The sequence below is a fragment of the Neoarius graeffei genome, chromosome 24 (assembly GCF_027579695.1).
Source record: "Neoarius graeffei isolate fNeoGra1 chromosome 24, fNeoGra1.pri, whole genome shotgun sequence".
NCBI lineage: Eukaryota > Metazoa > Chordata > Actinopteri > Siluriformes > Ariidae > Neoarius > Neoarius graeffei.
In genome coordinates this window covers 46,285,584-46,396,272 of record NC_083592.1, presented here as the reverse complement: position 1 = coordinate 46,396,272, position 110,689 = coordinate 46,285,584, and the positions used below count along the sequence as shown (strand labels likewise).

The 110,689-nt window shown below is 40.6% G+C and overlaps 4 protein-coding genes across 5 annotated transcripts; 1 reads left to right on the top strand and 3 right to left on the bottom strand.

Annotated features, from left to right (window-relative positions):
- The first annotated feature begins 1,289 nt into the window (after positions 1-1,289).
- On the top strand, positions 1,290-67,911 carry npdc1b (neural proliferation, differentiation and control, 1b). 2 transcript variants are annotated; one of them, XM_060906719.1, is made up of 9 exons: positions 1,290-1,556; positions 37,731-37,877; positions 53,872-53,961; positions 55,806-56,051; positions 57,517-57,583; positions 57,729-57,813; positions 61,405-61,481; positions 64,517-64,616; positions 66,640-67,911. In XM_060906719.1, the coding sequence occupies exons 1-9, from the start codon at positions 1,466-1,468 to the stop codon at positions 66,721-66,723; spliced, it is 987 nt and encodes a 328-aa protein (XP_060762702.1). In that variant the 5' UTR covers positions 1,290-1,465; the 3' UTR covers positions 66,724-67,911. The 2 variants fall into 2 exon arrangements, with proteins under 2 accessions (XP_060762702.1, XP_060762701.1); XM_060906718.1 differs by having other exon boundaries at positions 53,869-53,961.
- An 11,850-nt stretch (positions 67,912-79,761) lies between these two features.
- LOC132872369 (alpha-1-antitrypsin-like) lies at positions 79,762-80,400 on the bottom strand. The gene has a single exon (XM_060907138.1). The coding sequence runs from the start codon at positions 80,389-80,391 to the stop codon at positions 79,762-79,764; it is 630 nt and encodes a 209-aa protein (XP_060763121.1). The 5' UTR covers positions 80,392-80,400.
- A 7,668-nt stretch (positions 80,401-88,068) lies between these two features.
- Positions 88,069-94,803, bottom strand: LOC132872116 (hibernation-specific plasma protein HP-55-like). Its single transcript, XM_060906717.1, has 4 exons — positions 94,179-94,803; positions 93,825-94,092; positions 88,554-88,698; positions 88,069-88,275 (listed from the first exon to the last, which is right to left on the bottom strand). Exons 1-4 carry the CDS (start codon positions 94,792-94,794, stop codon positions 88,069-88,071), a joined length of 1,236 nt encoding a protein of 411 aa, XP_060762700.1. The 5' UTR covers positions 94,795-94,803.
- A 7,048-nt stretch (positions 94,804-101,851) lies between these two features.
- LOC132872114 (alpha-1-antitrypsin-like) lies at positions 101,852-108,939 on the bottom strand. Its single transcript, XM_060906716.1, has 4 exons — positions 108,283-108,939; positions 107,928-108,195; positions 102,334-102,478; positions 101,852-102,058 (listed from the first exon to the last, which is right to left on the bottom strand). The coding sequence occupies exons 1-4, from the start codon at positions 108,896-108,898 to the stop codon at positions 101,852-101,854; spliced, it is 1,236 nt and encodes a 411-aa protein (XP_060762699.1). The 5' UTR covers positions 108,899-108,939.
- Positions 108,940-110,689: the final 1,750 nt, after the last annotated feature.

Genomic DNA, 110,689 nt, shown 5'->3' with positions numbered 1-110,689 from the left:
CTTTTCTAATATTCTTATGCGGGTATTGAAAAAACGTATGGTCCGACAAAGAGGGGATCATTGGCACCCCAGGACCCCCCCAGCTACGCCCCTGACCCAAATGAGGCTGAGGTGACGATCTAGTTTTGGAAAAATTACAGTGGGTGCTTTTCTAATATTCTTATACAGGTATTGAAAAAAACATATGGTCCGACAAAGAGAGGGTCACGGGCACCCCAGGACCCCCCCCCCAGCTACGCACCTGACCATAATGAGGCTGAGGTGACAGTATAGTTTTGGAAAAATTACAGTGGGTGCTTTTCTAATATTCTTATACTGGTATTGAAAAAACGTATGGTCCAACAAAGAGGGGGTCATGGGCACCCCAGGACCCCCGCCCCCCCGCCCCTAATGAGGCTGAGGTGACAATCTAGTTTTAGAAAAATTACAGTGGGTGCTTTTCTAATATTCTTATGTGGGTATTGAAAAAAACGCATGAACCGACAAAGAGGGGGTCATGGGCACCCCAGGACCCCACCCACCCAGCTACGCCCCTGACCCAAATGAGGCTGAGGTGACGATCTAGTTTTGGAAAAATTACAGTGGGTGATTTTCTAATATTCTTATACAGGTATTGAAAAAACGTATGGTCCGACAAAGAGGGGGTCACGGGCACCCCAGGACGCCCCCCCCCAAGCTACGCTCTTGACCATAATGAGGCTGAGGTGACGATCTAGTTTTGGAAATATTACAGTGGGCGCTTTTCTAATATTCTTATACGGGCATTGAAAAAACTTATTGTCTGACAAAGAGAGGGTCACGGGCACCCCAGGACCCCCCCAGCTACGCCTCTGACCCTAATGAGGCTGAGGTGACAATCTAGTTTTGGAAAAATTACAGTGGGCACTTTTCTAATATTCTTATACGGGCATTGAAAAACTTATGGTCCGACAAAGAGAGGGTCACGGGCACCCCAGGACCCCCCCAGCTACGCCCCTGGAAATGCTTGGCAAACTATCATAAATCAACTGGAAAGGCTTTAATGTGATATTTGATTGACTGATTGATATGAATAGCCATTTATTCTACAGTGCCCGTGCATTTGGAGCCATGATCTGTTGCTTAGCAGTGCACTTAAAGGTAGGGCGTGAGAGTTGTTTGGGATGGGGCCCCTGTGTGATGTGATGTGATGTGATGTGATGTGACGTGGCCCGGGCTGTGACGTGGAGCAGGAGGTTTTTCCCCGCAGAGGAATCCACCGCCTCTGTGCAGGTGGAAAAAAACAGCAGAAGGAGGAGGAGGAGGCTGACAAACAACACGGGCTGAGCATCTTTACCGGAGATGTTGAACTGATCGCACACGTTTGTGGACGTTGAACGAGCGCGTGGCTCCGTTTATTATTCCTCTTCCTCGGGACGGAGGGGGGGATGCTAAAGCCGTTAAAACCCCTAAAGCCCTTCGAGCTCTGTGCGCTACTTCCAGAGGGATGCCTTCATCCAGGAGAGGAGAGCAGAGAGGAGCGTGGGCCGCGCTTCTTCTCCTTCTAGCCAGCATCAGCATCAGCACCACTATGGCAGGTAAAGTCAGAGGGAGATGCTTTACTGAATATTCACCAGTGCAACTGATGTCTAAACTGCATCATTGTGTTGGTTGTATGGAGATTATGGTCAGATTTCTTAACAGTGAGGTGACTAATGTACAGAAACATCCTCGAGGAGGTGCTTTGTGCCAACACAGTTAAATATTGCAATTAATTGGATGCTCAGTTGTGCCATAATCTATACAAGAAATGCATATGTGTTGCAGAGACTACTGCAAGCAGGATGTGTTGCCAAGGCTACCGTGAATCCTGTCTGTTGTGTTGCATAGTTTACTGCATGTACTGTCTGTAAGATACATGTTGTGTTACGTAAACTACTGCAAGTCCTGTCTCTTAGATGTACAAAGATTACAGCAACTCCTATATAAGCAAATGGGACCTAAACTAGTCTGTTGTTCCCTCTGTCCTAGCTATAATATACATGTTGTGTTGCATAAACTAGTATAATCCTATCTGATATACATGTTGTTACATAGACTAGTTTAAGTCTTACCTATAATATACATGTTGTGTTACATAGGAGTGTAAGTCCTGTCTGTAATATCCATGTTGTTACATAGACGTGTGAGTCCTGTCTCTAATATACATGTGTTACATAGACGTGTGAGTCCTATTTATAATATATGCGTTGTGTTACATAGATTAGTTTTTGTCCTATCTGTAAGATACACATTGTGTTACGTAGACTAGTGTGAGTCCTGTCTCTAATATACATGTGTTACATAGACGTGTGAGTCCTATTTATAATATATGAGTTGTGTTACATAGATTAGTTTTTGTCCTATCTATAAGATACACATTGTGTTACGTAGACTAGTATGAGTCCTATCTGTAATGTACCGGTACATGGCGTGTTACATAGAGTAGTATAAGTCCTATCTGTAATATACATGTTGTGTTACATAGACTAGTTTAAGTCCCAGGTGTAATATACGTGTTACATAAACTAGTTTAAGTCCTGTCTCTAATATACCGGTACATGTTACATAGACTAGTGTAAGTCCTATTTATAATATACACGTTGTGTTACATAGATTAGTTTTGGTCCTATCTATAAGATACACGTTGTGTTACATAGACAAGTGTAAGTCCTATCTGTAATATACATGTTGTGTTACATAGACTAGTTTAAGTCCCAGCTATAATATACGTGTTACATAGACTAGTTTAAATCCTGTCTCTAATATACATGTTACATAGACTAGTGTAAATCCTATTTATAATATACACGTTGTGTTACATAGACTAGTGTAAGTCCTATCTGTAATATGCATGTCGTGTTACATAGACTAGTGTAAGTCCTATCTATAATATACACGTCATGTTACATAGAGTAGTGTAAGTCCTATCTGTAATATCCATGTTGTTACATAGACTAGTTTAAGTCCCAGCTATAATATACATATATTACATAGACTAGTGTAAGCCCTATTTATAATATACATGTTGTGTTACATAGATTAGTTTTGGTCCTATCTGTAACATGCATGTTGTATTACATAGACTAGTGTATGTTCTAGCTATAATATACACGTCATGTTACAATAGACTAGTGTAAGTCCTATTTATAATATACATGTTGTAATACATAGATTAATTTTTGTCCTATCTGTAATATCCATGTTGTTATAGACTAGTTTAATTCCCAGCTATAATATACGTGTTACATAAACTAGTTTAAGTTCTGTCTCTAATATACATGTTACATAGACTAGTGTAAGTCCTATTTATAATATACACGTTGTGTTACATCGATTAATTTTTGTCCTATCTATAAGATACATGTCGTGTTACATAGGGTACTGCTAGTTCTACCTGCAAGATACATGTTATGTTACATGTACCTGTTATAGACTAGTTTAATAGTCCTGTCTACAAGATGCAGGTCATATACATGTGTTCCATAGACAGGTCCTATCTTTAAGATCTGCCATCTCCTCTCTCTGCTTTTCTAAACCATTAGTTTAAATTAGATTGTATGGACATGTTAGGACAAGTGTATGCAGGCCGGATCCATCTGGTCAGGGGGAAAACTGATTATCAAGTCATGTGTGACGCAAGCGTGGGAGCTTTGGCTCCTTTGACCTGTCATCACCAAAAGCCCATAGCGACCATTATGGCTAACACGTGTACACACACACGCGACAATATTGGTTTCAGTATATCACTTTAACAATTCCTACTGTTTCCCAGAACACAAAGCAATATTTTTGTCATGTGCACTTCCTGGCATCTGTTTAGTGATACACACACAATTAAATTGCCTCCTGAGAACATAACGCAACCCTATAAACATCCAGCAAACACCTTACAGTGTTGTTCTTTTATCCTCTTAACCAAATAGAAGCTGGTGCAGGACAAAAGCGAGCCACATGTCAATAACACGTTCTTTCTGCCACTCATTCATCCTCTTCAGATAGCAACAGAATGCACATTACATGCAGTAACCCATCAAATATGCACCACTGAAGCACACACACTTTGACACTGACTAATGACTTCTACTGACATTTATTTTACATCTGCTGTTATCGTTGTTTGTTTAATCAGCTAATTCATTCTTATCTCTCTTACACTGTTGCTGATAATCAGAACTCAGCAGTGTTTACGTTTCCATGGCGCAGGTCCTGAGAGGGTGTTCTCACTACCACCATGTTCTCGCGCCTATCAGGAGAGCTTTACTTAACTCATTGTTATCATGCTGGAGTGTAAATTAAAAAAAGCGGTTCTTCAGAGAGGTTGTTTATTAAGAAAGGTAGGTTTGGAAAGTTAAGATGAAGGTTTCTTTTGAATTTGTTTGTTTAATAGATAAAACTGTGACAATTCGAGGAAGTACAGCAACATCAGCACAGTTGTTCTGACCAGTGTTCACTAAACCACACACAAATAGTTTGGCTTGGCAAATTATCAATTAACAAGATATTTTGGTTCTTTGGGAAGAACGCAATAGTTTGCTACAGAAAACTAATATTTCCACAAATAGACTATTATCCAATGTTTCCAGTGTGCTACAATGTGCATCAAAAATGACTGGCCCTAGTAACGTTTGTTTTATATATAATTTTTTTTAAGGATTTTTTTTTTTTTAGCTCCATTGTAGGCCAATTTTACACAACATGGTTTTGTTGCCGTAGACAAAAAAAAAAATCGCACATCGTAGCAAAATTATTTGGTTATGAGTAGAGATCGATGGTCTTAAAATGCATTTTATTCTATCCACATTTACTGGATGTGAGCAATCGTGCACTTTGGCTACTCTACTACTAGGATATCAGCTCGTATACCGTGAGTAGAGAAAAACAAAATGGCGGAGCATGTTTCTGAATCAGCGGAGGACGAAATAAAAACTCTACTCGAAAACAAAACCCCCAAAAATACAAAAAAAAAACAGGAACAAAATATGGAATGAAAGTATTTGATGGTAAGAAAGTATTTTATTTTTCAAGAATTATTATTATAGCATTTTTCACAAATTGCTCCTATCATTTCGCCGGTTTGTTTACATTCTTCATCTTTTAAGCATTAAAATTAGTTGAATTTTTTTAGACTGGTTCAAAAGCTCAAAGAAGTTTGAAAATTACAGAACTGAAATGTCCAAGGAAGAATTAAATAAATGTCTAAAGCTATTCTATACCTCAGCAAGACGGCACTTTCTACAAAAAAAAACAACACTAAAGTAAATTCATGCAGCCATCGATAGGTTTTTAAGAAGTCCGCCTGAGCATAAATGATTTTGTCGGACGTTTTGTATAAAGTTTTTATTTATTTATCGAATTTGCTAAAAATGAAAATGCTCTGTTTCTCAAAATCCAGTGAATGTGAATAGAATAAAAGAGTTATTCCACTCAATCTCGTCGTACATGGCTTATAGACAACTTGGTGCTATGTGCCTCATCGGCTATCAGCTCATGTACGATTCGATCTTGTAGAATAACTGTTAAATATGCTCACCGGTGTCTGATTTAGTGCCATTACGGCCAAAGATTTCTGGCATTGTCCGTGTGACCCCTGCTACAACGCTCATCTAAACGCCACCAAAAGGAGGACTGCATAGGATGACACAAAAGTCACGGGAAGGCTACAAATACAGTCGTGGCAATAGCAAAACATAAACGGAACATGATAATGGACAGAAATTGTGGGTCTGTCATTAGAGAATCTTCGCTGTATGATCTGTTTTGGAGAACACACATTATCACAGAGTCCGTTATAGAATTTGGGCAAGATTTTATTGGGATCATGTGCAACAATGTGACTCATAATAATAAAAAAGATAGCGGAGTATAAAACTGGCTGTACCATGTAAAAGGCAATCTGGGAAAACCCACTGGATGTCCCTGTGGCAGAAATCAGAAGACCTCAAGTTTAAGAAACCATAAGTATATTTAAAAGATATCTGGAAGATGATTATTATGATTATTATTATTATTATCTCCTCATTCGGCCGACAGGTGATGAGCTTATCCTATCATGTGTTGTCCATCGTCCATCCGGCATCGTCCACATTTCACAAAAATCGCTTCTTCTCTCTCAATTCTTCACCGATTTTTATTCTTTTTGGCAGGAAGGTAGGTCTGCCTGGGGTGCATATAGTCTCCACCCAAATTTGCATAATTGCAATTAATAATGAAGATATGGAGTAATTAAACCCTAACGAACAGTTTCCACACACATCGCTTCTTCTCTCTTCATTCTTCACTGATTTTGATTCCTTCTGGCATGAAGGTAGGGGTACCTAGGGTGCATATAACTTCTACCCAGATTTGCTTAATTGCAATTATTAATGAAGTTATGGACTAATTAAGCCTTAATGAGCAGTTCAATAAAAATCGCTTCTTCTCCATCAATTTCTCGCCATTTTGGATTATTTCTGTTAAATAGGTTGGTATTCCTAAGATGTATATAGCTTCTATATATCGCTTGTCTAGAGTGTAGATAGCTTGCAACATTTATTGCACAAAGTGGCCCACTTTAGATCGTTCCTTCTGGACTAGACAGGGCCGGAATGAGCTATGCCGTCATTGACGGTCTCATTGTTATTTAATGTCAAGTTTTCGTTTGAAATTTGTACTTCCAAGTTCCAACTACTTTCACAGAAAGATTCCATTTAAATGACGAGAAACAAGCACATACCATTTCTGCAGCATGCTGGCAAATGCTCAAGGATATCTTGCTTAACTTTGATTATCTTGTTCATATCTTGTTTACTGATGTGATGCCATAAAATTTCCAGTGACCACTGTGTTCAGAACAAGTTTGTTTGTTTCTTTAAACAATGTTTAAAAGTTTGTTTTACTGTTGAAAACCTTCACTACAGCCCTTAAGATCCTGAAGCTTGTGGCCAGAAATGTGTACAAAAGTATTCTCCCTATTATTGCCTGTGTAGCATGTGAGGCTGAGACAAAGCTTGCTGACTCCTCGTACCACTTTTCTATGGCTATTCTTTTGGGTCCACATTAATATATCTCCAAGAAAAGGAAATTGGAAGTCCTGCTGGTTGTAATGAGCTTGTTCATTTTCTTAAGTACCAATCCCTAGGTAGTCTTGTTCCAATATTAATAGAACACCTGCCACAGACTGAAAGCTATCACTGTAAGTTCAGGTGCTTAAAACATTGTGCCTGTCCTGGATTCAGTTCATGACTGCTGTGAATTAAACAAAGAAGCATGAAAAGTAGGTCATGATCAAAGCTGGATAATTTGGATGTTGCCGAATGAAATACATGGAATATTGGGAAATAGACACATCCAGTTTGATCAAGTGCCAGGCTGCATAACGAGCTCGAACCACAGCGTGAGATGAAGCTTTGTGCAGAGGGTTGATAGATGTGAGGACTGTTCTGCCGCTCGAGGAAAGCTGTGAAGTCAGTGATTAAGCTAGGTTTGGATAGCCACTTTGTCCCACTTTCATGTCTGAGAACATTATATACAACCACAAGAAGATATCAATCATTTGGTTGGATCGAGGGGGCGGAGGATTGTGGTATTGATTTTGCATGGAGAGATGAAACCTAAGGAGTATAAAAGAATTGTTTTGGCTCTCCTTCAGCATTCAATCAGCAGAGGCCAAGATAACATTGTAAGATGGAGGGTTTGTGGTGATCAAGTTAGTGTACTTATTTAAAAAAAGAAACCGTAAGTGACTCAAGGTTGACTTGTAATCATACTTTAAAGATGTACAAGGTAGAATTTAAAGCTTTATGTAGGAAACATTACAGAAGCCCATGTACATGGAACCCCACCTTCCTTTGAGTAATCCATGTTATATCGGTCACTATCCATTTAATTTCTATGATCTTGTTCTAGCTGGCCAGTTATGATGCAGTTAAATGGGAACATTTGAAATACTGGCATGGGAACATATTTTGCCACAAGAATACCATGGAATGCCTAGAAATTCGTAAGTTATATCTGTTTACGTATTATCATTTTCCAGTTTAGCTAACAAGCACTGTTCATCTCATTCTATTTGACTTGCATACTGACATTCTAAAAAGCTTACTAACTTTCCTGTCATTACTTATTTAATAATGTACGTTTTGTTTCGTCCACAACAATAGTACGTGTTGACACTTGCACTTGATTCTACCATGTTTGCAATAACTTCATATTAAACATAGACGGTAGCACGGTGGTGTAGTGGTTAGCACTGTTACGTCACAGCAAGAAGGTTCTGGGTTCGAGCCCAGTGGCCAACGGGGGCCTTTCTGTGTGAAGTTTGCATGTTCTCCCCGTGTCCGTGTGGGTTTCCTCCGGGTGCTCCGGTTTCCCCCACAGTCCAAAGACATGCAGGTTAGGCTAATTGGTGGCTCTAAATAGGCTGTAGGTTTGAGTGTGAATGGTTGTTTGTCTCTATGTGTCAGTCCTGTGATGATCTGGCAACTTGTCCAGGGTGTACCCCGCCTCTCGCCCATAGTCGGATGGGATGTAAGCACAACCAAGGAGTGCAGTATAGACATTTTCCCCCTCTCAGACATCAATTTGTTCAACTATTTTGTTTGAGCATATTCCGTAGGATATTTGGAATAAAAAGAATAGAATATTAAAATATTGACCAGCTCACCTTGGTCAAAATTATAACATTACCAAGTGCCCTTCTAGTTATTTTAGAGTGCATTCCTCCACAAAGCCACATATTATCAGGATCAAAATCAAATCACATGAACCTAGGATGACACTAAAGCTGTCCACCAAATGTCATCCAAATCTGTTCACTACTTTTTGAGTTGCGTTGGGAACAAACAAAAAATCCTGGATCCACATACTGTGCAAAAGTCTTAGGCACATGTAAAGAAATGATGTAGACCAAAAATGGCTTCAAAAATAATGAAATGTTTGAACATTAAAAAAAAAATACTATAAATATAATAAAGTAAGCCATAATAAATGAAACAAAGTCAATATTTGGTCTGAGATGACGCTTTGCTTTAAAAAAAATAGTAGTCTCAGGTACAGTGAGTGCAGTTTTATAAGGAAATGACCTGTAGGGGGCGGCACAGTGGTGTAGTGGTTAGCGCTGTCGCCTCACAGCAAGAAGGTCCGGGTTCGAGCCCTGTGGCCGGCGAGGGCCTTTCTGTGCGGAGTTTGCATGTTCTCCCCGTGTCCGCGTGGGTTTCCTCCGGGTGCTCCGGTTTCTCCCACAGTCCAAAGACATGCAGGTTAGGTTAACTGGTGACTCTAAATTGACCGTAGGTGTGAATGTGAGTGCGAATGGTTGTCTGTGTCTATGTGTCAGCCCTGTGATGACCTGGCGACTTGTCCAGGGTGTACCCCGCCTTTCGCCCGTAGTCAGCTGGGATAGGCTCCAGCTTGCCTGCGACCCTGTAGAACAGGATAAAGCGGCTACAGATAATGAGATGAATGAGATGAGATAAGCTCTAGGTTTTACTGAGCATCTTACAGAACCAGCCACAGGTCTTCTGGACACTTTGACTATCACACTTTCTTCTTAATTTTGCACCAAAAACCCAGTAGCCTTCATTATGTTTTCTTTTTTTTTAATCTGAAAAGTGGTCTCTTATGGAATATGCTGCTCAGATACAAACATTTTTTTTTTGCGTGTGCGCGCAACATTTAATTTTATGCTGGAAAATGAATGTTTGGACTCTAAAATGTTTTTGTACCGACTCGATAATGTAGGAGTCATAAAATAGAAATCTATAACAAAGTTTGTATGGGGGGAAAAAAATAGGGTGACGAAGACTTTTGCCACAGCACTGTACATATCCAGATTTTCATCAAAATTGAATCAATTATTCTTTGGCCCATGACTCATCTTTCCTCCAAATTTAATCAAAATCCGTTCACTAGTTTTTGAGTTACCTTGGGAACAAACAAACAGAGGGAAAAATATAACCTCCTCCAACAATTGTCATATGAATATTTTACACAACTCTTTTTTTTTTTCTTGTACACGTGTGTATATATAGAAGGAACAAAGCCAGGATATAATTATAATATCGTAGTTCACGACGTTTTACTCTTCACTACAACAGCTACTGTGCATTAATTTACAGCCGCTCATCCGTTTCAATGCTGCACTCTGTGATTAGCAGCTAAAATATCAAAATACACAAAAGACTGAATAATGACTGATGAAGACAAGTATAGCGAACGATCTCATTCACACAGAATTTAGTGTCAAGGACTAATTAAACCCTCATTCGAAAAGGAACACCTGACTAAAAGGAGAAGGTACAGTATGTATTTTGACAACCCAGTTAAATCTTCCCTCTGTGACGTAAAAGCTCACGTCATTTTTGCAACGACACTCAAAGAAGCGCTTGATTAAAAAATAGACTGAAGCCGGCTTTCTGAATCCGTCATGCTGCACGTGTATGATGAACCGCGTATGCCGTCACGTGTGCTCGGCTGCTCTGTGTGAGATAATCCACATGTACTGAGGTCACATATAAGCTTCTCTAAAAGAGACGGTGGCATTTTGTCTGTGTCAATCCACAATGTCAGGGTTAGAAAATAAGCTCCCTGGAATGCATGAGATTATCTGATTCTTAATTCAGCATTTTTCTTTGTCCTTCTCTTTTTCTAACAGCATGACCCATTCATCTTCTCTAATTAACAGTTATTTCACGGAATCGAGTCGTACATGAGCTGATGGCCGATGAGTTGCGTAGCGCCGAGTCGGCTATAAGCCGTGTACGACGAGATTGAGTGGAATAACTGTTTTATTCTCTCCACATTCACTGGATTTTGAGAAGCAGCGCAGTTTTATTTTTATTTTTTGCAAATTCAGTAAATAAAAACTTTATACAAAACGTCCGACAAAATAATTTCCGCTTAGAATGTAAACAAACCATTCACAAAATGACAGTAGCAATTTGTGAAAAATGCTATCATACATGTCAACCTATACGGAATGTCCGTATTTTATACGGATTTGATTCGATAAACGTAGTATACGGGCGTATAAATAGTTATACGGATTCTTTAAAAAAACTTCAATATTTATTTAGAGCTATAATCAATTCCCACGATGATAAAAGAGCGCATAACATTTACAAACGTACTGTGCACCACAGACAGCCAGTAAAGAGTCTTATGAAATTGCACATTATCTTGTGGTAGCGAGACTTCGTTCCACTTTTGATCATGCGCACACCGCATTGCGAGAATCCCGCCAACTGTGAAGTCATAGACATATAAACATAGACGCCGCCTTCTGCGTAGAATCATACGTCATCCTCGCCGCCATATTGGATGTGGCAAAGTGGAGATTCTTCAACCGTCTCTGGTATAGCGTCTAGACAGTAGCCGAGAATAAAGATGCCTCATTCATGTGCTGCGTTTAACTGTACCAACAGGTTTACCGTCCAAACGAGATCACATGGGATTACCTTTCACAGGTGAGACTGGAAAAACACTTTTCATTGTATTTGGTCATTATAACGTAATTTTACCAACAGATTTTCCTGACTTTGTGGCTAATATGAAGTCTCGCGCATAATAGCCGCTCGGTGAAACCTGTCTCCAAACAACGAAGTATTTCCTTCGTAACTACGCTGATAACACTTTCTGTTTTTGTCAAACATTGGAGCTCTGTATTCATTCTGAAGGTTTATTGTTATTAATATTGAATAAAAAGTAACTGGGATATATCATTGTTAATTATCATTCAAATTTTAGGTAAATTATTTTAATTTGCATCTTATACGGATTTTATAAGGGAAATACGGATTTTGGAGGTTGGTTATACAGGTTTGATTGACCAAAGGTTGACATGTATGTGCTATACTAATAATTCTTGAGAAAAAAAGACATGTTCTTACCATCAAATACTTTTATTCCATATTTTGTTGCTTTTTTGTTGTATTTTTTGTGGGTTTGCTTTGGAGTAGAGTTTTTATTTCATCCTCAGTTGGTTCAGCAACACGCGCCGCCATTTTGTTTTTCTCTACTCATGGTACCTGATATCCTAGTAGTAGAGTAGCCAATCAGAGCGTGCGATTGCTCATATCCAATGAATGTGGATAGAATAATGTTATTTATACCAGTACGCTACTGACTTCTTAAATCTGGTTGGTCAGAAGGTGTTGATTAATTCTCTGCAACAGCAGCTCAGACTGGTTGTAATTCAAACCTCAGGTTTATTCATGTGCTCATTCGAATGCATTATTGTTTCTATAGTAACAGCTAATTCCTATGACGCTGCATATAATTAGAAAGAGATGTTTATTTAAACATTTATGGAAGGAATCTTCAGTGTCAGCACTTTGTTACATTACATTACATTAATGGCATTTAGCGGATGCGCTTATCCAGAGTGATGTACAACAAACCCAGAGCAGCCTGGGGAGCAGTTGGGGGTTAGGTGCCTTGCTCAAGGGCACTTCAGGCATTTCTGCTGGTCCAGGGAATTGAACCAGCAACCTTTTGGTCCTAAAGCTGTCTCTCTAATGTTTAGGCCATGGCTTTCCCCGTTTCAGCAGTCCCCATTTTAACTTTTACCACCACAGGAAACTCTTCTCTCTTTATATGACATTTCTTTTTGTCTTATTAATTTGTGAGGGGAAAGAAAAGACGCTGGTGAGAGAATGACTTTCATAGCTGCTAAATGTTCATCAGAATTTAACTTGATTTCATGGACGTTCCACAACATTCAGTGTGACTAGAAAAAGATAAAAGCATGACATTCATTAATAAATTAAAGGTCCCATGGCATGAAATTTTCACTTTCTGAGGTTTTTTAACGTTAAAATGAGTTCCTCTGACCTTCTTAAGTCACCCCAGTGGCTAGAAATTTCATAATGTGTAAACCAAACTATGCCCAACATTTGAGAATGGCGCGTCAAAACGGCGCGTTGATAAACTCTTCCCTTTACTACGTCAGCAAGGGAGATGATCCCCATGCCCCACCTCTGGATTCCCACCCACTGTATGGATTGCCCCGCCCAGTTGTAGTGAGGAGACCATAGAGGGAGGACACAACAACATGGCATCACCTAAGCGAGCGAAACATGGAAATTGCGCTGTACATGGATGTGACAACACAGAAAAGAGTCTGTTTTTACTGCCGACGGGAGAGCCCCTGAAGACGCAGTGGCTTAATTTTATTTACTCCAATAATACGCCGTCGAGTCTACCTAAGACGGTGTATGTTTGTCGGAAGCATTTTCCTGAGGAATGTTTCCACAACTTGGGACAGTACAGGGCAGGTTTTGCACATCAACTGTCACTGAAGCCTGGGTCCGTACCAAGCATCCCTGCCGCATCAGCAACAAACACCGAACAAGTAAGTGTATAACTGGTCGTTTTGCCGTGTTTTAAAATCGGTGTGTTAGCCTAGCAATGGCTACATTAGTTGTGCAGCTAACCGCTTCCTGCAGTTAGCCAGGTAATCTGTGCAACAAAACTAAAGAGCATGCAGCATGCTCTGTTAAACTGAGTTTAGTCTGGAAATTGACTGTAACTTATGAGCTTATGTTTGACTATTGCTCCGCAATGCATGTCTTCTGTTGGATAAGCGCTGCTTCTATCCTCTTTGGTTATGGAGTGCGTGTTCAAGCCTAGGGTATTATACGTTCGTAAACTACCACTCCGAACACTCTCACTCTCTGTTCTCTGTGTCACGTTGAGTTTACGAAAGGAGTCCGAGAGAGAACGGGGTTTTGTCTTAGCAGCGTGGCTACAGGCGCTGATAGCAGCGAGTATGTGTGCGCGCAGCTTGGTCAAGCCCCTCCCCCCATGGCCCGCCCCCACCCTCTACCCTTCCCCGCCTCCTGCTTCTCATTAGCAAAACGACACACTGGGAAAAACGCTGAAATGGGGCTTTCTCCCAGGAGGCTATATTTACGTGCCGAGGGTTCATTTCGAGAAAGGCTGCGGATATAACATCCGGAAGCCTCCACGAGCCCGTTTAAAGCATCAACAAACCACCATGCCATGGGACCTTTAAAAAGTGTAATCATTGGTGAGACGTTACAGTGTAAGAGGACAACGACTGTTTGCAACATTGTGTTATTTAAAAACAAGACCGTCAATGACGGCGTAGCTCACTTCAGCCCCGTCTAGTCCAGAAGGAACGATCTAAAGTGGTGGGCCACCTTGCATAATAAATGTTGCAAGCTATATACAAGCTACATATATATATAGACGCTATATCCACCCTAGGAATACCGACCTATTTGCCGGAAAGAATCCAAAACGGCGAAGAATTGACCGGGAAGAAGCGATTTTTGTTGAACTGCTCATTAAGGCTTAATTAGTCCATGACTTCATTAATAATTGTAATGAAGCAAATTTGGGTTGAAGTTATATGCACCCTAGGTACCCCTACCTTCATGCCAGAAAGAATCAAAATCGGTGAAGAATTGAGGGAGAAGCGATTTGTGTGGAAACTGCTCATTAGGGCTTAATTACTCCATATCTTCATTGTTAAAGATTTTTTGGGGGCTTTTTTTTTCACCTTTATTGGATAGGACAGTGTAGAGACAGGAAATGAGCGGGAGAGAGAGATGGGGAGGGATCGGGAAATGACCTCGGGTCGGAATCGAACCCGGGTCCCCGGATTTATGGTATGGCGCCTTATCCACCTGAGCCACGATGCCCCCATAGCTTCATTGTTAATTGCAATTATGCAAATTTAGGTAGAAGCTACAGTGGCGCACACAAATTTAGGCACCCTTGCTGAAAATGTCTGTTACCGTGAATAGTTAAGTGAGAAGAAAATGAACTGATCACCAAAAGGCATAAGGGTAAAGATGACACATTTCTTTAATATTTTACGCAAGGTTACATTTTTATTTCCATCATATACAGGCGTAAAATACCAAAAATGAAAAGGACCTGAAGCAAAAGTTTGGGCATCTGACATGGTCAGTACTTAGTAACACCCCTTTGGCAAGTATCACAGCTTGTAAACACTTTTTGTAGCCAGCTAATAATCTTTCAGTTCTTACCTGGGGGACTTTAGCACATTTGTCCTTGCAAAAGGCTTCCAGTTCTACAAGTTTCTTGGACTGTCTTGCATGCACTGCTCTTTTGAGATCTATCCACAGATTTTCAATGATGTTTAGGTCAGGGGACTGTGAGGGCCAGGGCAAAACCTACAGCTTGCGTCTCTTGAGGTATTCCATTGTAGATTTTGAGGTGTGTTTTGGATCATCGTCTTATTGTAGGACCCGTCCTCTTTTTAACTTCAACTTTTTTACAGATGGTGTGATGTTTGCTTCCAGAGTTTGCTGGTATTTATTCGAATCCATGCTTCCCTCGACCAATGAAATGTGCCCTGTGCCACTGGCTGCAACACAACCCCAAAGCATGATCGAGCCACACCCATGCTTCAGAGTTGGAGAGGTGTTCTTTTCCTGGAATTTGGCACCCTTTTTTCTCCAAATATACCTTTGCACATTGTGGCCAAAAAGTTCTATTTTGATTTCATCAGTCCACAGGACTTGTTTCCAAAATGCATCAGGCTTATTTAGATGTTCATTTGCAAACTTCAGACGCTGAATTTTGTGGCTCGGACACAGAAATGGTTTTCTTCTGATGACTCTCCCATGAAGGTCATATTTGTTCAGGTGTCGCTGCATAGTAGAACAGTGCACCACCACTCCAGGGTCTGCTAAATCTTTCTGAAGGTCTTTTGCAGTCAAACAGGGGTTTTTATTTGCCTTTCTATCAATCCAATGAGCAGTTCTTTCAGAAAGTTTTCTTCATCTTCCAGACCTCACCTTGATCTCCACTGTTTCTGTTAACTGCCATTTCTTAATAACATTACGATCTGAGGAAACAGCTACCTGAAAACACTTTGCTACGTTCTTGTAGCCTTCTCCTGCTTTGTGAGCATCAATTATTTTATTATTCAGAATGCGAGGGAGTTGCTTAGAGGAGCCCATGGCTGTTGATTTTAGGGACAAGTTTGAGGAGTCAGAGAATTTATACAGCTTTGAAATCTGCATCATCTGACCTTTCCTAACGAAGAATTTGAACAAGCCACAGCTCAATAAGCTAATTAAGGTCTGGAACCTTGGTAAAAGTTACCTGAGAACTCAAATGTATTGGGGTGCCCAAACTTTTGCATGGTGTTCCTTTTCTTTTTCACTCTCCAATTGTACAAAACAAAAATAATACACAAATCTTGCATAAAACGCTGAAAAGAAATGTGCTGTTTTTACCTTTATGCCTTTTGGTGATCAGTTCATCTTGCGCTCACTTAACTATTCACAGTAACAGACATTTTCAGTAAGGGTGCCCAAACTTTTGCATGCCAATGTATATGCACCCCAGGCAGACCTACCTTCCTGCCAAAAAGAATAAACGATGTGGATAATTTTGGCGATACTCTGTTGAAAGACAAATGTTTATGTCCTTTGATTTCCACTTCAGTCGCAAGGCTTTTCGTTCTCTATTAAAATGAGACAAAAGTGCGACACTGACTGAGATGCAGCGTTTCTGTGAAAAGGTTACAGCTGCCACTCATGTCATGCTTGATGCAAATGAATCATCTCGAACACTCAAGTTATCTCTCTCTCGCTCTCTCGTATGGTTTTTTTCTACTTGTCTTGCTTTTGCCACACATTATGCAAGTCACTGTGATGCTGGCTATAATTTTGCACCATTATCTTTGTCACTTCTTTAAAGTTCAAACAAAATGCTGCAGCTTTTATTTATCTCATCTCATTATCTCTAGCCGCTTTATCCTGTTCTACAGGGTCGCAGGCAAGCTGGAGCCTATCCCAGCTGACTACGGGCGAAAGGCGGGGTACACCCTGGACAAGTCGCCAGGTCATCACAGGGCTGACACATAGACACAGACAACCATTCACATTCACACCTACGGTCAATTTAGAGTCACCAGTTAACCTAACCTGCATGTCTTTGGACTGTGGGGGAAACCGGAGCACCCGGAGGAAACCCACGCGGACACAGGGAGAACATGCAAACTCCACACAGAAAGGCCCTCGCCGGCCACGGGGCTCGAACCCGGACCTTCTTGCTGTGAGGCGACAGCGCTAACCACTACACCATCGTGCCACCGCTTTTATTTATTTATTTATTTAATTTTTTTTTTTTTTTTTAGATGTGAGAAACATTTGTGGAGGCTTTTCACAGATTTTGCACTGCGTCACAAATTTCATAAAAGGATAAAGGAATAAATTACTGTATGTCTAAAATAAACACAAATAGATTTCACCAGAATGATGTGGAATGTGTGTTTTTAATTAGGTGATGATTTCAGCACTGATGTTAGCACGAACTAAGATTATTTGAGTGACGAGATGATGATGAGGCTCATGTTTCAATGTTGCGACTGACTTTTACCTCGGGTGATGAGACAGAGTGATGCGAATGAGGCTAATAATCAAAGTGAGAATTCGTTTCCCATTGAAACTCTTGAAAGTACAGTAATGGGTTTATTTTTCAATACGCAAATGAGGTTATAAATGTAGAAGTAGGCACAGTGTCCGATTCTACAGAACAAACATGGAATCGAATCTTTATTTTTTTTCCTCCTTTTCTCCAGACTTTAAAATGCGAAAACTTTTAATCGGATGAAGATATATATACTATATATATATTAGTGCTGTCAAGCGATTAAAATATTTAATCGCGATTAATGTCGCGACTGTCATAGTTAACTCGCGATTAATCGCAATTTAATCGCACATTTTTGTCACATGAAAAACCATTGTAATTCTCTTATCAGCATAAAAAAGTGAATGGGCTTGCTCACCGTTTGAACTACGGGGGTACTCGGGGGATCCGAGATCCTCTGAAACAGACATGAGATCCCTTGAAAACATGATTTGGGAAATGTTGGGGGGTCTCTAAAATATTGGCAAAATGATGTTTATTGACATAGCAATCGTGTGTAACGGGAAGCATTTGCATATCCAAAGTGAGCGCGCGATGGAGAGCCGCGCTCTGAGACAAGCGCAAGCACCCCCCCCCAAGGGAAAAAAAGGGACCCCCCCCGAAAATATCGGCATAGTTTGAACACTGGTTGTACCAATGTTTTTTTTTTTACTGCAGAGCATAACGCGTCTTGTCACAGCCACTGCAAAGTGGGGCTGGAGCCGCCGATGGGAAAATGAAACCTAAGCCGAGCACCGTGGCTCTTCGGGGGAGGGCAGAGGACTCTGGCTGTGCGGGGCGTGGCATCATGTCACAGAGCGTTAATCTCGCGATAAAAAAATTATCGCCGTTAAAATTGAGTCAAGTTAACGCGTTAATAACGCAACATTTTTGACAGCACTAATATATATATATATATATATATATATATATATATATACAGGGTGTCTCAAAAAAATGTAGTCACACTTTGAATGACGAGAAAACCTTTATTTATGAACATAGAGTGAAATGGAATAGCTTCGAATACAGAAGACAAATGTAATTGAAGAATCATGTTCGCAAATGTTCAAATTGATGACCATTATTGTCCAGACAACGCTGATAACGCGCACCAAGGGATTCGCAAACGTCACGAAACAGGTCATTAGGAATATCGCGACATTGTCTTTCAATTTCCAATTTCAATGCATCAATTGTTCTTGGTTTGGTGCGATAATTTCCTGCCATGCTGTGATTAATTAATTACACCTGCAACACAAAAAAGGCAGCATGTTAGGGACAGTTAAAGTGTGAGTACATTTTTTTGAGACACCCTGTATATATATATATATATATATATATATATATATATATATATAGATATAGATATATATATATATACACACTGTTTTCCAGTTCAGAAAAGATTGCAGCTTTCAGAATTATGTAGTCGAAAATGTCAAATCCATAAGCTCATAAGCTGGTATTAGTTTATCCCTTGCCAAGTTGACGATCATGGAGAGAATGTGTGACAGGACAGGCAGCTTGTGCTTTGTAAATGTGATTTCTCTCAGAAGCAATGATCCATGATCTGTGATTGTAAAACAGAGCTGCGAAGTGTGATCAAAATGAGTTGTAATCAGAATGTTAAAAAAAAAAAACCTTAATTTAAAATAATATAAATTATAATGACATTATTTTATGTGGGGTGCCAATACGTCTGCAACACACATTACACTATATTTAAAATACGTTAATGGAAAGTGTTTATACATTAACATGTAGAAGTCGTTACATTGCACTGAGTTGTTTGTTTGTGAGATCATGCTGACCAAAGCATTTGGGGTTTTTTGGGTGATATTTTGGTACATTATTGCGTATATATGTTTATGTAAATAAAAAAAAATAGTACTACACCTTCAGAAATCATTTCGATCCAACTGCTCATTTTGCTGTAATGATTCATGCATGTTTGGTTTTTTTTCAGTTTCTCCCATAAAATTTTAAGAAGATTAAAGGCTCTGCTTAGCAATAATGGACTCTCATGACTCATCTTTCCATCTCAAGTCCTTCATGCAAAAGTGACAGTCAGCTTGTTTCCATAAACAATATTACAGTACCAGTTAACCATTTGGACACACTTTCTAATTCAATGATTTTCATTTATTTTTATTAATTAAAAGACACTTCATGTCTTAAAGTAATGATGGATGTCGTTTCTCTTTACTTAGTCGAGCGGTTCTTGACATAATACTGTATGGATTACTACAGCTGTAGAATAGGGCTATTTATTTATCTAATATTTCTATTATTTACTATTTACTGTTTGATCTCAAACACTTTAAGAAGGCAAGAAACTTGTCCACTAATTAACTTTTGATGAGGCATGCCTGTTAATTGAAAAGCGTTCCAGGTGATGACCTCATGAAGCTGGTTAAGATAACGCCAATAGTGTGCAAAGTGTCATCAAGATAAACGCTGGCTACTTTGAAGAATCTGAAATATCGAAATTATTTTTTCACCACATAATTCCATATATGTTCCAGATGTTATTTCATAGTTTTGATGTCTTCAGTATTGTTCTACAATGTAGAAAATACAGAATCAAAATACGGAAAAGCCTATGAATGAGTGTCGGGGTGTCCAAACTTTTGACTGTATATCATATTGTACAGCTGGACAGCATGCATGTGATTGGTTGTTACAAACGAGGCGTGGCCGAACCAGTTTATTTCTAAGATGAGCTGTGTCCGAAATCACTCTCTCATTCATTCCATACTCACTATCTAGGGAATTACTACATAGAGGACTATATAGTGAGCTCATTGGTAAAATGAAAAAACGTGTTCGGACACGACTCCGCCGTCATTACTGTTGCACAATTACAACGTGCCAGATCAGTCGGCTGGTGGGTTTCAAAATAATAAACACGTGCATGTATTTTTGTGATAAATCCATATTATACTGAGCATATTTCCCACATTAATCAATCCAAAGTACCTGCATCTTTCAGTTCTTTTAAATCAAGGCTGAATGCATGCTTTCCTCTTTGCCGCTGCCTTTTATTCAATCAAATTTGAGGCTTTTGATTAATTCCTCACTCTGCACTGTAACTTTTATTCTTGTATTTTATGTCTTATTCTATTTTAGCTTATTTTCTGTTCTCTTACTATTTTAATTGTACTTGAATGTCCGTTTATAATATGCTTCTTCCTCCGTCCGTCTGTTCACCCCAACACACTACAATATTATTGCCATTTTCATGCCACGACTTATAAATTTTTCTTTCAGTGCAACCGCAATGCATGATGATGTATATTGCTTGGTTAGTGACCATCGGTTGGACACTACTTTTCACGGTGCATTGTGGGATACTATGAGTCCACTATATAGGGTGTAATAATTCACTATACATTTGGACAGCACTATAAAATGGCGAACTCACTAGTCAAGTCAAGTCAACTTTATTATCAAATATGCTATACATGCTCGACATACAGCACAGATGAAATATCAGTCCTCTCTGACCCACGGTGCAAACAGGCAATGCAATAAATAAAAATAGAATAATTGAAAAAAACCCCAATATAAACAGTATAAACACTCTAGATAGGAACTAGACATAGACTAAACACTCAAACAATATAAACAGTATAAATAAACAGTATAAACACTAGATAAGAACAAGACATAGACTAAACACTCAGACAATATAAACAGTGCAAACATTAGATAAGAACTACACACAGACTAAACACAAAAACAGACAATATAAACAGTATAAACACTCTAGATATGAACTAGACGTAGACTAAACACTCATATATATATATACATACACACACACACACACAGACACATAAATTGGTTCAAATAACCAAACAGTCAAGGGCACTTGAGGTACAGCAGGTAAACATGAAACATGAAATAAGCAGTATAAACAAACTATATCCACTATATAGTGAGTAGTGAGTGATTTTGGACAGAGGGATGGATTTCTTTGAAGAGCTGCAATCGTTTTCCTGTAGTTGTAGAAATTGTCGAGAAATTTTAATAGCGCCACCTGGAGTGCTGGCGCACACGTACAGTACCAGCCAAAAGTCTGGACACACTCATTCATGACTATGAATGAGTGTGTGCAAACTTTTGACTGATACGATATGTGATGGTCAGGATGAATTCGAAGAGAGAATGTGATCCCAAAAGAGTGTTTTCGTCTTTGCCGAACCCTTGTACCTATCGTCTCCTCATTCAGTGTGCCTGTTAGAACACGAGAGAAAGATGCGGTTAAAAAAATCAATCGCTTTGTAGTTCTGCGATATTTACTCCTATATAGGATCTGAATATGTAACAGTGACTTTCTGGATGTGATTTGTGTGCTTGTACACGTCATGTCGCTACTCAGTACAAGGCTGCTGCAGCTTTTCAGACAGTAAACAATCATAAGCAGATATCGTAGTGGCAAAAAGTTAGTCATATTCAAATTTAGACGCCTTGATTCTCATTTAACATCTGTTTCTTTAAAGGACGCACTTGACAAGTCAGCTCCGGGCTAAATTGGAAACCTGACAGGCTTTTCACTCCTGTTCTGATTAACAAGATAAATGGGTTCGTGCATTTCAAAATACCAAGCGGATCAGGAAGCAGACACAAATATGAGCGGGTGACAAAGCTGAAATAGTTAGCCTGTCTATTTTTCACGTTGATCGGTATTCCTGGTGACAGCTCTTGCTCTGGGCTTGCTATTTTAGGCTCCTGAATTTTTATTAGATGTTCTTTTTCTGTTCTCTGGAAGGAATTTGGCGGATGAACGTGTACGCTCATCCTGATGCAATTTGTCGACTCTTTAACACAAAGACTGACTCTATTCTTGATTACTGGCTTTATTAGAATAGACTAAAGTGAATTATGTATGTGACAGGTATTTTACACCAGAGGGACATTTATACACAACCCACATCATGATTCATTGCTCATTTCCCATTACTGAAAAAGCAGTGTTTTATATCAAGCTATGACATCATGCATTCATTTATTTCTCAGGCGTAATTTCTATTAGTGTAATTAAGATATTGATTGAACCATCAAAGCACATGATATTTTATATTAAATTATGATGGTTTTAGCATCCTGTGAATCAGTTATAAAAAAAAATAAAAACGTTCTCTTTTCCTCCTGTTGCCTTTTTCTCTTTCACACACACACTCTTTCTTTTTTAGTTTTTATTCCCATAAACCATTTGTGTTCAGTTATATGCAGGCAGATTGAACAGAAGCAAAAATCTGGCTCTATTACGTAACCCTATTTTGATAAAATTACACATCTGTAGAAAGTGACTCAACAATAATAAACAGCTAATAAGAATAGATGGGGTTATTTATTCATTATTGATGCTTTATTTATTCATCCTCTTTTGGTATGTAGACATGCTGGGATCTTTCATTCCTGACTAAAACCTTATATAGAAAATAAACTGCATAAAAATAAGGCTTTGGAATGAGTAAGTCGTAGACGAGATCATTCTTTTTCCTTTGATCAGAGATAGTCGACGGTTTTATTAGGTGACTTGTCTCTTGAGGAAAATGTGAGTGAATGGGTGGTCAGAGTGAAAGAAGAATGACTCGTGGAAACAAAGTCCATTCTTTCTGCTTCCTCTGTAAGGCCGGGTTTTTACTTGCTTTTAAATATGCGGACACAACATGGTGGCCACACATATTCTGTATTTATTAATTTGCACTAGCAGAGATTACACTATTTGGCCCTGAGTTTTCAACTAATTCATCACCAAATTTCACATGAAGAAATTTGGCCTGAATTAAGTTGCTATGACTTTTGGTGCTGATCTGGATCACTGATCCAGAATGATCCATGAAAAAAAAAACAGGCTTTTTTTCCTCACTAAGCATCATTCTTTATCTCTTACCATTCTGGATCTATAGGGTACAGTGACCAGATGTCCAGGTTTGTAACAGCTAGTGCAAATTACTGTTACTTTAATCACAGTCTCTGTCTAGTGCTGTGTTCACACTTATACCGGTACGAAAGTGGTATAACCGTATCGATACAAAGTATACCGGTACAGTTTAGTGCATCTGTCCACACTAGCGAGAAATGTTTGTGGTTTTCTTTCACGGAAGTTGAAATGCGCGTGCGCGAAATGTTTCTGTGGTTACCGAGTAACTTCCTTCCGAGAATATGGCGGATGAAACAACGTGCGTGTGCTTTTTGTTGTCAATGTACAGTCTGTATTTCTGGTGGTCATTTATTCAGTCGAATCGTATAAAACGCGCGAGGCAGTTGAGAAAAAAACATAGAAAATGAATCTCCCTTTCTCCCCCCTCACTTTCTCCCTCTTCCCTTCTCTTCTCCTCCCTTTCTCCCTCTTTCCTTCTCTTCCCCTCCCTTTCTCTCCCTTTTCCCCTCTTCCTCCTTTCTTCCTCCCTCTTTCCCCCTCCATCCCTCCCTCCCTCCCTTTCTCCCCCCTTTCTTTGCTCCATGTAGCTCCACGGTCGTTTTGAGCCATTTTGACGTTTTATTTACAGCTGGAAAGCACGTGCGTATTGTATTGTATGAATAACCTGGAAGACGTAGGAATGGTTCATTGCGCATGCGCATTATATTTGTATCGATACAGAACCGCTTCATCTGTCCACACTACAGCGAAGCGCTACAGTACCGATACTGTACCGGTACGAAACCCATACATTTGTGGGTTTCGTACCGATACAGTTATACCGCTACAGTACCGGTATAGTTGCTAGTGTGGACAGGTGTTGCGGTACGAAAGTAGTTTCGTATCGGTACAAAATCCCTAGTGTGGACAGGGTATAGTTTATCACATGAATTGTGCATGTAGTACAATAGAGGGCACAGTCTAACATGTCGTAATACAGATATTTATGTGGAAACTTAAAGGAACAGTCCACCGTCCTTCCATAATGAAATATGCTCTTATCTGAATTGAGACAAGCTGCTCCGTACCTCTCCGAGCTTTGCGCGACCTCCCAGTCAGTCAGACGCGCTGTCACTCCTGTTAGCAATGTAGCTAGGCTCAGTATGGCCAATGGTATTTTTTGGGGCTGTAGTTAGATGCGACCAAACTCTTCCGCGTTTTTCCTGTTTACATAGGTCTATATGACCAGTGATATGAAACAAGTTCAGTTACACAAATTGAAACGTGGCGATTTTCTATGCTATGGAAAGTCCGCACTATAATGACAGGCGTACTAACACCTTCTGCGCGCTTCGGCAGCGCATTGATACGGAGCTCAGATATCAATGCGCTGCCGAAGCACGCAGAAGGTGTTAGTACGCCTGTCATTATAGTGCGGACTTTCCATAGCATAGAAAATCGCTACGTTTCAATTTGTGTAACTGAACTTGTTTCATATCACTGGTCATATAAACCTATGTAAACAGGAAAAACGCGGAAGAGTTTGGTCGCATCTAACTACAGCCCCAAAAAATACCATTGGCCATACTGAGCCTAGCTACATTGCTAACAGGAGTGACAGCGCGTCTGACTGACTGGGAGGTCGCGCAAAGCTCGGAGAGGTACGGAGCAGCTCGTCTCAATTCAGATAAGAGCATATTTCATTATGGAAGTACGGTGGTCTGTTCCTTTAAAGTATTAACACTAACCAAGTTCGCTATTATGGTTGGTGTTTGAAATCTAATAAACCTCTCATGTGGCCTTCAAACCTACCAAAAAGCCTGTTTTGTGTATGAATCTTCAGGATAGTTTATAATAATAATACATTCTTTTGAATGGAAGACCACTTTGTTCAAATTTGTGACACAGCTCATGACAACATCCATCCATCCATTTTCTATAACGCTTATCCATCAGGGTCATGGAGGCTCATGACAATGTATCACCTCTGTGTTGCTACGCTGAAATAACCATGGCATGATATTGCTAACATGTCAGACAGAGATGTTTTAACTCTAGTCTGCGATCTAGAGGATTTCGCTTTTAACTCTCCAGATGTACATAACATACACTACATGGCTAAAAGTTTGTGGACACCTGACCATCACACCTATATATGGGCTGTTGTAACAAAATTGAAAACACACAATTATCTAGAATGTCACTGTATGCTGTAGCTTTATAGTTTCCCTTCACTGGAACCAAGAGGCCCGAACCTGTTCCAGCATGACGGTGCCTCTGTACACAAAGTGAGCTCCATGAAGACATGGTCTGCCAAGGTTAGAGTGGAAGAACTTGAGTGCCCTGTACAGAGCCCTGACCTCAACCCCACTGAAAACCTTTGGGATGAACTGCACCCCAGGCCTCCTCACCCAACATCAGTACCTGATCTCACTAATGCTCTTGTGGCTGAATGGACAAATCCCCATAGCCACGCCCTAAAATCCTAGAAGAGTGGAGATTATTATAACAGCAAAGGGGGGACATAATCTTGAATGGGATGTTCAACAAGGACATATGAGCGGGATGGACAGGCATCCACAAACTCGGCCATGTAGTGTAGGCGAGTGTATGAATAATATCGCTTATGTTGCTACTGTGTCCGTGTCCACGCATGCACACATGTATAACAGGATATAAAAATCCAGTTTGGTATGAACAAAGCATAATTTGAAGTGGATGTTATTGGCCAGGTAGCAATTACTAGTCAAACAGCTTAGCCAAGTTGTTTGTCCCAATATAGGGGTTAAACTATGTGACAATATAATCTCAGTTTACACATATGGGTCCGTCTCAGAAACTGGTCTCTTATTTGGGACATTATGGTCAAAAAATAAATTTTCTAATTTGCGTTTACCTAACACTCAGTATTTCTTTTGTCATGTTTAATAAGAATAAAGATAGCATCTTGCTTCATCTGGCCTCCACTGTGGAAAATTTTTTTGATTACAATTCAAATGTTGGGCGGCACGGTAGTGTAGTGGTTAGCGCTGTCGCCTCACAGCAAGAAGGTCCGGGTTCGAGCCCCGTGGCCGGCGAGGGCCTTTCTGTGCGGAGTTTGCATGTTCTCCCCGTGTCCGCGTGGGTTTCCTCCGGGTGCTCCGGTTTCCCCCACAGTCCAAAGACATGCAGGTTAGGTTAACTGGTGACTCTAAATTGACCGTAGGTGTGAATGTGAGTGTGAATGGTTGTCTGTGTCTATGTGTCAGCCCTGTGATGACCTGGCGACTTGTCCAGGGTGTACCCCGCCTTTCGCCCGTAGTCAGCTGGGATAGGCTCCAGCTTGCCTGCGACCCTGTAGAACAGGATAAAGCGGCTAGAGATAATGAGATGAGATGAGATGATTGCTTGGGTTAAAAATGCCAAGTTATGATGACTGAATTGATTATTCACTTAAATATGAATAATATGATACATTTTGGGTATTTGATATGGCAAAATAGGACACAATGGAAAAATCAAGAACACACCAGAAAGATGAGAATAACGGCGGTGGTAAAAGAACAGCGACTGTACCGGCTGAAGGTCGCGCGGGTCTCTGCTCCGGCGTGCGAGCAACGGGACATCACTACCGCACCGGATGGCATGCGTGGCGGGGGCGGGGCAAAATGACTGGCCGTAGATTCTATCAAAAGTTCGATCTAAATTGACCATGGTTGCAAAATATTGGCCAAAAATATGCAAACACTACGAAATATGAAAGTAAGATGAAAAAGAAACATTCTATTGCCTTATACTGCAAGACTAAAACAAAATAAAACTGTCAAAACTCACCTTTTCAATCATAACGTCCGAACGGATCACCCGCGTAACAGAAAGACCGCAAATGAAAGCACGATCAACTTCTAACTGTTGGAGTGTAAAAATTCCATTCTACACATGCAAATTGTTAATGTGTGTCTTTCCCTGCACACAAATAACACGCTACGGTAAAAAATAGACCACAACTCATTTTATAGCTCAGAAATTCATACAAGACCAGCTACCATCATAACATACTGTATTCTGTAAGAAACATATTCTATACCTAACTTTCAGCTTTCGTTTTAAAAAACAAAATCGCAGATTTATAACTAAATTTTTATATGGTGTAGTGATTTTAAGTTACTACTTTTGGTGAGGTAGTGACCTCGACCCTGAGGCTTTCCGTTTAGATCAAAACACATGATCGTATTGGTTTTGGGTCTGCAGAAAATGGAGTTACAACGGTGATCAAATATTTTGCGTGGTGTTTTATTACAGTTATGATTATTCTGTGAGCGCACCAATCCTTAGGTGTATAAAGTTACAACTTAAAATACAATTAGTGCTAGCTGTAGACTTTTCAGTGGACTACAACCTTTTTAAGGGAATGCGATGTAGTCAACCATTTATCATGTCCCAGATCAAGCCGCCATTTTTCCACAAATTTGCAGAATTTTTGCCAAATTCTGAATAGAATATTTACATCAAAGATTTAGTTTTATCTGTATTATTTCTTTCATTTTATTTCAAATTAAAACCAACATCACCATTCAAAACCATATAGTTTATTGACTGTGAGTATATTTAGTGAGGGACCCCCACAGTACCCAGTTTCTGAGACAGACCCATATACATACTGACCATGCTTGTATTTTCCAGCATCATTGTAACATCACTAAACGGTCTTATTTTCTCAAAACAACATGTCTGTGATGTTAGATTAGCATTACCTTCTAACACTAACTACAACCCCGATTCCAAAAAAGTTGGGACAAAGTACAAATTGTAAATAAAAATGGAATGCAATAATTTACAAATCTCAAAAACTGATATTGTATTCACAATAGAACATAGACAACATATCAAATGTCGAAAGTGAGACATTCTGAAATTTCATGCCAAATATTGGCTCATTTGAAATTTCATGACAGCAACACATCTCAAAAAAGTTGGGACAGGGGCAATAAGAGGCTGGAAAAGTTAAAGGTACAAAAAAGGAACAGCTGGAGGACCAAATTGCAACTCATTAGGTCAATTGGCAATAGGTCATTAACATGACTGGGTATAAAAAGAGCATCTTGGAGTGGCAGCGGCTCTCAGAAGTAAAGATGGGAAGAGGATCACCAATCCCCCTAATTCTGCGCCGACAAATAGTGAAGCAATATCAGAAAGGAGTTCGAGAGTGTAAAATTGCAAAGAGTTTGAACATATCATCATCTACAGTGCATAATATCATCAAAAGATTCAGAGAATCTGGAAGAATCTCTGTGCGTAAGGGTCAAGGCCGGAAAACCATACTGGGTGCTCGTGATCTTCGGGCCATTAGACGGCACTACATCCCATACAGGCATGCTTCTGTATTGGAAATCACAAAATGGGCTCAGGAATATTTCCAGAGAACATTATCTGTGAACACAATTCACCGTGCCATCCGCCGTTGCCAGCTAAAACTCTATAGTTCAAAGAAGAAGCCGTATCTAAACATGATCCAGAAGTGCAGACATCTTCTCTGGGCCAAGGCTCATTTAAAATGGACTGTGGCAAAATGGAAAACTGTTCTGTGGTCAGACGAATCAAAATTTGAAGTTCTTTATGGAAATCAGGGACGCCGTGTCATTCAGACTAAAGAGGAGAAGGACGACCCAAGTTGTTATCAGCGCTCAGTTCAGAAGCCTGCATCTCTGATGGTATGGGGTTGCATTAGTGCGTGTGGCATGGGCAGCTTACACATCTGGAAAGACACCATCAATGCTGAAAGGTATATCCAGGTTCTAGAGCAACATATGCTCCCATCCAGACGACGTCTCTTTCAGGGAAGACCTTGCATTTTCCAACATGACAATGCCAAACCACATACTGCATCAATTACAGCATCATGGCTGCGTAGAAGAAGGGTCCGGGTACTGAACTGGCCAGCCTGCAGTCCAGATCTTTCACCCATAGAAAACATTTAGCGCATCATAAAACAGAAGATACGACAAAAAAGACCTAAGAGAGTTGAGCAACTAGAATCCTACATTAGACAAGAATGGGTTAACATTCCTATCCTTAAGCTTGAGCAACTTGTCTCCTCAGTCCCCAGACGTTTACAGACTGTTGTAAAGAGAAAAGGGGATGTCTCACAGTGGTAAACATGGCCTTGTCCCAACTTTTTTGAGATGTGGTGTTGTCATGAAATTTAAAATCACCTAATTTTTCTCTTTAAATGATACATTTTCTCAGTTTAAACCTTTGATCTGTCATCTATGTTCTATTCTGAATAAAATATGGAATTTTGAAACTTCCACATCATTGCATTCCGTTTTTATTTACAATTTGTACTTTGTCCCAACTTTTTTGGAATCGGGGTTGTATGAAACAGACTAAAAACATCTACAAACTTGACAAACTCAGCCTGTGTTTTGAAACCTGGTATCTGGTCAGACCAAGTCGGAAGTTCATACTCTATTATGGTGTCACAGAAAGAAAGTAGGCATCCCATAAATGGCCATGACTCTGACACGGATAATGTGCACGCTGTGGCCACCATGGTTAGGTCACCTTGAGTTTCAGTTGAACCTCGGCCAAGCAGAGGCCATCTTTGGCTCTTCTGACTTTTTCTGGAGCTAATGTGTGTGTGGGTGGCTGGCTGCATGTGTGTAACTGAGTGTTAGGCTTAGGAACAGTCACCTTCATTCGTCTGAGTTGCCCTGTCAACAGAAAGTTAGATTAGAGCCCTTGTTTGGCATTTCAGTTTGGGCTTAATTGCATAAAAAGCAGTCATAGCTCTTGTTAGATATAAACACACACACAGAATCTACATTTCCAGTCTTTCATTGGAAGAAATTCTGGATTTTTGTGTAAAGTGAAAGAAACCACTCATCATTTTAACTACAAGTATTACCTCAGCTATCTAATGTTAGCTAAAAGATGCTGGTTATCAGTGAGCAGCTTTTAGCTGCTTCAACGGTTGAAACAACAGCCTCAGTGGAAATGTTGGAAGATGAAATATCATGCATAAACACATTGCATAGTTACATAGCTCCCTCTGATCACTCCTAGTTGTGAAGGAATATTCCAGGAGGAATTTATATCCCTTAATTAGCTTGAACTCTCTGGTTGCTAAGTCTTTGTCAGCAGTCTTGGATATGCACTTCGGATTCACTTAGCAATGATGAAATTTGCTCACAAGCTGAAGTAATGTCAGTGTTCCTGATGTAAATATTTGGCACTTGATTACTGTTGAAAATGTTTTCAGTCATTTAAAAAATGCTACACTATAGCTACAGCGGTGCTTGAAAGTTTGTGAACCCTTTAGAATTTTCTATATTTCTGCATAAATATGACCTAAAACATCATCAGATTTTCACACAAGTCCTAAAAGTAGATAAAGAGAACCCAGTTAAACAAAGGAGACAAAAATATTATACTTGGTCATTTATTTATTGAGGAAAATGATCCAATATTACATATCTGTGAGTGGCAAAAGTATGTGAACCTCGAGGATTAGCAGTTAATTTGAAGGTGAAATTAGAGTCAGGTGTTTTCAATCAATGGGATGACAATCAGGTATGACTGGGCACCCTGTTTTATTTAAAGAACAGGGATCTATCAAAGTCTGATCTTCACAACACATGTTTGTGGAAGTGTATCATGGCATGAACAAAGGAGATTTCTGAGGACCTCAGAAAAGGCATTGCTGTTGCTCATCAGGCTGGAAAAGGTTACAGAACCATCTCTAAAGAGTTTGGACTCCACCAATCCACAGTCAGACAGATTGTGTACAAATGAAGGAAATTCAACACCATTGTTACCCTCCCCAGGAGTGGTCGACCAACAAAGATCACTCCAAGAGCAAGGTGTGTAATAGTCGGCAAGGTCACTAAGGACCCCAGGGTAACTTCTAAGCAACTGAAGGCCTCTCTCACATTGGCTAATGTTAATGTTCATGAGTCTACCATCAGGAGAACACTGAACAACAATGGTTTGCATGGCAGGGCTGCAAGGAGAAAGCCACTGCTCTCCAAAAAGAACACTGCTGCTCGTCTGCAGTTTGCTAAAGATCACGTGGACAAGCCAGAAGGCTATTGGAAAAATGTTTTGTGGACGGATGAGATCAAAATAGAACTTTTTGGTTTAAATGAGAAGCGTTATGTTTGGAGAAGGAAAAGACTGCATTCCAGCATAAGAACCTTATCCCATCTGTGAAACATGGTGGTGGTAGTATCATGGTTTGGGCCTGTTTTACTGCATCTGGGCCAGGACGGCTTGCCATCATTGATGGAACAATGAATTCTGAATTATACCAGCCAATTCTAAAGGAAAATGTCAGGACATCTGTCCATGAACTGAATCTCAAGAGAAGGTGGGTCATGCAGCAAAACAACAACCCTAAGCACACAAGTCATTCTACCAAAGAATGGTTAAAGAAGAATAAAGTTAATGTTTTGGAATGGCCAAGTTAAAGTCCTGACCTTAATCCAATTGAAATGTTGTGGAAGGACCTGAAGCGAGCAGTTCATGTGAGGAAACCCACCAACATCCCAGAGTTGAAGCTGTTCTGTACGGAGGAATGGGCTAAAATTCCTCCAAGCCGGTGTGCAGGACTGATCAACAGTTACCGGAAATGTTTACTTGCAGTTATTGCTGCACAAGGGGGTCACACCAGATACTGAAAGCAAAGGTTCACATACTTTTGCCACTCACAGATATGGAATATTGGATCATTTTCCTCAATAAATAAATGACCAGGGCGGCACGGTGGTGTAGTGGTTAGCGCTGTCGCCTCACAGCAAGAAGGTCCTGGGTTCGAGCCCCGGGGCCGGCGAGGGCCTTTCTGTGTGGAGTTTGCATGTTCTCCCCGTGTCCGCGTGGGTTTCCTCCGGGTGCTCCGGTTTCCCCCACAGTCCAAAGACATGCAGGTTAGGTTAACTGGTGACTCTAACTTGACCGTAGGTGTGAATGTGAGTGTGAATGGTTGTCTGTGTCTATGTGTCAGCCCTGTGATGACCTGGCGACTTGTCCAGGGTGTACCCCGCCTTTCGCCCATAGTCAGCTGGGATAGGCTCCAGCTTGCCTGTGACCCTGTAGAAGGATAAAGCGGCTAGAGATAATGAGATGAGATGAGAATAAATGACCAAGTATAATATTTTTGTCTCATTTGTTTAACTGGGTTCTCTTGATCTACTTTTAGGACTTGTGTGAAAATCTGATGATGTTTTAGGTCATATTTATGCAGAAATATAGAAAATTCTAAAGGGTTCACAGACTTTCAAGCACCACTGTAGGTGTTAGCAGAGCATGAAATAAGCTAGCTAGCATTGAAGTACATTCGCCAAGACCGACAGAAAATATTGAATAATGCTACCTGGCTATAGTATGACTAAAGTAGTGAAAGAAACTGCTAAATAGCTAGCTTGGTAGTTCGCTTGTAACTCTCTAGCTAATATAGTATTAAAGAAAATAAAGTATTAAGTTACAGAGAAGCTCTAATATTACATGGGTTCTATAACATCAAGGGTTCTTTTGTAAGGATTACTAGATTTTCCATTTCGTACAATATATTATAAGATAGCATCTCATCTCTGGAAATACGTATTTGATTGAGGATATGGTTTGACTTTTCAGCAATCAGATCACGCCATTTGCTTGGAAGCTGAAGAGCTGAAGATCTGATCATGAGTACACACTTTCAGGGCACATGATATGCCATGAGGTTTGATCAAACCTAAAAGACTATGTAAATTTTAGGAGGACTTCCCGCACGCGAAGCATTTGCAGTGCAGCTCCATACTTAAGAGAATACGGTAATGCACCGACCTAATTTTTTATGGCTTTTGCAACTGAACGACATCCATATGTACGAACGACGTACATGTACCACCACAGGGAACCCGATCGTAAGTGCAAGGCAACGTGTCTTATAAACACTTGACCACCGGACAATGATATTTATATCTTTATTTACATAAGATAGATGGGGTTTTATTCAGCGCTTATTTTTAATTTGCTTTTTTAAAAATAATGTGGAATTATTTACTAACTCCGCTTTTAGGTAGTGCCTAAAAATATATATATTCTCTGTAACAGGACAAGCTCCATTATTTTGCTTATTAACCTCAATAGAGGGAACAGTGAAGGAATAACCATTTATAGCTGCTATAATGTAAGTGATAACAGGAACTAACTTGTCTCACAGATATCCCATAACATTAAATGTAACTGTAAAAACTTGATGTGGTTGATTTGAATTGATGCAATTCCATGTAAATGTCAACCTCACAGGAAATCCCAAATTTCAAATTAAACAAACTAAATCAATAAACAAATAAATACATACATAAATAAATATTTTGATCACCTAATATGTCACTGTCAGTCTTTCTTTCTTATAATGTAAACCCCAAGCTAAAATCAACTTTGATCATGTACAATTCTATATTATTGCCACAAGCCACAGAAATGTATGCTAAAATCCACAAAACAGCAAAACAATAGCCATCCTAAATATTATTTAAGAACTTTGATAGTTTTAGCTGATATTTAGAGAGTTTTTCAAAGGGTTATGGTGGTTAAATTGCTGATTTTCTAAATATATGCCATGTCTATTTCAGACGCGTCACATCCATAACGGAATTTCGTCACATCCATAACGCTGACTTTTCCTTCCGAAACTCTGCATGAAATACAAAATATTTTAAACAAAGATTTTTTAATATTCACCTTGGACCCCTCTATCAAATGGATATCTCCATTTCGACATTAGGTTTACAATTTCACAGAGTTTGATAAAAATGTACAGTCACCCAAGAAAAGTGATACTTTTTCTGTCACATCCATAACGCATCTTTTATTGGCATTTTCTGGCATGCCGTAGATGTACTATGGGAATTGTTCTTGTTCTATCACTTCTCCAGTATGGTACAGCCTTAAAATATGCAACACCTGTTTAAATACTGGGAGACAATAAAACATGCACTGGGTCATTTGTTGCCATTTTGAGTTCAAGTGTCACGTCCATAATGCTGGAATTGCTCATGTGTCATTTATTAATAATTTAAAAATTGTTGTTGGTATAAGAAGAGTAAAACACATTGGAATGTGTTGTTATAGGACAATAATCCAGTAAATAATAATAAACAAAAGTAAATAATCAACTTTGGGGTGGTAACAGTAGCTCTGCTCCTTGTCGGGCTGCCCTATAGTTGATTATTTTCTCAGAATAGCACTCACTCCCTGTTGTGTTTTATTCCTTACCTGTTACATAGGTAATAGATTTTTATCTACAGTATCCATTTTTTGCCAGCATAACTGGCAAAAACATTTTTTTTTTTTTTAGTGTTCAGACATCACTGCCTGTACATCTACTGAGCTTGTAAATGTTCATACTGAATATTTGATTGTGTGCAGTGTCGTATTATAGTTACACTGCCTCTGAGTGGGCCTTTACAATAATTCATATAGTGCATGAATAATTTAATATGAACAGAAGTAAAGATATTATTCAGTCCATGATGATGATTAGAACTGGCTGATTTAGCTCGCATGTGTGAAAGCTACTAAAAATAAAATAAAGCCCAGTTTTCTATGTTTTGGTTAAAATGTCAACAGAGGCTCAGAAAACTGTTTTCCATCTGCATTAGGCAACTAAATTTTATCTTTTCTTCCCTGTTTAATGCCAGTCTGTCCCAAAACATCTGCACCCCCAGCACCCTGGTGACTCACACCTGATGATGTCATGCACTCTCAGTTGCCATGGCAGTCGTTATGGCAACTGCAGCCAAGGCACTGGAGATGAAAGCCATTCACAGGTGCAAGTCAAGGGTTAATATCGATAGCACGGCTAATGCTAATTATGCGCTTCGCTCTGCATGCAAGCAGCAGCTTTTACTGCATTTTCAACTTTCACACACTCCTCCACACTTCGTGCACCGTCTTGGTTCAATGTTTTTCACAGTGAAGAAGTGTAAGAAAAACACTCCGCTCGTGGCTTGGAGATCACATGCCAGCTGGTTGTTGGCAGATCTCTCCCTCCCACTTGCCCAGCATGGAGACTTTAGTCCTGGGTTTCTGTCTCTGAGACACGATATTTCATCAGAGGGTGTTTATTCGCACTGGCCTGCTGTGTTATCTGCACTCCCACCTGTTCACACACGATGCACGTTGGCGAGGTGACATCACCGTGACCGCTGTCACAGATCGCTGCTTTGATGGCAAGATGTCTCGGTTCCTCAGTGTGTCCTTCAGAAAGATGTTATTTGGCAGAAACATTTACTGGCACTGAAGAACGACCTTGACTTACAGTACGTTTCTGTGAAAACAATGAATGTATTTTAATCTTACCTGTGGAGTTTGGGTTTGATCCTGTTCCAATGTAACTAGTCATGAAGTCACCTCACAGTGAATCAGTGATATTGCATCAGTATTATACAGTTGGTTGCAAAAGTTTGTGCCCTTCATGGTTTTTGAGCGAAAGTTTTGGTGTGAGCCAATAAAAGAATATTTGTGTTTTATTCTTTCCACATTCACTGGATATGAGCAGTCGCATGCTCTGATTGGCTACTCTATTACTAGGATATCAGCTCATATACCATGAGTAGAGAAAAACAAAATGGCGGCTTTGTTATTAAGCATTTAAAAAAAACAGAAATGGCTGAAAGAATATAGTGTCCCCCCCCCCCCCCCCCCCCCCCCCCCCATGTATCTCTTGTTCCACACTACAGCCCAGTCGGTGGCGGTAACGCACCTTTAACTTGCTTTGCCAACCGCCAAAAAACCCTAAAGAAGAAAACAAAATGGCGGCGCGTTTTGCTGAACCAACTGAAGACGAAATAAAAACACTACTCGAAAACAAAACCCCAAAAAATATTTAAAAAAAGCAACAAAATATGGAATAAAAGTTTTTGATGGTAAGAACATATCTTTTTTATTTTTCAATAATAATAATAATAATAATTATTATTATTATAGCATTTTCACAAATTATTACTGTCATTTTGCCAGTTTGTTTACATTCTAAGCGGAAATTATTTTGTCGGATGTTTTGTATAAAGCTTTTATTTATCGAATTTGCAAAAAAATAAAACTCAAAATGCTCTGTTTCTCAAAATCCAGTGAATGTGGATAGAATAAAACAGTTATTCCACTCAATCTCGTTGTACACGACTTATAGCAAACTTGGCTATCAGCTCATGTACGACTCGATTTCGTGGAATAGCTGTTAAATATTATAGATGGATGAATATTGGTTAAATAACTCAATGTTTTTCTAACAGGAAAAAATAATAAAAAAAATCCATATCTTTTTTAAAAATAAAATTTAAAAATTTTTCTGTTTATTTGCAGTTTTTAAAATTATTTATTTTAGTATATTACTAAATATTAAATGTCTAAATACTGTTTTAAAATAAAAATAGTTTAAATATCTTTATTTTTAGTACTTTTAAAATTACCATTAACAGTTTACATTGGCTTTGCATGTTCATTCATTCATCTTCAGTGAGCACTTTATCTTGGTCAGGATTGTGGTCGAGTCAGAGCCTCTAGAAACACTCAGGAACTCTGGGTGCAAAACCGGAATACACCCTGGATGGGACGCCGGTTTATCACAGGGCATCAAAAACCCACATCCCCACACTGTTTTACACCTAGATGTAAATTAGAGCCACTGATCAACCTACTGATATGTTTTAGGGAGTTGGGAGGAAACTGGAAAACCCGGAGGAAACCCATGCGGGGAAAGCAGGAGAACATGTGAAAAGCTGCTCAGACAGTAACCCTGAGCTCTGAATCAAACCAAGGACCCTAGAGATGAGACACCACCAGTCTGCTGCTTACTGTCGCTTTAAACATAGTAAAACCCAGTCGGTATTATAAACAAAATGTACCAACAAATAAAAAGCATGTGATGTAGTGTAAACAACTTTAATTATTGATGCGCTGCATAGCACCCAGCTGGCTCGCTTTCAGGTTTCCATCTGCTCCTGAATGGTGATGAATTTAAAACAAGCCTTTTCTTTAATATAACAGCTGCTCTGCATTGTACTATCTCAGTGTTTTGTGTGTCCAATACTCGCTATTTGTAATATTTTTAAGATTTTGCTACACTGTTGTGCATTGAGTGAGTGCATTCATCATGCATTTGTTCCCCGGGCCTGTTGCGTTTATTCATCATAGTGCTGTAAAGTGTTTGGCCATTTACAGTCATAGCTGTGTGTAGTCAATGTTTATTTTCCACAGATTTACGAGAACAATGTACATTTAGGAAGCTGTAACAATGTGTTGCATCACAGAATAGATGAAGGAAGCTTACAGCTATTCAATAAAGTCTACTGATGATTCTTGTCTCCTTTTATCGCATAATAAATAGACCGTATATTGTTTGCCTACTTGATGTACTAAGCAGTCTGCCCTATTGTTCTTTTGCTACATTGACTGACAGATAAAAGCTATACTTATAGGGATATGTGTGTGTGTGTCTCAGCAGTGGGCCAGTGTCCCCGCAGCCTGGATTGCGCCCGTGAAGGTCGTCATTTTTGCCAGCCTGGCTCGTCCCACTGCGGCCCCTGCCTGGCTCCGCTCATCGAGAGCAAGAAAGGGAAGTGTGTGGTCAGGAGACGAAACCACATTAGTAAGTAACTTTGGAAGTCCACGTGAGTGTGTTTTATGAAGCCCTTGAGGTTTAATCTTGAAGACATTTTATATTTTTGGAATGGATGAAGCCCATGGGACAAGTTCAATTGCCTTAATTATTACAACTGCAGTACCAGTCAAAAATTTGGACACACCTTCAAATTCAATGGATTTTATTTATTTTTATTAATTAAAGGAAGCTTCTTCATGTCTTAAAGTAATGATGAATGTCGTTTCTCTTTACTTAGTTGACCGGTCCTTGACATATTTAACAGTTATTCCATGAAATCGAGTCGTACATGAGCTGATAGCCCGACGAGGCGCGTAGCACCGAGCTGGTTATAAGCCATGTACGATAAGATTGAGTGGAATAACTGTTTTATTCGACCCACATTCACTGGATTTTGAGAAATGGAGCATATTTATTTTTAGTTTTTGCAAATTTGAAATTAAAAGCTTTTTACAAAACGTCCTACAAAATCATTTCTGCTTAGAATGTAAACAAACCGGTGAAATGACAGGAGCAATTTGTGAAAAATGCTATAATAATAATTCTTGAAAAATAAAAAAAAGATACATTCTTATCAAATACAACCCCGATTCCAAAAAAGTTGGGACAAAGTACAAATTGTAAATAAAAACGGAATGCAATAATTTACAAATCTTACAAACTGATATTGTATTCACAATAGAACATAGACAACATATCAAATGTTGAGATATTTGAGACATCAAAAGTGAGTCATTTTGAAATTTCATGCCAAATATTGGCTCATTTGAAATTTCATGACAGCAACACATCTCAAAAAAGTTGGGACAGGGGCAATAAGAGGCTGGAAAAGTTAAAGGTACAAAAAAGGAACAGCTGGAGGACCAAATTGCAACTCATTAGGTCAATTGGCAATAGGTCATTAACATGACTGGGTATAAAAAGAGCATCTTGGAGTGGCAGCGGCTCTCAGAAGTAAAGATGGGAAGAGGATCACCAATCCCCCTAATTCTGCACCGACAAATAGTGGAGCAATATCAGAAAGGAGTTCGACAGTGTAAAATTGCAAAGAGTTTGAACATATCATCATCTACAGTGCATAATATCATCAAAAGATTCAGAGAATCTGGAAGAATCTCTGTGCGTAAGGGTCAAGGCCGGAAAACCATACTGGGTGCCCATGATCTTCGGGCCCTTAGACGGCACTGCATCACATACAGGCATGCTTCTGTATTGGAAATCACAAAATGGGCTCAGGAATATTTCCAGAGAACATTATCTGTGAACACAATTCACCGTGCCATCCGCCGTTGCCAGCTAAAACTCTATAGTTCAAAGAAGAAGCTGTATCTAAACATGATCCAGAAGCGCAGACGTCTTCTCTGGGCCAAGGCTCATTTAAAATGGACTGTGGCAAAGTGGAAAACTGTTCTGTGGTCAGACGAATCAAAATTTGAAGTTCTTTATGGAACTCAGGGACGCCGTGTCATTCGGACTAAAGAGGAGAAGGACAACCCGAGTTGTTATCAGCGCTCAGTTCAGAAGCCTGCATCTCTGATGGTATGGGGTTGCATTAGTGCGTATGGCATGGGCAGCTTACACATCTGGAAAGACACCATCAATGCTGAAAGGTATATCCAGGTTCTAGAGCAACATATGCTCCCATCCAGACGACGTCTCTTTCAGGGAAGACCTTGCATTTTCCAACATGACAATGCCAAACCACATACTGCATCAATTACAGCATCATGGCTGCGTAGAAGAAGGGTCCGGGTACTGAACTGGCCAGCCTGCAGTCCAGATCTTTCACCCGTAGAAAACATTTGGCGCATCATAAAACGGAAGATACGACAAAAAAGACCTAAGACAGTTGAGCAACTAGAATCCTACATTAGACAAGAATGGGTTAACATTCCTATCCCTAAACTTGAGCAACTTGTCTCCTCAGTCCCCAGACGTTTACAGACTGTTGTAAAGAGAAAAGGGGATGTCTCACAGTGGTAAACATGGCCTTGTCCCAACTTTTTTGAGATGTGTTGTTGTCATGAAATTTAAAATCACCTAATTTTTCTCTTTAAATGATACATTTTCTCAGTTTAAACATTTGATATGTCATCTATGTTCTATTCTGAATAAAATATGGACTTTTGAAACTTCCACATCATTGCATTCTGTTTTTATTTACAATTTGTACTTTGTCCCAACTTTTTTGGAATCGGAGTTGTACTTTCATTCCATATCTTTTTGCTTTTTTTTTTGTATTTTGGGGGATTTTGTTTTGAAGTAGAGTTTTTATTTCGCCCTCGGTTGGTTCAGCAACACGCACCGCCATTTTTCTTTTTCTTTAGGTTTTTTTTTTTGACAGTTGGCAAACCAACTTAAAGGTGCGTTACCGCTACCCTACTGGGCTGGAGTGTGGATCAGGAGGTATTGGGTGGGGGGAACTATATTCTTTTAGCTATTTCTGTTTCTTTTAAATACTTGATAACAAAATGATATATCTGACCTGATGCGCTCTGCCATTTTGTTTTTCTCTACTCACGGTATAGAGGATTTCGACGTGACGTCACAGGTCACGTGATGCCCCGGTGTCCGCCATTTTGAAGGTCAAGCTAGCTAATGTCAACAACATAGTAGCTGGTATGTTACTGTAGCAATGTTTACGTTCAGTCATTTGGATGACTGTTAAAACCTTTCAGTCTCAAGTTTTTCCTTTACTGTATTTACTAGTTTACTGAGCTAGCGCGCTCGGGCAGGCTGGGAGCTAGCGCGCTAGCTCGGGCAGGCTGGGAGCTAGCGCGCTCGCTCCCAGCCTGCCCGAGCGCGCTAGCTCAGTAAACTAGTAAATACAGTAAAGGAAAAACTTGAGACTGAAAGGTTTTAACAGTCATCCAAATGACTGAACGTAAACATTGCTACAGTAACATACCAGCTATGATGTTGTTGACATTAGCTAGTGCTAACAGCTAGTTGCTAGTGCACTGCTACAACTACACCGACCCTAATAATACAGTTCATTGCCTGGTAACAGCAAATTTATAACGGGCCATGTCTCAACAGACTAAGAAGTTATTTCAATGACATTTAATAACATTTTGTTTATCCTGAGGACCGAAAGTAAATGAAAATGTGAACAAACCTTAGCTGTAATAAGATGGCGACCACTGGCTCCAGGGACGACCCGCTGATGTAGGCATGTTACCCAGCCTGGTTTTTAACGACATAGGTATACAGATCATGTGGGCCGAAGTCAGGTAAAGACGAGGGCTTCGTGTACTTCCGTACGTCAGTGAACAATCCTGGTGGAAGCAGGTAAACGTCGTTCTCTAAGCCTGCTAACCTCAGTTTTTGCAAATACCTCTCCCTCTGCTCGCCCTGTAAATGCCCTACGTCACTGGATAGTGAAGGTGTTTTCTGCATCTCACTCCTTTTTCTTTTATGTTTTTTCCCTGGTATTTCCCACATGCCTGACTGCAGGTCAGGAAGATCACCCGCGCTGCAGCACTGCAAAGCCAGAAAAAGATAGCCTGGTAACATGTACAGATTACGTACACCAGCATCATTGATTTTCTGGTGATATCGCTTGTTACTCGCATCATCTAGGCCGGATAAAATACTCGACAATGAGACTTCGTCATGATCAACAGTGTATCGCTACCGGTAGTCGCCATATTTGTGACCGTCAAAATGGCGCCGTCTACTTGTTGACATGGCAACGGTCACGTGGGTCGAAAACCTCTATATGAGCTGATATCCTAGTAGTAGAGTAGCCAATCAGAGCGCACGATTGCTCATATCCAGTGAATGTGGATAGAATAACATAGATAGCTACAGTTGTTGAATAGGGCTATTTATTGTTTGTATTATTATTTACTCTTTACTGTTTGATCTCAAACACATTAAGAAGGCAAGAAACTCATCCACTAATTAACTTTTGACAAGGCACCTGTTAATTGAAAAGCATTCCAGGTGATGACGTCATTAAGCTGGTTAAGATAACGCCAATAGTGTGCAAAGCACCATCAAGGTAAACGCTGGATACGCTGAAGAATCTGAAACATTTTTTGTGTTTTAACATTTTTTTTAACATACAATTCCATACATGTTCCATTTGTTATTTCATAGTTTTAATATCTTCAGTATTGTTCTATAATGTAGAAAATGGTCCAAATACAGAACAACCTATGATGAGTAGGTGTGTCCAAACTTTTGACTGATACTGTATTACTACAGTTAGAGATGTTAAAGGCATTGTGACTCGGAGGATGAGAGAGGAGGCGTCTCTAGTAAATGACATGCTGACATGCCCGTAACATGTGTTTGTCCTTACCGTCACCATCTTTTGTTACCGTCATCACCCTGATGAGCCACGCCTCAGTCCTGTCCGATAATTACTGTTATTATTGTGACCACATGCTTTTAGATCTGACTCATTTTTTTTCCCCCTGTGGCTTAAATGCTGCATTGAGCTAAGCAGCTGTGTAGACATCTGACATCTGAGCCTCCACTTTAGGTAAAATTGGGATGTCTCACTAACACCAATTTCATTTCTCGTACAGTGATTGAAGTCTGAAGTGCACCGTGGTATTAGGAGCAATTTAGCTACGTAATGGGGATTTTGGAGAGAGTGTGCAATGACGAACGATTGAGTCAGAGAAGAGATGATGATTTGAGGGGGCCAATAGTTCTGGAGTCAGTAATTTACTGTGTATATTTCAAGTGAAGAATCAGCATTGAATCCCACTCTAGTCATGATGACCAACCACTCGTCATCAACGCATTCACTATTTTCCTTGCTTTCCTTCTACATGCCTCTCTCGTTCTCTCATGTCCCGTTCGACAAGTCTTCCTCGCTCTTGCCTCGTCTCGCATCGCTCTCTCTCCTCCTCTCTCACCCACGCAGCATTCACAATGCAACAGGAGATGTGAGAGAGAGGAGGAATAAATCAAACACAGCTCTCTGCGCTCGGTGCCGCAGTGCCAAGCGATTCAAAAGGAAATCACTTTCATCAAACACGGCTGGGAATAAACCCTAGCTCTCTTTCGTTATACGTCTGTAAATCTAAAAACCTATTTAAAGAGGGAGTGAATAAATAAAGCACAGCTCTCTGCTCGAATCCAGCTCCTTTATATCAGGTAGAAGAGAAGTTTGGGCTGTCTGTAACCTCGTGAATTAAAGCACGGGTGATGGTGGCGTGTGATCAATACGGGGCAGCAGGCAGAGCTAATAAACACTGCAGCAGGAAAGATTCAGCAGTCCGTCCATCTCTACCTCTCAGTCCAGATGGGGTATTCTCCTCATCTTGTGGATTCAGTGAAGATACTCTCACTTTGAGTTCGCTTCAGGAATGACGGCCTGATCCTCGGATACATTCTTTGATTGTTTTGCAATATTAATCAGCCTGATGGCCAGAGTTTATCACTTTTTCTGAAAGATGTTATGATTTTTATAATGTTCACGATGCGGCTTGGTGTTTAATAGTGCATGCTTGTGAGAATGCGAAGGAAGAAATTAAATATAAATGTAAAAAAAAAATCAAACTCATAATCAACTGCAGTATAGATATCTGCCGCAATATAGATGCAGAGCTGTCCACAAGCGCCGGTGACTGGCGGTTTTCTCCGCCTACACAGACGGTCTGCGCCGGCTACTCGATCCCAGAAAAAAATAAAAACTTGCCTTTCAACATTCAAGCGATTTTATATCATCTCCACTGCCCATAATTTGCTGCAAATCCAATTATTCCACCATGAAATTGTCTTCAATTCAGGTCTAGCATGACCGGAAGCGACACCATATTTGTTGATCGGTTCTCGTGCTCTGATTGGCTGAGCCAGACCACGTGACCACACCATAGCAGACGGTAAAGACGAAGTTGGTGGTTGTTGCAAACGATTTCACTCGGTTTTCACAAAATGCCACCGGAGAAGAAACTAAAACCTTCCGTGGGTCAAATAAATCTAAAGTCTATGTTTTCTGCAGGTTTGTACATATAAATCGTAATTAATATTTTCATATCTAAGAATTGTTATTTTCATATTCAGAAACTACCCAGAGTACCTAAGTTCCCATGTAGAAGGGCCTGGTCCCTTAGCTAAGGCTTCATACTTATAAAGTGCAAGTGCAAATAACTAATTGTATGCAAATATTTATGCTGAAATTAAAACTATACAAGTCAAGTCAACTTTATTGTCAAATATGCTATACATGCTCGACTTACAGCACAGATGAAATTTCAGTCCTCTCTGACCCACGGTGCAAACAGGCAATGCAATAAATAAAAATAAAAATAGAATAATTGAAAAAACAAACAAACAATATAAACAGTATAAACACTCTAGATAAGAACTAGACATAGACTAAACACTCAGACAAACAATATAAACAGTATAAATAAATAAATAAATAAATAAATAAATAAACAGTATAAACACTAGATAAGAAATACAATACTCAATACCACACCAGAAGCACATCAAGTACGTTACACATGCACCAAATAAGCTCAGCATGTAGTTGTGTTACAGAGCCAGGCAGCGTACTACAAAGGGGAACTGAGAAAGCCAAGCACGCACACATTGGGAGGGAAATTTCATACATATTTTGCAAGTATTTTACAGGGAAAATGTTAGTAATTTATTAGTTGAGAATGCACCAGAAGGCATGTAGATCTCAAAATTTTCTGAGGGGGCCATGCCTCCAGACCTCCCTAGCATTAGCATGCCTTAGATTACAGAGCCGCCTACTACTATTTTTTTTTTTTAGCCAACTACTTCAGATTTTCTGGAGAACCCTGTAGATGTGAGTAGGGAGTCAAACTCTCATGGTTACCAGAGGACTGGCCTCCCACTGTAACCGTAGCAGTGTAATAGGCGAGAGGCCGAGGGCTATAGAAATGGAGATTGGTGCTGCCCAATGTGCCTTGTGGCATGGGAAGGGCATCCATCCATCCATCCATCCATCCATCCATCCATCCATCCATCTATCTAGATAATCCATCCATCTATCTAATCTATCTTGAATCAAACTCTGAGAATTTGCAAGGATCAACCAATCACCAATTTAGGACCGATGCACTGTGATTCACTGACAGAAAGTCTCCAGATTCTGAAAAATGTCATTTTGAAATAAAAAGAAAAGCATTCAGAAATTCATCATTCTTAAAAGTGCAAATAAACGAGTCAGTAAAAACTGTGAAACAAAAAAAAAATGTTATTTTGGCAGACAGTACATTTAAATTTACTTTTAAATTGCAATTTGAAAATGTAAATTATTTCATTATAATGAAATGTACTGATATTTTACAATAGGATTATACTGTATAGCTATAAATGCATTTAATTATTTATCTGTTTGTTTTGTTTTATGATTTTTGAGCCGTTTTGTCCTCCATACAAATTTATCAACTGTTACTAATCACTGAATCCCGGTTCTATCACAGTTGAGCAAAACTGTAACTATCTGTAATTAAAACATAGTGTGCTCTTACAATTAGGTGGGCAAATCATAAATCCATTAGCTAGCACACTTCTAGTGAAAGCGCTAATGTTCTGCCCGATTCCATGCTTTGGTTGCCTGGAAACCTAATTAACTTGGTTAAGACGTAGTTGCTAAAATAATGTAATGAAGTAATTAGCTCATCTGTCCATAAGACTGATGAGTTTTTGCCATGGCGTGGCGTTTGTTGTTCGTCCATCGTCCACAATTCAGTTAAATCGTATCTCCTCCATCAGTTCTCCACGGGTTTCTGTTCCGATTGTTTTGTTTGAAAGAACTCATCACTTTGCACAAAACTTGGTCATTGTTTTGTCAGTTTTTTGCTCTCTCTCTTGGATGTCCATCACTCCGCAATGATGACTTCAATGGCGTCTAAGATGGGATGGCAGCCCAAATGCTGAGGCACACGTGCGTCTGCACACTGGGCATACGACGGTGGTGCTGGGGTCTGGTCTCCTCTCCTTCCCATCTTGTCGTTTCCGATCCAGCTCGTCAAGTCTGTTCTCCTCGAAGGTTTTTACTCCTTGGCAGACAGCATGGTGCCAGGCACATCTGTCTGCAGCAATGGTCTCCCATTCTCGATGTGAAATGCTGCATGCAGCAAGGGATGATTTCAACGAGTCCTTGAAGCGCTTGTAGGGGCGTCCGACCTTTCTCGTGCCAGAAGCAAGCTCGCAGTAGAACACTGTCTTCGGGAGTCGTGAATCGTCCATTCGTACCACATGGCCAGCCCATCTCAGTTGAGCTTTCATGATGAATGCCAGGCATGTTTGCTCTACGGAGCACTTCTGTATTGGGAACCTTGTCTGTCCAGGAGATACAGATGATCTTGCGCAAGCAGCAGAGGTGAAATCTGTCCAGTGCTTTTAGCTGCTTTTTGTACAGTGTCCATGTTTCACAACTGTAAAGAAGGGCTGTAATGACGACTGCCTTGTAGACTGCCAGTTTTGTCTGGGGTCTGATGCCACATTCACCCCACAGCCGTGTCCAGAGCCTGCCGAAAGAGGAGCCTGCCTTCGCAATCCTGTTTGACACTTCTTTGTCCATACTGCAGGATGAGGTCAGTGTACTTCCCAGGTAGGTAAAGCTCTCTACATTGTTCAGCTCTGTTCCTTCAATCACAATGTGAGGGGCTGGTAGTGACAGCCCTGGTGCAGGCTGAAGCATCACTTCTTCTGTTTTCTTCAGGCTAATTGCCAAACCAAAGGCTTTGCTGGCTGTTGACAGGTAACTTGTGAGTTCTTGCAGATCTGCTTCGCTGAGAGCAGCAAGGGCGCAATCATCTGCAAAGAGGAAGTCTCTCACTAGGGCCTGCAGTACTTTGGTTTTAGCTTTAAGACGCCGTAGGTCAAAGACCCGCCCGTCACATCTGTAGCGGATGGTTACCCCTGCATCTGTCACAGAGACTGCTTTGAACAGCACGGTAGCAAACATGAGGCTGAAAAGGGTGGGTGCCATAACACATCCTTGTTTTACACCATTCGTGATCAGAAAAGAGTCAGACACCGTGTCGTTTCCCACAACACGGGCCATCATCCCATCATGGAAGGACCTGATGATGCAGACAAACTTCGGGGGACAGCCCAGTTTAGACAGGATAAACCACAGGCCCTCACGGCTAACAGTGTCAAACACCTTTGTTAAATCCACAAACATAATGTACAGGTTTTGATTTTGTTCGCGACACTTTTCCTGGATTTGACGGAGTGTGAATATCATGTCAATAGTTCCTCTGTTGCTTCTGAAGCCACACTGGCTTTCAGACACCACGTCGTCCAACAGGTGCTGAGTGATGCGGTTGAGGACAATGCGGGCCATGACTTTCCCTGCAGCACTCAGCAGCGAGATCCCCCTGTGGTTGTCACATGATGCTCTGTCTCCTTTATGCTTGTAAAAGTGGATGATGTTGGCATCTTTGAAGTCTTGTGGTACTGATCCCTCCTTCCAAAACATTTGCATCAGTTCTGTCAGCTTGGCTGTGACAGCTTCCCCTCCTTCTTTGAGGACCTCAGGAGGTATACCATCTGGCCCTGGTGCTTTTCCTCCTTGGAGTTGCTTAATGGCCTTCTGGGTTTCCTCCAGGCTGGGAGGGTCGTCGAGAAAGGCCATAAGTGGGTGCTGTGGCATGTCCTGGATTGCCTGTTGGTTGATGTTGGAGGGTCTGTTGAGCAGCTGACTGAAGTGTTGTCTCCAACGCTCAGTTATGTCACTTTTCTCTGTAAGGAGAGTACCATCAGCTGAACGGACAGGTGCCATAGCGTTGGAAGAGGGGCCATACACTGCCTTCAGACCAGCAAAGAACTTTCTTGTGTTGTGCTCATCTGCATACTGTTGCAGTTCAGCAGCCTTGGACTCCCACCATTTGTCCTTCATTCGTCTGAGTTCTGTTTGGACTTTACTCCTGAGGTGCTTCAAGTGGTCATGCTTTGCGGTGGAGTTCTTGTCATTCAGCCATCTTGTGAAAGCTTCTTGCTTTTGCTTGAGGAGGCTGGTGATTTCTTCATTGTTGTTATCAAACCAGTCCTGGTGTTTGCGCTTTGTTTGACCTAGTGTGAGTTCGGATGTGCCATACATTACTTTGCGAAAGTTTCCCCATGCTTTCTCTGGGTTACTTTCAGCGGGCAGATTCTTGATCTGTTCCCCGAGGTTTCGTGCTAACAACTCTTTTGTTTCTGGATGTGAGAGTTTCGAGATATCAAGCTTCTTCTTGATGCTGTCATTCCTCCTCCTGTGTGTATGGTGTGCACTGGCAGTTGAGAAGAAGAGCTTTGATCGCAGCAGCGTGTGATCAGTCCAGCAGTCAGCTCCTCTCATTGCCCTTGTGATGCGCACATCTCGAATGTCTTGCCGTCTTGTTATTATAAAGTCAATTTGATGCCAACGCTTTGAGCGGGGGTGCATCCAAGTGACCTTGTGGATGTCTGGTAGCTGGTACAGGGTGTTTGTGACTGTGAGGCCATGCTCAGAGCAGAGAGTGAGGAGCATCTGGCCATTTGAGTTTTCCATCCCTATACCGTGGGGTCCTATGACATCTGGCCATGATTGAGAGTCACTGCCCACGCGAGGATTGAAGTCTCCCATAAGCAACAACTTGTCATGTTTGGGTACAGCGTGCAGCAAATGTGCGAGTTTCTCATAGAATAGTTCTTTCTGCTCTTGTGCATAGCTCATGGTAGGGGCATATGCACTGATGAGTGTCAGCTGCGTCCTCCCTTTCAGGGCTAGTCTCATTACCATAAGGCGATCATTAATTCCTCTGGGAAGGGTTTCTAGGTTTCTCACAAGTGGGGTACGGATGGTGAAGCCAACTGCAGATTCTCTGGGCTCGTCCTGACACTTTCCTGACCAGAAGAATGTGTATCCGCCACCAGTCTCAGTTACCTCCCCTGTATCGGCCAAGCGTGTTTCGCTCAATGCAGCAATGTCAATGTTGTACCATTGTAGCTCATGTGCTACAAGAGCTGTGCGTCGTTCTGGTCGGTCAGAGTCATTCCTATCCATCAGGGTTCTGACGTTCCAGACTCCAACACAAAGCATTGTCTTCTTGTGTGTGTGCTTTGGTGCATATTGTCTCTGGTTTCGACCGCATTGTTAGATGTCCAGACAGCTGCGGTGCTCTGACAGGATGAGCTGAGACAAGCTTTCTTTAGGTCACCTTTTCTAGACCCTTCCCCTGCAGGGGGGAGCAGTGCTAACCCTGAAGAGGGCTGCTCCGTCACCAGGATGGCTGCCGAATCCTACCCTTGCCTCATGTGGGCAGAGAGCGACCATCCAGTCCTGACCGCCTGCGTGCAGGTCCGTGGCTAGCGGCTCCCAGCGCCATCTTACACCTGCCGCCGTTGCCACTCGCCCGTCGCCACAGGTCTTTGGTGAAAGAGCCATTGAGTCCTGGGCAAGTAAAGCAGAGGGTGAGAAAGAAGTCAGAGACTGTGGGTTGCCCAAGCTCCACGACCTCCCTCTCAATTCAGCCGTGTTGTGCCAGGAGGGATACAGAACATAACATCCTGGCCACGACTAAACTGCAGCCACTTAGCCATGGCAGTGAAATGTAGAGAGAGAGTACTGGTAGCTGGTGGTTTGGAGTCAGGGTTTTCCTTCCCCTAGATGGACTGCCTGCCATGGCTGATAAGCTCCATCTGCCCGACTGTTGTTGTTGTTGTTGGTGGTGGTGTACTGCCTTTCGTCTGACCTCTCACTCGTAACCTGCCCGGCATGGTTGGACCTGCCAGGGGCTTAAGAGCCCCCGCCGGTATGGCCCACAGGATCCTTGAGGCACTCAAGCCTTCCCACCACGACAAGGTAGCAGCACAGGGGGAAGAATTTTTTTGCTAACGAGCTAATAATTAGGCCAAATTAATGAATTTTCCAGGCCTCTCACTAGAATGTTATCTCCTCTCTCATTTCTCATCTGATTTCGGTTCTGATCGATGTTTTGGGTAGAGCTTCCTTTGAGGAACAAAACTTGGTTGGTTGTTGATTTTCCTGTTGTAAATGATTTGTTTACAGCTTTGTTTATTTTCAGTTAATTCATATCTCCTCCCTCAGTTCTCAATGGATTTCTGTTCTGATTGTTTTATTTGAAAGAACTCAACCTTCTGCACAAAACTTAGTCATTGTATTGTCAATTTTTTGCTAACAAATTAGTAATGAGGTCAACTTAACACATTTTCTTCTGACTAGAATTGTATCGCCTCTCTCATTTGTCATGCGTTTCTAGTTCTGATCAATGTTTTGGGTAGATCTTCCCTCGGGGAACAAAATTTAGTCCTTTGTTGATTTTCCTGTTGTAAACAATTTGTCGTGGCGGTTGGTCCTCTCTCACATTGTCACATTTCAGTTCTGTTTGATGTTTTGGTCATCAGAGTTGTTTTGATGGCAGGCCGGATGAGCAACTACATCCTTGACATTCTGGTTAATATGTAGAGTGAGTTGGCTAGTTAGTGTTCAAATACAGACACAGACAAACATAAATTCTTGCGTATGGGATGGCTCGGCCTCTCGGTATCCTGTTTGAGAAACTCAATAGTGATCATGATTTCTTTTCTGGTTGTTGAAGAAGAGAAGAAGTAACTGGTGGTGACTCCTACGCTGTGTCTGAAATCGCTCCCTACTCACTATATAGGGCACTATATAGTGAGGACGCCATTTTGTAGTGCTGATGATTTATACCCTATATAATGCACTCAAAGTATCCCACAGTGCATCACGAAAAGTAGTGTACAACCGATGGTCACTAACCAAAGCAATATATCCCATCATGCACTGCAGTCGCGCTGAAAGAAATCAAATTAAAAGTCTCAAATTTGATTTAATAAAAGGCAGCGGCAAAGAAGAAAGTATTCAGCCTTGATTTAAAAGAACTGAAAGATGCAGGTACTTTGTATTGATTAATGTGGGAAATGCGCTCTGTATAATATGGATTTATCACAAAAACACATGCATGTGTTTATTATTTTGAAAACCCACCAGCCGACTGATCTGGCACATTTTAATTGCGCGACAGTAATGACGCAAATACCAGCGCAACGGACTCGTGTCCGAAAGTGTTTTTTCATTTTACCAATGAGCTCACTATATAGTCCTCTATATAGTAATTCCTTATATAGGGAGGAGTGAGCGATTTCAGACACAGGGCTAGTCTGCGAAGTTTACCAGACAGTCATCTTGATCATATTGACTTGTACGGCCTTGTTACACTCTTACACCAGCGTATATATTAATTAACATACACCCTTGTATACATACAGTGCTGTTAATCCTTAATGATTCGAGTTACACAAAGGAGAAAACTTAGCGTAACTTGGGCTGCGTTCAACTGTTCCCTTTGACACTAAGTGGAAAAAAGTCTCTGAAAAGATGAAAAAGCCTTTCCATGTTTAGTAGCCGTGGAAAGCTAAAGAGCGAATGTGAAATTTGCTTTGCATTGTTAGAAACTGAACCTTTATCACTGACACATGGAACGTTCCAGTAAAGACTGGGACTGATAGATAGCCGTTTTTCTTATCCTCGATTGTTTTAAATCCTTCAGTCGGCCTGCTGTGTCATTGGGGTGTATTTATTCCCCTGTCCATTGGTTGCCATGGTGGTGATTTTCATTCATGACTTTGATTAGGCTCCTCCCCAGTCCTCAACGCTCACGTAGACAGAGAAGCACTGCAGGCCGGCGTGCTGCCTTATCCACCCACACACACATTCTGCATACATCAGCATGCAACACAGACACACACACACACACAATTTGCAGCATTTTCATTTATTCCCCCTTTTGATCTTGAAGCTCTCCACCTATTAATTCCAGTAGCCGTTTTTCATTGTTTCACTGGCAGTAAAGCACTTAGCTAATGTATATTCCTTATAGCGGTGTCCATAGATATCACTTAAATTGGAGACATGTCCTCACCACTTATCAATATGGCCAGTTTTGTCCTCGTTATATTTTGAAAGTGTAGTCTGTTAACAAGCTATAATAGCTTACAGTATTTTGTATCAGTATACAAATCAGCATTTTGTGACTTTAATGGACTAAAGAAATCGAATTTGGACCCTCATTAAGGTCAATGCAGGTACAGCTTTTCTGCTGTTTTGTCATTTTAAGCAATACTTCGTTGTTTAGAAATCCTCTAGTATATACAGTCGCTTGCAAATAAGCTATTTATAACATTAACTTAGGTACATCCTGATAAATCCAACATCTCGGAGGTTATGATAAAGCTGCACCTGCATTCTGTTCTAAACAATCCCTATATGTGCATATAATCCTGGTACTCAAGATGTACACGGGGTTTTAGAGTCATAATCACATATAACGTCCATGACGAAATTTTATATACAGTGGGGCAAAAAGTATTTAGTCAGTCACCAATTGTGCAAGTTCTCCCACTTAAAAAGATGAGAGAGGCCTGTAATTTTCATCATAGGTACACTTCAACTATGAGAGACAGAATGAGAAAAAAAAATCCAGAAAATCACATTGTCTGATTTTTAAAGAATTTATTTGCAAATTATGGTGGAAAATAAGTATTTGGTCAATAACAAAAGTTCATCTCAATACTTTGTTATATACCCTTTGTTGGCAATGACAGAGGTCAAACGTTTTCTGTAAGTCTTCACAAGGTTTTCACACACTGTTGCTGGTATTTTGGCCCATTCCTCCATGCAGATCTCCTCTAGAGCAGTGATGTTTTGGGGCTGTCGCTGGGCAACACGGACTTTCAACTCCCTCCAAAGATTTTCTATGGGGTTGAGATCTGGAGACTGGCTAGGCCACTCCAGGACCTTGAAATGCTTCTTACGAAGCCACTCCTTCGTTGCCCGGGCAGTGTGTTTGGGATCATTGTCATGCTGAAAGACCCAGCCACGTTTCATCTTCAGTGCCCTTGCTGATAGAAGGAGGTTTTCACTCAAAATCTCACGATACATGGCCCCATTCATTCTTTCCTTTACACGGATCAGTCGTCCTGGTCCCTTTGCAGAAAAACAGCCCCAAAGCATGATGTTTCCACCCCCATGCTTCACAGTAGGTATGGTGTTCTTTGGATGCAACTCAGCATTCTTTCTCCTCCAAACACGACAAGTTGAGTTTTTACCAAAAAGTTCTATTTTGGTTTCATCTGACCATATGACATTCTCCCAATCCTCTTCTGGATCATCCAAATGCTCTCTAGCAAACTTCAGATGGGCCTGGACATGTACTGGCTTAAGCAGGGGGACACGTCTGGCACTGCAGGATTTGAGTCCCTGGCGGCGTAGTGCGTTACTGATGGTAGCCTTTGTTACTTTGGTCCCAGCTCTCTGCAGGTCATTCACTAGGTCCCCCCGTGTGGTTCTGGGATTTTTGCTCACCGTTCTTGTGATCATTTTGACCCCACGGGGTGAGATCTTGCGTGGAGCCCCAGATCGAGGGAGATTATCAGTGGTCTTGTATGTTTTCCATTTTCTAATAATTGCTCCCACAGTTGATTTCTTCACACCAAGCTGCTTACCTATTGCAGATTCAGTCTTCCCAGCCTGGTGCAGGTCTACAATTTTGTTTCTGGTGTCCTTTGACAGCTCTTTGGTCTTGGCCATAGTGGAGTTTGGAGTGTGACTGTTTGAGGTTGTGGACAGGTGTCTTTTATACTGATAACGAGTTCAAACAGGTGCCATTAATACAGGTAACGAGTGGAGGACAGAGGAGCCTCTTAAAGAAGTTGTTAGAGGTCTGTGAGAGCCAGAAATCTTGCTTGTTTGTAGGTGACCAAATACTTATTTTACCGAGGAATTTACCAATTAATTCATTAAAAATCCTACAATGTGATTTCCTGGATTCTTTCCCCCCATTCTGTCTCTCATAGTTGAAGTGTACCTATGATGAAAATTACAGGCCTCTCTCATCTTTTTAAGTGGGAGAACTTGCACAATTGGTGGCTGACTAAATACTTTTTTGCCCCACTGTACAAGGCATGATCAAGGTTTACCAAGTTGTTTAATAAAAATAAATACATCTTTCTTTCTAATGTCCAGAAGAAGTGGCGATGCATCCTGAACTGGATGAAGAGATCGACTTCCTCTCTTCAATCATAACCAAACACAGAGAGTCCGAGATGAAACACACAGGTAAACGTTTTATTTTAAAGCCTCTCATCATTTATTGTCTTTTATATTTATTTATTATTAAAAAAAAAACAGTTCCACAAAAAAGCACCTGATCTAAGAAATCCTGATTGTATGAAGTTGCAAAGGCGTCTAATCCTGCATCAGCTCATCCCATTCTTCTGATAAACTGGTGTTATATGGCCTGTATTTGGATGTATAAGGACCTGCTCTTAAATTGTATGACTCACCTGTCATGTGTTCAGGACTCGTCTCAGCAACACACTTTTCTGGCCACAAGCTTCAGAATCTTGAAAGTTGAAATCTGACTCTCTACAAATTTCCAACGAGAAAACAGATTTGAACACCATAACACAATGAACTTTTAGATATACTGTATAACAGTTATTATATCCACATTCACTGGATATGAGCAATCGCACACTCTGTTTGGCTACTCTACTACTAGACTATCGGCTCATGAGTAGAGAAAAACAAAATGGCGGATTGTGTTGCTGAATCAACCAAGGACGAAATAAAAAACTCTACTCAAAAACAAAACCCTAAAAAATACCAAAAAAAAAGGAACAAAATATGGAATGAAAGTATTTGATGGTAAGAACGTATCTTTTTTTTCCAAGAATTTTTATTATTGCATTTTTCACAAATTGCTCCTGTCATTTCACCGGTTTGTTTACATTCTAAGCGGAAATGATTTTGTCGGATGTTTTGTATAAAGTTTTTATTTATCGAATTTGCTAAAAATAAAAATGCTCCATTTCTCAAAATCCATTGAATGTCGGCCAAATAAAACAATTATTCCACTCAATCTTGTCGTACATGGTTTATAGCCGACTCAGTGGTCCGCGTCTCATCGACTATCAGCTCATGTATTCATGAGTGAACAAGAGTCTGACTTTCTCCTGTTGCCCAATTTTGTCAGTCAGAATTGTGTCTTTCCGTGAAATTACATGGTTCCTAGCTACATTTTTTTTACTAAAGTCCAGGTTTCAAGACTATTTTCAAGGTGACTTAAATTTTATTCCAAGAAGATTTTTAGCTTTGTTTAGTAAACTAATGTTGCAGCAATACCACTTGTTGTAACCATAAAATGTTTTAATACAGTTCCAGGTGGCTTTAAGATAAATCATACTTACACATACACACACTGACTTAATAGATATATCATCGATATGCTATAATAGATATGCTGTAGTAATGGTGCCTCTTTAAAGAGGAAAAATATTAATCTCATCTCATTATCTGTAGCCGCTTTATCCTGTTCTACAGGGTCGCAGGCAAGCTGGAGCCTATCCCAGCTGACTACTGGCGAAAGGCGGGGTACACCCTGGACAAGTCACCAGGTCATCACAGGGCTGACACATAGACACAGACAACCATTCACACTCACATTCACGGGCAATTTAGAGTCACCAGTTAACCTAACCTGCATGTCTTTGGACTGTGGGGGAAACCGGAGCACCCGGAGGAAACCCACGCGGACACGGGGAGAACATGCAAACTCCGCACAGAAAGGCCCTCGCCGGCCATGGGGCTCGAACCCGGACCTTCTTGCTGTGAGGCGACAGCGCTAACCACTACACCACCATGCCGCCCCAAAAAATATTAATATTATGCTGATTTATATTATTGAAGAAGAGGATTTTTTAGCTAGTAAGGTTTGGATTACACTCATTCAATTCAAGTGGCCAATGAAAAAGGCTCATAATGCGAAGAACTCAGTAATAAATATAGTAACTTTAAAATGGCGGGTTGTGATTTCCAGCAGACAATCACGAACCCACTGGAGTTCAGGAGATTTAATTAGTTATTTGAACTTGCCATAACACCTTTGTGTTACTCTTCAGCACCCTCTCAGGCTGCCCCTCATATCAAAGGTGACTCGGAATGGCCAAGGAGTCACCACAGAATGGAATCCTCACCCAGCTACGACGCAGTACAACAGCCTCTAACACACACTCTGACCACATCATCCACCACCACCAGCTCCAGTGCCACCAGCTCCAGTCCCAGCACTGTCAGTGCTCTGTTATCAGCCATGCAGAGCGTGCCGCTCATTGTGCCCTTCCCATCTGAGGACCACTCTTTTATCGGTATGCCTTATTCATGGACTCTTTTATTGTGTTGGTGTGATGGGAGCGAAACGATTCACCCAATTTATGGTTCAGTTCGGTTCACGATATTGGGTTCACGATTCAATTTTCCCACAATATTTGTTAAAAAAAGCAACATTTATTTTCTTATTCGTTATCAATGTACGTATTCCTTTCGTTAAATTAATTAAAAAAACCCTTTTGTTTCATTTTATTAAAAACCAACACTAATTATTTATTCACATTTGTAAAAGTTGGAGTAAAATATAATAGCCTATTAGCTAAAATATTGCTTTGATTAAAAATAAAAAGTTAATCACAAATAGACTTTTCCTTAATAAACTTTTATGAGCATCTGCACTACCTTCATTTGCTTCTCTTTAGCTTTCAGCAATCTGTAAAAAGAGCTGCGATTTCAATCTATTTTTAAATCTATTAAAATTGTTAAATCTATTTGTACAGTCAATGATACAACAGCTCTTTCCCATTTTAGATCTGATTTTTATGTTTGTGGGGTGTTTTTTTGGTTTTTTTGCAGCATTAGAGCTGTGTTACTTCCACCTACGGTGAAGTCACATCTATTGTGTTAATCTACCCGCTGCTGTCTAAACAACATAATTACCACTAAGAGATTGCGTGGCCTGATGATAACCATGATTCATTTTTATTTATTTTATTACAAATTTGACAATCATTTGACAAATCGTCATCAAATTATATTGTGATTTATCATCACATGATATATCATTACATACCTATTTATAATACTTTGACTCAGTCGTCTTATATAACATATTACAAATGATTAAAACCCTTAACTATTTGGTTTTTATGTAGCATTTTCGGTCTGAATTTGTTTTAGTGCTCTGCTTCATACTTTATGAATCTCTGATAAGGAAAATCAGATGGTAGCTAAAAATCTTACTCAAGCAAAAGCAAATTTTGTTAAAAACTATGAATTGTAAAAGGCAAACATATTGAAATATCCTTTCCAACACTTGATTTTGAAATCAAGGCTTCTGAAAAGGATAATTTTATTACTTATTTCCTAGGATCTTGGATAACTCTGGTAGTGTCCTGAATGCATTTTTGTCGCAGGCTCACTGTCACAATAACATAAATTAGGGCGTGTTTCACACAAAATAGATGTACCGGTATATGAGGGTAAAATAGGGTGTCATATGTATATGACGTGAATGTCATTATGTAAATCAGTGGGAGGGATATGCTGATATATATATATACGCTGACCACTCATTTTTATGTATGATAGTTTAAGGAATCAGACGCAGATGTGTTCATGCACTCAAATCTATCCTCGTTTCTATGCATCTTTGATGAATAAGTGCTTCATCTGTCACTAATCGTCTAATAAGATTTATATTATATGGATGGTTTTGCATATAATTAACCAGTGGGCTATTTCTGTCTCCTCTCTCTTTCTTGCACTCTTTCTCTCCCTCAGTTACAGCAGGAGTGTGTCTTATGGTGGCTTCAGTGGCTTTGGTTTTGTTTGGAGTGTGCTGGGTGAGGTAAGAGGCAGTGTTCACAAACAAAATGAATATTGCAAACAGCATCATTTGTTTTCGGAGCCAAGCGTGACAGATTCGATCAGTTGGAGCTGTAATTGAACAAATCTAAGTGAATGAGCTGCTCACGTTGTGTTTCCTGTGGCAGGATGCAGAGAGGAACTCGTCTGGCACAGAAAATCGACTATCCAGCCTTCGGGGTGATGAGCCCCCACTCTTATGACAGTGCAGCTGTGAGTGAAAAACATGCACACAAACATACTAATATATATTATATGGACACAAGTGTTTTCCTGGGAAATACACCACTCGTATTTTTCATACAACCTACATCCGAGACATGGAGAACCAAAACGATATAAATCTCTATATGTCACTCGTGAGGAAATCAATGAATTGTTTTGATAAATTTGGGTACTTTTTGTTTGTGTATGTGTCGATATAATGAAAAGAAAATCACACGATGGCTTGAAGATATGAAGTTTATCTTTTTGTGTTGAAAAAGTCGCATTTTTCATACAAAATACATCGCAGAGCTGAGTGAGATATTTAAATAATATTGGCTGGCTTTTTTGTGGTACATCAGATATATTCCATTCAGCTAGCATGATAATGAACAAGTCGAAGATGAGTAGCTAAATGGAATATATCTGATATACCATGAAAAAAGCCATTATTATTATTATTATACATTTATTCCGGGTGTTCATTGCATCTTTCTCTTTCAAAGCTCTCTCAAAATCTTCCATATTTAGCAAAGCAAACCTGGCGGCCATGTTTGTTTACAAATTGTCACAGTCACTCGCTAGCGTGGAAGTTTCACGTCTCTGACGTGTGAGGTCATGTTGTCTTGACAACCATGCAATATTGTACACTATATTCAACGCTCATTCTCCATTGGGTAGAGTGACGTAATATGCGTACGATACGCGATATGCCAACAGTATTGCATGCTATCAAACCAAATGAATGCAACATGCTAGAAGGGAATAGAACACGTGTTTTTATTCCATCGAAAAAGTGTCTTGTATGTATAAGAATTCCTGATATTTCACTCCGGTGACGTCACTCCCAGTGTTTTCCCGCTGACTGGACACACATTGTCAAAATGGCGAACCGGTTCATAATTAAAATTCTTCTGATTAACTTGCATTTTTTTGTGTGTGAATGTGTCCATATAATATAAAGAACATTACACAGTCACACGAAGATATGAAGTTTATGTTCTCGTGTTAAAAGTATTTTCATTCATTCACTTTGCTCACTCGTGAATGTATACATGCGTCACTCAAAGATAAACTTCATATCTTCACACCACCATGTAATGTCCTCTCTCTCTCACACACACACACACACACACACACACACACACACACACACATATATATATATATATATATATATATATATATATATATATATATATATATACAAAACCCCGATTCCAAAAAAGTTGGACAAAGTACAAATTGTAAATAAAAACGGAATGCAATGATGTGGAGGTTTCAAAATTCCATATTTTATTCAGAATAGAACATAGATGACATACTGTATCAAATGTTTAAACTGAGAAAATGTATCATTTAAAGAGAAAAATTAGGTGATTTTAAATTTCATGACAACAACACATCTCAAAAAAGTTGGGACAAGGCCATGTTTACCACTGTGAGACATCCCCTTTTCTCTTTACAACAGTCTGTAAACGTCTGGGGACTGAGGAGACAAGTTGCTCAAGTTTAGGGATAGGAACGTTAACCCATTCTTGCCTAATGTAGGATTCTAGTTGCTCAACTGTCTTAGGTCTTTTTTGTCGTATCTTCCGTTTTATGATGCGCCAAATGTTTTCTATGGGTGAAAGATCTGGACTGCAGGCTGGCCAGTTCAGTACCCGGACCCTTCTTCTACGCAGCCATGATGCTGTAATTGATGCAGTATGTGGTTTGGCATTGTCATGTTGGAAAATGCAAGGTCTTCCCTGAAAGAGACGTCGTCTGGATGGGAGCATATGTTGCTCTAGAACCTGGATATACCTTTCAGCATTGATGGTGTCTTTCCAGATGTGTAAGCTGCCCATGCCACACGCACTAATGCAACCCCATACCATCAGAGATGCAGGCTTCTGAACTGAGCGCTGATAACAACTTGGGTCGTCCTTCTCCTCTTTAGCCCGAATGACACGGCGTCCCTGATTTCCATAAAGAACTTCAAATTTTGATTCGTCTGACCACAGAACAGTTTTCCACTTTGCCACAGTCCATTTTAAATGAGCCTTGGCCCAGAGAAGACGTCTGCGCTTCTGGATCATGTTTAGATACGGCTTCTTCTTTGAACTATAGAGTTTTAGCTGGCAACGGCGGATGGCACGGTGAATTGTGTTCACAGATAATGTTCTCTGGAAATATTCCTGAGCCCATTTTGTGATTTCCAATACAGAAGCATGCCTGTATGTACTGCAGTGCCGTCTAAGGGCCCGAAGATCACGGGCACCCAGTATGGTTTTCCGGCCTTGACCCTTACGCAGAGAGATTCTTCCAGATTCTCTGAATCTTTTGATGATATTATGCACTGTAGATGATGATATGTTCAAACTCTTTGCAATTTTACACTGTCGAACTCCTTTCTGATGTTGCTCCACTATTTGTCGGCGCAGAATTAGGGGGATTGGTGATCCTCTTCCCATCTTTACTTCTGAGAGCCGCTGCCACTCCAAGATGCTCTTTTTATACCCAGTCATGTTAATGACCTATTGCCAGTTGACCTAATGAGTTGCAATTTGGTCCTCTAGCTGTTCCTTTTTTGTACCTTTTAACTTTTCCAGCCTCTTATTGCCCCTGTCCCAACTTTTTTGAGATGTGTTGCTGTCATGAAATTTCAAATGAGCCAATATTTGGCATGAAATTTCAAAATGTCTCACTTTCGACATTTGATATGTTGTCTATGTTCTATTGTGAATACAATATCAGTTTTTGAGATTTGTAAATTATTGCATTCTGTTTTTATTTACAATTTGTACTTTCTCCCAACTTTTTTGGAATCGGGGTTGTGTATATATATATATATATATATATATATATATATATATATATATATATATATGAGTGATTCCACGCTTATGGGTACTGAAATAGGGACATGAACTTATTTTTAAAAATTCACTTAAAACCATTTCTTTTTTTTACCATCAGGTCACAAAACATGTAATCTTTAATGAATGATATGTTAAAAGATAACTTTAATTTTCTGAGATGTAATAAAAACATATTTATATGCCAAAGTCAGAACGTAACAGAAGTGTTGTGGACATATATATTCTCAATTTTAACAATGTAGAATTACTTTTTGAAACATAGGAAGGTGATGTTTTAGCAAATATAATTAATAAACATGTGTAGTAGAATAAACATACACATTCTTTCAATAAGATTAACATGGTATATAGCTAGATTGTAATTAATTTGTAACAGACGCGAGATGGACAATCGTAACAGAAGTAATGTAACAGACATCATTTTGGAACTCATAGGCTTGACTTTGGCATATAAATATGTTTTTATTACGTCTCAGAAAATTAAAGTTATCTTTTAACATATCATTCATTAAAGATTACATGTTTTGTGACCTGATGGTAAAAAAAGAAATGGTTTTAGGTGAATAAGTTCATGTCCCCATTTCAGTACCCATAAGCGTGGAATCACTCATATATATATATATATATATATATATATATATATATATATATATATATATATATACACACACACACACACATTTGGCAAAATTAAAAATGCTGTATTTGTTGTTTTCATGCTGTCATGTCTATTTAGTCTGGAGATAAAAACCTGGCCCAGAGCGCTCAGATGTACCATTATCAACATCAGAAACAGCAGATGTTGTCACTTAAGTGAGTAGATCTACATCACCAGCCCAGCTGCACTACCTCATATTTCATTTCTAATTCATATTCATCTAATCATATCCTAAATGGTATTTTAACTACTTCTATTCTATCCTGTGCTTGATAAATCCTTCACTGTCCCCATGAATGAATAAATACGTGAAATATAACACACTTTGGGTCATGCTGTTATATGGAAATGGTACATGCCGAGGTGGTGTGATGCAGTATGGATAGCCATTACCCCCATAGAGCATATACATTTTTGGTCAAAAGTGTGTTATTTCACTTATACTACAGTCATTTTTCCAGATATTACACTTTTCAATTGATTAATGAACAACAAGCTGCTCTTTTTAATGATTTACAGTTAGAATTAATATTACGGAATGTCCGCAAGATCACCTTATAAGAATGGTAATCAGTCATTCCTTCAACAGGAGCTCATTTTCTTTCTCTTGAAGTTAGTATGGATAAGTTAGGGGCTTGAACCCTGGAGCTGTTGGTAACCCTTCTCATAAGGCTAAGTGGTCCCTGTGGAGTCTCCTCCACAGTGGCAGTTGGACCATTCCCAATGCCATGCCACTGGAACATTTGGGGAACCAAAGTTTTTTTTTTTTTTGAGACACCATCTCTAGGAAGATTGTCAACCAAGATTAAAATGCCCTTCCTCCCCATGAGACACAGTTATCCCCCGCCGGATGCCAACCCGGTATTTCTAGACCATGGGGCAGGCTTGTAGTACTCGAGTCCAGGACTTGGACTCGAGTCCGACTCGTGCCCTAATTTTAAGGACTCGTGACTTGACTTGGATTTGGACTCGTGCATTAGCTGAATTCGGACTCATAAATTGGAGACGAGGACTCTGATTTTTTCTTTATTTTTTGTAACATGCCATAATAATTTGGCATAAGATATTTATATCTACATTAATTTTTGTACTAATTTTGTGCAAGAGTGTCACATCTGTGCGCCTTGGCGCATGCATCAGATAGACTCTCGGGCATGCTCCGGACAGCTTGGACAGTCTGCTTGTAAATGACTTGCATCTGCACAGGATTAAGGCGCAATCAGCATGCCGATATAAAAACTGTGAAAACGCACTTACTTTGCGAAGTATTGAGTTGCGTTGCTGACATATTACCGAGCCTTATTTCCTTGTTTGGTTTCCTGATCCCTGATTTCCTGTTTCTCATCTTTGAATCTGCCGAATCTACGATAGCCTGTTTGTGTGTACAGAATGGATCAATTTCAACCGACGGACTACACGGCTCATTTTTCTAATGAACAGATAACTAGATATATGTCTAAAATAAACGATCTACAGATTAGTGACCCTTATGGCTTACCGGACGGAGTTTTCACGACCGGATTTTGAACTGTCAGCGGAATACCCGGACGTGTATAATTACCTCATTAACTTTCCCTCGCTGTTCAGCGGTGAAGCACTGCGTGCCTATAAATCTCTGGACAGTTATCTCTACAGAAATTCAGGATTTGTCAGCGACTCAGATGTGGCATCTTGTAAACAAGAATCCTCATTGGATGGGTAAGTCACTTAAGTATTGAGTATAGCACTGACCAGCCGATTATAGAATAGAATAAGGTAATTCCAGCTGTAATTCCAAATTGTCCATCTTGTTTACATGGATCTGGCGTTGGAGAGGTAGAGGCTTGGCAGTGGAGATTTGAGTGGCTGTTTTCTGAGCTTAGTCAACAGGCCGGCTCTGCAGCCTCGCTTTTGCTTCCGCTCCCGGCACCGCCTCCTTCGCTTTGCTTCTGATAACAATCCACGGAGACCCCGCTGGTCTCGCTATCTTGTCCGGAATGTTTGTTTTTTTTTTTTCTCGTCCGGAATGTTGTGCATGCGATGGAAATCGCTACAAACCGTCATTTTCTGCTGGAAACCAATGTCCAGTAAGTCCATATGGTTGTAGTGGATATTGAAGTCCGGTACAGACGAACAACACGCAAAAATACACACAAAAAACATAAAAAAACGTGCACAGGTAGGGAGAGCTTGTAGCCGCAGCCGTTATAGTAGAATTGTATATAGTAGGGTTTTCCAGAAGAAAAGGTAGAAGTAAAAGCAGAAGTAGAACCAGAAGTACAAGGCGGAATATGGCGTTTGACCGACAAGATGGCGTCTGTCACAATCTGGATCGGCTGTGACGTCACATGCAAGTGCTCCATTGCCTGTTTCACTGTTTTACGATTTTGCCTGCTGTTCTGGATTGTTTACTGTCTTCACTTGTATTAATAAACACACCTTCTGCACTTACATCCGTCTCCCAACCATCTCTGACAGAATACTTCACACTCCCTGACAAAGAGAAGCACATTCACCTGTTCATACGTCATGTTCAGGAACAAACTAATGTTAATGGGGCTAAAACAGCCACCGTCAAATGGTGAGGTTGGAGTCTTGTGTCTTGGACTTGACTCGAAATTTTCTTTAATGATTTGGACTTGACTCGGACTTGAACACTGGGGACTTGAGACTGGACTCAGACTCGAGGTTTAGTGACTCGACTACAACGCTGTCACGGAGTAACTGGGGTAAAATTGGACGACTCTTTGTGTGGCCTCTTCCCTTCAACCTGTCTAGCTTAGTGGCCCTACCAGGAGTGATAGCTCCCGCCAGCATCGTTCTCAGGATCATCAAGACACATAAGGCCCTCCACCACAACAAGGTGTTAGTCCGTGGAGGTGGTAGTTACCGGGAAACTGGAAATCGTAATCTTGTTTGTCCTGAAGACTTTCTATACTAAAAAGCACTGATACATGAGATATATTGTGCGCATAAACCTGTCAAATATGTTATAGCTGGAAGTGCTGTCCGAGCTGTGAGGTTATATAAAAAATAATGCACGCTTTCTGGCTAATCGGATTTGAGAATTAAACTGTGCTGTCGTATAAACAGAAAATAACTCGTACGTCATAATTCGCACACATACACAGAGGGGTTCTGTTGTCTTAATATGCTGCTGCTGCTGCTGCTGATGATGATGATGGTTACAACTGTTGTTCTTTGTATTCAGACAAAGAGATGAACCCAAGATCCCTGACTCAACAGCTACCTCAGATGAGGAGAATGAGGACGGAGACTTCACTGTGTACGAATGCCCTGGACTTGCCCCAGTAAGTCAAGTCAAGTCAACTTTATTGTCAAATATGCTATACATGCTCGACATACAGTACAGATGAAATATCAGTCCTCTCTGACCCACGGTGCAAACAGGCAATGCAATAAATAAAAATAGAATAATTGAAAAAAACAAACAATATAAACCGTATAAACACTCTAGATAGGAACTAGACATAGACTAAACACTCAGACAAACAATATAAACAGTATAAATAAATAAACAGTATAAACACTAGATAAGAACAAGACATAGACTAAACACTCAGACAATATAAACAGTGTAAACACTAAATAAGAACTACACACAGACTAAACACTCAGACAATATAAACAGTATAAACACTCTAGATATGAACTAGACGTAGACTAAACACTCATATATATACATACATACACACACACACACACACACACACACACACACACACACACACACACACACACACACACACACAAATTGGTTCAAATAACCAAACAGTCAAGGGCACTTGAGGTATAGCAGGTAAACATGAAACATGAAATAAGCAGTATAAACAAACTAGCAGCTGTTAAGATGAGGTAGTAAGCAGCTGTTGTGTGTGTGTGTGTGTGTGTGTGTGTGTGTGTGTGTGTGTGTGTGTGTGTGTGTGTGTGTGTGTGTGTGTGTGTGTGTGTGCAGGGGCTTCAAAGTTTGGGAGAATAGCAGGGTACAAATAATTTACAGCAGGGTGCAAAATGGTAAAATGTCTGCCAGCGGCAGACATAATGCACGCAAAGCGTGCAGGGAGATAGATAGATAGATAGATAGATAGATAGATAGATAGATAGATGGATGGATGGATGGATGGATGGATGGATGGATGGATGGATGGATGGATGCAAGTATGAATTTTTCATGGGGCGGGATGGTTTGGAACAGGCCATCTAAAATTGGGATAACATTTACCCAGGACGGGTATTTGAGGCGGGTTGTCTAGCTTAAGCTTGATTAGCGTTGTTACGCACGCCAGTGTTTCCCACAGAAATTTTGGAGACTATGGGGGAGGCGCGGGGGTTGTTTAAAATTGAGTGATATGTTAAATATTAAGTTATTACTGAAAAACTATTGATTAAAAAAACAGACACTGAGAAATGGTCCTATAAACAACTTTACCAATATAAAAGATTACCAGGACTACAAAAATGCAGAAAAATAGGCTTTACTTATCCAAATGCACCTGTTGGTTCAAAAGTTAAAGTGCATAGAACCTCACAGCACAACATGAAGTTACCTTAAAATATAATATAAATGCCTCAGCTTTCATGTAAGAAAAAAAAAAACTATTAATACTAGTGCTGTGTGCAGGCAGTCTCTCCTGAAGACTAAATTAAACAATAATTATAAACTAATAAAATAAATGGCTCAGGCTTCATAGAAGAAAAAAACAATTTGAACAGAATCTCACAGTATGATGCTGAAGCTGCCTAAACAATGGAAAATAAAATACCATTTTGGCAAAAACGTTGGCATCCATTAATTTCTTGTATTAAGTAAAAAAATATGTTGCCAGATACTGCTGACGTTTTACAGCCCAAAATATGTTCAAAACCCGCCAAAATGCACTTAAAACCGCCCAAATTGGGCGGGAAAATGCGCAATCTGGCAACACAGGCGGCAGTAATGGCTGCACTCGTGTCGAGGATGTAAACACAGTTGACGCGGCAACGGACATACATGACATAGTGGATGTAATTTACGTTCACAACTTTTTTTGCTGTCAGAAATATTTAATATTAAATTTTGTGACTCGACTGACAATAGCCGGCGGCATAACAAGCCATAGCCGGCGATTTGCCGCCGGTGACCGGCTACTTTTGAGACCGCTGTGTGTGTGTGTGTGTGTGTGTGTGTGTGTGTATATCTCTCAGTGTGGTCTAACACAGGGCATTTCCCTGCAGGTCAGCATCAAGGGTATTATGTGCCACCTACAGTGTTATATCCAGTATATATCAGTGTTCTTTTTGTGGTGTCTGATGTTTGAATCTCTGTCTCTCTAGACTGGCGAGATGGAGGTGAAGAACCCCCTCTTTGATGACTCCACACTTCATCTTCATCTCGATCTGCAAAAAAGCTACAACTGAACCTGGACTGTCAGTCAATGCACGATCACGTTGAAAACACATCCACAATCTTACACCAAGATCGAATCCCATCTGCAAAGACGTCGTGAAGAAGAGGAAGGCAGCTGCGAAATTAAAGGAGGATTCAGACTGCATGGATTCGACTTCACCAAGTCAACAAGGGCAGCTCCGGTGTTCCGAGTCGCTTTCCATTTCCAACCTTCCTCTTCGTCCATTGTTCATTTACTGACGGTTACATTGTGTGTGTGTGTAGAGACTGGAAGCGAGTTAACATATCTGCCTAAACAAGTGATTTGCCTTTAAACATACAGAAACAGCTATGGTCCTTTACACATGTGTACACTCTCCTGCATGGACTGAACATCTCCTCTACCATTGGAGGAACGATACGTTGGCAACGATTTGAAGCAGTCTGTCTTTGTTTTTATTTATTTATTTATTTATCTATGTATGTATTTATTTTTTTCCAATGGTAATGATTCATCTCATAGTTAAATCTTTTACACATCCTTAGCCTTGCTGAAATTGTCCACTTGCAGAACTTCCCAGTGTACCATGGCCTTTACAGTATATGCACGCATCAGTGTAAAACATGGAGCGCATGTCGATTTCCTGTTTTACACAGGAATCCTCAATCTCAATAACTCTCTCTCTCTCTCTCTCTCTTTCTTTCTCTCTGTCTGTCTCTCACATGGCAAAACAAAGGTTCTTAGTACCGTATTCACCCAGGATTCTTAAATGGAAGCCTTCCTTTAGTAGAAAGGCTTTATACTTTGCACGTTTATGATTTATACCCTCCAAGCACTAGGTGAGGTTTATTGGCACCAGCTCTGGGCTCATATCAAAGTTAGATTTATTCAGTTATGCAAAAAGGCATATAGGCAGCACGGTGGTGGAGCAGGTTGCTTTGCCTGGTTCGATCTTGAGCTTGGATTGCTGTATGGAGCTTCAAATGTTTTCTTTTGTGAGTTTCCTCTGGTTTTCTCCCAAAAACCAACTCCCAAAAAAAAAAAAAGTGTGTGTGTTTGGGACCTCGATGTACTGACATCCCATCCAGGATGTATTCTCACCTTACACACAGTGTTCCTGGGATAGGAGGATCCAGATCCACCTCAACCCTAACCAGTATAAAGATCATATGAATATGAAAAATGCCCATTATTCAGTTTAATTGGTTAAATTCAACAATGGTGGCTCAAAGGTCAGGGCTCTGGGCTGCTGATCAGAAGGTTTGAGTCACTGTTGGGTTGAGTTGCTTTGGACAAAATGCATAAATGTAAATGTTTCAACTGCAGAGTAAGAACGAAAGATGGGTTCCTGAGTAGTACAACAGAAAAGCCTCAAGAGGTCAAATCGAATTGGGAGGTTGAAGTGCAGGTTCGGGGCGGCACGGTGGTGTAGTGGTTAGCGCTGTCGCCTCACAGCAAGAAGGTCCGGGTTCGAGCCCCGTGGCCGGCGAGGGCCTTTCTGTGTGGAGTTTGCATGTTCTCCCCGTGTCTGCGTGGGTTTCCTCTGGGTGCTCCGGTTTCCCCCACAGTCCAAAGACATGCAGGTTAGGTTAACTGGTGACTCTAAATTGACCGTAGGTGTGAATGTGAGTGTGAATGGTTGTCTGTGTCTATGTGTCAGCCCTGTGATGACCTGGCGACTTGTCCAGGGTGTACCCCGCCTCTCGCCCGTAGTCAGCTGGGATAGGCTCCAGCTTGCCTGCGACCCTGTAGAAGGATAAAGCGGCTAGAGATAATGAGATGAGATGAGAAGTGCAGGTTCGAATCCCAAGGATACCACAACCATCCAGAAAGCAAAATTGGCCATGATCTCTGGGAAGGATGGCACACTCACGCTCCCTAGCCAATCATGAGTATCTGTAAGCTCATGTATGCGGAAGAGGGCAGATAGAGCTTTCTTCCAAGTGGCTGATGCTGCCTTCCTTCCTTCCTTGGAAGAAGCACAGAATGTTGCATCAGTGGTCAGGATTGGAGATTCTTCATACATATGATCCCAGAGCTTAGGTCAATATCAGGTCTACTCAGCCATCAGATCTGCCTTTTTATTTGTACAATATTGTGAATACTGTGCAACTCATGCATAAAATTACTTGATGCTTAAACATATCAAACCCAACATTGGAGTTCAAGTAAGTGCTAGATTGTAAAATACAACCGGCTGTCCACTCACACTACATTTAATTTACTGTATTTTACTGTAAAAGCCACACGATATGATTTATAGACATCATGATGTTCCTTTCTACCAAAGTAGAGTCAGTGATGGTATTTTCTAAGCCTCCAGTTGTGGTTTTAATATTTTCATAATTGTGCACATATGAATAAGCCTAAATGATATAATGTAGCCTTTGTATAGTCTGTATTGGTCTTACTATGCATGAGCCGAAGCTGCGGAATGATAAAGGGAGTCCGTATGCATTTTCAGCATTGCTTCATGACCCTAAGCGTACTTGCGTGCCCTGCTGAAATGTACCATTTGAGTTGTGGTCCAAGCAAATCTGAGAAAACTGACACAGCAAATGTGAAATTTGGCACTTGTGCATTGAATGTGAGCTGACCGCTGCTCGTCCTTACGATCTGTGATGTGCCCTTTTGTATATAACTGCAGCTGTGTCTAGAGAAGACTTGAGGCCTGCCTGCCTGCTCAGTTCGCTGTATTTGTACAAACCCTTGTCATCTCTGCGGTAGATCTCGCATTGCGCCTGGAGATTTGGTGGTGTGCTCGGTTGAAGTATTCGCTCTTTGCTGCTGGTTCTCAGGAAAACTGCCAACAGTAGCAAGACCTTCATTAACCTCCTGGTATCTCCTTTCTATCCTATTCGTAAATAAGCCCCATGACGGACTTGGAGCAGATTTCTGTCAAAATGGCTTCATGCTTTAGTATGTTGACTGTCATTTTTAATCTTGCAGATAAAGAAAGGAAAAGTGATCCGCCCTTCTTTTAAAAAAAAAAAAAGCCTTTTTAAACATGTCACCTGGAAATCTCAGTAGAAGCTGTTAGTGTTCTCGGTGATTTTCCATTTTAGTAAAGGATACAGAATAACTCAAAAAACAAACAAAAACCCACTTCCCAACAACTACAGCCTACCCTCTGGCATCTGATATACATTAAGAAAAGCTGCGTAACATAAATTCTTTCCCGTACACATCTCGCTGTGTATGTTAGTCTTGAATATACTGAACTCTTTTTCACCTAATGAAATTGTTTATGATGCATGTAAAGATAGGATATTATATAAAGGGGAAGAAATAAATATTTATATCAAACTCTTGTGACTTTGTGTATTTTAAGCTGAATGAATGGTGCCTGGAACATTCACATAGGTAGTATTAGTAGTATTAGTAGTAATAATAATAATAATAATAATAAGGCGGCATGGTGGTGTAGTGGTTAGCAAGAAGGTTCTGGGTTCGAGCCCAGTGGCCGATGGGGGCCTTTCAGTATTGAGTTTGCATGTTCTGCCCGTGTCCGCGTGGGTTTCCTCCGGGTGCTCCGGTTTCCCCCACAGTCCAAAGACATGCAGGTTAGGTTAACTGGTGACTCTAAATTGACCGTAGGTGTGAATGTGAGTGTGAATGGTTGTCTGTGTCTATGTGTCAGCCCTGTGATGACCTGGCGACTTGTCCAGGGTGTACCCCGCCTTTCGCCCGTAGTCAGCTGGGATAGGCTCCAGCTTGCCTGCGGCCCTGCACAGGATAAGCGGTTACAGATAATGGATGGATGGTGATGAGATTTGTGATGTGGCTAAAATAATGGCCTGCTTTTACTAACCTGACAGCAAGAAATGCATCTTTTAGTGCAAAACAATACAGCCATTTTTGCCAGGAATTAATTGTCATTTCTATCTATAATTTATGAGATCGATATATTGAAAGACTTTCACTACTGAAGCTTAAAGGGGAACAGAGGGCAATATATAGAGTAAATATAACAATAAAACACACATTAACGAACCTTATTCAAGACTTACAAAAGTTTTTTGTTCTAAGGTTGGAAAGTTATAGTGTTTTGAAAGTAGCTCGAGCAAACTATTTCCGCAGTTTGAACAGCCCGCCATGATATTAATTTTATCCAATCAGAATGCACGTTCATTTTCTCTGCGTAACACTCATGACGTATGTATGTGCCCAGTTGTGTTGGCTCACTGAGGTTGGGAATAGCACGTGTGAATCGGAAAGTAGGATGAATTGTAAGTGATCGGCTACACAATGCCACAGTGTGTTGCTTTCGGGTGTAATAACAGGACCGATGGAAAGCATAACGATCCTCCAGACGTGTCTTTTCACTCGTTTCCGCTGAAAAACACCAAGCGAGTTCGAGCTTTCTTCTCTTCTTTCGTCATCACCGGAGTCGAGAGTACCTCTCCTAGGTTCAAACTGGTACCCTTCTAAGCCATAGCCTGCTTGCAGTGTGTCTTGCGGGATCTCTTCGTATGATTCGACAGAGCTGTCGCTTTCACTTGATGCGCCCGACGCCATGATTACACGCTTCTCTCCTAGTGCAGTGGGTAGGGCTGACGTCACGGTCTTTTAAAAATGGCGACTCTTGTGCCGTTTAGCGTACCGACTATTATATTTACAATTACCAAGATATTTCGTTGTTTTCTAGTATATAAATTTGATAGAATACTTAAGAATACGTTACTTTGTCACATCAGCAACTGTATATATTATATTTGGTACCCCTTTAATATAATATATAATAAACTGATGTAATGATTACAAAAAAGTATAAACTCACTGCCATCTGCTGGACAAATGGAACAAACTACAAACATGACCTGCTGAGGACGAAGGTCCTGGTCTGTTCTCCAAAAATGAACATTTTGTAATTTTGTCTTTAATGTACAGGACATATACAGATTTATTATAAAGTATGAGATTGCATTTTAGACTTTTAGATCAGTGCTTTTTTTTTTCTTCAAGAACATTTTTAATCCCTGTTCACAGGATGTTTGCTGAACAGAGGGCACCCTCTTCTCCACCACCAAAGTTCAACATTCACCAGCAATAAAGGCCCTCAACTTTGATTAATCATGGCCACGATAGATTTATTATGCGTTATGTAAGGAAGAAAGCACTCCATGATGTGCTGATATAAGCGATATTACATGACATACTGAATGTCAGAATGGCTGTGTTTCACCACAGGCTAATCAGAGTGCAATATCGCACTCTGTATAACCACAAAATTGCAAGTGAGATCTTGCTTTTATACAACAGTTCTATGAACAGGAAATTAATACTGAGTAGGTGACATGTAGCCAAATGTTCTGCATATTTTCACTTGGCAAAGAAATTATCCCGAAGAAGCTCCACTCAGGGTGGCACGGTGGTGTAGTGGTTAGCACTGTCGCCTCACAGCAAGAAGGTCCTGGGTTCGAGCCCCGTGCCCGGCGAGGGCCTTTCTGTGCGGAGTTTGCATGTTCTCCCCGTGTCCGCGTGGGTTTCCTCCGGGTGCTCCGGTTTCCCCCACAGTCCAAAGACATGCAGGTTAGGTTAACTGGTGACTCTAAATTGACCGTAGGTGTGAATGTGAGTGTGAATGGTTGTCTGTGTCTATGTGTCAGCCCTGTGATGACCTGGCGACTTGTCCAGGGTGTACCCCGCCTTTCGCCCGTAGTCAGCTGGGATAGGCTCCAGCTTGCCTGCAACCCTGTAGAACAGGATAAAGCGGCTACAGATAATGAGATGAGATGAGAATGAGAAGCTCCACTCAATTTATAGCATGTCAGCAAGCTGGCTCGCTAACTCACATTGATTTGTACTTTCCTGTTAAAGGTGCTTCTGGTAAACTTGGTGTCACTTCTTCCTGTTCATCCATCCAGCCCTCATTCTTCGTTTGCAACCACATGACCAAAACTGTTGGAGGATATACAATATACACTACCGTTCAAAAGTTTGGGGTCACCCAGACAATTTTGTGTTTTCCATGAAAAGTCACACTTTTATTTACCACCATAAGTTGTAAAATGAATAGAAAATATAGTCAAGACATTTTTCTGGCCATTTTGAGCATTTAATCGACCCCACAAATGTGATGCTCCAGAAACTCAATCTGCTCAAAGGAAGGTCAGTTTTATAGCTTCTCTAAAGAGCTCAACTGTTTTCAGCTGTGCTAACATGATTGTACAAGGGTTTTCTAATCATCCATTAGCCTTCTGAGGCAATGAGCAAACACATTGTACCATTAGAACACTGGAGTGATAGTTGCTGGAAATGGGCCTCTATACACCTATGGAGATATTGCACCAAAAACCAGACATTTGCAGCTAGAATAGTCATTTACCACATTAGCAATGTATAGAGTGGATTTCTGATTAGTTTAAAGTGATCTTCATTGAAAAGAACAGTGCTTTTCTTTCAAAAATAAGGACATTTCAAAGTGACCCCAAACTTTTGAACGGTAGTGTACTGTACATATATACACACAGTGTTGGGTACAGACTGGAAGGTAAAGAGGAGTTATATTTAGAAGCTTGTAGTCATTTCTCAAATCTATTTTATAAACAATCATATTGACTGCTTCAAAAAGATCGGTATCTAACACACTATACAACATGTTTAATTATAAAAGAGCACTCAACGGGCGAGGAGGCCGCAGTATTTGAGGAAGTGGATTGACATGAATCTTGTTCGATTGACTCTGTGATCGTTTGGGAAGATTCTTCAATAATTTTGTGTTTCTTTCTGCGCTCTGTAAGCTTTGCATTTTGAGCTACCGCTTTAGTACCATCATTGATTTTGTTGTGGCACATATTTTGTGCTGGAGCCCATTCTGGATCCGTAAAATTGTAGTGATCAGCTGGTTTCCCTAATAGAAAGAAAAAGTAAAATAAAAGCAGCGTCATCAAAAATTATATACAGCTCTTTTGAAAATGAAATAATAGTAGAAGCCTTTGATTGTCGGATCACACACTCGATGATCACAGCTTTGTCACGTTTGACAGTGGCGAGTTTCTGCACGACCCGGCTATTAAACAGATCCAATATTTCTTATATATTGCAATCTTTCATTAATAACTACTTCGTAGCACTTACCATTGATAAAATGTTCACTGCAGACTCGTGTGGTTTTTGCTTTCTCATCGCTTAGATCAGCCCGGTTTATGTTGGACAGCCATCGACGTCTACGCTTAGTGGACAAGTCTCTTGTTTTTTCTCCTTGATTATTTATAATTGCTGGAATTTTAAAGAACTTATAAGTCTTGAATAGAGTTGTGCCCACATCCAATTCATCATCATCATCATCATCAGATTTTCCCACTTGACACGTGGACGGTCATGGGGCTTGCAACTTAATAAGATGGTTATATTTGTATAAGTTGCATGATGCCCTTTTTGTCCATGCATGTTTTTATCAACTGTCTTTTTTCAACGTTCCATATTTTCTCCATTTTACCCCAATTTCGCCTTTTATCGAATAGGACCTGTTTAAGGAGGGAAGTATTGTCCATTCGACATAGATGACCAATATAGTGGAGATGGTGAATATGGCAAAATTCTTCAATTCGTTGGCTCTGGGTCATCTCATGGAGACGGAAGTTAGAGATTTTAAAGGCCCAGTCCACTTCTCCTATAGTAGGATCAATGTTCTTCCTGGCAAACCCACCAGCAACCATTTTCCTAAGAAAACTGTTCCAAATAACGTCCAGTCTCTTGGCCTCTGCTGATGAGAGTTGCCATGCTTGGACACCATATAGTAATCTGCTCCGTACGCACACATTTAAGATCTTCATATGTGTAGAAAGATATATCTCGCGGTCCGTCAGAAATTGTTTCAGTTCATTCCATTTTTCAAAGGCCGAAGAATTGCTGGTATCATGTGTCCAAGATAGCGAAATTGCCTTACGTTTTTCAGTGGAATCCCATCTACCATAATAAGGCTCTTCTGGTCTTTCAAACTCTCACTGACATTAAAAGCCATGGTCTCAGTGTTTTTGTATGACATACATAGGCCGTATCACTTGAAAGTATTATCATAGATCTCAAGTATTTCTTGAAGCTCACTTATGCTTTTGGAGAAAACAACAACATCAGCATATAGAAGTTCTGTAACTCTGATCGTGCCGTATGCCTTTCCAGTATGTAGATCACGTGGAGACGCCTTGTTTGGTATAACATAATCTATTTTTGCTCCAGACTCCGGAAACTTTTTAGAGATCGCATGCTTGGCGCAATGCATCACAAAGTCCATATAGATGTTAAACAGGCTAGGGCTTTCAAGTGCCCCTTGTCTACATCCGACAAATGTATCGAAGAAGTTCCCTGTGTTCTTAATGCAGGCTTTAGTACCTGTATACCAGTAGTGGCTGGTAGTCTTTCAAACAGGGGAGGCTGGTCGGTTACGACATTTCCAGATTTTAAAAGAAAAAACACATCAATTTTGCCCATACTCTTGCCTCTGATCTGGCTGATTGTTGGCAGTGTCACAAACTGTGAAATAACAGGTTCTTTTGGCCCATTAGCCTACTGTCCAATATACATGATGGTGGTGTTGGGGGGGGGTATATTTTAACATTTTATATTTTAAAATTGTGGCATGTTGTTTAAAAATTGATCATTATTGAAAGCAGCTCTTTGTCAGGAACCTCAGCAGTAGAGCTGGGTGCCACACATTTCATTCAATGACACTTTCCCTATATTTTACTTATTTTGACTGAGAAATGTTTTATTGACAATTTTGATAACCCTTCACTTTTAATCCAGGTCTGTAGTGTGAAATGTTCTCGGCTGTGTTTTTGTTTAAAAATGTTTTCCAAATTGTAGCTGTGTTTAATTCATATCCAGAAAAACATATATTCCAATATAATATACTCAGCATAAACATTTTAAATAGATTCTATATTTTTGGTCCATCCATGACATATTACTAAAGTAGCCTATTTACTGTTGTTGATGTGGGTCACTTGCTGTTAGCCAATTCACTTTCTCGTACCAGGAGAGCTGAAAGGAACAAGTATTATTCCCTACCTTTTTCACCAAGTCAATTTGAGGCGTTGGTCTACCCTGCTCTTTAATTTTAATTTTTCCCTCGAAAGGAAGACTGGCAAATGGCTTCGCCAAAATTAAATCAGCAATGCTTGGCATCCGTGCGCAGCTTTCTTGCTAGCTGACTAGCCCCCTCAAGTTCAAGTTCAGTCACTCAAATAAACGAAATTTCTGGAACTAAGATAGCAAACTTGACAACACTATATTTACACTTTATTTACAATGAAAATATATACAAACTAAAAAAGCTGGTAGAAACCATATGTAATGAATGAAATCGAAATGTAAGCTGATCTCTTACAATACACCACAGCACTTCCGATTCCGCATGCGACTGAACTGAAATTCACCGCTGCCTGTCTATAGTTGAAACGAGCTGTCAATCAAAGAAAATATCCGGCCGCTTTCACCAATCACCAGTCTCCTCGTGGAAAGCTTTGCCATGTCCCTCCCATGTGAGGCTCGGAGTCCGTGGGTGGGCATTTTCGCAGTATTTGTCCAATAACCGTCTTGCATTTTGAGATTGAAAAGCGCAGAGCTCCCAAATGCCGTTGAAGTCCACTGAGGCTGGGAGTCCGTGAGACTCCGTGGGCGGGTTTTTTCGCAGTATTTGTCCAATAATCGTCTTGCATTTTGAGATTGAAAAGCGCAGAGCTCCCAATACCATTGAAGTGCACTGAGTCTGCGCTGCATCGCGCTGTCACGAGGGGGAAAAACTCACACACACATTAAAGTTATAAGGGCATTTTTAGAGGAGGCTGAGCCTCCCTCGTTGTCTTAGAGCAATCGCCCGTGCTGTATACAGTGGTGCTTGAAAGTTTGTGAACCCTTTAGAATTTTCTACATTTCTGCATAAATATAACCTAAAACATCATCAGATTTTCACACAAGTCCTAAAAGTAGATAAAGAGAACCCAGTTAAATAACTCAGACAAAAATATTATACTTGGTCATTTATTTATTGAGGAAAGTGATCCAATATTACATATCTGTGAGTGGCAAAAGTATGTGAACCTTTGCTTTCAGTATCTGGTGTGACCCCCTTGTGCAGCAATAACTGCAACTAAACGTTTGCGGTAACTGTTGATCAGTCCTGCACACCGGCTTGGAGGAATTTTAGTGCATTCCTCCGTACAGAACAGCTTCAACTCTGGGATGTTGGTGGGTTTCCTTACATGAACTGCTCGCTTCAGGTCCTTGCACAGCATTTCAATTGAATTAAGGTCAGGACTTTGACTTGGCCATTCCAAAACATTCACTTTATTCTTCTTTAACCATTCTCTGGTAGAACAACTTGTGTGCTTAGGGTCATTGTCTTGCTGCATGACCCACCTTCTCTTGAGATTCAGTTCACGGACAGATGTCCTGACATTTTCCTTTAGAATTTGCTGGTATAATTCAGAATTCATTGTTCCATCAATGATGGCAAACCGTCCTGGCCCAGATGCAGCAAAACAGACTCAAACCATGATACTACCTCCACCATGTTTCACAGATGGGATAAGGTTCTTATGCTGGAATGCAGTGGTTTCCTTTCTCCAAACATAACGCTTCTCATTTAAACCAAAGAGTTGTATTTTGGTCTCATCCGTCCACAAAAGATTTTTCCAATAGCCTTCTGGCTTGTCCACGTGATCTTTAGCAAACTGCAGATGATCAGCAATGTTCTTTTTGGAGAGCAGTGGCTTTATCCTTGCAACCCTGCCATGCACACCATTTTTGTTCAGTGTTCTCCTGATGGTAGACTCATGAACATTAACCTTAACCAATTTGAGAGAGGCCTTCAGTTGCTTAGAAGTTACCCTGGCGTCCTTTGTGACCTTGCCGACTATTACACGCCTTGCTCTTGGAGTGATCTTTGTTGGTTGACCACTCCTGGGGAGTGTAACAATGGTCCTGAATTTCCTTCATTTGTACACAATCTGTCTGACTGTTTATTGGTGGAGTCCAAACTCTTTAGAGATGGTTTTGTAACCTTTTCCAGCCTGATGAGCATCATCAATGTTTTTTCTGAGGTCCTCAGAAATCTCCTTTGTTCATGCCATGATACACTTCCACAAACGTGTGTTGTGAAGATCAGACTTTGATAGATCTCTGTTCTTTAAATAAAACAGGGTGCCCACTCACACCTGATTGTCATGCCATTGATTGAAAACACCTGACTCTAATTTCACCTTCAAATTAACTGCTAATCCTAGAGGTTCACATACTTTTGCCACTCACAGATATGTAATATTGGATCATTTTCCTTGATAAATAAATGACCAAGTATAATATTTTTGTCCCATTTGTTTAACTGGGTTCTCTTTATCTACTTTTAGGACTTGTGTGGAAAATCTGATGATGTTTTAGGTCATATTTATGCAGAAATATAGAAAATTCTAAAGGGTTCACAAACTTTCAAGCACCACTGTATAAGGCTTTTAGGATTGATATAATTTTGCAACACCTTAGGCGAATTTCAAGTACTCTAAACAAAGCTTCGCGAGGAACCCAATCATAGGCAGCTTTGAGATCTATAAAGCATGCGAAAAGTGGTTTTTGTTCTTGTTCTAGTATGTGTCTGACAATGAAAATGGCATCACATGTAGATCTCATCTCATTATCTCTAGCCGCTTTATCCTGTTCTACAGGGTCGCAGGCAAGCTGGAGCCTATCCCAGCTGACTACAGGCGAAAGGCGGGGTACACCCTGGACAAGTCGCCAGGTCATCACAGGGCTGACACATAGACACAGACAACCATTCACACTCACATTCACACCTACGGTCAATTTAGAGTCACCAGTTAACCTAACCTGCATGTCTTTGGACTGTGGGGGAAACCGGAGCACCCGGAGGAAACCCACGCGGACACGGGGAGAACATGCAAACTCCACACAGAAAGGCCCTCGCCGGCCATGGGGCTCGAACCCGTACCTTCTTGCTGTGAGGCGACAGCGCTAACCACTACACCACCGTGCCGCACATGTAGATCTATTTTTTCTAAATCCAAACTGTGTTGGTATTATGATGGCTTCATAGACTGTTCTTATTCTTTCCACAATGACCATAGAAACGTGCTTAGACAGAGTGGCAATGATGGATAGGCCGCGATAATTCTCTGCCAGGAGTCTCAATCCTTTCTTATGGAAAGAATAACTTTATGTTATGGAAGATAACAACCATGTACAGGGAGGGAACTCTTGCATGATTCCAAGTCATGCCCAGCAGTATAACCAAATATACTAAAAGCTTCTGGGAATTAGAGTATTTTAGGTGTTCACCAGTGATTCCATCAGTCCTTTGGCATTTGCCATTTTTAAACATTGAAAGGCATTTCTTTACCTCAGCAGCTTCTGGTGCCTTTTCATCAATTGAATTTAGGTCTTCTGGAGGCAACATATGCTGGTATTCCTCAGGATGAGATAGTTCTGGTTGCATTTTGAAATCTCTCTTACCCAAGTGATGGGTAAAGTGTTCCTCAAGCTGTTGGGGTTGGATCAGCTGCTGTTTTGACTGTTGAAGTGCTTTATAATTTTTAGCTAGTCTGAATTCTTCTTCAGTGTTCCTCTGTTCACTTGTATAGTTAACACTGCCTGCTTTATCCCTAAAATAGGCATTTTTCAGTTTCATTTGGAGTTTCCTTACTTGAGTGGAAAGCTCTTTTCTTTCAGTGGTATTAGATGACTTTCTTCTTTTTTCAAGAAGTTCAAGAAAAGCTTCATTTGCCCAGGGCTTATTTTCTGCCTTATTTTTAAATTTTGGGATCGTTGCTTCTGATGCAGTACGGATGGAGTTCACAACACTTTCCTCCAAGGCATCAATATCTTCAGGTGGTAGATGTTGCTTTAGAATTTCATCAAGGTTTTCGGAGTAGATATTTCTCACTTCTTCTGAATCTCTGAGTGCTCTGACATTAGTAAAGTCACAGGGCTTGCCTGGCTTCTTGTTGAATATTTGTTTTCTTTTCTTCTTGGTTGGGAACAGGGCGTCCAAGACCACAAAAGTTCAATGGTTATTCAAAACACAAGTAATGTCCATGAAAATACCATGACATAACTAAATGAGCTTACCTTTAAAATATACATAGCTGAGCAGATACATGATGGTCTCTGGATCCAGGTTTTCAATAAAATTGCTGATTTTGCCATGCGTCTTTTCACTTACGTATTTGTTGATTTCATTTGTGGTCTCTGTGGTATTTGTGAAATCAACAGAGAAGCCATCGGAAAGATAGAACCGCTTAAGGTTCTCCAGAAATTCTGGATGAGGTTTAAAGGTATCATTGACATAGACAGCAGTTCCAATGTTCAGATCTATCCCTGTCCTCTGATTGAAGTTTAGGAGGAGATTGAGGAAGGCTTGATGAATCTGCTCACTGGTGAAGGCAGAAGTGTCGAATCCGAGGCCACTGAGAAGCTGTTGATGAGTCTCACCGCCTGCTCCTAAAGACAGCGCAGCCAATGCGGTGGACACACTCAGTGGCGAGAAGAACACATTCTGGGACTGAGCACCAGACGCAATGCTTTTGTACAGGCGGAAAGCAAACTCATTGTTCGCCTCGTTCAGTGCTTTTATGTGGCTTTCATGGTCATCAGAGTCAGAATGTTGTTTTGGATGTCCTTGGACACTGGTGTAAATTAATGCCAAGGAAAGGCAACAACACAAACACAGGACACTCCACGCCATGATACTTCTAAGAAGATATAAAAAAAAAAAAACAGGTCTTATGGCATAAGAAATCTTATGGACAATGACTGAGCAATGAAGGACTGATTAACAAGATGATAGAATCATCTATATCCCCCACCCTATATACCAACTACTGTATATACCAAGTTTCCAGATATTATTTGTCACATTTTTCAAGTTGTGCTGCAGGAAACCAACCCTACCTCTTTACACTGACCTCAGCAGCCCATGGCATAAACCCACCGGACCTTTGGTCCAGGTGAGCTAAAAATGACAATTTCTCACATTTCTTAGTATCAAAAGGCACATATACATTACTTAATCAACACATCTACCAACTTTCAAGACCATACCACTCATAGTTTTCAAGTTCTGCTCCGGAAACAAAACCTACTCCTAAGACTAACCTGAGAGACTAAGTCTGAAATTGTTTCCATGGAAACAAGAAAAATGAAAATTTCTCAAATTTCTTAGTATGAAAAGGCACATCTACATCACCTTGTTAACATGTATACCAAGTTTCAAATCCATATCATGAAAAGTTTGGGATACATGCTCTGGAAACGAACATTGCTCTTCGAAACAAAGTCAAAATACTTGAAAAGTACTTTAAAAAAAATCCACAATAGCAAAAGGTACCAGGTCACATGTTGCTTGATATGTATACAAAGTTTCCTGAAGATGTCTTCAGTAGATTTAAAGATATAGCCCGGAAACAGAAACGTGACCGGACGGACGGATGGAACCCGTTTCTATATCCCCCGCCGAACTTCACTTGGGCAGGGGATAGAATAATTGAGCTTTCTGATCTTTAGTGATTTAAGCAATCACTTTTTGGTGAAATTTCACAATGCAAAGTTCACAATGACAACTTCATTCATGTTGGTAATGTCCAAAATAAGCTACAAATTCTCTCAACTGGTCATGGATCACTTTGGAATCTCAGTTTTGAGTGAAGTGTACTCAACCTGGTTGGCAAGCACTAGAATTTATCAACGATTGGTTCTATGATCTAGAGATTTTCAACACCAAACTTCATAATTTCCTCCAAAACACCAAAACTTCCCTACCATAGTGTTTGGTTTACAGATATACCTCATTGTCAGTGAAAATGCAAATCAAATAAGATAGCAAAGGTGTTTAATTTTGGCTGAGTTGGAGCATGAGGATGAAAAAGTGCAATCACAAATGAGAGGATTGATTGCTATTATTGTTTAAATATGGCAGAATCAGATCAGTTAAGCATGGAAAATAAAATGGCAAATGGACTTTGCATTTGAATTTTGCCAGCTGTTGTATGCATCTTTTGCATTTGAATTTGACTAAAGTTTCATTGTCTCATTTTCAAATTGCAAAAATTAGTCAGGTTTAAAAAAAAACAAATAAACAACAACAAAAAAAACCCCACAACAACACAACTCACCAAACTGTAACCACCTTCCTCAAAGTCTCGTCGTGTTGTCAAAGACGTGGAAGTGTTGTTCTTTTTTAAATGTGCATAGACTCCAACCTTTACCCTGTTTATTTTAATGTAAAATAAATCCATCTTAATTATTAACTGTTTTCAAACAGACACAAGCAGTGGACATGAGCACGTATTGATTACTTGAAGGTTATGTTCACATCAGCAATTCTGAACCTGGGGTATTGTTGCACCACTCTGTTTACTTTCCTTGCTCTAACAAACTTCTTGTATTCACAAATTCTAAAATATAATTTGTATTTTGAACACATTTACATAGTAAGGCATACACTGCTCAACATCAACCAGGTTTTAAGGATTATTTATCAGAGAGGGACAGCTGGAGAGTAGGTGATCCAGGCGAATCGCGAGATCTATGAGGGAGTCCAATGTGAGATGCTCATTTCTGCAAGTCATTTCACTCTGAATTTCGGGACGTAAACCTTGACAGAACACTGCTTTCAATGCTGGCTTATTCCATCCGCTAGCAGCTGCAAGAGTTCTGAAGTCAAGCACATATTTTCACTTGGCAAAGAAATCTATCCCGAAGAAGCTCCACTCAATTTATAGCACATCAGCAAGCTGTCTCGCTAACTCACATTGATTTGTACTTTCCTGTTAAAGGTGCTGCCGGTAAACTCGGTGTCACTTCTTTCTTTTCGTCCACCCATCCCTTATTCTTCATTCGCAACCACGTGACCAAAACTGCTTGCATCATTGACTGCAGCCATGTTGGAGGATATAAAATATGCACATACACACACTGTTAAGATATTCAGTCTTAAGAGTACAGACTGGAAGGTAAAGAGGAGTTATATTTAGAAGCTTGTAGTCATTTCTCAAATCTATTTTATAAACAATCATATTGACTGCTTCAAAAAGATCAGTATCTCACACACTAGACAACATATTTAGTTATAAAAGGGCACTCGACGGGCGAGGAGGCCGCAGTATTTGAGGAAGTGGATTGACATGAATCTTGTTCGATTGACTCTGTGATCGTTTGGGAAGAGTCTTTAATAATTTTGTGTTTCTTTCTGCGCTCTGTAAGCCTTGCATTTCGAGCTACCGTTTTAGTGCCATCTTACCTTTATCTTGCACACTTCAAGCACAGTGAAATTCATCCTCTGCATTTAACCCATCTGAAGCAGTGAACACACGCACACACTCAGAGCAGTGGGCAGCCATACCAGAGCGCCCGGGGAGCAGTCAGGGGTCAGGTACCTTGCTCAAGGGCACCTCAGCCCAAGGCCGCCCCACGTCAGCCTAACTGCATGTCTTTGGATTGTAGGGGAAACCGGAGCACCCAGAGTAAACCCGGGCAGACATGGGGAGAACATGCAAACTCCACACAGAAAGGCCCTCGCCAGCGGCTGGGTTTGAACCCGGAACCTTCTTGCTGTGAGGCGACCGTGCTAACCACTACACCATCATATCTTTGACTTTGTTGTGGCACATATTTTGTGCTGGAGCCCGGTCTGAATCCATAAAATTGTAGAGATCAGCTGGTTTCCCTAATAGAAAGAAAAAGTAAAATAAAAGCAGCGTCATCAAAAATTATATACAGCTCTTTTGAAAATGAAATAATAGTAGAAGCCTTTGATTGTCGGATCACACACTCGATGATCACAGCTTTGTCACGTTTGACAGTGGCGAGTTTCTGCATGACCCGGCTATTAAACAGATCCAATATTTCTTATATATTGCAATCATTCATTAATAACTACTTCGTAGCACTTACCATTGATAAAATGTTCACTGCAGACTCGTGTGGTTTTTGCTTTCTCATCGCTTAGATCAGCCCGGTTTATGTTGGACAGCCATCGACGTCTACGCTCAGTGGACAAGTCTCTTGTTTTTTCTCCTTGATTATTTATAATTGCTGGAATTCTAAAGAACTTAAGTCTCGAATAGAGTTGTGCCCACATCCAATTACAGCACAAAGAGTCGGCATAGCGAAGAAACAAAAGGAATTCTTGAGCGTAACAACCTCTCGTGCATATCCTTGAAAAAGCTGTGGCACAGCATTTATGCTTATATTTACATAGGAATAACATCCATAAAATCTATCAGTCAGGATTTAGACCTCATCATAGCACAGAGACAGCTCTGGTTAAAGTAGTAAATGACCTACTGTTGGTGTCTGATCAGGGCTGTGTCTCGTTGCTTGTGTTGCTTGACCTTAGTGCAGCATTTGATACCATTGATCATTCCATTCTCCTGGACAGACTAGAAAATGCTGTGGGAGTGAAGGGAACGGCCCTCTCCTGGCTCAGCTCTTATTTAACTGATTGCTATTAGTATGTTGATATAAATGGTGATATTTCTAGACGTACTGTGGTAAAGTTTGGTGTTCCACAAGGTTCTGTCTTGGGTCCACTGTTTTTTTCTTTATATATGTTACCTCTGGGTAATATTATTCATTAACATTGTATTAGTTTCCACTGTTATGCTGATGACACACAGTTGTATGTTTCTGCAAAACCTGATGAGAGACTCCAGCTTAATAGAATTGAGGAATGTGTGAAGGACATTAGACACTGGATGCTTATTAATTTCTTTCTGCTTAACTCTGACAAGACTGAAGTACTTGTACTAGGACCACATGCAGCTAGAAGTAAGTTTTCTGATTACATACTGTAGTAACTCTGTATGGCCTTTCACCGGCGCGGGAACCGGGGGTGCGGCAGCACCCCCTGGTGGTGGACCCTCAAAACTGACATGAAAATAAAACAAAACTTACGTGAAAATATATTTGTTTATTTATTTGTTTTCATTTGGCTCTGCTGATTTTATATGTCATGTTTTAGATGTAGGATGATGAGGGCTACATTTTAGTTATTTCAAAAAGGATTTAATTAAAACTTATAACTTAATATGTAGCCTAGTGGACCATCAGAATTTTTTTTGTCGTGACGTTGACGTTCAGCTTTTCAGCGCGCGAAATTACAACAGGAAGCGAGTACGAGTCGACCGTCTGTAGAGAAATACAATGTTAGCACATTTCCAGCTTGGTATCTGCGTTGGGTGTGTTAAACCGTGTGGATTTAAGTGGAATAATTGCGAGAAGTCATATGATCAAGACAGCGTTTTAAGGTAAGGCCATTTGGTTATTAATTTTGCCCGCTGTGTCGTGTTCACTTGAGCCTATTTGGTATGCCTTGAACAAGTGCAGGTGTTGCTAGCATCGTGCTTTGAAGTTGACTCAGATGTAACTACAGTCTTAAAAAATGTTCGTTTAAAACGGTGTGTCCATGCTCATCATGTTTTACTTTTACTTTTCTTAATGGAGAGTGTGAAATACCGCTGCATCACTTTTATGAGTGATTTTTGCAATAGAACACTAAGTTAGTGTCACTAAGCCATAGTAGTAGGATGAGTGGGTTCATGGATTTCGGTCTGTTGATTGAGAGAACCATGGTGTTTGTGTTGTTCCAGGGAGAGTGTTGTTCTGTTTCATGTGTGTGTGTGTGTGTGTGTGCGACTAACTACTGTATTTGAAATGCACACTCGCTTGACTGGATCTGGGTACGTAAGGCTGTAATCGGGTGGAATCCACGTCTCCTTCAGTTTATCTAGAGCAGATGTAAAACCTGCAACTGTTAAACCACAGCTGTGCGCTTCTGCTTCTAAAATAACCTGTCCTTCGTAATCGTGTTAACTGAGAATTGTCATTGACAGACAGGCTTCAGATTCTTCCGTCATCACTCAAAAAAAAAAAAGTCGTTTTTACGGATTAGGCCTATAAGTAGTAGGCAGTTTAACGAAATATTGCAATTGCAAGCTTAAAAGGATTTCGGACGCCTGATTGGTTAAAATGCAGGAAATTGCATCTAAGAAATACAAAATTTTCTGGGGGAGGGGAGGACCCCCAGAACCCCCTTCAAAAAAATGTCCCAGGTCACATCACAGCACCCCCTGCCGACAATGTCTTCCCGCGCCGCTGTGGCCTTTCTGTTTCTTCACATGCAGCAGTAAAAGACCTCGGAGTGATTATTGACCAGTCTTTCATTCGAAACTCACGTTGATAACATTACCTGGATAGCTTTCTTTCATCTCAGAAATATTGCTAAGATAAGAAATTTAATGCTACTACATGACTCGGAAAAACTAGTTCATGCTTTCGTTACCTCCAGGTTGGATTATTGTAATGTCTTACTGTCTGGATGTTCCAATAAGTGCATAAACAAGCTCCAGTTAGTTCAAAATGCAGCAACAAGATTCCTTACTAGAACTAAAAAATATGACCACATCACCCCTGTCTTATCCACACTGCATTGGCTCCCAATCAAATTTCATATTGATTATAAAGTACTACTATTGACCTTTAAAGCACTGAATGGTCTCGCACCACAGTACCTGAGTGAACTTCTGCTCCTCTATGACCCGCCATGCCTACTTAGATCAAAAGGTGCAGGCTATCTGCTGGTACCTCATATAGTGAAGGCTACATCAGGGGGCAGAACCTTTTCTTACAAAGCCCCACAGTTATGGAACAGCCTTCCAAGTAGTGTTCGGGAATCAGACAGTCTCAGTGTTTACTGTAAGTCTAGGCTGAAAACATCTGTTCAGTCAAGCCTTTTGTTAATGGTGTTTATGAGATAAAGGTGTAGATCTGGAGGGTCCTCAGACATAGAGTGTTTTGGTAAACTGGGATGTATGGATGTGGTCAGTCCCCCACTCGCTTGCTCACTCGAGTTTGTTGACGGTGTAGTGGCTGCTGCTTTATGTCCCGGGGCTCCCTCATGCCTGTGTTACCTTCTGGCTCTGCCCTTTTAGTTATGCTGTCATAGCTAGTTGCCGGAGTCCCTGCTTGTACTCCGTGCAATATGTATACTGTTCCTACTTATTCAGGTGACATTGGGCATACCTAACAACCTGTGTTTTCTCCCCCCCCCCCCAAATCTGTCCCTCTGAGTTACATGTCAGTCCTGGGTTCGAGATGCTGACCTCTTCTGCTCCTCGGACCTGCCTGATCCATCCTGGTGCCCTGTGTCTGACTGGAGTCTCATTGCATCGCTCCTGTGGACGGCGGCCCCATGTGGACAGTTGGAGGTCGCGCCTGGAGGACGCTCTGGACTCTTGCAGTGATGCTTTTGTGGCTGGGGACTGCAGTTGACTTGCTGACTTGACTTGACTCTAGGACTGCAGTTGACTTGCTGACTTTGGGACTGCGGTTGTCGTGAACGGTTTTGCACTCAGGTTTCTGTCGGAGGGGGGTTTATAGCATCAACGAAGCTGACTTTATGTTAGGACTGTTAATGTTATAGTCATGTTGTCTGTTGTTGCCTGGATGAGGATGGGTTCCCTTTTGAGTCTGGTTCCTTTCGAGGTTTCTTCCTCATGTCATTTGAGCGAGTTTTTCCTTGCCACCGTCGCCACAGGCGTGCTCATTGGCAATAGATAAAATTAGCTCATATTCTAAGTTGTTCAAATTCTGTAAAGCTGCTTTGCGACAATGTTTATTGTTAAAAGCACTATGCAAATAAACTTGACTTGACTTGATATCTTCTATACTAAATGTGTACTGTGTGAGTTTGTGTATATCCTCCAACATGGCCCACTTCTGGTTCAAAGCTTCATGCATAATTAGCTATGACGTCACATGCAAAGTAAGAATCCGTCAAGCTCATGGATGAAGCTACAGACAGCTGACTTTGGGTGAGAGGTAGGTTTCATCCTGGACAGGACTAACACAGAGACGGACAGGAAAAACTGATGGACAGACAGAAGTAAACCAGTATACCCCTCCCTCCTTCGGAGCGGGGGTATAACAACAACCATTCACACTCACGTTCACTCCTAGAGCTAGTTTAGAGTAGCCAGTTGACCTAATCCGCATGTCTTTGAACTGGAGGAGAAAACTGGAGCACCCAGAGGAAACCCACACAGTCATGAGGATGAAATGCAAACTCCACACAGAAAGGCCCCAGTATTGTGCCAGGTTCATACCCAGAACTTGCCTGCTGTGAGGCGACAGTGTGAACCAGTACCCCACTGTATCGCCCTCTTCCTTTTCATCTTGTATGAAACATAAAATACAATGAATAAAGTACATGAAACCTTGCTTGCAATATGGATTTTATTAAACCAATTCAAATGCTTCAGTTTTGTATGTGGTTTTTCATATTTTTGCAGTCCTATTTTTCCATCCCAACACACTACAACTCTGTATGCTAGACAAGAAAACTAACTGCAGGGGTAGTTTATTACTACTGGACATCAGAATTAGCTGGATTTGCAATTTTCCCCAGAAAGAGGACATCGTTTGTTTTTTGGTCAATTATAAACATCAAAAATGGCCGATCAAATTTCAGCGTTTCAGTTATTTGTAAAGACAAGAGAACGAAGTCTATCCCAGTCACTCCAGTAGCTTCGGTTCCAGCTTCATCCACATCTAGAGTGGCTTTATGTACAACCTGAGAACAACAAAAAAAAGGATAAAACACTGATTAATTGCAGATATGATTAAGTAATCTCTCCACATGCCAGGTAGTGAGCCTAATCTTCATATTTCCTAGCAGTTTTTCCATATCTACCTAAAACTGATGATGATTCATTACATCCATAAAATGGCTTCAGATTACATAAAAGCATCAGTGATGTTCAAAACTCCCAACCTCATGTTTAATTAACTGCCACATGAACATCCAACATAAGCACATCTACTGCCATTTTGTACAAATAATTTTCTTACCTTAGAAACTAACAATTTTTTGTCAGAAATCCCAGAGAAGTTAGCTTTGGCTGTAAACATATCCTTAAATCCCAGTTCAGACAGAATGCTGCACAGAGAGTATGATGTTTTTAGGGACAGTTTCGGGACGTGGACGCTGAACGTTCTGGAGAAAGAGAAATGCAGGTGTAGTTCATAAACTAATCCTGTAGTCTTCAAGGTTGCAGAAGCTATCTGAGTGAATTATATTCGTTAAGAGTTAGATAATGTGTATGCATTTCAAAATTGTTCATTAATCCACTTCTCTACTAGACACAAGTGTTTTACTGGGAAATACGCAAATCGCATTTTTTTCTACAAACTACATCAGAGACATTGAGAACACCAACCATGACATTTTTCAGTATCTTCACTCATGAGGAAATTGATGAATTGTTTTGATAAATTTGGGTACTTTTTGTTTGTGAATGTGTCGATACAATAAAAAGAAAATCACATATTGGCTTGATGATATGAAGTTTATCTTGTTGTGTTGATAAACTTGCATTTTTGATCTGAAATGCATCATGTCTCTGACTGACATATTTAATTATTCCATGAATTCGAGTCGTACATGAGCTGATAGCTGATGAGTCGCATAGCACCGGAGTTGGCTATAAGCCATGTACGACAAGATTGAATGAAATAACTGCTTTATTCTATCCATATTCACTGGATTTTGGGAAACAGAGCATTTTATTTTCATTCTTTGCAAATTCGATAAATAAAAACTTTATACAAAATGCCTCACAAAATCATTTCCACTCAACAACCGGAGAAATGCCAGTAAGCAATTTGTAAAAAATGCTAACAATAAAAGAATAAAAAAATTAAAATAAATAGGAAAGAAATGCAAAATAAAGATACGTTCTTATCATCAGATACTCGTCTTGTCTCGTCTCGTCTTCTTCCGCTTTATCCGGGACCGGGTCGCGGAGGCAGCAGTCTAAGCATGGAAGCCCAAACTTCCCTTTCCCCCGACACCTTGGCCAGCTCCTCGGGAAGAACACCGAGGCGTTCCCAGGCCAGCCGAGAGACATAGTCCCTCCAGCGTGTCCTGGGTCTTCCCCGGGGCCTCCTGCCGGGGGGACATGCCTGGAACACCTCCCCAGGGAGGCGTCCAGGAGGCATCCGAAAAAGATGCCCGAGCCACCTCAGCTGATTCCTCTCGATGTGGAGGAGCAGCGGCTCTACTCCGAGCTCCTCCCGAGTGACTGTGCTTCTCACCCTGTCTCTAAGGGAGCACCCAGCCACCCTGCGAACGAAACTCATTTTGGCCGCTTGTATCTGCGATCTTGTTCTTTCGGTCATTACCCAAAGCTCATGACCATAGGTGAGAGTCAGAACGTAGATCGACCGGTAAATTGAGAGCTTCGCCTTTTGGCTCAGCTCCTTCTTCACCACGACGGACCGGTAAAGCGACCGCATCACTGCTGAGGCTGCACCGATCCACCTGTCGATTTCACGCTCCATCCTTCCCTCACTCGTGAACAAGATCCCAAGATACTTAAACTCCTCCACTTGAGGCAGGACTTCTGCACCAACCTGAAGAGGGCAAGCCACCCTTTTCCGGTCGAGAACCATGGCCTTGGAGGTGCTGATTCTCATCCCAGCCGCTTCACACTCGACTGCAAACCGCCCCAGTGCATGCTGGAGGTCCTGGTTTGAAGAAGCCAACAGGAAAACATCATCCGCAAAAAGCAGAGATGAAATCCTGGGGTTCCCAAACAGGATTCCTTCCGGCCCCTGGCTGCGCCTAGAAATTCTGTCCATAAAAATTATGAACAGAACCGGTGACAAAGGTCAGCCCTGCCGGAGTCCAACATGCACTGGGAACAGGTCTGACTTACTGCCGGCAATGCGAAAGTATCATCAGATACTTTCTTTCCATATTTTGTTGCTTTTTTTTATTTTGGGGGGGGGTTTGTTTTCAAGTAGAGTTTTTATTTCATCCTTGCTTGGTTCAGCAAAATGCTCCACCAATTTATTTTTCTCTACTCGTGGTATATGAGCTGATAGCCTAGTGGTTGAGTAGCCAGTCAGAGAGTGCATGACTGCTCATATCCAGTGAATGTGGATATAATATTAAATAATATTGGCTGGCTTTTTTTCCATGGTCTATTAGATATATTCCATTCAGCTAGCAAGAACGACTCAAAGACGAGTTCAATATCATGCTAGCTAAATGGAATATATTTGATAGACCCCCCCAAAAGCCATTATTATTATTATTATTATTATTATTATTATAATACATATGACTACACACTCTTCATATCAGAATTCTCGAAGGCCAAAGCTAGTTTACCCATGACTCGGTGCTATTAGCGTGGCAGTCCAGTTACCCTCCAGCCGGTGTAGTGTTAGTGAAGGCCAGTGCTAGCATAGTCAAGCCGAATATTATTATTATTGTTATTATTTTCCCTGCGTAATTTACTTTTAAAAATCAACATTGACAACTACACACAATAGAGTGACCTGACAGCCAAAATTCTCTCAAAATCTTCCACTTTGAACGAAGCAAACCTGCCGGCCATGCTTGTTTACAAATTGTCAGAGTCACTCGGTAGCGCGAAGTTTTACATCTCTTTTCCAGTTTTTCAATGTCCTTTGGTATGTTTTTCTCTTGTAAATATGCATGAAGAATATATAATAAAGCTTTGGTAGCCTTTCGGGTGTTCAGCAGGTCTTTGGTTTCAGTTTATTTACTTAGTGCTTAATCCTAGCAGTAGCACTGGATTAGCCTCGTCTTCTCTCTTTCCCGGCTGACAAAGAAATGATTCTGCACCTGCACAGCAGAAAACTCTCTCACTGAATAGTCACATGAGCTCCAATGTGTGATGTTATTTTGTCTTGACAACCATGCAATATCATAAGCCATATTTGAATGCTCATTCTCCATTGGGTAGAGTGATGTAATACATGTAGGATAAGTGATATACAAACAATATTGCATGTGATCAAACCAAGTGAATTAAACCCGCTAGAAGTGAATAGAATACGTTTTTATTCCATCAAAAAAGTGTCCTGTATGTATAATAATCCCTGATATTTCATGCCAATGATGTCACTCCCAGTGTTTTCCCGCTGACTTGACGTGCGTCGTCAAAATGGCAAACTGGTGCAAAATTAAAATTCTTTTGATTGACTTGCATATTTGTTTTTGTGGATGTGTCCATATAATATAAAGAACATTACACAGTCATGCAAAGACCGTGTTGAAAAACATACATTCACCACTCGAAGATAAACTTCATATCTTTGTGCGACCGTGTAATACTACATTATATTAACTGGTGTAGATTATCTGAGTAATTATATTACCTGGTGTAGATATTACTTAAACAGGCCATATGGCAAAATGAACCTCAGAGAATATTAAATTTTGATTCCCAAAGAATCATTATAGTGCTCTACACATGATGATGAATGATGTAAGTCAGGATTGATGTTGATACAATCTGTACCTATGAAAATATAATGACTCAAACCCCTTATGGTTTGGCTTAAGATGGAAAAGAACTTGCAATAATCTCATCTATTGTCCAATAGGTCTGAGAGTCACTCTGTACATTTCATAGATTATAAATTAAAAAATGTGTTTAATTGAACCCATAATCTACATCCCTGATTCCAAAAAAGTTGGGACAAAGTACAAATTGTAAATAAAAACAGAATGTAATGATGTGGAAGTTTCAAAATTCCATATTTTATTCAGAATAGAACATAGATGACATATCAAATGTTTAAACTGAGAAAATATGTCTCATTTCAAGAGAAAAATTTAAATTTCATGACAACACATCTCAAAAAAAGTTGGGACAAGGCCATGTTTACCACTGTGAGACATCCCCTTTTCTCTTTACAACAGTCTGTAAACGTCTGGGGACTGAGGAGACAAGTTGCTCAAGTTTAGGGATAGGAATGTTAACCCATTCTTGTCTAATGTAGGATTCTAGTTGTTCAACTGTCTTAGGTCTTTTTTGTTGTATCTTCCGTTTTATGATGCGCCAAATGTTTTCTATGGGTGAAAGATCTGGACTGCAGGCTGGCCAGTTCAGTACCCGGACCCTTCTTCTACGCAGCCATGATGCTGTAATTGATGCAGTATGTGGTTTGGCATTGTCATGTTGGAAAATGCAAGGTCTTCCCTGAAAGAGACGTCATCTGGATGGGAGCATATGTTGCTCTAGAACTTGGATATACCTTTCAGGATTGATGGTGTCTTTCCAGATGTGTAAGCTGCCCATGCCACACGCACTAATGCAACCCCATACCATCAGAGATGCAGGCTTCTGAACTGAGTGCTGATAACAACTTGGGTCGTCCTTCTCCTCTTTAGTCCGAATGACACGGCGTCCCTGATTTCCATAAAGAACTTCAAATTTTGATTCGTCTGACCACAGAACAGTTTTCCATTTTGCCACAGTCCATTTTAAATGAGCCTTGGCCCAGAGAAGACGTCTGCGCTTCTGGATCATGTTTAGATACGGCTTCTTCTTTGAACTACAGAGTTTTAGCTGGCAATGGCGGATGGCAAGGTGAATTGTGTTCACAGATAATGTTCTCTGGAAATATTCCTGAGCCCATTTGGTGATTTCCAATACAGAAGCATGCCTGTATGTGATGCAGTGCCGTCTAAGGGCCCGAAGATCACAGGCACCCAGTATGGTTTTCCGGCCTTGACCCTGACGCACAGAGATTCTTCCAGATTCTCTGAATCTTTTGATGATATTATGCACTGTAGATGATGATATGTTCAAACTCTTTGCAATTTTACACTGTCGAACTCCTTTCTGATATTGCTCCACTATTTGTCGGTGCAGAATTAGGGGGATTGGTGATCCTCTTCCCATCTTTACTTCTGAGAGCCACTGCCACTCCAAGATGCTCTTTTTATACCCAGTCATGTTAATGACCTATTGCCAGTTGACCTAATGAGTTGCAATTTGGTCCTCCAGCTGTTCCTTTTTTGTACCTTTAACTTTTCCAGCCTCTTATTGCCCCTGTCCCAACTTTTTTGAGATGTGTTGCGGTCATGAAATTTCAAATGAGCCAATATTTGGCATGAAATTTCAAAATGTCTCACTTTCGACATTTGATATGTTATCTATGTTCTATTGGGAATACAGTATCAGTTTTTGAGATTTGTAAATTATTGCATTCCGTTTTTATTTACAATTTGTACTTTGTCCCAACTTTTTTGGAATCGGGGTTGTACGTACTTGGTATGCACCAAAAATTCAGAGGTACCTTTCTGACATCAATTTTTGCCACTTAGTGATGTGGTGTGGACTCAAAGCCTCTTCCAAAAGGGTAATATTTTTATCAGGCAGTGCCAGTATCATGGAGAATGAACCTTTGTAATTCAAACGAAGGACTCTGACAGCCAGTTGATGATCATAGTAGCTGTAAAAGTCATCCTCCACAAACATCATTTGAACTGGAACAGTTGTTTCCGTATCCACATGGAATTGATCCTCTCTAGTGTTTTGGGGGTCAAATGGGACACACCATTTACCTAAAGAGGAAAAAAAAAAGTTCAATGGTTATTCAAAACACAAGTAATGTCCATGAAAATACCATGACATAACTAAATGAGCTTACCTTTAAAATATACATAGCTGAGCAGATACATGATGGTCTCTGGATCCAGGTTTTCAATAAAATTGCTGATTTTGCCATGCGTCTTTTCACTTACGTATTTGTTGATTTCATTTGTGGTCTCTGTGGTATTTGTGAAATCAACAGAGAAGCCATCGGAAAGATAGAACCGCTTAAGGTTCTCCAGAAATTCTGGATGAGGTTTAAAGGTATCATTGACATAGACAGCAGTTCCAATGTTCAGATCTATCCCTGTCCTCTGATTGAAGTTTAGGAGGAGATTGAGGAAGGCTTGATGAATCTGCTCACTGGTGAAGGCAGAAGTGTCGAATCCGAGGCCACTGAGAAGCTGTTGATGAGTCTCACCGCCTGCTCCTAAAGACAGCGCAGCCAATGCGGTGGACACACTCAGTGGCGAGAAGAACACATTCTGGGACTGAGCACCAGACGCAATGCTTTTGTACAGGCGGAAAGCAAACTCATTGTTCGCCTCGTTCAGTGCTTTTATGTGGCTTTCATGGTCATCAGAGTCGGAATGTTGTTTTGGATGTCCTTGGACACTGGTGTAAATTAATGCCAAGGAAAGGCAACAACACAAACACAGGACACTCCACGCCATGATACTTCTAAGAAGATATAAAAAAAAAAAAACAGGTCTTATGGCATAAGAAATCTTATGGACAATGACTGAGCAATGAAGGACTGATTAACAAGATGATAGAATCATCTATATCCCCCACCCTATATACCAACTACTGTATATACCAAGTTTCCAGATATTATTTGTCACATTTTTCAAGTTGTGCTGCAGGAAACCAACCCTACCTCTTTACACTGACCTCAGCAGCCCATGGCATAAACCCACCGGACCTTTGGTCCAGGTGAGCTAAAAATGACAATTTCTCACATTTCTTAGTATCAAAAGGCACATATACATTACTTAATCAACACATCTACCAACTTTCAAGACCATACCACTCATAGTTTTCAAGTTCTGCTCCGGAAACAAAACCTACTCCTAAGACTAACCTGAGAGACTAAGTCTGAAATTGTTTCCATGGAAACAAGAAAAATGAAAATTTCTCAAATTTCTTAGTATGAAAAGGCACATCTACATCACCTTGTTAACATGTATACCAAGTTTCAAATCCATATCATGAAAAGTTTGGGATACATGCTCTGGAAACGAACATTGCTCTTCGAAACAAAGTCAAAATACTTGAAAAGTACTTTAAAAAAAATCCACAATAGCAAAAGGTACCAGGTCACATGTTGCTTGATATGTATACAAAGTTTCCTGAAGATGTCTTCAGTAGATTTAAAGATATAGCCCGGAAACAGAAACGTGACCGGACGGACGGATGGAACCCGTTTCTATATCCCCCGCCGAACTTCACTTGGGCAGGGGATAGAATAATTGAGCTTTCTGATCTTTAGTGATTTAAGCAATCACTTTTTGGTGAAATTTCACAATGCAAAGTTCACAATGACAACTTCATTCATGTTGGTAATGTCCAAAATAAGCTACAAATTCTCTCAACTGGTCATGGATCACTTTGGAATCTCAGTTTTGAGTGAAGTGTACTCAACCTGGTTGGCAAGCACTAGAATTTATCAACGATTGGTTCTATGATCTAGAGATTTTCAACACCAAACTTCATAATTTCCTCCAAAACACCAAAACTTCCCTACCATAGTGTTTGGTTTACAGATATACCTCATTGTCAGTGAAAATGCAAATCAAATAAGATAGCAAAGGTGTTTAATTTTGGCTGAGTTGGAGCATGAGGATGAAAAAGTGCAATCACAAATGAGAGGATTGATTGCTATTATTGTTTAAATATGGCAGAATCAGATCAGTTAAGCATGGAAAATAAAATGGCAAATGGACTTTGCATTTGAATTTTGCCAGCTGTTGTATGCATCTTTTGCATTTGAATTTGACTAAAGTTTCATTGTCTCATTTTCAAATTGCAAAAATTAGTCAGGTTTAAAAAAAAACAAATAAACAACAACAAAAAAAACCCCACAACAACACAACTCACCAAACTGTAACCACCTTCCTCAAAGTCTCGTCGTGTTGTCAAAGACGTGGAAGTGTTGTTCTTTTTTAAATGTGCATAGACTCCAACCTTTACCCTGTTTATTTTAATGTAAAATAAATCCATCTTAATTATTAACTGTTTTCAAACAGACACAAGCAGTGGACATGAGCACGTATTGATTACTTGAAGGTTATGTTCACATCAGCAATTCTGAACCTGGGGTATTGTTGCACCACTCTGTTTACTTTCCTTGCTCTAACAAACTTCTTGTATTCACAAATTCTAAAATATAATTTGTATTTTGAACACATTTACATAGTAAGGCATACACTGCTCAACATCAACCAGGTTTTAAGGATTATTTATCAGAGAGGGACAGCTGGAGAGTAGGTGATCCAGGCGAATCGCGAGATCTATGAGGGAGTCCAATGTGAGATGCTCATTTCTGCAAGTCATTTCACTCTGAATTTCGGGACGTAAACCTTGACAGAACACTGCTTTCAATGCTGGCTTATTCCATCCGCTAGCAGCTGCAAGAGTTCTGAAGTCAAGCACATATTTTCACTTGGCAAAGAAATCTATCCCGAAGAAGCTCCACTCAATTTATAGCACATCAGCAAGCTGTCTCGCTAACTCACATTGATTTGTACTTTCCTGTTAAAGGTGCTGCCGGTAAACTCGGTGTCACTTCTTTCTTTTCGTCCACCCATCCCTTATTCTTCATTCGCAACCACGTGACCAAAACTGCTTGCATCATTGACTGCAGCCATGTTGGAGGATATAAAATATGCACATACACACACTGTTAAGATATTCAGTCTTAAGAGTACAGACTGGAAGGTAAAGAGGAGTTATATTTAGAAGCTTGTAGTCATTTCTCAAATCTATTTTATAAACAATCATATTGACTGCTTCAAAAAGATCAGTATCTCACACACTAGACAACATATTTAGTTATAAAAGGGCACTCGACGGGCGAGGAGGCCGCAGTATTTGAGGAAGTGGATTGACATGAATCTTGTTCGATTGACTCTGTGATCGTTTGGGAAGAGTCTTTAATAATTTTGTGTTTCTTTCTGCGCTCTGTAAGCCTTGCATTTCGAGCTACCGTTTTAGTGCCATCTTACCTTTATCTTGCACACTTCAAGCACAGTGAAATTCATCCTCTGCATTTAACCCATCTGAAGCAGTGAACACACGCACACACTCAGAGCAGTGGGCAGCCATACCAGAGCGCCCGGGGAGCAGTCAGGGGTCAGGTACCTTGCTCAAGGGCACCTCAGCCCAAGGCCGCCCCACGTCAGCCTAACTGCATGTCTTTGGATTGTAGGGGAAACCGGAGCACCCAGAGTAAACCCGGGCAGACATGGGGAGAACATGCAAACTCCACACAGAAAGGCCCTCGCCAGCGGCTGGGTTTGAACCCGGAACCTTCTTGCTGTGAGGCGACCGTGCTAACCACTACACCATCATATCTTTGACTTTGTTGTGGCACATATTTTGTGCTGGAGCCCGGTCTGAATCCATAAAATTGTAGAGATCAGCTGGTTTCCCTAATAGAAAGAAAAAGTAAAATAAAAGCAGCGTCATCAAAAATTATATACAGCTCTTTTGAAAATGAAATAATAGTAGAAGCCTTTGATTGTCGGATCACACACTCGATGATCACGGCTTTGTCACGTTTGACAGTGGCGAGTTTCTGCATGACCCGGCTATTAAACAGATCCAATATTTCTTATATATTACAATCATTCATTAATAACTACTTCGTAGCACTTACCATTGATAAAATGTTCACTGCAGACTCGTGTGGTTTTTGCATTCTCATCGCTTAGATCAGCCCGGTTTATGTTGGACAGCCATCGACGTCTACGCTCAGTGGACAAGTCTCTTGTTTTTTCTCCTTGATTATTTATAATTGCTGGAATTCTAAAGAACTTAAGTCTCGAATAGAGTTGTGCCCACATCCAATTACAGCACAAAGAGTCGGCATAGCGAAGAAACAAAAGGAATTCTTGAGCATAACAACCTCTCGAGCATATCCTTGAAAAAGCTGTGGCACAGCATTTATGCTTATATTTACATAGGAATAACATCCATAAAATCTATCAGTCAGGATTTAGACCTCATCATAGCACAGAGACAGCTCTGGTTAAAGTAGTAAATGACCTACTGTTGGTGTCTGATCAGGGCTGTGTCTCGTTGCTTGTGTTGCTTGACCTTAGTGCAGCATTTGATACCATTGATCATTCCATTCTCCTGGACAGACTAGAAAATGCTGTGGGAGTGAAGGGAATGGCCCTCTCCTGACTCAGGTCTTATTTAACTGATTGCTATTAGTATGTTGATATAAATGGTGATATTTCTAGACGTACTGTGGTAAAGTTTGGTGTTCCACAAGGTTCTGTCTTGGGTCCACTGCTTTTTTCTTTATATATGTTACCTCTGGGTAATATTATTCATAAACATTGTATTAGTTTCCACTGTTATGCTGATGACACACAGTTGTATGTTTCTGCAAAACCTGATGAGAGACACCAGCTTAATAGAATTGAGGAATGTGTGAAGGACATTAGGCACTGGATGCTTATTAATTTCCTTCTGCTTAACTCTGACAAGACTGAAGTACTTGTACTAGGACCACATGCAGCTAGAAGCAAGTTTTCTGATTACATAGTAACTCTGGATGGCCTTTCTGTTTCTTCACATGCAGCAGTAAAAGACCTCGGAGTGATTATTGACCCGTCTTTCATTCGAAACTCACATTGATAACATTACCTGGATAGCTTTCTTTCATCTCAGAAATATTGCTAAGATAAGAAATTTAATGCTACTACATGACTCGGAAAAACTAGTTCATGCTTTCGTTACCTCCAGGTTGGATCATTGTAATGTCTTACTGTCTGGATGTTCCAATAAGTGCATAAACAAGCTCCAGTTAGTTCAAAATGCAGCAACAAGATTCCTTACTAGAACTAGAAAATATGACCACATCACCCCTGTCTTATCCACACTGCATTGGCTCCCAATCAAATTTTGTATTGATTATAAAGTACTACTATTGACCTTTAAAGCACTGAATGGTCTCGCACCACAGTACCTGAGTGAACTTCTGCTCCTCTATGACCCGCCATGCCTACTTAGATCAAAAGGTGCAGGCTATCTGCTGGTACCTCATATAGTGAAGGCTACATCAGGGGGCAGAACCTTTTCTTACAAAGCCCCACAGTTATGGAACAGCCTTCCAAGTAGTGTTCGGGAATCAGACAGTCTCAGTGTTTACTGTAAGTCTAGGCTGAAAACATCTGTTCAGTCAAGCCTTTTGTTAATGGTGTTTATGAGGTAAAGGTGTAGATCTGGAGGGTCCTCAGACATAGAGTGTTTTGGTAAACTGGGATGTATAGATGTGGTCAGCCCCCCACTCGCTTGCTCACTTGAGTTTGTTGACGGTGTAGTGGCTGCTGCTTTATGTCCCGGGGCTCCCTCATGCCTGTGTTACCTTCTGGCTCTGCCCTTTTAGTTATGCTGTCATAGTTAGTTGCCGGAGTCCCTGCTTGTACTCCGTGCAATATGTATACTGTTCCTACTTATTCAGGTGACATTGGGCATACCTAACAACCTGTGTTTTCTCCCCCCCCCCAAATCTGTCCCTCTGAGTTACATGTCAGTCCTGGGTTCGAGATGCTGACCTCTTCTGCTCCTCGGACCTGCCTGATCCATCCTGGTGCCCTGTGTCTGACTGGAGTCTCATTGCATCGCTCCTGTGGATGGCGGCCCCATGTGGACAGTTGGGGGTTGTGCCTGGAGGACGCTCTGGACTCTTGCAGTGATGCTTTTGTGGCTGGGGACTGCAGTTGACTTGCTGACTTGACTTGACTCTAGGACTGCAGTTGACTTGCTGACTTTGGGACTGCGGTTGTCATGAACGGTTTTGCACTCAGGTTTCTGTCGGAGGGGGGTTTATAGCATCAACGAAGCTGACTTTATGTTAGGACTGTTAATGTTATAGTCATGTTGTCTGTTGTTGCCTGGATGAGGATGGGTTCCCTTTTGAATCTGGTTCCTTTCGAGGTTTCTTCCTCATGTCATCTGAGGGAGTTTTTCCTTGCCACCGTCGCCACAGGCGTGCTCATTGGCGATAGATAAAATTAGCTCATATTTTAAGTTGTTCAAATTCTGTAAAGCTGCTTTGCGACAATGTTTATTGTTAAAAGCACTATGCAAATAAACTTGACTTGACTTGATATCTTCTATACTAAATGTGTACTGTGTGAGTTTGTGTATATCCTCCAACATGGCCCACTTCTGGTTCAAAGCTTCATGCATAATTAGCTATGACGTCACATGCAAAGTAAGAACCCGTCAGGCTCATGGATGAAGCTACAGCCAGCTGACTTTGGGTGAGAGGTAGGTTTCATCCTGGACAGGACTAACACAGAGACGGACAGGAAAAACTGATGGACAGACAGAAGTAAACCAGTATTGAGGTATTTCACTCACGTGACCAAGTCATGTGACGCTGCCATTTTGGACGGCACGGCTCGAATCAGTTTGAATGCGAGGAAGGCGACAAACGAAAAACATAAAAGAAAAAGGAGCGAGATGCAGAAAACACCTTCACTATCCAGCGACGTCGGGCATTTACAGGGCGAGCAGAGGGAGAGGTATTTGCAAAAATTGAGGTTAGCAGGCTTAGAGAACGACGTTCACCTGCTTCCACCAGGATTGTTCACTGACAGCTAAGGTTTGTTCACATTTTCATGTACTTTCGGTCCTCAGGATAAACAAAATGTTATTAAATGTCATTGAAATAACTTCTTAGTCTGTTGAGACATGGCCCGTTATAAGTTTTCCCTTTACTGTATTTACTAGTTTACTGAGCGCGCTCTGGGGCTGGCTGGCGGGCTGGCTAGCTAGCCAGCTCCGGGGCTGGCGGGCTGGCTAGCTAGCCAGCTCCGGGGCTGGCTGGCTCAGTAAACTAGTAAATCCAGTAAAGGAAAAACTTGAGACTGAAAGGTTTTAACAGTCATCCAAATGACTGAACGTAAACATTGCTACAGTAACATACCAGCTACTGTTGTTGACATTAGCTAGCTTGCCGTCCAAAATGGCGGACACCGGGGCGTCATGTGACCCTGTGACGTCAGGTGAAATACCTCAATACCCCTCCCTCCTTCGGAGCGGGGGTATAACAACAACCATTCACACTCACGTTCACTCCTAGAGCTAGTTTAGAGTAGCCAGTTGACCTAATCCGCATGTCTTTGAACTGGAGGAGAAAACTGGAGCACCCAGAGGAAACCCACACAGTCATGAGGATGAAATGCAAACTCCACACAGAAAGGCCCCAGTATTGTGCCAGGTTCATACCCAGAACTTGCCTGCTGTGAGGCGACAGTGTGAACCAGTACCCCACTGTATCGCCCTCTTCCTTTTCATCTTGTATGAAACATAAAATACAATGAATAAAGTACATGAAACCTTGCTTGCAATTTTGGATTTTATTAAACCAATTCAAATGCTTCAGTTTTGTATGTGTTTTTTCATATTTTTGCAGTCCTATTTTTCCATCCCAACACACTACAACTCTGTATGCTAGACAAGAAAACTAACTGCAGGGGTAGTTTATTACTACTGGACATCAGAATTAGCTGGATTTGCAATTTTCCCCAGAAAGAGGACATCGTTTGTTTTTTGGTCAATTATAAACGTCAAAAATGGCCGATCAAATTTCAGCGTTTCAGTTATTTGTGCAGAATAGGGAACGAAGCCTATCCCAGTCACTCCAGTAGCTTCGGTTCCAGCTTCATCCACATCTAGAGTGGCTTTATGTACAACCTGAGAACAACAAAAAAAGGGATAAAACACTGATTAATTGTAGATATGATTAAGTAATCTCTCCACATGCCAGGTAGTGAGCCTAATCTTCATATTTCCTAGCAGTTTTTCCATATCTACCTAAAACTGATGATTAATTACATCCATACAATGGCTTCAGATTACATAAAAGCATCAGTGATGTTCAAAACTCCCAACCTCATGTTTAATTAACTGCCACATGAACATCCAACATAAGCACATCTACTGCCATTTTGTACAAATAATTTTCTTACCTTAGAAACTAACAATTTTTTGTCAGAAATCCCAGAGAAGTTAGCGTTAGCTGTAAACATATCCTTAAATCCCAGTTCAGACAGAATGCTGCACAGAGAGTATGATGTTTTTAGGGACAGTTTAGGGACGTGGACTCTGAACGTTCTGGAGAAAGAGAAATGCAGGTGTAGTTCATAAACTAATCCTGTAGTCTTCAAGGTTACAGAAGCTATCTGAGTGAATTATATTCGTTAAGAGTTAGATAATGTGTATGCATTTCAAAATTGTTCATTAATCCACTTCTCTACTAGACACAACTGTTTTACTGGGAAATACACAACTTGGATTTTTCATACAAACTACATCAGAGACATTGAGAACACCAACCATGACATTTTTCAGTATCTTCACTCATGAGGAAATTTATGAATTGTTTTGATAAATTTGGGTACTTCTTGTTTGTGAATGTGTCGATACAATAAAAAGAAAATCACATGTTGGCTTGATGATATGAAGTTTATCTTGTTGTGTTGATAAACTTGCATTTTTCATCTGAAATGCATCATGTCTCTGACTGACATATTTAATTATTCCATGAATTCGAGTCGTACATGAGCTGATAGCTGATGAGTCGCATAGCACCGGAGTTGGCTATAAGCCATGTACGACAAGATTGAGTGAAATAACTGTTTTATTCTATCCATATTCACTGGATTTTGGGAAACAGAGCATTTTATTTTCATTCTTTGCAAATTCGAGAAATAAAAACTTTATACAAAATGCCTCACAAAATCATTTCCACTCAACAACCGGAGAAATGCCAGTAAGCAATTTGTAAAAAATGCTAACAATAAAAGAATAAAAAAAAATTAAAATAAATAGGAAAGAAATGAAAAATAAAGATACGTTCTTATCATCAGATACTCGTCTTGTCTCGTCTCGTCTTCTTCCGCTTTATCCGGGACCGGGTCGTGGAGGCAGCAGTCTAAGCATGGAAGCCCAAACTTCCCTTTCCCCAGACACCTCGGCCAGCTCCTCGGCCAGCCAAGAGACATAGTTCCTCAAGCGTGTCCTGGGTCTTCCCCGGGGCCTCCTGCCGGGGGGACATGCCTGGAACACCTCCCCAGGGAGGCGTCCAGGAGGCATCCGAAAAAGATGCCCGAGCCACCTCAGCTGATTCCTCTCGATGTGGAGGAGCAGCGGCTCTACTCCGAGCTCCTCCCGAGTGACTGTGCTTCTCACCCTGTCTCTAAGGGAGCGCCCAGCCACCCTGCGAAGGAAACTCATTTTGGCCGCTTGTATCTGCGATCTTGTTCTTTCGGTCATTACCCAAAGCTCATGACCATAGGTGAGATTCAGAACGTAGATCGACCGGTAAATTGAGAGCTTCGCCTTTTGGCTCAGCTCCTTCTTCACCACAACGGACCGGTAAAGCGACCGCATCACTGCGGAGGCTGCACCGATCCGCCTGTCAATCTCACGCTCCATCCTTCCCTCACTCGTGAACAAGATCCCAAGATACTTAAACTCCTCCACTTGAGGCAGGACTTCTCCACCAACCTGAAGAGGGCAAGCCACCCTTTTCCGGTCGAGAACCATGGCCTTGGAGGTGCTGATTCTCATCCCAGCCGCTTCACACTCGACTGCAAACCGCCCCAGTGCATGCTGGAGGTCCTGGTTTGAAGAAGCCAACAGGACAACATCATCCGCAAAAAGCAGAGATGAAATCCTGTGGTTCCCAAACTGGATTCCTTCCGGCCCCTGGCTGCGCCTAGAAATTCTGTCCATAAAAATTATGAACAGAACCGGTGACAAAGGGCAGCCCTGCCGGAGTCCAACATGCACTGGGAACAGGTCTGACTTACTGCCGGCAATGCGAAAGTATCATCAGATACTTTCTTTCCATATTTTGTTGCTTTTTTGTATTTTGGGGGGGTTTTGTTTTCAAGTAGAGTTTTTATTTCGTCCTTGTTTGGTTCAGCAAAATGCTCCACCAATTTGTTTTTCTCTACTCGTGGTATATGAGCTGATAGCCTAGTGGTTGAGTAGCCAGTCAGAGAGTGCATGACTGCTCATATCCAGTGAATGTGGATATAATATTAAATAATATTGGCTGGCTTTTTTCCCGTGGTCTATCAGATATATTCCATTCAGCTAGCAAGAACGACTCAAAGACGAGTTCAATATCATGCTAGCTAAATGGAATATATTTGATAGACCCCCCCAAAAGCCATTATTATTATTATTATTATTATAATAATACATATGACTACACACTCTTCATATCAGAATTCTCGAAGGCCAAAGCTAGTTTACCCGTGACTCGGTGCTATTAGCGTGGCAGTCCAGTTACCCTCCAGCCGGTGTAGTGTTAGTGAAGGCCAGTGCTAGCATAGTCAAGCCGAATATTATTATTATTGTTGTTATTTTCCCTGCGTAATTTACTTTTAAAAATCAACATCGACAGCTACACACAATGGAGTGACCTGACAGCCAAAATTCCCTCAAAATCTTCCACTTTGAACGAAGCAAACCTGCCGGCCATGCTTGTTTACAAATTGTCACAGTCACTCGGTAGCGCGAAGTTTTACATCTCCGATGTGTCTCTTTTCCAGTTTTTCAATGTCCTTTGGTATGTTTTTCTCTTGTAAATATGCATGAAGAATATATAATAAAGCTTTGGTAGCCTTTCGGGTGTTCAGCAGGTCTTTGGTTTCAGTTTATTTACTTAGTGCTTAATCCTAGCAGTAGCACTGGATTAGCCTCGTCTTCTCTCTTTCCCGGCTGACAAAGAAATGATTCTGCACCTGCACAGCAGAAAACTCTCTCACTGAATAGTCACATGAGCTCCAATGTGTGACGTTATTTTGTCTTGACAACCATGCAATATCATAAGCCATATTTGAATGCTCATTCTCCATTGGGTAGAGTGATGTAATACATGTAGGATAAGTGATATACAAACAATATTGCATGTGATCAAACCAAGTGAATTAAACCCGCTAGAAGTGAATAGAATACATTTTTATTCCATCAAAAAAGTGTCCTGTATGTATAATAATCCCTGATATTTCATGCCAATGACGTCACTCCCAGTGTTTTCCCGCTGACTTGACGTGCGTCGTCAAAATGGCAAACTGGTGCAAAATTAAAATTCTTTTGATTGACTTGCATATTTGTTTTTGTGGATGTGTCCATATAATCTCATCTCATTATCTCTAGCCGCTTTATCCTTCTACAGGGTCGCAGGCAAGCTGGAGCCTATCCCAGCTGACTACGGGCGAAAGGCGGAGTACACCCTGGACAAGTCGCCAGGTCATCACAGGGCTGACACATAGACACAGACAACCATTCACACTCACATTCACACCTACGATCAATTTAGAGTCACCAGTTAACCTAACCTGCATGTCTTTGGACTGTGGGGGAAACCGGAGCACCCGGAGGAAACCCACGCGGACACGGGGAGAACATGCAAACTCCGCACAGAAAGGCCCTCGCCGGCCCCGGGGCTCGAACCCAGGACCTTCTTGCTGTGAGGCGACAGCGCTAACCACTACACCACCGTGCCGCTTGTCGATATAATATAAAGAACATTACACAGTCATGCAAAGACCGTGTTGAAAAATATACATTCACCACTCGAAGATAAACTTCATATCTTTGTGCGACCGTGTAATATTACATTATATTACCTGGTGTAGATATTACTTAAACAGGCCATATGGCAAAATGAACCTCAGAGAATATTAATTATGATTCCCAAAGAATCATTATAGTGCTCTACACATGATGATGAATGATGTAAGTCAGGATTGATGTTGATACATTCCGTACCTATGAAAATATAATGACTCAAACCCCTTATGGTTTGGCTTAAGATGGAAAATAACTTGCAATAATCTCATCTATTGTCCAATAGGTCTGAGAGTCACTCTGTACATTTCATAGATTATAAAATTAAAAAATGTGTTTTATTGAACCCATAATCTACAACCCTGATTCCAAAAAAGTTGGGACAAAGTACAAATTGTAAATAAAAACGGAATGTAATGATGTGGAAGTTTCAAAATTCCATATTTTATTCAGAATAGAACATAGATGACATATTAAATGTTTAAACTGAGAAAATATGTATCATTTCAAGAGAAAAATTTAAATTTCATGAAAACACATCTCAAAAAAGTTGGGACAAGGCCATGTTTACCACTGTGAGACATCCCCTTTTCTCTTTACAACAGTCTGTAAACGTCTGGGGACTGAGGAGACAAGTTGCTCAAGTTTAGGGATAGGAATGTTAACCCATTCTTGTCTAATGTAGGATTCTAGTTGCTCAACTGTCTTAGGTCTTTTTTGTTGTATCTTCCGTTTTATGATGCGCCAAATGTTTTCTATGGGTGAAAGATCTGGACTGCAGGCTGGCCAGTTCAGTACCCGGACCCTTCTACGCAGCCATGATGCTGTAATTGATGCAGTATGTGGTTTGGCATTATCATGTTGGAAAATGCAAGGTCTTCCCTGAAAGAGACGTCGTCTGGATGGGAGCATATGTTGCTCTAGAACCTGGATATACCTTTCAGCATTGATGGTGTCTTTCCAGATGTGTAAGCTGCCCATGCCACACGCACTAATGCAACCCCATACCATCAGAGATGCAGGCTTCTGAACTGAGCGCTGATAACAACTTGGGTCGTCCTTCTCCTCTTTAGTCCGAATGACACGGCGTCCCTGATTTCCAAAAAGAACTTCAAATTTTGATTTGTCTGACCACAGAACAGTTTTCCACTTTGCCACAGTCCATTTTAAATGAGCCTTGGCCCAGAGAAGACGTCTGCGCTTCTGGATCATGTTTAGATACGGCTTCTTCTTTGAACTACAGAGTTTTAGCTGGCAACGGCGGATGGCAAGGTGAATTGTGTTCACAGATAATGTTCTCTGGAAATATTCCTGAGCCCATTTTGTGATTTCCAATACAGAAGCATGCCTGTATGTGATGCAGTGCCGTCTAAGGGCCCGAAGATCACGGGCACCCAGTATGGTTTTCCGGCCTTGACCCTGACGCACAGAGATTCTTCCAGATTCTCTGAATCTTTTGATGATATTATGCACTGTAGATGATATGTTCAAACTCTTTGCAATTTTACACTGTCGAACTCCTTTCTGATGTTGCTCCACTATTTGTCGGCGCAGAATTAGGGGGATTGGTGATCCTCTTCCCATCTTTACTTCTGAGAGCCACTGCCACTCCAAGATGCTCTTTTTATACCCAGTCATGTTAATGACCTATTGCCAATTGACCTAATGAGTTGCAATTTGGTCCTCCAGCTGTTCCTTTTTTGTACCTTTAACTTTTCCAGCCTCTTATTGCCCCTGTCCCAACTTTGAGATGTGTTGCGGTCATGAAATTTCAAATGAGCCAATATTTGGCATGAAATTTCAAAATGTCTCACTTTCGACATTTGATATGTTATCTATGTTCTATTGGGAATACAGTATCAGTTTTTGAGATTTGTAAATTATTGCGTTCCGTTTTTATTTACAATTTGTACTTTGTCCCAACTTTTTTGGAATCGGGGTTGTACGTACTTGGTATGCACCAAAAATTCAGAGGTACCTTTCTGACATCCATTTTTGCCACTTAGTGATGTGGTGTGGACTCAAAGCCTCTTCCAAAAGGGTAATATTTTTATCAGGCAGTGCCAGTATCATGGAGAATGAACCTTTGTAATTCAAACGAAGGACTCTGACAGCCAGTTGATGATCATAGTAGCTGTAAAAGTCATCCTTCACAAACATCATTTGAACTGGAACGGTTGTTTCTGTATCCACATGGAATTGATCCTCTCTAGTGTTTTTGGGGTCAAATGGGACACACCATTTACCTAAAGAGGAAAAAAAAAATGTTCAACGGTTATTCAAAACACAAGTAATGTCCATGAAAATACCATGACATAATCAAATGAGCTTACCTTTAAAATATATATAGCTGAGCAGATACATGATGGTCTCTGGATCCAGGTTTTCAATAAAATTGTTGATTTTGCCGTGCGTCTTTTCACTTACGTATTTGTTGATTTCATTTGTGGTCTCTGTGGTATTTGTGAAATCAACAGAGAAGCCATCGGAAAGATAGAACCGCTTAAGGTTCTCCAGAAATTCTGGATGAGGTTTAAAGGTATTATTGACATAGACAGCAGTTCCAATGTTCAGATCTATCCCTGTCCTCTGATTGAAGTTTAGGAGGAGACTGAGGAAGGCTTGATGAATCTGCTCACTGGTGAAGGCAGAAGTGTCGAATCCGAGGCCACTGAGAAGCTGTTGATGAGTCTCACCGCCTGCTCCTAAAGACAGCGCAGCCAATGCGGTGGACACACTCAGTGGCGAGAAGAACACATTCTGGGACTGAGCACCAGACACAATGCTTTTGTACAGGCGGAAAGCAAACTCATTGTTCGCCTCGTTCAGGGATTTTATGTGGCTTTCATGGTCATCAGAGTCAGAATGCTGTTTCGGATGTCCTTGGACACTGGTGTAAATTAATGCAAAGGAAAGGCAACAACACAAACACAGGACACTCCACGCCATGACACTGCTAAGAAGATATAAAAAAAACAAACAAAAAAAAAACAGGTCTTATGGCATAAGAAATCTTATGGACAATGACTGAGCAATGAAGGATTGATTAACAAGAAGACAGTCATCTATATCCCCCACCCTATATGCCAACTTTCAAGATACAAGTCCTCACGTTTTTCAAGTTGTGCTGCAGGAAACCAACCCTACCTCTTTACACTGGCCTCAGCAGCCCATGGCATAAACCCACTGGACCTTTGGTCCAGATGAGCTAAAAATAAAAATTTCTCAAATTTCTTAGTATGAAAAGGCACATATACATTACCTTGTTAACATGTATACCAAGTTTCAAATCCATATCATGAATAGTTTTGGATATATGCTCCGGAAACAAACGTCGCTCTTAGAAACCAAGTCAAAATCTATTTTTATGTAAAAATTTGAAAAATACTTTTTTCAAAAATACAAAATTGCAAACTGTGCTGTATATATAGATATGTATACTTATCACATGTTGCCTGATATGTATACAAAGTTTCATGAAGGTATCTTCAGTAGATTTAAAGATATAGCCCAGAAACAAAAATGTGACCGGACGGACGGATGGAACCAGTTTCTATATCCCCTGCCGAACTTCATTTGGGCAGGGGACAAAAAAAAAAAAAAAAATTGAGCTTCCTGATCTTTAGAGATTTAAGCTATCACTTTTTGGTGAAATTTCACAATGCAAGTTCACACTGACTTCATTCATGTTGGTAATGTCCAAAATAAGCTACAAATTCTCTCAACTGGTCATGGATCACTTTGGAATCTCAGTTTTGAGTGAAGTGTACTCAACCTGGTTGGCAAGCACTAGAATTTATCAACGATTGGTTCTATGATCTAGAGATTTTCAACACCAAACTTCATAATTTCCTCCAAAACATCAAAACGTCCCTACCATAGCGTTTGGTTTACAGATATACCTCATTGTCAGTGAAAATGCAAATCAAATAAGATAGCAAAGGTGTTTAATTTTGGCTGAGTTGGAGCATGAGGATGAAAAAGTGCAATCACAAATGAGAGGATTGATTGCTATTATTGTTTAAATATGGCAGAATCAGATCAGTTAAGCATGGAAAATAAAATGGCAAATGGACTTTGCCAGCTATTGTATGCATCCTTCACATTTTAATTTGACTAAAGTTTCTTTGTCTCATTTTCAAATTGTAAAAACAACGAGTTCAGTGAGGGGAAAAAAAAAAAAAACACACAACTCACCAAACTGTAACCACCTTCCTCAAAGTCTCGTCGTGTTGTCAAAGACATGGAAGTGCTGTTCTTTGTTAAATGTGCATAGACCCCAACCTTCACCCTGTTTATTTTAATGTAAAATAAATCCTTCTTAATTATTAACTGTTTTCAAACAGACACAAGCAGTGGACATGAGCACGTATTGATTACTTGAAGGTTATGTTCACATCAGCAATTCTGAACCTGGGGTATTGTTGCACCACTCTGTTTACTTTCCTTGCTCTAACAAACTTCTTGTATTCACAGATTCTCATATCATCTCATTATCTCTAGCCGCTTTATCCTGTTCTAGCACCAATAATTCTGGAGGGCAGTGTATTAAAATTCTTTATGAGTAACAAAATATTCTGTACACTGACTTTAGGTCAAATTTGTGATCAAAGTGATTCAAATTAAATATATATTAAAACTAATAAGCATTTTCTGTACGTCCAGAAGTATGAATCCCAACATCCTACAGGATGATTTAACAAGAGTTCTCCGAGAGCACAATATCCCCCGCTGGCAACT

What these genes read in the sequence shown, in the direction of transcription:
- LOC132872369 (XM_060907138.1), bottom strand. Translation starts at nt 80,391, where the DNA reads ATGGCGTGGAGTGTCCTGTGTTTGTGTTGTTGCCTTTCCTTGGCATTA.
- npdc1b (XM_060906718.1), top strand. Translation starts at nt 1,466, where the DNA reads ATGCCTTCATCCAGGAGAGGAGAGCAGAGAGGAGCGTGGGCCGCGCTT. An exon ending in GTCCGAGATGAAACACACAG is followed by an intron (nt 53,962 to 55,805) that starts GTAAACGTTTTA and finishes GTTACTCTTCAG; the next exon opens with CACCCTCTCAGGCTGCCCCT. An exon ending in AATGCCCTGGACTTGCCCCA is followed by an intron (nt 64,617 to 66,639) that starts GTAAGTCAAGTC and finishes CTGTCTCTCTAG; the next exon opens with ACTGGCGAGATGGAGGTGAA.
- LOC132872116 (XM_060906717.1), bottom strand. Translation starts at nt 94,794, where the DNA reads ATGGCGTGGAGTGTCCTGTGTTTGTGTTGTTGCCTTTCCTTGGCATTA. An exon ending in CAAAAATTGATGTCAGAAAG is followed by an intron (nt 88,699 to 93,824) that starts GTACCTCTGAAT and finishes CTCTTTCTCCAG; the next exon opens with AACGTTCAGCGTCCACGTCC. An exon ending in AAAAATTGTTAGTTTCTAAG is followed by an intron (nt 88,276 to 88,553) that starts GTAAGAAAATTA and finishes TGTTGTTCTCAG; the next exon opens with GTTGTACATAAAGCCACTCT.
- LOC132872114 (XM_060906716.1), bottom strand. Translation starts at nt 108,898, where the DNA reads ATGGCGTGGAGTGTCCTGTGTTTGTGTTGTTGCCTTTCCTTTGCATTA. An exon ending in CAGCTATATATATTTTAAAG is followed by an intron (nt 108,196 to 108,282) that starts GTAAGCTCATTT and finishes TTTCCTCTTTAG; the next exon opens with GTAAATGGTGTGTCCCATTT. An exon ending in CAAAAATGGATGTCAGAAAG is followed by an intron (nt 102,479 to 107,927) that starts GTACCTCTGAAT and finishes CTCTTTCTCCAG; the next exon opens with AACGTTCAGAGTCCACGTCC.